The sequence below is a fragment of the Benincasa hispida genome, chromosome 4, assembly GCF_027475165.1.
Source record: "Benincasa hispida cultivar pf3 chromosome 4, pf3_genome.v1.1, whole genome shotgun sequence".
Classification (NCBI taxonomy): Eukaryota; Viridiplantae; Streptophyta; class Magnoliopsida; order Cucurbitales; family Cucurbitaceae; genus Benincasa; species Benincasa hispida.
Genome location: NC_143481.1, coordinates 69918688 through 70062866, shown reverse-complemented (window position 1 = coordinate 70062866; position 144179 = coordinate 69918688). Strand labels below are relative to the sequence as shown.

Genomic DNA, 144179 nt, shown 5'->3' with positions numbered 1-144179 from the left:
GTGTAAGTGGATCTACAAAAGAAAACGAGGTGTAGATGGAAAGGTCTAGACTTTTAAACCTAGACTCGTGGCAAAGGGTTATACCCAGGTCGAGGGAGTGGACTACGGGGAAACTTTCTCGCTTATTGTCATGTTGAAGTCTATCAGAATTCTCTTGTCCAGAGCCATATTTTATGATTATGAGATATGGCAAACGGACGTCAAGACTTCCTTTCTGAATGGTAATCTTGAGGAGACCATCTATATGACTCATCCAAAGGGGTTCATTATTTCAGATCAAGAGCAAAGAGTTTGTAAGCTTAATAAGTCCATTTATAGGCTGAAACAAGCATCAAGATCGTGTAACATTAGATTTGATAGTGCAGTCAAATCATTTGGCTTTGATCAAAACGTTGATGAGCCTTGTGTTTACAAGAAAATCATCAACAGCTCAGTAGCTTTCCTGGTGTTGTATGTGGATGATATCCTACTCATTGGGAATGATGTAGGTTTTCTAAATGACATTAAGAAGTGGCTAGTGGCCCAATTCCAAATGAAATATTCGAGAGAGGCACAGTATGTTCTAAGGATCCAGATAATTTGAGATCGTAAGAATAAGAGGTTGGCCTTGTCTCAGGCATTGTACATTGACAAAATGTTGATCAGGTACAGGATGTAGAATTCCAAGAGGGGTTTATTACCCTTCAAGCATGGAATTGTTTTGTCTAAGGAACAGTGTCTTAAGACACCTCAAGAGGTTGAGAAAATGAGACAGATTCCCTATGCTTCGGTTGTTGGAAGCCTTATGTATGCAATGTAACGTACTAGACCTGACTAGATTCCCTATGCAGTAGGGATTGTCAGTTGTTATCAGTCCAATCCAGGATTAGATCATTGAACTGCGGTCAAAATGATCCACAAGTATCCTCAGAGAACGAGGAACTATATGCTCGTGTATGGAGATAAGGATTTGATCCTTACAGGATACACAGACTTTGACTTCAAAACTGATAGAGATTCTCGGAAATCGACATCAGGGTCAGTGTTCACTCTGAATGGATGGGTTGTAATTTGGCAAAGCATCAAGCAAGGATGCATCGTGAACTCCACTGTGGAAGCCGAAGACGTAGCCACTTGTGAAGCTGCTAAAGAGGTTGTTTGGCTTAGGAAGTTCCTTACAGATTTGGAAGTTGTTCCAAATATGTCATTGTTGATCACTCTCTATTGTGATAACAGTGGGGTTGTGGCAATTTCTAAGGAACCTCGGAGTCATTGTAGAGGTAAACATATTGAACGAAAGTATCTTTTGATCAAGAAGATTGTGCATCACAGTGATGTGATAGTCACAAAGATTGCGTCGGAGCACAATGTTGCTGATTCGTTTAGAAAGGCTCTCATGGCTAAAGTGTTCGAGGGTCATCTGGAGAGTCTGGGTCTACGGGACATGTGGCACCTTGTCTAGGGAAAATGGGAGATGATACTGGGGTATAGAGTATGCCCTAGTTTATTGTATATTGTATTGTATTTATGTATTGTACATTAGTCTCCCGAGGCATTAGGACAAGTGGGAGATTGTTGGGATTGGTGTCCTAATTCTCCCGGTGGTCTCTTATTTGCCTTTACTCATATCCAATAAACTAAGATTCATGGTTATTTCATGTAAACTTAAGCATGTATGTGAGACATACAAGTGGATCATGCCTTAAGTAATAACCTAAATGATCTGTAGGATAAGGATAAAGAAGGGATACCTTATCCTAGTGACATTACAGATAAAGCTCACTTTGTAGATATTTACAAGTGTTGTAAAGTGCTACAAATAATATGATTCTGACCATTGATGTGGAGACATGTGAGTGGGGGTGTCCTATACAAAGAGTTTATATAAGACCGAACCACGAGATGATTAGTCTCTTTATATAATGTCGTTGATAATTGAGACTTACATTTCACTAAAATGAACATGGGTGACATGACATTAATCCTAAGAGTTTTGGGAACTCCTATCTATGAGGGCAGCCCTTTGATTAGTATGGGTGAAAGTGGCCAGATTACCAACTCAACAAGCCTACCTTTTTTGGGGATTTGTCTGATTGGGGAGCTGGGAACTCAATTACACAAGATAGAATTCACTCCTTCCCCAAAGCAGGGGTAAGTAGATAAATTGCTCCCTTAAGGGTTGATTCTGGGTCTTGAACATAGTGGCCACACCCTTTCTTTGGAAGAGAGGACTTAGTCATAGTAGGACTATGACTTATTGTTCATTAGAGGAGTCAGTGGTACTTAAGGAATTAGATGTAACTACAGGGGTAAAATGGTAAATTGGCTCAACTGTACTTACGAGCGATTTGTGAAGAGTTATGCACTATTGATTGGTCATATGAACACAGAAATATATCTGTAGTGAGAAGAGTGCAGCTGTCAATCTTTAGTGGAGTGCCCAGTAGTTAATGGATGGTGGATCTCGTGACTAAAGAGTTTAGTCAGTTATTCATGTACCATTGGAGCTTCAAGCTACAGGTTCATGAGGTTCCCTTGGTAACTCAATGGGTTCAAGTCGAGAATAAGGTTTTGGGTTAGTTTGAAGTGTTCAAATTAACAAGAGGAAATTCAATTATATGTGATATAATTAGTGTGATGTATGTGATACATTAAATGGAGGAACTAATATAAATATGATGTATATTAAGTACCATAAAATAGAAAAAGAATTATGGTTTATATGTTCATATGATGAAATATTAAAACTATAGGTTATAAATATAGTATGATAAGGTCGTTATCATATTTATTTATAATATGTTAATTATATGATAATTAAATTTTTCTCTAATAACCGATTGAGTGGGAGGTTATTGGTGTTGGGTTTTATGTCCTAAAACTTGCAGTTTGTGAAATGATAAACATTTTCTATAATCAATATACTTGTTATTGATCTCATAAATTGTATGAAAGTATAAATCCAATAAACTAAGACACATGACTATTGTATGAGTACTTGAACTTTATGTGGAGACATAAGAGTGGATCAGGTTCGAGTATATAGTCAAAATGATCTATGGTACATGAATGAGGTTGGGTACCTTATTCTGATAACACCATTGGATGTGGCCTACTCTGTAGTTGTTATAAAGAGTTGTAAAGTGCTACATATGATGTGATTCTAATTCGTACATGTTATGACATGAGGAGTGGGGGCATCCTATGCAATGAGTTTGCATAAGATCAGGACCAAGAAATAAGTCACTCTTATTTATAATGTTGTTTACTATTTAAGACTGACTATTTCACCTAGATGACCTAGGTAACTCGATCTTAATCCTGAGTTAACTATGAACTTCTGTTTATTCAAGATTGCCCTTAGATTTGCATAGTTAAGGGTTGGCTCAACAGCGTCGGCTCAATAAGACTCCTATTTCAGAGGTAAGACCGGATAGATAGCTAGGGACATAAGGTACAAGACGGAGTTCACGCCTACCCGATTTAAGGATAGAAGAAAAGTTGTTCTCTCAAGTACTGAATCCAGGTCTTGAACAAGGGGCCCCACCCTCTCACTGGGCTGAGAGAGTTTGATTTGGTGATTGGATCACAAACCAGTTGTTCATTAGAGGATCAGTAGGGACTTGAGGAATAAGACGTAATCTCGAGGGGTAAAACAGATATTTGACCCAGCCATTATTACAAACAACCTGTGAAGGGTCGACTTGCTGATTATGGTTAAATCATGTGGACATAATGTATCTATAGTGAGGGGAGTGCAACTATGGGCTTTAGTTGAATGACCCATTAGTTAATGAATGGAGATTAATTTGGTCTAATGAGTTTAGCCAATTAATCTCAGATCGTTGGAGCCCATGATCTGTAGGTCCGCGAGGTCCCCCTACTAGCTCGTAACAGACTCGCTCTAGAATAGCATGATAAGTTAATTTGAAATATTCAAATTAGAATTAAGGGAATTAGTAATTATATGAGATATAATTATATGTTTAATTTTAGAATTAAACGGAATAGGAGAATTTATATTTAAATATATAAAGATGGATATGTGTTAAAATTAATTTAATATTTGATATTAAATTAATTAAGTTTTATTTGATAACTAATTTATGAAATTAATTAATTTTAAATTTTTAAAATCAAATAGATTTTTTAAATCAAAATTTGATTTTTAGATAAAATTGGAAAAATTGGAAAACAAAAACACAAAATAGAAAAATGGTCTTTTCCATTATCCATCTTTAAACTAGCTCACACATTGCAATATCTTGCCTTTGTCTTCTCCAAGCATGAGCTACAACTCATGCAGCTCTTCTCTTTGCATGTTGATCTGCAATATAATGAAAAGATTGGAGTGAAAATCAAGCATGCAATGGAAAGAGTTTTGAGAGAAAAAATGGTTTGAAGAAAGGTTGACAACAAAGTTGTAACAGTGAGCTTTTCTCCTTTATCCCTTGATTCAAGCTTGTTTTGAGTCCCACAACTCAATCTAGAGCATCAAAATAATAGTGGGGAAGATCTTGAGGTGGTCTACAACAAGATATGGAGAAGATAGCAGCTAGAGATGGAGCTTTGAAGAAGTTCTACAAGAGGTATGTCTTGAAACCATTTTTTTCTGTAGAAGCATGCTTTATATTATGCCAAAATTAGTGAATTTGAGTGCTTAGATGATCCTTATGCTTCCGCTGCTGTTGATACAATCCTATAATCGGAAGTTTTGTGGTAACCATGAGATAAAAGAAAAATTGTTTTTCCAAATTTAGAAGTTGAATGATTCGGGAAATCCTCACGGAAAAGGGCTATCAAGTAAAAATTGTTTTTACTAAGCGATAAATGTTGAGAGCATACACGATCTCTTAGAGTTGATTATACGATAGTTACTCATCTTATCATTATTACACGATCGAGTAGCAAAGTCTATGTGATAGGCTGCCATTTACTAAACGATCAAGTACGTCATCTATGTGATAGACAGTGTTCATATCTCCCACTTACTTGATCGTCTACTCGATCGCATACCTCCTCTCTTCCTCAAGCCAAGATCATACGAGCCCACAACTCCTGGATTCTCACACCGAGAATACCAAGGTAACACTTGTGGTGGTGCCCTTACTCTATTTATGAATCGAGTTGGACTCGATTGGGTTCGAGGAGCATCAAGTTGTATGTGTTGTTGGTGGTCTGTATGTTGCATTCGAGTGCTGTTGCTGGACACATTGGAGACTAATCAAGGGATACGTGAAGAATGGTTCTTCAAAGGTACGTATACTCTATCCCTTGAATCTTATTATAGCATGCTTTAATTTCTCTATATGCATAATCTGTTAATTTCCGGTAAGATCGTAATTGTTTGTGTTCAATCTAAATAGAATTTGGAACAATCCACTTCCGCTACTCATGGAGATCTCTGTTTATGATTTCCTTCAATTGGTATCAAAGTCGGGTTGTTCTAATATACCAAATTCCATTGTTGTATTGAACTTCTTTTACAGTCGTGGTGGGTTTTAAGTTTGTTTTGCAATGTGTTTAAGAGTTAAATGTATTTGGGGATGTGTTGATGGATGTTTACAGGATGATTGCCTCTGTTTCAAGAATTCTTTAAGTTTACAAAGTGTTAATTTGTAAAGGCCCCTATGTTTTTAGGCATAATTAATAAGCAATCATGTTTGTATTCAAAGTGTTTGAAGTTGTTTGATTTGTTCGTGATGAAGTTTTGAAGCATAGAGATGCAGTTCTCATCAAGGAAGAAGACCAAGGGTTGGTCAAATCGTGTAGTCCAAGTTAAACGATCGTTGAGATTTGGCTAAACGATCTTGTAGAAAAGTTCTGCCCGATCGTGTAGTATTTACTAAACGATCTCATAACTAATGCTAAATGATGGGGTAAAGAGTTTACTCTATCGCGTAGCATTGGTTGCTTGATCATGTGAATGCTTGAGGTAAATGATCGCATAAAGTTTTGACAGTCATCGTTTAATAAAAGGCGTGCGCACTAAACGATCGTGTAGTTCAGCATGCTTCATCGCATAGTCACTAACTACACAATCATGCAGTATACAATATCTTACGCTTGCTCAGTGATCATTTAGACGATTATGCTTCATCGCATCATTGTCATCTACTTGATCATTTAAGGCTTGCGTTGCACAATGCACACTACACGATCGCGTGGCGTTCATGCTTCACCGCATAGTCAAAGTTACATGATCATTGCTAAACGATTGTTTATGCCTATACAGCGTTGCTAGGCGATCACAAGGATTTGGTACACAATCAAGGAGACACAATCTTCACTTAGACAGTTCAAGACCCGGTTCGCCTGTTTGAACTAGTAAAGTCATTGCACTTTGTAATATTTAGCTTTTTTTTTTTTTTTTTTAGAATTTGAGGCTAATTATCCAAGTTCATCAACTTTTATTTAATGTACATGAGATGTATGTTTATTTATATGCCATATTGTATGACATACAGATTTAAAACCCACCTTAGGTTATGCATTTTATCCATGCATCATATATTATAAGTGTTATAATATCGTAATTGGCATGATGAAATTACAAGAAAGCATGCTCATGCATCATGAAATATAAGAGTTATATTTATGCATGCATTAAGCATATTCATGTATCATCTTTATATTATAAGAGTGATAGTATAAGAGTTTATGGAAGCATGTATGCTTGTTTCATTGCTTTGTTATATAAGTGTTATATACAAGTAGTAACGAATGAAGAATGCATGGAGCATGACACTTAGGCTTATTTATAAGAGTTATGAATGCCTTGTATGTGTTGCTTCACATTATGGATGGTTTTATTTGTTTCATGTTATAAGCATTATAATGGAAATTAGAACTAAAATCAATAAGAAATAGTTGCATGTGAACTTAGGTGAACTCATGTTTTAAAAGGGTTTTAAAATTGGATTGAGATATACCTAAGTTCATGCTAATCAGATTAGATACCTAAGTTTAATCTCTTGAATCGGTTTAATAGGAATAAATTGATTTCCATAAAATATTAATTTTGTATTAAATCTATCTATAAGGGACCTTTTGTCTAAGGCGGGTTCTGTCTAGGTTGGGGTACTTAAGCTAACGAAAACGTAACACCCCTACCTGGGAACCTACCTAGAAAGGTGAATTAGATAGATTTGCTACAAGCATGCAACAGTTGGTCAAAGACTTCGTTAACAGTTGAACAAAAAAGGATGGATGACAATGAAACTAGTAATGTCATTTCCCAAGATAATCTCCGGTCTTTCTTCAATGTCAAGGGACTAAAAGAGAAAGCAATTGTTGCTTATTCTGATGAAGTTCATCGACGAGAATTGTTCTCCAAAATGGAACTTGGAGCTTATTTAGGTTCTGATTCGAGTTCCACTACTCTCCAGAAGAGGAAGAAGTTTAAAGACAATAAATGTGATTTATTTGTCTTGAAGACATGTTTGGTAGAGGATGATTATTCTACCTAGATACTTGATTTAGGTGCTACTAATCACGTAAGTTCTTCCTAGCAAGGATTTAGTTCCTGGAACAAGTTGTAAGATGGAAAGTTTACTCTTCGAGTCAGTACTAGTGAGTTTGTTTCAGTTGTTGTTGTAGGCAAGCTAAACTTATTTTTGGACAAGAAACATTATCTATTACTGGATAATGTTTATTTAGTTCCTCATATTAAAAGGAACTTAATCTCAGTTTCCTGTATGATTGAATAACTCCTTTTCTGGGAATAGAGTGTTTATTTTCAAGAATGATATGGAGATTAGTTTTGGTTCAATGGAAAATAACTTATATGTTCTAAGGCCATCAGTCATAAAAACCTTGCTTAATACTGAAATATTCATAACAATGACAACTGCAAAAAGACCAAAAGTTTCTACTAAGGAAAACACTCATCTTTCACATCTAAGGTTAGGTCACATCAACCTCAATAGGATTGAGAAGGTTGTGAAATTTGGACTTCTAAATGGTTTAGAAGAAAACTCTTTGTCGGTATGTGAATCATGCCTTCAAGGCAAAATGACCAAACGACCTTTTACTGGAAAAGGTTATAGAGCCAAGTAAACCTTGAAGCTTATACATTTAGATCTCTATGGTCCGATGAGTGTAAGAGCTCAAGGTGGGTATGAATATTTCATCTCTTTCATAGATGATTATTCAAGATATGGGTATCTATACTAATGCAACGTAAGTCTGACACCTTTAAAAAGTTCAAAGAGTATAAGGCTGAAGTTGAAAACTTGTTAGGTAAGAAGATAAAAACACTACGATCTGATCATTGTGGAGAGTATATGGACTTAGAATTCCAGAACTATATGATAGAACATGGAATTACGTCCCAACTCTCGACCCCAGGTACACTTCATTAGTGGTGTATCAAAAAGGAGAAACAGAACCCTGTTGGACATGGTTCAGTATATGATGAGGTATGCTCATCTTCCAGACTTGTTTTAGGGATTTGTAGTGGAGACTGCATGTTACATATTGAACAATGTTCTCTCGAAAGGTGTTTCTGAAACACCTTTTGAGTTATGGAGAGGTCTTAAAAGGTAGTTTATGCCACTTCAAGATTTGAGGATGTCCAGCCCACGTGCTTGTGGCTAACCCTAAAAAGTTGGAATCATGTTTGAAAGTTTGCCACTTAGGCTACCAAGAAACGAGGGGTGGATACTGTTGAGGATGATGCCCTAAACTCTCGTGTCCTGTAGTTTGTAAACACAATTTTGAACAAACGCTTATGATGTATAATATATGATATTTTCTTCACTTATTGTCTATGAACATTGGATGTTTTATTTACTTTACCACAAAACCAATAAACTAAAATCCCTAGTTGTCGTTTGTAACTTAAGCATGTATGTGGAGACATACAAGTGGATCATGTCTTAACTAATACCCAAAATGGTCTGTAGTATATGGATATAGGAGGGAAACCTTATCCTGGTAATGCTACAGATGTGACTCGCTTTGTAGAATAGTTACAAGTGTTGTGACTTGCTACAGATAGTCTAATCCTGATCATTCATGTGGTGACATACGAGCGGGCATCCTATACAAAAAGTTTGTATAAGAACTGACCACGAAGTGTTAACGTCTTGTTATATAACGTTGTTCATGAACGAGACTTCACTTCACTAGGATGACCATAGGTAATATGACCTCAATCCTGAGTGAGTTGGGAACTCCTACCTTTGAGGGTGGTCCTTTGATTTGCATGGGTGCAAGTGGCCAGATCGCCAACTCAAACCTACCACTTTGGGGATTCGTCTTATTTAGGAGTTGGAAACTTAGCTACACAAGATGGAATTCACTCATTCCCCAAAGTAAGAGTAAGTAGATAGATTGCTCCCTTAAGGGCTGATCTCAGGGCTTGAACGATGTGGCACCACACACCTTCTCATGGCTCGAGAGGTTCACACACATAGTAGGACTATGTTGTATTATTCATTATAGGGATCAGTGGTGCTTAAGGAGTTAGATGTAACTATAGGGAAAAATGGTAAATTGCCCTAGCTGTACTTACGAGCATCTGTGAAGGGTTATCGTACTATTGAATATCTAATGAAAACAGAAATATATCTGTGGTAAGGAGAGTTCAGCTGTCAGTCTTTAGTAAAATGTCTGGCAGTTAACGGATGGTGGATCTCGTGGCTAAAGAGTTTAGTCAGCTTTTCACGTACCATTGGAGCTTCGAGTTATAGGTCCATAAGATCCCCTTGGTAGCTCAATGGATTCAGGTTGAGAATCGGTTTTTGGGTCAGTTTGAAGTGTTCAAATTGACAAGAGGGAGTTCGATTATTGATATGATTAAACTGGTTAATTATATTTGATATGATTGACTTTAAGTATGAGATACATTATTTGGAGAAAAATGGATATAAATATGATTTATATCTAGTGGAGGAGAAAACACTATGGTTTATATGTGATATTAAAACATAATTTAATGAATATAATATGATTATATTTATTATTTTTAATTGGACAATTATAGGATAATTGTGCCGGCATTTTCTCCATAACCGTGTGATTGTGGGAGGTTTCATTCAGTTTTCATAATTGAAGAATAAAATGGAAATCGTTTTCATTTTGCAAAAGATTAGTCATTCGCTCACGCATTGTGTATACAACCTATCACATAGCAAACCGAGAGACTACACGATAGCTCAACGTTTATACACGATCGTATACACACGCGCTTCTTTCTAAACTATGGCATAGGAATCGTTAGACAATCAACTAGCTCTTTCCTAAATGATCGTGCACCCGAGCGATTACTAAATGATCGCAGCCCAGTTACTACACGATCGTGTACCTTCTTCTAAACGATCAAGCATCGTTTATATGATAGTCCCTGCCTTCTCCCACTTGTTTAGTCGTGGTATACGATCTTAATATCCTTCTTCCCTTTACAAAATCCAATAGAGCCCACACCTTCTAAGGCTCAACCAGAGGGGTTCATTGTTCCAAATAAAGTGCAAAGAATTTGCAAGCTTAATAGGTCCATTTATGGGCTGAAACAAGCATCTAGATCTTGTAATATTAGATTTAATAGTGCGATCAAATCATTTGGCTTTGATTAGAATATTGATGAGCCTTGTGTTTACAAGAAAATCATCAACAGCTAAGTAGCTTTCCTGGTATTGTATGTGGATGATATCCTACTTATTGGGAATGATGTAGGTTTTCTGACTGACATTAAAAAGTGGTTAGTCGCTCAATTCCAAAAGAAAGATTTGGGAGAGGTGTAGTTTGTTCTAGGGATCCAGATCATAAGGGATCGTAAGCACAAAAGGTTGGCCTTGTCTTAGGCATCGTACATTGAAAAGATGTTGATCAGGTACTCGATGCAAAATTTGAAGAGGGGTTTATTACCTTTCAGGCATGAAATTATTTTGCCTAAGGAACAGTGCCCTAAGACACCTCAAGAGGTTGAGGAAATGAGATGGATTCCCTATACTTCAGTTGTTGGAAGCCTCATGTATGCAATGTTATGTACTAGACCTGACATTTGCTATGTGATGATAAAAATTTAGAAGCGCATATATGATGCATGTCTGAGGTTATGCGTTTGTTCTCACGCGTCGGTGGTCATGTGTTGGAGTGGAAAGTATGCATTGATCTCGTATTCAATGACCATGCGTTCCTATCACAAGTTTTCTTGCGCTCTCGCCAAGTATAACGAGATCGCAAGTTTCTCAGGTGATCTGAGGTCGAACTCAGGGACTTGTAGCTAAATGTCATGAAGTAATTTGTTTGCGGCGAAGAATAAAAGAATGTCGAGGGTGATGAGCTATGCACTACTCCTACTCCTAACTAATAGATAAAGCAATAGAAGTATGACTGAGAGGTAGAGACACGACTACTGTTAACGCGTAGTAAGATGTATGGGAAAAATAGATAAAAAGGCAGGGATGTCTACATCGCATCAATAAGCTCGACCGCAAGGGTAACCCCAGCCAGCGCAAGCTTATGCAATCATGCTATACATACTTGACGAAGAAGCATGCAATGTGTAATAGCAAACAGAGCTTATTCCTAAGTCTCCATTCTTGCTTATGTGATTCTAATCTGACTTTCTCAAGCCTAGATTTTAACCTAGCTCTCTCAAGTCTTAGGTTCTTTCTTTAGACTCTCTCTCGAGTAGCTCTAAATGGGTGATGGACGCATACATAAGACAAGATGATCGCATATAACATGGCTGACGTAAGATTATTCCTATCTCTAGTGAACACTTGCTTACATTGCTTAATGCAATCAACTACTTACCCTCCCGGGCAGTTGGTTGCTGCTGATTCTACTCATAGACAAGCATTGCGTCCGCTTATAGACAAGCATTGCTACAGCTTCACACTAAGCAAATAAGGGTTCTCACAACACTCGCGCAATGCACACCTCCCGGTGGTTTGCTACATGCTTCATATGTCTATGTTACATGATTAAGTATGCGATACTCTAACAATCTTACTTAGTGATGCAATGAAAGTAAAGGATGCTAAGTAAATGTAGATGGAGATGGAATCAAAGGAAAATATAGAAATTCATTGATCACAAAATGTATTAATCTCTTAAGCCAAAATGTAATACAATACAAAGATAGAATAGAAATGAAGGGCCAGATGGAAGCAAGGTCTTGCTTCCATCAGATGTGTATCAAGGTTGCCGGTGGTGCCATGGATGGGCGGTGGAGTAGACTCTCTCGTGCTCTAACTCCGGCAAAGGCTCCAATCGTCACTCAGAATGGTTGAGGGGATGAAGCACTCTTAAGACTATCTTCTCATGCTTTGGTCTAGATCACAAGGATCCACCCAAAGGTAGAAACTTGGATGATTTAAAGTTCAGCTCAACGGCTTCTATCTATAGAGCTTGATCGCCGACAGCATTAATGGTCCTTCTCTGAAATTCGATAACTAACGGCGTGATGGACACGATGGACCTACTCTGAATCTCTGCTGCTACCGGCGTGGTAGATGAAATTTCAACATCACCTTTTGATACTCCCGAGGTATGCGTTCATTTTTGGTTTCTGAAGTATCAACTCATTCAACCTCCCTTGCGCTCATCCCTCTAATATGGTTATTACTCTGTAGCCGCAACTTCTATGCGATGAAAGCATGCGGTTAATGGCTGCAACATCCATGCATCGAACATATGCGTTCGCCTTTGCGATGGAGAGATTCCCGATATGCGGTCGTCTTTGCGATAGCCTGACTTCCGCGCATACGATCGATTTATACGTTTGCTATAAAAATAAACAATTGAACTCATAATAACGCATAATAGTGGGTTAGCTGAGATTCTTAATGTCGATCGACACAAGCTCATTTTCTCGTGAATTCTTAGTATAATCACCGCATCTTTTACTTAACAGCCTTCATAATTCTAAATAAAAGGCCTATAATGACGTGCATTTCTGCCCATCATCACTATGCGGTAGGGATTGTCAGTTCATATGAATCCAATCCAGGATTAGATCAATGGACGGCGGTCAAAACAATTCTCAAGTATCTTCAGAGAACGAGAGATTATATGTTCGTGGAGGGAGATAAGAATTTGATCCTTACAGGATACACAGACTGACTTTCAAACTGTTGGAAATTGACATCAGGGTCAATGTTCACTTTGAATGGAGAAGCTGTAGTTTGGCAAAGCATCAAACAAGGATGCATCGTGGACTTCACTATGGAAGTCGAATACGTAGCCACTTGTGAAGCTACTAAAGAAGCTATTTGGCTAAGGAAATTCCTTATAGATTTGGAAGTTGCTCCAAATATGTCATTACCGAGCACTCTCTATTATGATAATAGCGAGGTTGTGGGAAATTCTAAGGAACCTCAGAGTCACCGAAGAGGCAAGCATATTGAACGAAATTATCATTTGATCAGGGAGATTGTGTATCGTGTTGATGTGATAGTCACGAAGATCGCATTGGAGCACAACGTTGCTGATCCATTTAGAAAGGCTCTCACGGTTAAAGTGTTCGAGGGTCATCTAGAGAGTCTAGGTCTACGGGACATGCGGCACCTTGTCTAATGCAAGTGGGAGATGATACTGGGGTATAGAGTATGCCCTAGTTCATTATATATTCTACTATTTCTTTAGGTATTGTACATTAGTCTCCCGAGGCATTAGGATAGCTGGGAGATTGTTGGGATTGGTGTCCTAATTCTTCTAGTGGTCTTGTAGTTTGTAAATATTTTGTACACACATTGTTATTTATAAAATAAGTGTTATTTCATATGCATTTACTCAATCCAATAAACAAATAGTTTGTATAAGACTGAACCACGAGATGATTAGTCTCTTTAATAACACCCGTGATAATTGAGACTTACATCTCACTAGGATGACCATAGGTCACATGACCTTAATCCTAAGTGAGTTGGGAACTACCTATAAAGGCGGTCCTTTGATTTATATGGGTGAGAGTGACCAGATTTTCAACTCAACAAGCCTACCTTTTTGAGGATTCGTCTGATTGAGGAGCTAGGAACTCAGCTACACAAGATGGAATTCACTCCTTCCCCAAAGCAGGGGTAAGTAGATAAATTGCTCCCTTAAGGGCTGATTCCGGGTCTTAAATATAGTGGCCACACCCTCTCTTTGGAAGAGAAGACTTAGTCATAGTAGAACTATGACTTATTGTTCATTAGAGGAATCAGTGGTACTTAAGGAGTTAGATTTAACTATAGAGGCAAAACCGTAAATTGGCTCAGCTATACTTACGAGCAATTTGTGAAGGGTCATCGCACTGTTTTGTGAAGGGTCATTATACTGTTTTTTTATGTATTGTACATTAGTCTCCCGAGGCATTAGGATAAGTGAAAGATTGTTGGGATTGGTATCCTAATTCTCTCGGTGGTCTTATAGTTCGTAAATATTTTGTACACACATTGTTATTAATAAAATAAGTGTTATTTTATACGCATTTACTCAATCCAATAAACAAAGAGTTTGTATAAGACTGAACCACGAGATGATTAGTCTCTTTCTATAACACCAGTGATAATTGAGACTTACATCTCACTAGGATGATCATAGGTGACATGACCATAAAGAGTTTAATCAGTTATTCACGTACCATTGGAGCTTTAAGCTATAAGTCCATAAGGTCTCTTTGGCAGCTCAATGGGTTCAAGTTGAGAATAAGATTTTGGGTTAGTTTGAAGTGTTCAAATTAACAAAAGAAAATTCAATTATATATGATATAATTGATATGATGTATTAGATACATTAGTTGGAGGAATTAATATAAATATGATTTATATTAAATACCATAAAATAGAAAAATAACTATGCTTTATATGTTTTATATGATGAAATATTAAAACTATAAGTTATAAATATAATATGATAAGTTGGTTATTATATTTATTTATAACATATTAATTATATGATAATTGATTATTCTTTTGCTCTAATAACCTAATTGAGTGAGAGGTTATTGGAAGTTTTACGGTAACTGTGAGTTAAAAGAAATATGAGGTATTTTGGAGATAGTATTTAGACAAGAATATCTTGTTGTAGTATCGTTGCAAAAGAATAATCTAAAGGAAATCGAACTCGAGATTTCCATGAGCAGTGGAAATAAGATTATTTCAAATTACAATCATGAATGAACGTTACAAATTACAGTCGTACAGAAACATACAATTATGCAATTGTTACATAAATTACAGCATGAACAATAAACGAACAAGGCGAAAGCTACAAACATTTGTAGACTCGTCTCCACGCTCCTTTCTCACGAATGCTCGAACTCAGCAACCTCGAACACTCGAACAACACGACCACAACACTGCACGAACACTTCGCGCTCATCCTCAGCGATCGCCTTGGTCACGAACACTCCAGCAAGAACACGAACTGCCTCCATAGAACCTCGCCGATGTTGAGTTGAGTATGACACCACCAAGAAGGTTGCCTTGGTATTCTCGGTGTGAGAATCCAAAGAGTGGGCTCTGTTCGGACTTGGAATGGGGCAGACGAAGAAGGAAATAACAATCGTGTACACGATTGGGCAAGTGGGAGATGACAGAAACCTATCGCATAGGTCGATGCCCAATCATTTAGCTAAAGCTAAGCGATCGTCTAGCAAAAGCTATGTGATCGTTTAGCTCATCGTTTAGCTGAGTGTCTGTCGCCTACAAAACACTACACGATCCTTTACTAAAACAAACTCACGAGAGAAAAAAAAACTCAAAACAATTTTTCGACAAAAAACTTACTAAAATTAGGAAAATAATTTTCCTTTTAACTCACGGTTACCATGAAAATCCAATAACCACCCATTCAATTGGTTATTAAAGGAAAAGAATTAAATATCCAATAATTAATATTATTATAAATATAAATGATAACCAACTTATCATACTATATTTATAACCTATAGTTTTAATATTTCATCCTATGAAACATATAAATCATAGTTCTTTTTCTATTTCATGGTACTTAATGTAAATCTCATTTACATCAATCCTCCTCTAGATGTATCTTATACATCATACCGATTATATCATATATCATAAAAATACCTCTTGTCAATTTAAACATTTCAAATCAACACCAAGAACTGATCCTCAACCGAATCCATTGAGCTACCAAGGGGTATTTATGGACATGTAGCTCGAAGCTTCAACGGTACATGAATAACTGACTAAACTCTTTAGTCAAGGGATCCACCATCCGTTAACTGCCAGACACTCCTCTAAAGACCGATAGCTGAACTCTCCTTATCACAAATATATTATGTGTCCATCTTAACCAATCAGAAGTGCGACAACCCTTCACAGATTGCTCGTAAGTACAACTGAGCCAATAACCGTTATGCTCCTATAGTTACATCTAACTCCTTAAGTACCACTGATCCCTCTAATGAACATAAGACATAGTCCTACTATGATTGAGTCTTCTCTTCCAAAGAGTTGTGGCCACTATGTTCAAGCCCCAGAATTAGCCCTTAAGGGAGCAATCTCTCTACCTATCCCTGCTTCGGGAAATGAGTGAATTCCATCTTGTGGATTGATTTCCCAGCTCCCAAATCAGACAAGTCCCCAAAAAGGTAGGCATGTTGAGTTGGCAATTTGGACACTCTCACCCATACTAATCAAACGACCGCTCTCAAAGGCAGGAGTTCCCAAAATACTCAAAATTGAGGTCGTGTCACCTATGGTTATTTAGGTGAGATGCAAGTCTCTAGTATCAACGGCGTTATATATAGAGTCTAATCATCTCGTGGTCCAAGTCTTATACAAACTCTTTGTATAGGATACTCTCGCTTGCATGTCTCCACATGAATGGTTAGGATCTACCAGCTGTAGTAGTTTACAACACTTGCAAACCTCTACAAAGCGGGTCGTATCCATAGTGTCACCAGGATCAAGTATCCCACCTTAGTCCTTATACTACATACCTATTTAGGTTATCACTTAAGATATGATCCACTTGTATATCACATATACATGCTTAAGTTCACATAAGATAACCAAGGAGCTTTGTTTATTGGATATGAGTAAATGCCATAATTAAATAACACTTATTTTATTCATTAACAATGTGTATCTTTGGAAAAAAACAAGACGTCGGGAGAATTAAAACACCAATCCCAACATAATCTTGGGTACATTATTAAAATTGCTAAAACTTGATTGGATTTAATAGAAATTTATTTATAGAATTTGTATATAATTTCAAAATGACAAGTTCAATAATACAATTGTTGGCATCAGATAAACTAATTGGGGGTAATTATGTGAATTGGAAATCAAATTTGAACACGATACTTGTGATAGACGATTTGCGGTTTGTCTTAACTGAGGATTGTCCTCCCATTCCTAGCTCTAACATAATTCGAAATGTTCGAGATGCATATGATAGATGGGTCAGGGCAAATGATAAAGCTCGTGCTTATATCCTCGCCAGCATATCTGATGTTTTGGCGAAGAAACATGAGGATATGAGTATTGTCAAAGAGATTATGTAATCTCTACGAGGGATGTTTGGACAACCTTGGTCCACTTTACTGTGGCAGAAGTAAACGGTGCAGTCATGGATGAGAGAAGTCAAGTTGGTTTTATTTTAGAATCTCTTTCGAAGAGTTTTCTGCAATTCTGTACGAATGCATTGATGAATAAAATTGAATACAGCTTGACTACTCTACTGAATGAGCTACAGGCTTACCAGACAATGTTGAGAACAAAGGGTCTAGAGTTAGAAATAAATGTTACTACTGCCGAGAAGAGAGGGATGTCCTCTAAGCCTGATGTTGCCTCCTCTTCGAAGAGTAAGAGTATTCCTGTGGAGAAGGACAAAGGGAAAGGGAAGAAGAAGCATGTTGGAAAGAAAGGCAAGGATAACGCTACAGATAAAGGAAAGTGTTTCCACTACAACGAGGAAGGGCACTGGGTGAGAAACTGCCCTCGGTATCTTACCGAGTAGAGAGCAGAGAAAGGTAATCATGCTAACTAGACCCTGGGACTGTTTGCTCAGCTCAACCAGTGGGAAAAGTTGCTGCTTGATTTTACTGTTTTTGTAAAATCTTGTAAAGAACAAATTGTATATATTTCTTGTGATAAATGAAGTGTTCATTTTTCAGAAATTATATTTGTTCAAGCAACTTCTGTTAAAAATCAAACTGTTAAAAGCCATTTGCAAATATTCAGATATTTAAATGGCTAGATCATAGTATAGAAAATTTAAAGATTTCTAGATCTGACTGTTAACAAAAAGTTGTTAAGAAAGGTCAGATGCATCTTACTCAAAGAGTTGAGAGTACCTCAATGTAGTGGGAGGAAAGTGTGCTTCCTGGCCATTAATAAGATGCAATCCCCATATAGTTTTATCAAAAGCCTATTGTATACTAACATGTTTACAATGATTCTCTTGGCTAAAGTGTTTGAGAATTACCTAGTAGGACTAGGAATATCAGATTAATAACCTAGGGCAAGTGGGAGAAATATCGGGTATGGGATATCGAATGGTAAAAGATGGGTATGAGATGCCCTAATTTATTGTATTTCTCTATAAAACTTATAAACCCAGTCTTATATATCAGATATATAAGTTACCACTAGAGTTTTAGTCCAAGTGGGAGTTTGTTGGGTTTTTATGTCCTAAAACTCGTGGTTTTTAAACAATGGAACTTATTTTGAAAGTTCAATAAGGTGTTATTGAATAGATGTTTTGCATAATAGAAATCTAATAAACCTGATGTCACACCCCACCCCGATCCCGCACTCTTGATCGTGAGGAGAGGCGTGAGGGACCATAGATACCACCTTTTTGTGATACCTACTGTCCAACTAAACCTTTTTACTACACTCAATAAACTTTAAGTCAAGGAGATAACAACAACTGATTAAGTAGGCCCATTTTATATTACAACAATGTAATGTTCATACAACTCCAAGACTTAATTACAAAGTTTACAATAACCATTCTTAAAACCCTCCAGAAGTGTAACTGTGGCTTGTGGCAGACCTTGACCTTAGCAGCATCTTCGAACTCCTCACCTTCCGCTACCTTGGGGGGAGGGGGGGAGACATAAAACATAGAAAACATGAGCTACAAAGCTCAGTGAGTGGCAGTTTTAAACAAACATAAGTTTGATTTTAGAAATTCATCTTTGGGAAAACAATTCCACATTCAACAACAATCACATAGCAAAATGTAATCTCCCCGGCCTGTCAGTTGGACAATCTTGGCATGATTATGTATTTTTCCAAAGTATTCTCCGCGAACAATCCGTGATGACCAACGTGGACACAAGCTCAATACCTATAACCCGTCGACTGTGCACATGTCGACATTTCTTGTTAGCCATGTTTGGGTATGTTGACAATCCCAGCCAGATATTCTGACAATCCCAGCCAAGCGTCTCACCAAGCACGCTAACGATATCCCAAGTATGAATCTCATTTCCTAATGCAAATATACACGCATTGTGACAACAATACAAATCAAATATCCAAACAAACATACTTCCCGATCATGCCAATATTTTAAACACAACCTATATATATAATCACACACACAAACACACACACACACACACATATATATAGAAATCAACCATTCAAAAAATGGAATAACCACTCACCTTGGTTTGTTAGGAACTTTCCTTTATGAAGTTCCTTAGGTTTCCTTAGTTTCCCTTTTTAACCCTAAATTCCAGATTCAATTATCAGCTTAGATTACTCATAGTTCCAGACTTATTTTAAGATACTTCCTTTGCAAACATGTTCTAAAAGGTCTCAGGAAGCTTACCCTAAAATCTTAGCTCAGAACGCCTCGTGCTTTGGCCGGAATCATCAAAACATCAAGGCTGGCCTAAGCTTACCTGACAGCTCGACCCTTCTGTTTTTTCCTCATTCTCTAGCCCGATTCCTTGAAGCTTCTTCTCCGGCAGCCCTACCCTGAAAACTAGACTCTCAGAACTTTCAGGAGGCTTTAGAATCACTCCAAATGCACGAGTATTCTGGGAGGTATCCTCGTCCCAAGTTGATGCTACTTCCAGACCTTCCTATCTGACAGACTCTCCTTCTCTTGGAACTTCATGACCGACGCATGGTTTTTGCTACCAACGCATGCGTTCTTCCATCAATGCATAGTTCCTCCCACTCGACCCTCGTACGCTCTTCCTAAGTTCCTTTGAAGAGAATTCAAGATATGGTGTAAAGAGGTCATTGGCCCTATTTATAGCCGTCTAAAATCTCCCCCAGCGCGACACCTCCTGCTTGGCCGCATGTCTGAGTGTCCTTTCCCTACACTATTAATGCAATCTTTACATCATTGCAATCCAAGGTGTCTTTCTCTTCTGCCAACACATAGCACTCAAATTTGCATGTTTTCTTGTGCATCCACCTCGCTTGCTTAAGGCCCAAGATTTCTCCCCAACAAGCCACATGTCCGGATGACGACCTTGAATGCGTCCATCCAATCTCATATGCACCCATCCTACGTTCATATGCATCCATCTACCACAAATGCATTCATATGCGTTCATCTACCACAAATGCGTTCAACCAACTTCATATGCGTCCATCCAATTGGCGCAACATACCTATGTTCGGACACTACCCCTTGGCGCATGCGTCCATCCCATCTTTGCGCCCTTGATGTGTCTTTTTAAATCTCAACATAACAACCTTCAAGCCATTTCCGCCTAGCATCTTTCCCCATATGCGACCTACAAACCTCGATTGTGCCATTTCTAATTAATGCAACCTTATCTTGTGCATCCAATTGACGCAACTTAATCACATATGCTAGATGACCACAAGGCTCATCCTGACCTTATTGCTTGGTCATGCATGTCCTTTTCTCGATTAACCATCATCAACTCGTGGCTTTCTCATCAACGCATCACTTGAGTCAAAACTCAAGGCATCACATCCTTGGCCTCGTACCTTCATCTCCCGCATGGCTTACCTTTGGCCTATGCGCTCAACTGGGATTATGACTAACACTCTTCCAACGCATATTATTTTCTTTGTCCTATGCGCCTACATGCCCTTGGAAGTCCAACGCATATAGAAAGTCGCATAGTTTACATCTTGTGTTCAACACTAACACATAGTATTAGTCTTGTCCTATGCGGCTACATGCCTTCAGATGTCCAACGCATATAGCACATCTCCAATGATGTCAACCCTTGAGTCAAGCTAAGTCTCAACTCAACGCCTCATGGTATAACTTACCATCTCCTAGTCTCTTGCTAACGCATCCCTCATGACCATCGCATGTATGTCTTAATTGCTTGTCAACATCCTTAGTCTCTTGTTCAAGACCAATGCAACGAACCTCATAAGCCTTATGTACTGCAAGCCTGAGCAACGCAAGACATTTCACCATGCGTTGACCATGGCTTGTCTCATCGCCTAGCTCATCATTTAGCAAGGTCGCTGCATAGCACCATCGCATATCGCCTGCGCCTATCGCATAGCACACAGCCTACCGCATAGCTCTTGCTCATCGTGTAGCGCTAATGCCCATCGTGTAGCGTATCATGGCTATCGTCTAGCGCATCATCAGTATCGCCAAGTGCATCATCGCATAGCACTATTGCCCATCGCATAGCGCAATCGTTTAGCGTGACTCCCCGCATCATCTAGCACCGAACCATTTCGCATGATCGTCTACCGCATCGCTTAGCTCCATTCATTTTCTATACGATTGTCCAATGCCCGCCTACACGATCGCCTACCTCATCGTGTAGTTTCGCTCACTTACTAAACGATCGTATACCCAATCATGTAGTGTTACTCATTTGCTACACGATCGAATACCTCATCGTGTAGCACTGCTTATTTACTACACGATCAACAAGCGCGCGCAACTCCAACGCCCAGCGCCCATGTCCGCACAACTTGAGGCTACCGCATGCTTTGCTAACCTCTCAAGACATTTTCTATGGCATGCTTGACAATGCATAGCCTTTCTTCTCGGCTATACTTTGGCTTCCTACTTAACCCAATTTTCACTAGTTAAGGCTTATTTCAAAGCTACTAAACAATCTATTTAAACACTTAGAATTTTTCTCCTCTTTAACATAGGATTTAACTTATACTTAGTTAATCCCTTTTAATTCCTGCTTAAGTAGGGAAAATGGAAATCTGGGTTTCACACCTGAAAGTCCCTTGACTATTGGATGAGTACTTGAATTTTATGTGGAGACATAAAGGTGGATCGGGTCCGGGTAAATAGTCAAAATGATCTATAGTATATGAATAAGTTTGGGTACCTTATTCTAGTAACACTATTGGATGCAGCCTGCTCTGTAGTTGTTACAAGGAGTTGTAAAGTGCTACAAACGAAGTGATCCTAATTCGTTCATGTTGGGACATGAGAAGTGGGGGTGTCCTTGTGCAAAAAGGTTTGTACAAGATCGGACCACGAAATCAGTCACTCTTACTTTATAACGTTGTTTACTATTTAAGACTGACTATTTCAAAGCGATAACCTAGTTAACTTGACCTTAATCCTGAGCTAACTATGAACTCCTATTTATTTAGAACTATCCTTAGATTTGCATAGGTGAAGGTTGGCTCAACAGCGCCAGCTCAATAAACCTCTCATTTCAAGGGTAAGATTGGATAGATAGCTGAGGAATAGGGTGCAAGACGGAATTCACCCCTACTCACTTTTAGGGATAGTAGAGAGATTGTTCCCTTAAGTGTTGATTCTAGGTCTTGAACAAGGGGCCTCGCCCTCTCATTGGCCCGAGAAGGACTCGGTTTTATTGATTGGATCACAAAACAATTGTTCATTGGGGGATCAGTGGGGACTTAAGGAACAAGAGGTAATTTCAGGGGTAAAAAAGAGATTCGACCCAGGCGTTATTACGAACAACCTGTGAAAGGTTGACTTACTAATCATGGTTATATTGAGTAGACATAATATATCTACAGTGAGGGGAGTTCAACTATGGGCTTTAGTGGAGTGACCCATTAGCTAACGAATGGGGGTTAGATTGGTCTAATGAGTTTAGCTAATTAATCTCAGATCGTTAGAGCCCATGATTTGTAGGTCCACGAGGTCCCCCTACTAGCTCGAAAATGGATTAGCTCTAGAGTAGCATGATAAGTTAATTTGAAACGTTCAAATTAGAATCGAACAGAATTGGAGAATATGCATTAAATATATGAAGATGGATTTGTATAAAATTAATTTTATATAGGATATTAAATTAATTAGAATTATTTAAATTGTTTAAATAATTATTTATTAATTTTATTAGAAAATTAATTTGTAAAATTATTAAATTTTGATTTTAGAAATAAAAAGTGATTTTTAAATCAAAATATAGATTTTGGAAATAGAAAATTACACAAAAAGGAAAAATGGGAATTTTCAACTTCATCTTCAAGTTGCTCACAAAGAACCCACTATCTTCAACCTTTAATAACTCCAAGCATGAGTTGCATCCCATGCAGCAAATCTCTTTGTATGATAGTCTGCAATATATTGAAGAGATTGGAGTGAAGTTAAAGCGATTGCTATCGAAAGAATTTTGGCTGAAAATTCGGGTAGAATAAGGTGTTCTTCATTGGGTTGCTGTTGTGAGCATTCTCTAAGTTCCCTTTGATTCCAGCTTATTTTGAGTCCCATAACTCAATCTAGAGCACCAAAAGAATAGTAGGGAAGATCTTGTGGTGGTCTGCACAAAGATTTGGAGGAATTAGCATCTGGAAATCTAGATTTGGGAGGTTCTTCAAAGGTATGTCTTGAAACCCATTAAATTCTGTTTAAGCATGTTTTCGTTTCTGCCAAAATTAATCAATTAGAGTACTTATTGATCCTCGTCGCTTCCGCTGCGTGCTTGTACCAGTCCAACAATATATATATGAAAAAATATATATATATATATATATATATATATATATATATATATATATATATATATATATATATATTTATATATTTTTTCTTTTATTAATTTCATTGAAATTAATAAAAAGAGAAGGAGTTATAACTCCCTCCCCACAATCTCTCAAGAAAACTAACGTGTGATTAAAGAAGTTGAAGGGATCATCTTCTTCCTCAATGCTCACAGAGAAGAAGTGTTCTCTCCAAGAGAAAAGTTCTATGTAGAAACATCCTTCTCATCCTCTCCATCTCCTTCCCTCTTCCAAGGATTCAAGCAAAGCTCACAACTCCTGCTTGAATCCTTTAATCCCAAAGAGAATATAAAGGGTTCTCGAGTGGTGGTGTTCATGCGTGAAGAAGGAGATCCGCGAAGAAGGAGTTCTGTTTATGGCTTGTACGAGGGATTCCTTAAAGAAAGAGTTCTTCAAAGGTAAGGGTTTCTGAAACCCTTTGTATTTGTTTTTAAGCATGCAATAATTTTAGGTAAATGCATATTTGCTTGTTGTTTTACTGTAAAACTTTATGTTCAATAAAATTGGAATTTAAAACAATCTTTACTTCTGCTCAAATGATTTTTTCCGAAAATTTCCTTCATAAATATCATGAGCTTAAAGTCTCATCAACTTGTATTACTTCTATCAAGGGTCTCATTGATAATGGGCAAAAATGCACGTTATCATAGTGCTAAAGTCTTAAACAATGTTGGATTGCGTTGATAAAATATGTTAACTTGCATCCATTAAGCACCAATTTCATAATATTGTGGTCGCATGCGTTTCGCACATTAGAACAGTTGATCTTTGTATTTTTGTGCAGAATATGCGTTAATGCAATGCAAGAATTGCAATCATAGGAAATCAATGGTCGAGTGCAACTTCACCGCAAGGCTTTGCGTTGATCGTGCTCGCAAACATTTGCCCAAGAAGGATCACGGCAACTTAGTCAGCGCAACATGGTGGGCGCATCTGGGTGAAAGGCCAATTAAGCGCGATGGGACAGAAAGCTGATGACAGTCGAATCCAAATTAAGTTGACAGCCAATAACGATCACAAAATACATTAGCCTTTTTCGGTGACAATTATTCGGCGCATCAGTCAGGAATTAAAGCTGTCCCATCTGTACAACAAGGAGAGAGAAGCCGCCTTTTTCACCATGGATGCTCTATAAATACCAAGGGCATTCTTCAAAGAAGGGGTTCAACAGTTAGAGATTTCATACTTCAGTTCGCACGCTTTTGTTCTTGGTTTTCTTTCATTTTAAGGCGAACGAGAAGGAGGAAGTTGTGCTGGCAAATCATTCTGGTAAGCTTGGGAGAGCGCCGGGAGCTTCAAGGATAGAGAAAGAGCCGACGTCTATGGAAGCGGGAACATCTTTAGAACAGAATAAAGATTTCAGTGTAAAAGCCTCGGTTAGCAAGGAATTGCTACCAGGCACTCTATCTTCAACTTCCATTGTCATTTTGTACTCAACTCATTTATAAAAATGGAATTTCCTTCTCTATATTTGTTCACTCTCTGTTATTCACACATGAGTAGCTAAATCAGTTGAATGGGTTGAGAAACATTTAGCTAGCATAACTAGAGAATCTTCATTCTTTGTGATTATCTTGTTTTATGTATGCTTCATTCATCCATTAAAGATACTCAGGAGGGTAGTCTAAGGACAGGATTTAGACTTGGAATGGTCATGTTAGAATCTAGACTCGAAAGAGCCAGATTAGAACGCATAAACAAAAGATAGGTGCTTAGGAATGAGCACTATTTTTTTATTAATGCATCGCATGCATCCTAGAGATAAGATATGATTGTATGCAGTCACCTTGCTTTAATGCATTTTGCATCAACACATAGGACAAGAGTAGAGACTTAGGAATAAGCTCTATTGACACTTTTGCATTCAACACATGCGTCCTAGACTTAGGAGCATCACATTTACATTGAAAAATGACTTGTTATGTACGGTTGTAACATGATCACATAGTCTGACATATTCCCAAGTAACACAAGCTAAAGATTTTCTCAACCCGTTCATCGCATACTCATTGCATCTATCACACAACTGTCTTTTCTCAAATCCACCACATTTATTTATTTTCATCAATACAAACAACAAACCCAAACAATCAATTTATTTACTCGGTTACCACAAGGTTTTCATAAAAATTATCAACGTAATCTGTTTTCACAAGTCCCTGTGTTCGACCCTGGACTTACCAGGAAACTCAAAGGAATTTACACTTGGATTCCGCTGGGGAAACTTGAGTGCACAATGCAATTTCATTATCACATAGCATTTACATTTTTCTTCATAAAACTAAGCATTAAGTTTTTGGCGTCGTTGCCAGGTACTTCGGCAAAATAGAGTGCTAACGGTATTTTTTTTTTAATTTCTTTGTAATATACAACTATAGGCTATATATTATATTTGATATAACATATAGTGCATATATAATAAAGTAGTTATTTTATATATTTTTTATTAATTTATTTGAAATTAATAAAAGGGAAGGAGTTATAACTCCCACCCCACATTCTCTCAAATTAACTAATAAGTGATAAAAGTGAGAGGATGAGATTCATCTTCAACCAAGATTCAATACAGAGAAAAGTTCTTTGTGAAAAACTTCCTCAAATCTCTCATTCTCATTCTCCTTCCCCCTACCAAGGATTCAAGCAAAGCCCACAACTTTTGCTTGAATTCTTTAATCCCAAAAGATAATACAGAGGGTTCTCGATTGGTAGTGTCCGTGCGAGAAGAAGATTCTTCCAAGAGGAAGTTATTCCATTTGTGACCGTTCAAGGGATATGAGAAGTGTCATTCAAAGGTGATTTCCCTTAATCTATGTATCTTATTTATAAAGCATGCTGTCATTTTACTAAATTTGCATAATCTGTTTGTTGTACTATAAATTTATGTTTCAATCGAAATGGAATTTGGACAATCCGCTTCTGCTCAAGGATCTCCTCATGTTGAGATTTCCTTCAATTTGTATCAGAGCCAGGTTGTGTTCTGATTCCAAATTTCATTTCCTATATTGAAATCGTTTACAGTTTTTGGTGGGTTTTAAGTTCTACATTGCATTTAACTGTTAAATATATGTGGATGGTTGTTGATGGTTGTTTTCGGGGTGGTAATCTCTGTTTTGCCTTACTGTTTAAATTACAAAAATTAATTTGTAATTTTATGTCTAAAGCATCATAATAATACCAATTGGACCTTTAATAATGCTTAAAAACACCTTAATTACGCTTTAAATTATAAGTCAAACTTGGTTAACTAGTCAACCCAAAAAGTCAACTTCATCTTCAACCTCTAGCCACCAAAAAACCCAGAAATTCGGTCAGCACTGTTTTCTTACTTTCAATGGCTAAATTATTTTGTGGAGGTTAGGGTATGTCTTTCACCAAAAACAATTATTGCCCTAAATGGGCTAGTAAAATAATTATATATGGAGAAGGTTTTACCCCTTCTCCAAGCATTTCCCTTTTTACTCGTGATGTCAATTAATTAAATAGCCCCTTTTTTAATGGCACATTAATTAAATAACCATATATTAAATCTAACTTATATATATAGCTAATTAATTAATATATATAAACATCACATGTTTATATTCTTCAACATCTCTATCATTTCTTAATCAATTAATTAATCAATTGAGTAACTATATTAAATCATATTTAATATAGGGTTAATTAACATATAAATATCACATTTATATGTACACATCTCTTTAAGAATCCAATTCATATAAATCAAATATTCGAATCTCATTCAAATATATCTTTCTTACATAATTTGAATTATAAATCGCATATATAATTAACTATAAATTAATCATGTTAATATACAATTTCCTCAATTGATTTGAACCATTCAAATCATTCCTTATTAATATCCTTTAGTGAGCTAACAAGGGGACCTAGTCGACCTACAGATCAGAAGCTCCAAGGATATGAGATTAATTGGCTAGACTCATCAACCAAATTAATCAATACTCGTTAACTGTGGGTACATTCCACTAAAGGTCTAGAACTGCACTATTCTCACTTAGTTATACTTCTATGTCCACAGATATAGACTAATAACAGCTAGTTAGTCTTTCATGAGTGTTCGTAATGCCAATTGGATCAAATTACCGTTCTACCCTTGGGGTACCTCTGTGTCTTTAAGTACTAGTGCTCCTCTAATGAACAACCTTTGACCTTCGGTCGTCGCATGATGCCAACGCATGGTGCTGCCTTATACCATCGACGCATACTCCCATCGCCCGCATGTCATCCATCGTCGCATGCTACCAACCAACCATCGCATCCATTGCGTCCATTGCAGTCGTCGCACTGCATGCGTTGTTCTAACCTCTCAAGACAGTGGCTGCCGCATGCATTGTTCTTGGCCATACTTCAGCCTCTCTCCATGCCCAAGTAACCTCTCAAGACTTCATGGCCAACGCATGGCACTACACCAATGCATTGTCCAACACTTAGTCATTTTTCTCCTTGGCTTCCAATCCATGGTTACTCTTGGCAATGCCTCTTACCAATACTTCGACCAATCATGCGTCCAACCTTACAAATGCATGGTTTCCTTTTCAACTTATGCGTTAATGTCTCCTAACTTTTAACGCATGGGTCCTTTTGACCTTACACTTAGCCAAATTCATCAATTAAAGCTTAACTCAAACTGCTCAAGGAAAATCTATTCAACACCTAAAAATTTCCTTCACTTCAACATAGGATTTAACTTCTACTTAGTTAATTCCCTTAACCACCTGCTTAAGTAAGGAAAATGGAAATCCAGGTTTCACATTTACTTCCCCCTTAAGAAAATTTCGTCCTCGAAATGTACTCGAACTAACTCTGGTTTAAGGTTTCACAACAATCACTGTTGTAACCTCTTAAAACCTTATCTATTACCACGCTTCCACTGCGCTACTCTGATATCAACTTTCTTAGTTTGTCCAATGATACCTCACCTAGCCATCTCTAAGCTAGATGTTGAATCAAACTATTTACAACATAACATTTCTATCTCAAATACTAAATGAGAATAACTTAAATTCATAATCACCTTCCTCGGTAGACCTTCAGGTAGTGTTGTGAGTTCTAACTCCGGTTGCCTGCTAGGTCATGCCACTTCTACCATTCCTTTTAGTCTCACTCTGACTAATTCTTAGGTTTCTCTTTAAACCTTTATTCTATCACACTTCCCTCTGGTCTTACTGCACTCAAACCTCAGGTTTTTCTAACTTAACCCTCTGTTTCCAAGAACATATACTTTGACACCAAACTAGTATCAACTAACCCTTCAACTTTCCCAAAAACTTATGCTCTGATACCAAGTTGTCACACCCCGCCCCGAGCCCGCACTCCTGAGCCCGAGGAGAGGCATGAGGGACAGCAGATACCACCCTTTTGTGATACCTACTGTCCAACTAAACTTTTCTATTACACTCTATCACACTTCCCTCTGGTCTTACTGCACTCAAACCTCAGGTTTTTCTAACTCATCCCTTTGATTTCCAAGAACATATACTTTGACACCAAACTAGTATCAACTAACCCTTCAACTTTCCTAAAAACTTATGCTCTGATACCAAGTTGGCACACCCCGTCCCAGAATACTCTTTGAGCCTAGGAAAGGACATGACTATAGCAATTATCAACCCTTTTGTTGATACTTATTGCCTAATAACTCTGGCAGAAATAGCTCTGATACCAATGAACAAATTCAACAACCAACTGATTAAGTCAAGGAGATAAACAACAACTGAATAAGTAGATCCATTTTATTACAACAATGTAACATTTATACATCTCCAAGACTTAACGACAAAGTTTACGTCAATAATTGTAAAACCCTTCGGAAGTGTAACTGTGGCTTGTGGCAGACCTTGACCTTAGCAGCACCCTGGAACTCCTCACCTTTCGCTACCTGGGAAGAAAAACATGAAAGAAAAGAATGAGCTTCACAAAGCTCAGTGAGTGGTAAGCAACTTCTAGAGTCTAATTCAACTCATAAAAACAAGCATATCATAGATACGAGGTTACATTCAAACCTCGGCCTTGAGTGAGTCTGGTCTCAACTCTATCTATGTGCATGGTAGATAGTTAAACTGATAACTAGTTAGAATGAGTATGTTGTCTACTTACACACATGGTAGATAGTTAACTGTTACTAATACAACGCTTACTCTTGCGCGTACTCTATGTTCTCTATATCTCCTATGTGCACATAGCTCCCCGCTCATAGGCTCAGAAGCTAGGCCTATTGGCCCTCTGACCATCCCATATGGGGATCTTCCCACAGGCTCAGGAACTAGACCTCTCGGTCCCCTGACCATCCCATGAGGTTTTGCTTTTGGGCTTAGAAACTAGGTCTATTGACCCCCTGACCATCCCGATCACATAATCTCATTCTCGTGCTAGATACTCATTTATAACATAAGCATATACAATTTACTCTAAAATATATGCTTTAAGACTTAAAGGAAAGTACCACTCACCTTGATCGTTTAGGAACCTTTCTCTCTAGAAGTTCCTTGATATTCCCGTGCTCCTCTTTTGAACCCTAAATTCCAGATTCAACTTAAAGATCAGACTACTCATAGTTCTAGGCTTTATCTCGAGATACTTCACTCTACAAATATGCTCTAAAATGTCTCAGAAAGCTTACCTCAAAATCTTAGCTCATAACTCCTCGTGGTTTAGATGGAATCTTTAAAACATCAAGACTGGCCCAAGCTTACCTAACAGCTCGACCCCTCTGTCTTGTCCTTGATTTCCAACCCGATTCCTTGAATCTTCTTCTTCAGCAGCCTTACCTTAAAAACTAGAATCTCATAGCTTTCAAATGACTTTAGAATCACTTCAAATGCACAAGTATTCTGGGAGAACTCCCCGTCCCAATTTGATGCTACTTCTTGTCCTTTCTGTCAGAAGTAGCATCAAATTGGGACGAGGAGTTCTCCCAACATCTCCCCTCTTGGAACCTCTTAACCAACACATGGTCTTGCTACCAATGCATAGTCTCCTCCCAATACACTCTTCTTTATGTCCTTTAAAGAGAATTTGAGTTCCCATATGAAGTCCTTGGCCCTATTTATAGGCGTCCAAGATTTCTCTAAAGCCGACATCTCCTACTTGGCCGCATGTCCAAGTGTCTCTTCCTTACACTATTACCGTAATCTTGCATCAGTGCAACCCAAGGTGTCTTGCTCCTCTTTTACCAACGCATAGACCTTAACTTTGCATGTCTTCTCGTGTAACCACCTCATTTTCTTAAGGCCTAAGACTCCTTCCTAACAAGCCACATGTCTGGATGTCGTCCTTAGATGCGTCCATCCTTCATATGCGTTCATCCTTCATATGCGTCCATCTAACTTCATATGCGTTCAACTAGGATGACCAACACCCCTTTCAAAGCATACTATTAGCCTTGTCCTATGTGCCCACATGCCCTCGAATTTCCAACGCATAGCACATCACCAACGCATAGCAACCTTTGGGTCAACTTGGTTCTCAACTCAACACCTCAAGGCATAGCTCACCATCACCTAGGTTCTTGCTAATGCTTCTCTTATGACCAACGCAAACCACCTCATGAACCTTGTTACCGCAAGCCTTAACAACACAAGGACAAATCACCATGCATCCACCTTAGCTCGTTCCATCGCATAGCTCATACTTTAGCAAGGCCGCCGCATCCATCGCATCCATCGCCGCATGCCATCGCATCCATCGTGCAGCATCACCGCATGCCATCGCGTAACACTGCCACATCTATCATATCCATCGTATCCATCGCTGCATGCCATCGCATACTACCAATGCATTCCTTCGGCCACATATGCGCATACCATCGGCGGCATACCTTCGGCCACATACCATAGGCCGCATCATCGCATGCCCTCAGCCACACACTCTCGCGTAGCAAGGCTGCCGCATGCCCCCAACGCATAGCATTGCTACATGTCATCAACGCATAACACCACCGCATGTCATCAACGTATAACATTGCCGCATAGCATCACAACGTGACACCAACGCATAGTGCTATCATATATCATCGACGCATACCTTCGGCTGCACAACGCATAGCACCGTCGCACGATGCCAACGCACGGTGGTGCCATATACCATCGACGCATACTCCCATCGCCCGCATGCCATCCATCGCCGCATGCTACCAACGTAACCATCGCATCCATCGCTGCCATCACACTGCATGTGTTGTTCTAACCTCTCAAGACAGTGGCTGCCGCATGCGTTGTTCTTGGCCATATTTCAACCTCTCTCCATGCCCAAGTAACCTCTCAAGACTTCATGGCCAACACATGGCACCACACCAATGCATTGTCTAACACTTAGTCATTTTTCTCCTTGGCTTCCAATGCATGGTTACTTTTGGCAATGCCTCTTGCCAATACTTCGGCCAATCATGCGTCCAACCTTACAAATGCATGGTTGCCTTTTCAACTTATGCGTTAATGTCTCCTGACTTTTAACGCATGGGTCATTTTGACCTTACACTTAGCCAAATTTTATCAATTAAAGCTTAACTCAAAACTACTCAAGGAAAATCTATTCAACACCTAGAAATTTCCTTCACTTCAACATAAGATTTAACTTCCACTTAGTTAATTCCCTTAACCACCTGCTTAAGTAAGGAAAATGGAAATCCAGGTTTCACACTTTAGACTGTATTTTGAACATTGATCCCTGTATGTCTCCACATATTATTTAAGACTCGTAAGACAACTTTAGATGTTAGTTTATTGGATTTAGGATTACTAAACAAAAATAGAATACAACACAATCAATAGTATTTATTGAAATAACATCAATGACTCTTTATTGATAACGTAACACAATCAATAACATTTATTGAAATAACATTGATAACTCTTTATTGATGACAATCAATTAATTACATTTACTATCTACAAGTTTTAGGGTATAAAACCCAACGACATGAATGCTGTTATAACAAAACTTTGAAAAATCAATGTTCAAATCGATAAAAGCATCGGTATCTTAATCGCTATCGATTTCACCATAGTAACCGGTAGATCGGTAAGACAGAGAAAGAGTGTTATAAAATGCTAAAGCGACCTAAATCGATATGGACAATTCCATCTGTAAAGAGGTATCTCCTTATTTCAAAGGAGAAATGATGGAAATTGAGACACAAATATTTGTACCAAATATGTGGGCCCCACTACATATTCAAACGCAATTGTATTGAGGACCTTCTCAAGCTCAATTAGATTACAGGATTTTATTACGGATGGTATCGTGGACCCCACTCTTAATTACAATTGCGGATGGACGTGTAGACAAAAGCTAAAATAATCTGATGGGGGCCACAAACCGAATTGAGATTGATTTATACCCATTCCCCAATATAAATGTGGCCTAAAGGCAGAGTAAGTTTCCCAAATTTCGTCTGCTCTCCATTTGGATTCAAGAAAATTTAAGAAATAATTTTAAATCCTGTGATTTAAAATGATTTAAAATTAATTACTTTGTTTGAAACGAGAAAGATTTAAAATAAATTAAAATAAATGTATGTAAAATTTTGTGCTTAACTAGAAAAGAAAAGAAAAGAAAATATAAACTTTTAATTAAGTAATTTAATTTTGAATCTTGTAAAATCTTTTAGTCAAGAAAGTTTGTTTTTGTTTTTTTGTTTTGTTTTGTTTTTTTTTTTTCAAAAAATTTAAGTAAAACAGAATTTGTAATCAGTTTCGATTTTAAAATCATTCTGTTTAATGTTTACTGTTTACTGCATCATAAGGTTGCAAAGAGGCCATTAAAGTTTTGCCGCCGTTGGCTCCATCTCTCGCTGCTCTGGCACTCTTTTGGTTATTTCCGCTTTCCTCCATTGTTTTCTTTGGTCTGTGGCGTTTAATATGTGTTCGATGGCATCAACAAGCAATCGAGAATTCATTGTCGACGACGACGACGACGACGACGTAAATGCCATCCTTCTTCTTTCTTGTTAACTTACCCCAAATATCTGAGTCCTCTGATCTGTCTCTCCCATCCCCTTTTCAGGATTTCGACTGGGAAGCAGCCGTCAAGGAAATTGACGTGGCCTGCCTATCAGGAATTCACTCTGCTTCATCACATTCACTGCATCCTTCCCTTACGGCATCCTCCGACGCCTCTGCAGAAACTCCAGCTTCATTTCCATCTTCCAAGGATAATGAAAAACGCGGGACTTCTCGCCAGTCTACACTTCACAGATTTATCGTAAATCCGATTGCCAAGTCTCGAAAGAAAACACTGGACGTCGAAGAACCGGTTCAAGATCCCGGCCTTGTTGAAGACTCGGTTGGTCTTGTTGGCATTGACGAGGAGGCAGCTAAGACTTGGATATATCCAGGTCATCTTGAATTCCGAACTGATTTTGATTTCTATTGTTTTGGGATTCTTATCCATTCATTTTGGAGTTAGTGAAGCGGACACCCTAGACTTTAGGCAATTTGCTTGTTGAAAATACCATCTATGTCCACTTCATTTTGCATCTTCATAGGCTCGAAGGCCAAAGGATTGTCAACTAACTCACTGTAAACCGATCCAGCACTTGCTGGTTCATATATATAACCGCTAAAGATTCCACTTGCTTTTTTGCATCTCTTCAATCCTAAAATTATATTTTATTTTCCCAGTACGTCAAATTCAAGGAGCATCATGAATATTAGATTTCTTAAATTCACTGAACACAAGCTTGTCGTTTTCAAGCAAGTATAAAGTCACGAGTATAAATACCCCCCATCTAGATCTTACATGATTTTATAATTTTGATGAACAAATATTTTAATCATCCCGTCATAAAGAAAGGACTTAATTTGTCTATAATATCGAGGTCGAGGTCGAGGTGTTTGTTTCAATCCATATATTTTTCCTCAATTTATAAACTTCCTCTTCCTTCCATTTTTTGTTCATATTTCGGAGGTTGCTCTACGAAAGCCTCTCCACTTGTTTCTCAAAATTGGGATGAATTCTTTGAAGACTCAAGAGTGTCAAGACAAGCTCGTACTATATCAGATCACTTCCCTCTCCTTTTTGAAGCTGGTGCTTTTGAATGGGGTCCCTCCCCTTTTAGATTCTGTAACAGCTGGTTAAAAAATAAGGAATGCTGTCGGATAATTGAAAACTCTTCGTTGATAAAAGGGCAGCAGGATTGGGCTGGTTTTGCCTTATATTCCAGACTAAGAAGGGTAAAACAGAGTGTTAAAAGGTGGCTGGCAGAGCACGAAAAAGACCAGAAAATCAGAGAAGAATCTCTGCTGAAAGAAATCAAGGAGAAAGACCTCCAAGCCGACACCCTTGAGAACTTTTCAGCAGAAGAAGATGTGAGAGTATCTTTAAAGGCTGACCTATTATCTCTTTACCAAGCAGAGGAAAGAGACCTAATTCAAAAAAGTAAGCTGAACTGGCTACTATTGGGGGATGAGAATACTTCCTTCTTTCATCGTTTCCTTGCAGCTAAAAGAAGGAAAAATCTTATTGCTGAATTATTTAACGAACAAGGATTGCCAACCAAATCTTTCAGAGAAATAGAAACAATCATTTTGGATTTCTTTTCCAATTTATACACAAAATGCACGGGTACTCGTTCAATACCTTTGAATATGGCTTGGTCAAGAGTTTCAGCTGAAGGTAATTCTCGTTTGATTGCAAAATTCAGCACAACAGAGATTACAGTTGCTATTCAAGCCTTAGGAAAAAATAAGGCTCCTGGACCAGATGGTTTCACAGTGGAATTTATTCTTCATTTCTGGAACTTGTTGAAGGATGGATTTAAAGATGTCTTCGAGGAATTCTATCACAACGGTAAGCTCAACTCATGTATTAAGGAGAATTTTATTTGCTTAATTCAAAAGAAGGAGGAAGCAGTCTTGATTAAAGATTTTCGACCTATAAGCCTATCTACTATTGTTTATAAGATAATAGCTAAGGTGCTTGCGGAAAGGCTCAAAGTGATCATGCCTAGCCTAATAAATTCAACACAAAGTGCCTTCATAGAAGGAAGGCAAATTCTTGACCCAATTCTTATAGCAAATGAGGCTGTAGAGGAGTATAGAGTCAAAAAGAAACAAGGATGGATACTAAAACTTGATTTGGAAAAAGCCTTTGATAGAGTCGATTGGGAGTTTCTTGAAAAAATCCTCCATGATAAAGGCTTCCATCCAAAATTGATCTCATGGATTATGGGCTGTATATCCAATCCTAAATTCTCCATATTCATCAATGGAAGGCCTAGAGGAAGAATTATGGCAACGAGAGGAATTAGACAAGGAGACCCTTTCTCTCCTTTTCTTTTTCTTTTTCTTTTTCTTTTAGTTAGTGAAGTCCTTTCAGCCTTGGTTAACAGAATTCATGAAAAAGGATTGTTTGAAGTATTTGTGGTAGGAAAGGATAATATCCATATATCAATTCTCCAATTTGCAGTTGACACACTCTTATTTTGTAGAAATGATGATGGAATGTTAGAGATTCTTTGAAAAACTCTTGCATTATTTAAATGGTGCTCCGGTCAGAAAATAAATTGGGAAAAATCAGCAATATGTGGAATAAATATTGAAGATTCCAAGCAAGAAGCCATGGCCTCAAGGTTAGGTTGTAAATCTTTGCAGCTGCCTTTTTTATATCTAGGTCTTCCATTGGGCGGATATCCAAAAAAAGTAGACTTTTGGCAGCCGGTGATTGACAAACTTCAGAGTAAACTTGACAAATGGAGAAGGTATAACCTCTCAAGAGGCGGTAGGGCAACTTTATGCAATTCAGTTCTTTCAAATTTACCAACCTATTATATTCCTTTTTAATGCTAGAAAAGGTTATTTCCTTTATAGAAAGAATTATGAGAAATTTCTTTTGGGAAGGACATAAAGGAGGGAAGCTATGGTAAAATGGGAGGTTGTCTAAAAAAATATAGAGGATGGTGGTCTGGCTCTAGGAGGCTTAAAAAGAAGAAATTTGGCACTTCTTGGCAAATGGGGGTGGCGATTTATCCAGGAGAACTCCTCTCTATGGACACAAGTTATAAAGAGTATTCATGGCAGAAATTTTGGTGATTGGCACACTTCTGGAAAGACTTTTTGCAGTCTTCGCAACCCTTGGATTAGCATCTAAAAAATCTGGTTGAAAGTAGAAGCCTTGGCAGTCTTCAAATTGGGAAATGGAAGCAGAATAGCCTTCTGGCATGACTCTTGGACTGGTAACACACCCCTTAAACTCAGTTTTCCCTCTTTATTCAGAGTTGCTTCCAACCAAAATGGATCTATTTTGGATCATTGGGATTCTCAAACCCTCTCATGGTCTACCCTTTAGAAGGCTATTAAAAGAAGAAGAAATGATTTTCAGAATTTGCTCTTCTTGATTTCCAGCATAAAGCCTTCAATCAGACCTGACTCTTGATCTTGGTCTTTAGAAGCAAGTGGCTCATTCACGGTAAAATCTTTGTCTAACCATCTTGCTTTGGCCTCACCTCTTGACACTCACCTTTTAAAAGCCCTATGGAAGACCAATAGCCCTCGAAGAGTGAATATTACGGTTTGGATCATGCTTTTTGGAACCCTAAACAGCGCCTCAGTTCTGCAACACAAGCTGCCCTCCCATTTTCTTTCTCCTAATCAGTGCATTTTATGTAAATCAGCAGGAGAAGATTTACAACACTTGTTCTTTGACTGCTTCTTTGCCAGAAATTGTTGGCTAGTCCTCTTTAAAACCTTCAACATCAGCTGGGCTTTCGAAAATACTTTTAGAAATAATGTTCAGCAACTGTTCACTGGTCCTATCCTCAAAAAAAACCCCAAATCTGATTTGGTGCAATGGAGTAAAAGCACTATTAGTTGAAATTTGGTTTGAAAGAACTCAAAGAATCTTTCAAGATAGAGAACACACTTGGTTCTCCTGTTATGAGGCTGCTAAACTTAATGCTTCTCAATGGTGTTCTCTTTCTAAACATTTTGCAGCATACTCCCTTCAAGATTTATGTTTAAATTGGCAAGCCTTCATCCTCTCGGGCTGATTATGTTTCAAAGAGAAGGGGCACTAATCTCCAACTTTGAAGACTTAAGTAGTTCGACTTATTTTCTGGTTTTCCTCTTTGTTATGTATTATGTTTCTCAAAAGAGGACATCTTTTCTCTGTATTCAAACCTCTTGTAAGTTCCATTTTGTTCGTTTTGTTTGAGTTATATGGATGTGATGAGGACGCTAAGGGGGTGTCAACCTAGTTGAGATGCCCGGGTGCGTCTCCTGATCTCGTGTCTTGTATCGCTCTTGTTTAAGTACACATTTCTTGTACTTTCTTTTTATGCATTAATAAAAAGTATGGTTTCCTTTTCAAAAAAAAAAAAAAAAAAAAAACAACACACATCTCTTTTGTTCTCAATATGATCCTCTGTGAAAGTGGATCATATAATCCGTATACCTTTCACTCCTCACTTATCCCAAGTAACTAGAACATGTAAAATACAAAAGAGAACTGAAATTTGTCAACTGATTGTTTAGATAAACTACTAGCTTCTTCAGGTGTCATATGTTTTAGTGCAAGAGTTGGACTTCTATTTTGGAATGCAAGGTGTCCAACTTATATCTTCAAACCATATTGTTTTCGGTAGCTTTTCTTTTGTTTTAACTCTAAGTTTGTTTTATATGCCAACATATTCTTCAATTTTTTGGAGTTCAATGTTCGATATGTAGGGTATAAATTTCATGAAGTTAGTAGATAAGGATCATTGTGAGTAAGTATGGTACCCATCCCTTCGATTGGGTGGTGAAGGGGGTTAAAGGCACACACCGAAATTCTTTCGTTAGGTTGCTCTTGGATCCCTCTCTTGCTAGTGAGTTGGTCTTTGATGTGATTTGGAGGATTATACCAAAGAAAATCAAGTACTTTACCTGACAGGTTTTGCTAGGTCGAGTGAACATTTGGATAGGCTTGCTAGGAAGATGACCTCGTTAATGGGTCCTTTCTGTTGTATTCTCTGTCGGAAGATAGAGGAAGATCTGGATCACCTTCTTTGGTGCTGTCAGTTTGTGAGGTCTGTGTGGATTTGCTTCTTGTAGGAGTTTGACGTTCAGATAGCTGGCTAGAGGGATATTCGTGCGATGATTGGGGAGTTCCTCCTCCATCCTCTTTTCACAAAAAAAAGACCGTATGTTGTGGTTTGTTGGGGTGTGTGCTGTGTTGTGGGACTTGCGGGGGAGAGGAACAATAGGGTGCTTAGAGGTTTGAATAAGGACCCAAGCGAGGTTTGGTCCTTAGTGAGGTTTCATGTTTGGCCTTGGGCTTCAATTTCATTTTTCTTTTTTGTAATTATTTCCTAGGTTACTTAGTCGGAATGGAAATCCTTTCTTTAGAGGGGTTGCTTTTGTGGGCTCTTTTTTTTATGTCCTTATATTTTTTTCATTTTTTCCTCAATGAAAATTGTTGTTTCTATATAGAAAAAATGAAGTCAGTAGATAAGGAGGTTTATTTGGTATTATGATACAGTATTTTGCATCATTGATTGCTTGATGGATTATTTATATTCTTAGAAGTTAGGTGTCAACAGAATTCTAATCTGATGTGATGTCAGTTAAATTATGTAGTTAATGTTCCTCTTCGGGATTATCAGCTGGCTATTACCAAGACAGCACTATTTTCAAATACGTTGGTGGCTTTGCCTACAGGACTTGGAAAGACTCTCATTGCTGCAGTTGTTATGTATAACTACTTCAGATGGTTTCCTGAGGGTAAGGGAAAACTTTGCTATCTTATTGATTATCAAAGTTGTATATATTTTTTTGAAACAAAAAACAAAGCTTTTCATTGATGAAATAAAAAGAGGCTAATGTTTGAAGTACAATGAGACAAAATTAGGTAGATAAAACAAATACAACCAAAAATGGCCCAAAGCTTTGTATGATCTCAATGGTAATTTCCAGTGGCCAACTTGAACATAGTGTCAATAAGGTATAGGTTCAACCCAAGGTTTTATTAAATTTTTGTTAGTCCCACTATTATTTGGAAGGATCAGAATTTGTAGTGCATTTTTTCTGCTAGCGAGGTTTCTTTTGCCGCTAAAATAGTGCCTCTTAGAAAACTGGAGCACAAGGAGGGAAATTTACATGACAGTTTTTGCTACTTTGGTAGGATTTTAGGAGAAAAATAATGTTATTCAGGTTTTTTGAGTTAATTTAAAATAGATTCAAGTGAAAATAGTTATGGAGATAATTGTTCTATGGGTTGGGTATAGGTATCCTCTATCAGATCATGAGTTAGGTGTCCTATATCACCAGTTTTCCTATTTGGTTTTACTTTCGAATCAAGTGAGTTAGGTATCCTATATCACCAGTTTGCCTATTTGGTTTTACTTTCAAATCAAGTCAACATGAATAGTTGCATCTTCAGTTCCTATCTAAATATAAAGATTTTTATGTTGAAAAAAATTATCCAAATATATTTATTATTGTGGTCTTTTGATGAGAAACAAAGAGTATATAATGCACTCAAAATTGTGAAATGCCTCAAACTTTATTCAAAGATGAAGTGAATACAAATGGCCCTATTTATAGGGAAGTCAGCCGGTTAACCTATTAAATAAGTGACGTGCCAACCATCATGGGTTGGCCTAGTTGTAAAAAAGGAGACATAGTCTCAATAAATGGCTAAGAGGTCAAGGGTTCAATCCATGGTGGTCACCTACCTAGGAATTAATTTCCTACGACTTTCCTCGATACCCAAATGTTGTAGGTTTAGACGGGTGTCCCATGAGATTAGTCGAGGTGCGTGTAAGCTGACTCGTAGGAAATGGGTTTGTTTTTACTTATTGTAAAAATAGGGTATCTGCTCATCCGGTCACAATAAGTACTTTGTTTTTTACACTAAGTAATTGACTGCTAATGAAGTAAACCAAAAACTTACATGGAATGCAAAAATGTCAGGAACGTTGAAGGTCTTGCTGATTTTGAGGTCAGGAGGGAAATCTAGTTTGTAGGCGTTTTCTCCATATTTTTCCTGAATTTGGAATGGTCCTATCTTCTTGTTAGTAAGTTTATTGTGAAATCCAGTAGGTAATGCAGATTTCTTTTTTTTTTTTTGAAAAGGAAACAAGACTTTTTCATTGAAATAATGAAATGTGTCTAATGCTCAAAGTACAAAGAAACAAAAATAATAATGAGAATACAATGGAAATTTTGCCACAACTAGAATAAGATCAAAAGAAAGGACCAGCCCTAAGAATAGGGAAAAAACAACATCCAATGAACAAAAGTTTTTGAATGAGAATGCTGACTGCTGTTGACAAAGAAACGAAATTGAAGCTTGAGCGACATGGGACTTGGAGAGCGAAAGAGGCTTGATATAGAGATCATAAAAGGAATGGTTTGCAATCTGGATAACAGGATACCCTTAACATCCATTAATTGATCACCCTCTGATTTTATACACCACCTTCCATCAACAATTTCCACTTCCAAAAAGGAAGTTCCCCTCTTTGCATTCCTAACTAAGCTGTCCATTAACTGATGTAACATAAAATTCTTCAAAAAGCTTCGTGAAGCTATCTTTTAATAATTCCCAGAATTTAAGGATGAATTCTGAAGTGTAACCATCTGGACCGGGGGCTTTATTCCTGCTCAAAGACATTACTGCTCTTCTAATTTCTGGTTGTGTAAAGCTGGCTGCAAGTTGACTGCTTTGCTCTCTTGATACTTCTGCCCATTGCAGGTTGGTAGGGATTGACCTTACTCCAATAGCCTTGGAATAAAGGGATGTATAGAAGCCTACAATGAGTTCTTCAATTTCTCTAAATGATTTGGTTGGGATGCCCTGCTCGTTGATCAATTCTGAAATCAAATTTTTCCTTTTTTTTGCTGCTAGAAACCTATGAAAGAATGAAGTATTCTCGTCACCCAAGCTTAACCAAATCAGCTTGCTTTTTTGTAGGAGGCTTCTTTCTTCCACTTGGTAAAGGTGTATTAAATCTGCTATTAGTGCCAATCTGATGCTTTGTTCCTGCTCATCAATATCTGTGTTTCCCCCTACAATTTCTCTTCTTTCAATTTCTTTCAACAACTCTTCCTTGCTTTTCCTGTTTTTCTCTGAATCTGAATGCATTTTTTCAAAGCGCTTTTCATTAACTTATCCGAAATGGCATAGCCAGCCCAACCTTGCTGACTGTTTACCTCCAAATTTCTTTCAATCAAACTGCAATATTCTTTTACGTTTAACCAACTATTGCAAAATCGAAATGGGGCTGGACCCCATTCGATTGCTCCTTCTCCTGACCAAGTGATTCTTCCATTAGAAAGGGGAATTTCTAGCAAATTTGTATCTTCGAGGAATTTGTTGAATTTTCTCATTCCTCTAGTCATTCTTCCAATAGGGAATTGTTCTTGAATTCGACAGGTCATGTTAAAGTTTCCTCCAATGCACCATGGAATTAACCCAAGATCAAATCACAATCTTCCACAATTGAGGTCAAGTTACTGGGGATATATTCTTTGTCGATGGCCTTAATGGAAGGAGGGAAGCTGCTGGCCAATTTGTGATCTTCTTCTGATTGAAAAAGGCAGGGCAGATTATGTTGATGATCCTGTTCGAGATAAACCTCTTTTTGGAAGGGATCAAGAGCTAGGATATCTTCCTCACCACTGCTTATACTCAGCAAGGAATCCTCATTAGAAGCATAATTTTTGATAGCTGCTTGAAAGGGTTCAAATACACCTCGAAAAAAAGACACATTTGAGTCTCCAACTTTAAAATCATGAAAAGAGAATGAGAATGATTCGAGGGGAAGAGCCACTGACCTGTTAATTGGGCTAGAGGGTATTTGCACCTTAGTACAACAATTCTCCAAAAGATCTGTGTTTAACATGGAAGTCCAATCATTTCGAAAAGAGGTTTTCTTCCTTGTGAAATGTTTTCTGAAAGGTTTCAAAAGAACAGCCTGCAACTCTTTCCTTTGCTTGCTTATGTTGTTTGGAAGATGACCAGAAGGTGTAGAAGAAGAGATTTTGGCGTTGAGATCTTCTTTTGGTAATAATAGAACTTTATCTTGGAGGAAAGGAGCCGAAAAGGACTCTTGGACTTCCTTATTTGTTGGTGTTGAAAAAACCGCAGGAGGGTCCAAGGTTTCAGGGCACGAGGGGGCTGCAACATTCAAAAGAACTTTCTGACTGTTTGTTGAAAATAAAACGCCATTATTTAATTTTTCAGACGGTTGGAATTCTTCTGAAAAGGTGCTGATATTCTGGCTGTTATTGGAATTAAATTGAGTTGCGGCTGGTGGAATAACCCAGAGCACACCTGTTGTACTTCCCCCGGTGAGTATTAATGTATTTTTTGATTCTCTCTCTATTAATTGATCTTCCTTTTCTCTTCTTAATGACAACTCTTGCTTCTCTCTCTTTTTGTTCACATTAAACAGGGTAGAAGAGTCAGAACTATTGAACTCAGCTTGAATCTTGACAGCCCTCTCTTCCGGCAGTATTACCGCATTTTCTTCCATCTGAAAAGACTCTTGAAACGAATTTTTTGGTTGAGAAGACTCCTGAACTTCCTTAACCGAAAGGCTATTAATATTTTCCTCTGCTGGCGTCATCAAAGCTTTTGAAAATAGGGGATTTCTAAAAAAATTAGAATTGTTGCTGATTTTAAGGACCAATCTTCGGACTTATTTGTATTCAATAGACCTTCATCAAACAAAACTTGATTCATACGAGCTATATCTACCGGATTTGAAAGGTCTTCTTCATTAAAAAACTTCTTAACTTTGTTTGGAGGATCCAAAAATTCAATATCACCAAAGTGTAAGAAAATATTTCCCCTGTTTTCATCTGAAATTTCGATGGTTGCTGACAAAAATCCACATAAGTTCTTCTTTACTTGAATTCTAGCTTCAGTCACATTAAGAAAATTTAGTGTTTCTAAAGAAATGGCTTTTAATCCTCCAAAATATGAGCCGGTAGCTTCAAAAATTTGCTTGCACCAGAATTCTAATGGCAGATTTTTAATGGATATCCAACCCCCATAACCTTTAATTGACCTTGGACGACTATGTAAGGTAGTATTCCACCTTTCAAATTTCAAGTGAAGTTGTCCTATCCTCTGCCACTCTCCTTGTTTTGCTACTAATTCTTCCAAATTCCCTTTTTCCAGCTTTATCGAAGCTGATTCTGTTGAGAGAGGATTGATCAAAACTTTAGAATTGGCCCAAAGCTTTACTTCCTTTGAGACTTCATGCCAATTGTTGAATTCAAATAACCTAGTTACTACCCATAATTTGCTGAAATCTTCCTTGAGGACATCATTGTTTTTTTGAATCCAAAACTCTGGTGACCTCTGTTTTTTTGAAACCTGGGAAGGGTGGGAATTCTGTTTTCCTGTAGAAACTGGGATTCTGTTTTCCTTTCTTCTCCTTACTGCATCTACATAAGAGACTTGGACCTCCGAACGACTTTTTGACATGATAATCTCTCTTTAGTTTCAATACTCCTTCTAACATATTATTAAAAGAAAGTCAACCGGAGTTAGATGTACCTGATGGAATATGGATGTAAAAACATCCTCCAGACGCTGGCCAACCTACACATCTTAAAAACCACTTTGAATAGACTCGAATCTTTGAGAGCTTTACTACACCAAAAGCATCATGACCACTATTGACGACAAAACTGGAGGTTGGGAGCTTCAAAAGTCCAGAAATGTTTTCCTAGAACCAGAGGAACTGAGATTCTGCCAAGAAGAGGCATTTCTTAGCTTCCACATCTTCTATGATGAAGGTTTCTTCTTGAAAATAAGCACAAAAATGGATGTCGTTGATCCTACAGCTTATAACTTCCAGTGCTAAGCTGTTCTTGGGAGGTGTGGCTGAAGGAAGGCTTTTATTTGCCATGGGATTCGGGTGTGGAAAGGGAGGGAAAATGGTAGGGAGAATAATTAGAGGCTGATCGGAGGGGAGGGAAGAACGGTGTTAGGCAAGATGGGGTGAGAGGAAAGAGGAGAAAGGAGGGATCGATTAGTCTTCCATTTGAAAGAAAGGCTGCCAATTTAAACTTATGTCTTGCAAGGAATAGGCTTCAAAGCAATTAGAGAGGGAGCTAGGTAATGCAGATTTCTTCAAATGAATCAGTACTAAATCTCCAATAGCAAATGTTTTTGGTCTTCGGTGAGCATTCGCAGCTTCTTTGTATTGAGCATTTGCTTTTTCCAAATGAGCACAAACCTCTTCATGAATATCCTTTATTCTTTAAGCCATGAAATCCGCTTTACCACTTAAATCAACAGTAGAGGTAAATTAGAAAGATCTAATGTGATTCTAGGTAAACGAGTATAGACTATCCCAAAAGGAAACTTCCCTGTTGATCTAGTTGCCATATGGGGGTGAAGGCAAATTCTGCTTGAGACAAAGAAAGATCCCACTGTTTTGGTTTGTCACTACTCAAGCATCGAATTAAGTTGCCTAGAATTCTATTCATCACTTCAGTCTGTCCATCTGTTTGTGGATGACTTGTAGTGCTATAGAGTAAACCTGTTCTAAATTTTTTCCATATGGATTTCCAAAAAAAAAAAACTCATAAACTTCACATCTCTACAGAATGGTAAGACAGATTTGGGTGTAACTAATTTGGTGGTAGTCACTTTTTGAATCTATTTTTTAAAATATAGATGCTCCACCTAATTGATCTAATAGATCACTTAATCTGGGTATAGGGAATCGATACTTTATTGTAATTTTGTTAATAGCTCTACTATCCACACATAGTCTCCAAGAACCGTCCTTTTTTTGGGGCCACAGTAAAGTTGGAACGGCACAATGACTTGAGCTAGGCTGTACGTGTCCTTTTGATAATAATTCTTGGATTTGTTCATGCAAGATGGCATACTCTTTAGGGCTCATTCTATAGTGTGGAAGGTGTGGCAATGTGCTTCCCGATATCAGATCAATTTGTTGTTGGATGTTCTTTAAAGGTGGAAGTGATGATGATTCATGTGTTATGCTAGGAAAATTTTCTACTAAAGAAGAAACTTCAGAAGGTATGTTGTTAGTTTGAACAGTAGAAGTATCTTGTTTTACTACAAGGGCAATGAGAGGGTCTTTTATTTGCAAGAAATCCTTTCTTTGAGTTATTATGAATAATTGAGATTTGTTTTTGGGTGGTTTTTTATCTTCACTTTTACCTAAAGGGAGAAGGATGATTTTCTTGCCTAGCCACATGAATTCCTAAGTGTTGGTTCTACCCTTATGAATAGTTTGGTTATCATGCTGGCAAGGTTTACCTAAGAGGATATGATATGGCACACATCCATTTCTATGACATCACACACAATTTGGTTTTTATAATGATTTTCTGCTATAGACCGATCTCCTTGGCAGCATTGTTGATACTTGCTGTACAAGATTTGTTGATAGTTCATAGGTAGGAACCGTTTCTTCATGAGTCTCAACATCTTGGGCCAACTCTTTATTGGTGGTTTGCCATAGTATCTCCAGTTGTTCTCGACTTGTTCCCACCATGCTGAAACGCCGATTTGAAGTTTGTAGGCCACGAGGTGTACTTTCTTCTTCTCGACTGTGTTAGTATAAGCAAAAAAAAATTTCAACGTTTCTTACCCAATCTAGATATCTCTCTATGTCCATTCGACCATTAAAGGGCGGGGGATCCATTTTGATCTTGTAGTCTGGTTGTTCTTGAGTTTCTTGATCTCCAATTTGTCTTCTTGGAATTCTTGGATGAACTTCTTGGATTAGAGCTTCTTCCTCATTTGATGAAGCTGAGTCATCCATCATGAATCCGGGTAAAGAAAAGGTCATGAGATCTCTCGTCTTCTTCCTTGCAGCGTTTCTTGGAGGCTATTGGTTCTTCTTTTGGTAGGAATTCTTGGAGCAATTTGATTGTTGGCCGTGAATGAGGAAAATTTCTGTGTGAGGTTCTCAATGGCCTTCATAATGTTGGAAATCTGCTTGTTGATGTCCACTACTGCCAGTTCAACATCATTCAGACATCCTTCTATATTGGAGGTAGCTTCTGCTACCATGGTGTTTGGGTGGAGGGGATCCAATTTGAAAACTAACTTTTTCAGCCTTGAATCCGTGGGCTCTGATACCACTTAATGCACTCAAAATACTGAAATGCCTCAAACTTTATTCAAAGATGATGAAATGAATACAAATGGCCCTATTTATAGGAAAGTCAGCCGGTTAACCTATTAAATAAGTGACCGGCTGAGCAGGTACCCTGTTTTTACAATAAGTACTCTGTATTTTACACTAATTAATTGACTGCTAATGAAGTAAACCAACAACTTACAGCTGGAACTAATTAAAACAGAGTATTCCTACATCAGTATATGTATGTGTGTGTATTGTATGTATGTGTGGATATAATTTGATTTTGATGAAGAGAATGTATTCAACAAAAGAGAATGAACATAGGCTTAGCATCATTTGTTTTAATTATTATGTTCTATAATAGAAAATAATTATTAATATTTATTTGAAATGAAATTAGATTCTATATTCATATTAATTAGGAATAGCTAAGATCCCAATAATTTAGTAAATTACTATGCATGTAACATTCCTGTTATGTGAGCCCGCTTAGTTCAGAGGTTAGAGCATCGCATTTGTAATGCGATGGTCATCGGTTCGATTTCGATAGCTGGTTTTTCTCTATTTATTTGATTTATCAATTATGTCAAAAATCAAATAAATTGAGAAACGACTTCTTATCCTTTTTTCAAAGGTCACCGATCTATCATGTCGTAGGAACTTCCCTTCATGACTAAAGGAGAGGTTCTATAAGAAAGGAACTCTTACTTTTTTATATCATTTACATATACAATAGGATCCAGATATTGATCCGAGTCATCTAACTATTCTTTGTTTTGTAGTACAATACTTTACTGGATTTCACTTCATTTATCATATTTATCATTTAGTTTAGTTTTACTTTAGGTTTATGAAATTTAAATAAAATAAAAATAAAGAGTCTTTATGTCGCGTTACAGAGGGCCTCGTTTAAAAAAAATACGCCATCTGGGGCCTTTACCGGGACTAACTAGTAAAAGGCTCAAAACTGAAAAAAGGATCTTAAAAACCAATCGCGTTCCGGTAAAAAATCTCATTATCGTATTCATTTAGAAGAAAAACAAAAATTGCGTTTTCATTATGGTTTTATAGAACGAAAATTACTTAAACATGTTCGTATCGTTGGAAAAGCTAGAGGATCAACGGGTCAAGTTTTACTACAATTACTTGAAATGCGTTTGGATAACATCCTTTTTCGATTGGGTATGGCTTCGACTATTTCTTAAGCGTGGCAGTTAATCATAGACATATTTTAGTTAATGGTTCTATAGTGGATATACCAAGTTATTGGTACAAACCCTGAGATATTATTACAACAAAGGATGAAAAAAAATCGAGAGCAGTGATTCAAAATTATCTTGATTCATTCCCCCTCAGGAATTGCCAAAGCATTTGACTCTTCAGCCATTGCAATATAAAGGATTAGTCAATCAAATAATAGATAGTAAATAGGTCAGTTAGAAAATAAATGAATTGCTCGTTGTAGAATATTATTCTTGTCAGATTTAAACCTAACTAAAAAACTAGGGTTCGGACAATTTCATCCTCCCCTTCGCCGAAGTCTAAGTAAAGAGACCGAAGGAAGGTAATGTTTTGATCCGGAAATTTTTCTATCATTCATGTATCATTGAGTGGGAGGGGGATTTTCATCTCTTGTCCATTCTTTCTGGTCCTCTTTCTCTTGATGTTTCAAGGAAAAAGGGATGAATGAAACGAGGCCGGTCGAGCTGCTTTCCCGTTTCGATCGGTCACTCTTCCTTTCGAGGGTTGAGTTGTTCAAGAAGTTTGATTGCAATGAAGCAAGATCCGAAACTCCTGAACCCTTTGTTGCACGAAAAAACCTGGGTTTTTGCAATTGAACACATTCTGAAACGAAACTCTCTTTATTTCATTTGACTTTGAATGTGAAATTTCTTCATCAATGCTTCAAATACTGGGGAGCTTTTATTTCTTCACATTCATCTTTGTCTTAGCATCATTTTGTTAGATACATTAGTTGCCTGCTTCATTTTCTCCTTGTACTCTTTCAACTCTAAGAAATAAATCCTAATCTTGATAAACCGAGGAAACTTATCCTAGTCTTGATAAACTAAAGCAACTTATCCTAGTCTTGATAAACCAAGGAAACTAATCCTGAATCCTAATCAGTTAAGGATTTGACCAAGATAACCCAATTTACTGTAATCTTTTGTTTTTTAAAACGGAAACAAACTTTTCATTGATATAATGAAAAGAGATTATTGCTCAAAGTACAAAGCTCAAAATATAACGAAAGAAGATAATTATCACAATAATTCATAGCTCAATGGATCAACCCAATTTACCCTAATCTCTACTACATCACTCAATCTGACCTAAGAGCACTATGGTACTCACTGGCATTCATTCCTTTCCCCAGCTTTCTGAAGTTCACATTTCTTCGATTTTTTAGTTCTCTTTGATATGATTGTTCCTGTTCCCTTAATTTTCCAGCCGGTTCTTTCTTTCTCGTTTTTAGAATTGTATCCCGTTGTATTGTTTTAATTTAGAGGATTTTCTAGTGTTTGGATGTGATGAGGGGTGCTAAGGGGGTGTCAACCTGGTTGAGATGCCTGGGTGCACCTACTGATCCTTATGACTTTCTTGTAAATTGAGCATTAGTCTCACTTCATTTTCTTAATGAATAAAGAGACTTGTTTCCTTTTCCAAAAAAAAAGGAAAAAAAAGATATGCAATATAATTCATGTGGATGATGTTATCTTCCCTTTGTTTGTATGAAGACGGTTTTTGGAATTTAATTGATAGAGTTGTGAACTTAAAGGATGCTGGTCCTTTTGGTCTTTGGACGTTGTATTGCTCATTGTATAACCCTCTTGTACTTTGGGCCTTAGCTCACATTTTTCTTAATATAATGAATTGTTTCTTTTAAAAAAAAAGGATGTTGACATCTTTTCCTAGTTATTTCTTGCAGGAAAAATAGTATTTACTGCTCCTTCTCGACCACTGGTCTTGCAACAGATAGAAGCATGCCATAATATTGTCGGTATACCACAAGTACGATGGTAAACTTGTTTCTCAAGGAAGTGGTTTGATAGATCAGTTGTCTTTCTCTAGACATCTCATTATGTTAATTGGAACGGTTTCAATGACCTTCTAATTAAATATATTGCAGGAGTGGACCATTGACATGACCGGCCTGATAAATCCGGCAAAAAGAGCAGGTTTTTGGAAAAGTAAAAGAGTTTTCTTTGTTACACCACAAGTGCTAGAGAAGGATATTCAATCAGGTGATTCTTTTGATCCTTAGCCCTCTTGTATTGAGAGTGGTGACAGACTGGACTTAGGAATTGCAATTATGTATAATTACTCTTATTCTCAGTGCAAGGGGAAATTTATGTAGGACACTGTTTCATGCCTGGTTCATAAGTTCATCTTTAGTCAAAGTTGTATCTGAATGTAATATTGAGATGCTTCAGGTAAAAAAATTATAGTTTATATTCGTCTGCGCTGAGTGAAAGCCACTAATGATCATTTTCTTGAGATTATATCTCTTTTTTACCAGAGTTCAATTCTGTGTTTTTTTTAATACTTTGCACTGAAAAACATATAAATCTCCAACTCCATTTGAATAATAAAGCCAAATTCCTGTTTTCCAAATTACCCAAGCCGTGACCTCCATCCTACGAAGACTTTGAAGTAGAAACCCAATTCACCAGATGGTTCAATTTACTTCCTTATATACCTTCCCAGACAAATGACCATAAAATTCTTTCCAGTTCTCCTCAATGTTAAAGGTCCAGCCAATTCCAGTTGAGCTCCAACCTGATTGATGAATTGTTGATCGAAAACCGGCTTCCTTGATTCTGTATCAGGACTAAATCAGGATGTTGATTTTGCAAAAAGTGCTTCAAGGCAACTCTCTTGGATTTATCACTAAGTCCCCGAGTATTCCAATAAATAATCTTCACGATGATTTCACTGTCTGAGGAGAAACTATCTCCAGTAATTGAAACCTGCAAGCAGCCACCAGTTAAGAAAATTCAGAATGAATTTGAGAAGGGGATAAATGAGAGTTACCTACCAATGGAAACTGATGCTGCTGAAATAAATTTGCATAATCTTCCCCCAAATGGTCTTCCAATATTGAATCCTCAGCCACAATTTTGGATGATGGATGCTCAAATACAACATAGTTCAATTCTGTGTTGTATTTGATGTTTGCTATTATATAGGGTGCTAACTTTCACTCATACTATTCTGCAAAACTTGAAATGTTTACTAATATAAAGTTCCACATTAGTTATCATCCATTCAGATTTTTAATTTTATAAATTTCCCCCCTCTTGTTTTGTTAGGATGTATGACAGAAAAGAGAACATGCATCCAGTGATATTTTATGATTTATGCAGAATGTGGATTGCTGCTTATGTACATTTAATTATCTAAATGATGGAATCAAAATTTGGCGATTTATTCTTTTGTTCTCTTGTTTTTGTATCCTCTCAACCACTTTGTAACATATTTCATTATCTTAATGAAGAGGTTCGTTTCTTGTTAAAAAAAAAAAATATCATCTAAATGATGGAATCAAAATTTGGCAGGCACATGTTTGGTGAAATACCTGGTTTGCTTAGTGATTGATGAAGCTCATCGAGCACTTGGAAATTACTCTTACTGTGTTGCAGTTCGTGAGGTCTGTTGTTCAGTTTGTACCGTTTCCATTTCTGTTAGATCTTTCACTTTGGGTTTATTACTTTAATTTGCAAGGTTTGTATGCAGTCACCAGTATGATTTTGAATGTACAGTTAATGATGGTACCTGTGCCACTAAGAATACTAGCCTTAACTGCCACACCAGGATGTAAGTTTCTATTAATATTTTCTCCAGATTGTTCAAATTGTCTATATATTCTAAATCAGTTGCATTTACTCAGCAAAGCAGCAGGGTATTCAGCAAATCATTGACAACTTACACATTTCAACCCTTCAATATCGTGATGAAAGTGATCATGATGTCAGTCCATATGTTCATGACAGGAAAATAGAATTGATTGAAGTATGCGAACATTGTCTTTAAGTGAGTGATGTTCTTTTATTATAGATTTGATATTGTAGCTGTAAACTGGTAGGTTCCAATGGGAGAAGATGCTGATGAGATAAATAATAAGCTCTTGGAAGCTATGCGTCCATTTGTGGCTAAACTTTGCTCAATAGGAATTCTCCCCAACAGAGATTATAGAACGGTATGGTACAAATCTTTTGATGTAGATTAGAGTATTTTAGGAACCTATTCAACGTACTATCTTTGAGAAAATGTTAACATAGTGAATTGGATAAAAATCTTGTATCTTCAAAGTTTTTAAATTTTAAGTATTAAAAGTAGTGAGCTCTATTATCACTTTCATTTATTCTTTACAGTTATTTGCTATCTTCAACCTCAAAGATAATGTCATTCATTTCCTACTTGGACTTGCAATTTCTTCAAAGACTAAGATGCTCTAGATCAATGTAGTTAAAGCCCTTCTATATGAATTATGGTGGGAAGAAATCAACGCATCTTTCAGAATGTTCATTGTTCGAGTTATGATAGTTTTGATGTGGCTTTATTAAAAGCTTCTTCTTGGTGTTCATCATTGTAAAACTCTTAGGTTTGAGAAAGAATCAGAATGCTTTATTCATTCACCAAAGATATGAATATATACAAGTGTACAAAGCATAAAAAAGGAAAATATCACAAAATATTTACAAGAATAGAAAATCCTAATTATAGAATTATAACAATCATCAAAGAAGTTTGCTGGATTCTCCATTAAAGTTATTCACAGAAATTGGAACACATTCATTTTTTCTATTTAGAGTTTATTTTAGTTTTCTTCATTATATTTTTCTTTTTATCCTACAGATTCTCCTCTTTTGCACTTTATTATGTTCTTTGTTATTGTTCACATTTGTTTTGTTTTATATTGTTACTTTTTGCTCCTTTTGGAGTTTTGTATCCTTGCTCGTCTTTTCATTTTCTTAATGAAAAGCATAATATCTTTTTTTTTTTTTTTAGAAAATTAGAAAAATTCGTTTGTATTTATGAGCAATCGTCTCTTTAGTTATTTCAATGATTTCTTTTTGTTTCTTTTGTATAAACATTTTGAGATTTGTTTGACAGTAAATTATTCAAAGTGAGAATAGTTTGTCTCTTTTAATTATTTTAATGAAAAATTTTGTTTTTTGTTTAAAAAAATAGTGAGATTAGTTTGACAATTGACACTTCAATCCAACTTAAACCTGATGGGAAACGGAGGATGCTTTCTCCTTTCTCCTCACCCTTTCCCTCCCACCAGTTTTAGCCCCATTCCAGCATCAGAGTTCATTTTTCTGTCAGTTTGCCAGTTTTGTTCCTCGTATCTTTGTGTTTTTACATCTTTGGAATTACCTTTTAGTTGGTTTCCATCATGGAAGTGAAAAGCTGCTGCATTAGTAGTACATTTTTCTGTATTTGGAGAGATAAGGACACATTTCTTGTTGAAGATACTAAATTTAAACAAGTATCCCCTTCTTCCTCGCATTTATTCTGGTTTGAGAGTTACTTGATTGATTCGTTACATCTTCCAGTAAGTTCAAAGTTTCTTAAGAAGGGTACAGGCTCTTCTGGTACTTTTTGTTTAGCCAAGATGCATTCCCATAATTGATGGTTTTTTGAATGCACAATCTGCCCGCCCACAGGGGGAAGAAGGCTGTTGTGTGTTCTGACTGGCCCCAACAAAAGAGGTTGGCTTGTTTTTTGAGAAATGATAAGAGAATCTACATTAATGGATTTTTTTAAACAGCTGATGACAGGAGATTGTTTAATTTTGGAAGCTGATCAGAAGAATGAATTCAGAAGAAGTTATGTGATAGGCCTGAGCCAACAATTTTATTTATTAACATATACTTGGGAAGATTTGAGAGCTCCCCTTCTCTCAGAAATCTCCTCAGAGAATTCCAACAATACAGTAAAAAGAAGATGCTATTCTACCCCTCAAAACAACATTATATACTCCTCAACAAAACTAACCAAAATATAACTAACCACAATAGCGGGCCTCACTCGTACATTCTCACTACAACACTATTTCCGCTCTCCCTTATTCCTACGTGAATAGACTTTATAACTGGTTTAATAATTGGGGTCTATCGCGACCTGGCCCCCAAGAAGCCACCTTGTCCTCAAGGTGGAATTCTGGAAATTGAGCCACAATAACAGGAGTATTGCGCAACCCAAATACTGCAGCTAGTTGGTATTACATAGAAAGATCACTTCGTAAGCCAATTGGTATAGGAAAGACTGGGAAGGTAGTGCCCACTCCCTTTTGCAAAATAGAAACATGAAAGACAAGGTGAATTTTCATGTTTGGCACAAATCCAACCAGTAAGCAGCAGATCTGACGTGGTCCACCACCTGAAATGGACTATATACGAGGGGCTGGCTTTGGGTGCTTATACCGAGATAGAGAAGCTTGACTGTACATTCGTAGGTTCAAATATACCCAATCAACCACTTCAAATTGGACATCTCGATGCTTCTATTAGCAATTTTAGTCATGCGATGTTGGGTGGTCTCAAGTGATGTTTTCAAGGCCCTTAACATTGTATCACACTCGCGTAATTGAATATTCACTTCCGCCACCAAGGAGGAATCCTCGACATAAAACAACAAAGGAGGTGGTTGTCACACCCCGTTACAGATTTCCCTTCTAACCTAGAACGAAGCGTGAAGACGTTAAACATCACTTCTCTCTATGACATCTAACGTCCCAACTCTTAATATATCCTGTACTCAAGATCAAACCCAAACTTCCAAAACCCATTTCCAAAAATAATCTATTTTCGTGGACAGAGTTTAGGAATTTGAAATCAGTTATGAAGAAAAAGGGAGAGATAAGTTGGGAGAAGTTTAAGGAAACTTTCCATAAAGACCTTTATCCAATGTCTCTATAGTGAAAAACGGAAGTAAATTTTGAGGTTGGTATAGTGTTTAAAAATCGGATGGAGAAAAGTTTAAGGAATGATTTAAGTGTGCAATTGTTCAGTTTGAAAATGAAACTGATAAGTGTAAAAGGTCTGAGAATGGACTATGGGATGAAATTCGAAGCTCTGTCATAGTAAGTGCGAGGTGGAGAGATTTCTCAAAATTGGTAGAGGTTTATTAACATTTTTCTTAAAGGACGTTACAGCTAATTTTGACTGGAAATTGGTGAATTAATAGGAAAACCGAGAGGAAGAGGCAACTTGGGAAAGCGAATAACAAATGAGAGCCAAATATCCTCATTGTTTCTCTTGATGACTTTCTGCTGAATTTCGAGGACGAAATTCACAAAAAGGGGTATTGACTTGTAAGCCCTTGTCCCTTTTTCTCTTGTTGATGTTTAGCATCTTCACGCCTCTTTCTAGATTAGGTGGGTAATCTGGGAGGGGGTGTAACAGTGGTGGCCTACCATAGATGACCTCGAGAGGAGTCATCTTCTAGAAGTGTTGTAAGTTGTATCATAACTAAACTCAGCCCGTGGTAACCACTTCCACCATTGGGTTGGGTAGTCGTAGCAAAGCACCGTAAATACCCTGCGGTTAACTACCTTGGTATGCCCATCCGTTTGAGGGTGGTAGGTGGTGCTGCGCTTTAGTTGAGTACCCAAAACGTGAAATAATTCTTCCCAAAATAAACTCGTAAAAATTCTCACGATCTGAGACAATACTCCATGGAAACCCATGTAAACGAAAAATTTCCTATAATAAAAACAGCAGCTACTAAACTAGCTGCGAAAGGGTGTTTAAGAGCAATAAAGTGACCGTACTTGGATAAACAATCAACAACCACTAAAATGACTTCATACCCATTAGATTTCGGCAAGCCCTCAATGAAATCCATGGAAATATCTTTCCAAAATGACTTCATACTCACCAGAAAACTTCGGTTGAATATCATCCACAAAGGGCAAATACTGACTTAGCTTTTCTTTTATTGTTTGCTTCTGATCTTGAAAAAAGAAAATCAAAAGCTTTCAGTGTTTTTTTTTTTTGAAAGGAAACATAACTTTCGATTGATAAAATGGAAAGAGACTATTGCTTGTAATACAAGGATACAAAACGACGAGTTAAAAAACTTAAAGGTACAATCCCAAGAGAACCATGACCAGGACAACGATTAGTTTGAAAAATAAAAGGAAATTGTTTTAAATGGCAAATACAGTGAAAATATTTTCATGTATAGCAAAAAAAAAGAAAGATTTTTCAAAATGGGCAAACATGTTTTGATTTTTTTAAAAATGCAAACACTGCCCTATTCCATGCTATCCTGCTTAACTAAAAGCAATAACTCCGAAATTAATAACCACATGAAGCGCCATAATCACCACATTACTCCCCTTCTTCTTTACACACAAAAAAGGGAGAGAAATAGAGAGATCAAATCAACCATGGTAGACGAAGACCAACGCCTTCGGAGAAGAAAACCTTGGAAGCCATCGACATGCGAAAATCTGAACTCCTCTCAAATTTCTTCCAAATAAGCCATCCGTTTTCAGATCGATACTACTACTGAACAGAAGTGTTTGATAGTATAGGGTTCCATCTCAAACACTTATCCAAGGAGTCCTAGACATGTGCTAGGTTATTCTAGACCCTTTTACATCCTACCGAGTATATACAAGATTATTCCAGACTCTTCTAGACAATTCGGAGTACGTACAAGCGTGTTGATGTTGGGTCGTTCTAGATATCCGATGTTCCTTCTGCGTTTGACTGTGTAGCTGATGTTGTTGGACATGCCTAGAGGCTTTCTGTGGCTTCCAAGTCTGTCCCGATGTGTCTAGGTCGTGGGCACGCACGCAGGGGCTTGCCGCGTCCTTCCTGTCCGAAGGTCAGGCGATTCCGGGTCGGGCGTGTGGGTCTCGCACATGCCGTTTCTGGCGGGCGCGCCTGGTCGTGGCGCGCACGCGTATGTACATCTAAGGCAGCGTGGGTGGGCGTCTTGCCCTGGTCTCTTGTGGCGTCACGAGCTTGTCGACCCCTTCTTAGTGGATGACAATGAGCTTTTTTTCGAAATTTTCAGAACTATTTTGTGGGGTGTGACACTCTCCCCCACTTATGCTCGCACACCTCTTCGTTGCTCTTCAATCGTCTCCGGGAATTGCCATAATAGTTCCTCATGTTCCCAACTAGCTTCATCTTCGGGTAATCCTTGCCATTTGACTAAGTATTCTGTGTAGTTGGGTGTCACGGTCATGCTTGTCCAGGGCCTGTTGCCCATGGCCGCATGCTCGATCCGACCCCTTTCTAGCATACTTTCATATCTCGTATTGTATTAGCTTAGTTAGCTTGCTTTCTTTACATTTTCATTGTAAGTGACCACTCACCCTTTTGCATATGCAAGGGCGCCAGTTGGCTTTTTGTTCAGAATGCACTATATGGGGATAAGACTAACCATCACTTCCTCATACCCGGAATAGTACTCTATAAAGCTGTTGTTGTTGCTTATTGCTTTCTAGTCTATTACAATCTTTCTTTCTTTATTCACACTCACAAAACTTCTTACGAAAACCTTTTCTCTAAACCCGTTTTCTAAAACCGTTTTCCCTAAAACGGGGGTGGAGGTTGCGAGAGGCACTCGGTGTGCCATCGGCAGTCCGTATTCGAGTTGGCTGACTTGTTCGTGAGCGGGAACAAGTGCCGCACAATCGCTAAGAGAAGTTTCCGAAAGAGCGATTGTGACAGTTGGTATCAGAGCCAGGTTGACTTATAGAGGGAAGATCAGTGATCATGTCGGCGACGAAGAACTTGAACAAGTCCCATGTGGATAGATTGGTAGAGATGGAAGAGCAAATGCTCTACCTGAGAGAGGTCCCAGATAATGTCCGTTTCCTAGAGACTCGGCTACAAGAAGTTGCTGAGAAAGCCGATGGAATTGATGCGGTGGTAGGCCGCCTAGACGGATTACCCGTCAGAGAATTGATGATGAGGGTAGAGACCCTCGAGACTAAAACAGTACGGTCCGGTAGCTTTGAACGAGGTGATAGCTCCTCGGACTCTGTTGCCCACACAGAGGAGCGTGTCGAAGAGCTGGACAGCTCCCAAAAAGCAATACTTTAGATGGTAACCGATTTGTCTGAAGACTTTCGGTCGGCCCTTGATGTCGTCAGAGCCGAGATAGCAGATGTGAGTGCTAGGGTGAATCTCACCATCCGAGCGGTAGGGAACCAAGCCCCATCTGGGGGAGCAATGGCCGTAAGCAGAATAAAAATCCCAGAACCGAAACCCTTCTGTGGGGTGCAAGAAGCGAAAGCCCTGGAAAATTTTATCTTCGACCTTGAGCAATACTTCAAGGCGACGAACACAGTGACTGAAGAGTCGAAAGTCACACTAGCAACGATGCATCTAGCTGAAGATGTGAAACTGTGGTGGAGATCACGATTTACAGACATACAGGAAGGACGCTGCACTATTGATACTTGGGATAGATTGAAACAAGAACTTCGTTCGCAGTTCTTCCCTGAAAATGTCGAGATCTTGGCTCGACGAAAACTCCGAGAGCTAAAGCAAACAGGTAACATCAGGGACTACGTAAAACAGTTTGCAGTACTCATGTTGGACATACGAGATATGTCTGAAAAAGACAAGGTCTTTTGCTTTGTTGAAGGGTTGAAACCGTGGGCGAAATCAAAACTATATGAACAGAGAGTACAGGATCTCCCCTCTGCCTATGCGGCAGCTGAACGGCTATACGACCTTAGCATTGACTCACAAGATGTGAGGAAACAATCAACTTCCTCAAATGGGGGAAACAGAAACAGTCGTTCCAGTCCTCCCATTCCTGGGGGAGGAGACAAGAACACAGGGGGGGACCGTAAATCATCTCAGCCGAGATCAGGAAACAACTGGCGGGGGCCGCCGCAACAGCATAACAATTACAATCGCCCCCTATCTTGTTTCATATGTAGAGAGCCACACAGGGCGGGCGAATGTCCAAATCGAACCGCGTTCAATGCTTTTCAAGCCACGTTAGCCTCTACTTTCGAAGACAAGGCTGAACTGGAGGAGACGGTAACCGAGCCAGCTGCAGAAATTGAGAATCCCAGGATGGGGGCATTGAAATTCTTATCTGCACTTCAGAAGAATATGGGAAAGGCGACGGAGCCACTAGAGAAAGGTCTCATGTATGTGGATGCTTGGGTCAACCAAAGATCGGCCAAAAACACTATGGTTGACTCTGGGGCTACCCATAACTTCATGGCTGAAACGGAAGCTCGCCGCCTGAACTTGATTTGGCAAAGAGATGCAGGGAAGATGAAAGCTGTGAATTCCGCAGCCCTACCGATTACGAGGATAGCGAAGAGAACTCCGGTGAAGTTAGGAGACTGAAAGGGCTTCGTTGACTTCGTGATTGTCAAGATGGATGATTTCGACGTGGTACTGGGGATGGAATTCCTACTTGAAGATAGTCATACCAATGCCCCTCGCCAAATGCTTAGTCATTACCGGATCTACACCCACCGTAGTCCAAGCCAGTATCAAGCAGCCAAATGGGGTGAGAATGATCTCAGCCCTCCAATTGAAGAGAGGCCTGGCCCACGACGAACCCACGTTCATGGCCATCCCGATAGAATCAGTTGAGTCCACTGAAGAGGAGATCCCCCAAGACGTTCTATTTGTCTTGGAAGAGTATCGGGATGTCATGCCGAAAAGCTTGCCCAAGTCCTTACCCCCACGAAGGGGGATTGACCATGAGATTGAGTTGTTACCAGGGGCAAAGCTGCCTGCCAAGAATGCATATCGGATGGCCCTGCCAGAATTGGCTGAGCTCCGAAAACAGTTAGACGAGTTGTTAGATGCAGGATTTATCAGACCGGCGAAGGCTCCTTACGGAGCCCCAGTACTATTCCAGAAGAAGAAGGATGGGAGCCTCCGGTTGTGCATCGACTATCGGGCCTTGAATAAGCTCACAGTCCGCAACAAATATCCCCTTCCTATCATTACTGACTTATTTGATCAGCTTCACGGTGCTAAGTATTTCTCGAAACTGGACCTACGGTCTGGATATTATCAGGTTCGAATTGCTGAAGGAGACGAACCTAAGACGACCTGTATCACGAGATATGGAGCCTTCGAATTCCTCGTGATGCCCTTTGGCCTCACCAATGCTCCAGCAACGTTCTGTACCTTAATGAACCAAGTGTTTCACGAATACCTCGACAAATTCGTCATAGTGTATCTTGATGACATTGTGGTCTATAGTGCCTCGCTGTAGGACCATCGACATCACCTCAAACTAGTCTTTGAAAAGCTGAGGAGAAATCAGTTGTATGTAAAGAGAGAGAAGTGCTCCTTTGCCCAAGAGCGCATAAATTTCCTCGGCCACGTGATTGAGTGTGATCGGATTGGTATGGAAGAGGGCAAGGTGGCCGCGATTAGAGACTGGAGGGTACCATCATCCGTGACCGAACTACGATCCTTCCTCGGACTAGCCAACTACTATAGGCGGTTCGTAGAAGGATTCTCGAGAAGAACAGGGCCATTAACCGAACTGTTGAAGAAGGATAGCCAATGGAGCTGGACTCCTGAATGTCAAGCCGCCTTTGAGGGCTTGAAGAAAGTGATGATTGAGGGGCCGGTCCTTGGAATTGCCGACGTGACCAAGCCATTTGAAGTAGAGACTGATGCTTTTGACTTCGCGTTGGGTGGTGTCTTCCAAGACGGACACCCCATCGCGTATGAGAATAGGAAACTAAATGATGCCGAACGGAGGTATGCCGCCTCCGAGAAAGAGATGTTAGCAGTAGTTCACTGCTTGAAGGCCTGGAGACAGTATCTCTTGGGGGCCAAGTTCGTGGTCAAGACTGACAACAACTCCATTTGTCACTTCTTCAACCAACCGAAGTTGTCGTCGAAACAGGCACGGTGGCAGGAGTGTCTAGCGGAGTTCGACTTCCAATTCGAACATAGACCGGGGAAAAGTAACCAAGCGGTCGATGCTCTTACCCGAAAGAGCGAACATGCGGCCCTGTGCATGTTCGCCCGCCTATAAGCAAGTACATTGAGTGCAACAGTACGAGAAACTGTCAAAACTCACTTGACAAACGACACAGCGGCGCAGGCCATCCTACAGTTGGCCAGAGAGGGGAAGACACGCCAGTTCTGGGTGGAAGATGACCTACTATACACCAAGGGCAATCGACTCTACATCCCCAGATTCGGGGAGTTACGAAGGTTGCTGATGAAGGAGTGCCACAACACACCGTGGGCAGGACATAATGGTTGGCAGAGGACTTATGCCCTTCTGAAACAAGGCTACTATTGGCCAAGCCTTCGGGACGATGTCATGCAATTTACCAAGACTTGCCTTGTCTGCCAACAAGATAAGGTCGAAAGGGCGAAATTAGTGGGTCTGCTGGAACCCCTACCTGTGCCCTCTAGACCATGGGAGAGCGTGTCTCTCGACTTCATCACCCATTTGCCCAAGGTGGGAGAGTTCGAATCGATCCTTGTTATCATCGACTGGTTCTCAAAATATGCCACTTTCGTCCCAACGCCGAAAATGTGCACAGTCGTGATGACTGCCCAGCTGTTTTTCAAACACATCGTGAAATTATGGGGTGTCCCCGCGAGCATTGTTAGCGATCGGGACGGAAGATTCACTGGGACATTCTGGACCGAATTGTTCAAAATATTGGGGTCAACACTGAATATCTCCTCTAGGTATCATCCCCAAACTGACGGCCAGATGGAACACTTCAACAGTATGCTCGAGGAATATCTGCGTCACTTTATCGACGCTAGGCAGAAGAACTGGGTCCAGTTGTTAGATGTGGCTCAGTTCAGCTTCAATAGCCAGCAGAGTTCCGCGACGGGAAAAACGCCCTTCGAAGTGGTGTGCGGCAGACAGCCACTCATGCCACACTTGGTGGACCACCCTTATGTAGGTAAAAGTCCTCAGACACATAACTTCACTAAAGAGTGGAGCAAAACCTCTGAGATAGCTCGCGCCTACCTAGAAAGAGCATCAAGAAGGATGAAAAAGTGGGCTGATAAGAAGCGGAGGGCCCTTGAGTTTCAAGCTGGGGACAAGGTCCTGATCAAGCTACGGCCGGAACAGTTTCGTTTCCGAGGCCAGAGAGACCAACGGCCAGTAAGGAAATATGAAGGTCCAGTGGAGATAATTGAGAAGGTCGGGAGAACCTCATATAAGGTTCAGTTACCCTCATGGATGAAGATTCATCCTGTCATCCATGTGAGTATCCTGAAGCCCTATCATCCCGATCCCGAGGATGAACAAAGAAACATGCTAAGGCGCCCACCAGTCACGATGAAGAGTTCTGCTGAGAAAGAAGTTGCACAAATCCTGGATAAACGTACGCGCCGTATTGGAAGACCCAGACGAGAACTGACAGAGTTCTTAGTGAAATGGAAGGATCTCCCAGACGAAGAGATCAGTTGGGAGCGGGTCGAAGATTTGAAGAATGTAGCTCCAGCCATTGCAGATTTTGAACAAGGTCAGTTGACGGGGACGTCAACCAATTAAGTGGGGGAGAATGTCACGGTCATGCTTGTCCAGGGCCTGTTGCCCATGGCCGCATGCCCGATCCGACCCCCTTCTAGCATACTTTCATATCTGTATTGTATTAGCTTAGTTAGCTTGCTTTCTTTACATTTTCATTGTAAGTGACCACTTGCCCTTTTGCATATGCAAGGGCGCCAGTTGGCTTTTTGTTCAGAATGCACTATATGGGGATAAGACTAACCATCACTTCCTCATACCCGGAGTAGTACTCTATAAAGCTGTTGTTGTTGCTTATTGCTTTCTAGTCTACTACAATCTTTCTTTCTTTATTCACACTCACAAAACTTCTTACGAAAACCTTTTCTCTAAACCCGTTTTCCCTAAAACGGGGGTGGAGGTTGCGAGAGGCATTCGGTGTGCCATCGGCAGTCCGTATTCGAGTTGGCTGACTTGTTCGTGAGCGGGAACGAGTGCCGCACAATCGCTAAGAGAAGTTTCCGAAAGAGCGATTGTGACATTGGGGACCCCTCTCTTCTTTATTTTTCTTTCTGCCATGATTTCTTCAACTTTTCTATCATACTCGGTTACTATGGCTGTTGGGGCTCGAGTATATTTGCTTCGGTTGGGATCTCTCGAGTCTTCATGGAATGGTTTTAACATGCTTACATGAAAGACGTTGTGGATCTTGAGCTTGGGAGGTAATTCTACTCGGTAAGCAGCCTTCCCTACTCGAGCGATGATGGGGAATGGTCCTTCATATCTCTTGACCAGCCCCTTGTGCACCTTTCATGGGGTCTTGAATTGATTTGGTATTAATTTCACCATTACTTCGTCTCCCGCTTGATATTCCATAGGATGTCTTCTTTTGTCCGCCCATTTCTTCATTCGTGACGCAGCCTTTTCTAAGTATACCCGGGCGATGTCCTGTTCTTCCTTCCATTCTCTGGCGAACTTGTAAGCTGAAGGGTTTGGTCCTTCATAGGCAGTTATTAGGGCACTCGGAGTGTTGGGTTGGCGGTTCATTACTATTTCAAATGGACTCTTCCCGGTAGACTCGCTTCTTTGCAGGTTGTAAGAAAATTGAGCAATGTCAAGAAGATCCACCCAGTTTTTCTGATGGGCACTAACATAGTGCCTTAAGTATGTTTCGAGTAGTGCATTAATTCTTTCTGTCTGTCCGTCACTCTGGGGATGGAAGCTTGTGGAGAAGTTTAGATCTGTCCCCATTAGTCTGAAGAGTTCTCTCCAAAATTTACCTGTGAAGCGAGGGTCTCGATCACTGATGATACTTTTGGGCATCCCCCATAGCTTCACAATGTTCTTAAAGAAGAGTCGTGCTGCCTAATCGACTCTCACATCGGCCGAGCAAGGGATGAAGGTGGCGTATTTACTGAATCTGTCCACTACCACCATTATGCTTCCGAAGCCCTTTGATCTAGGTAGTGCCATAATAAAATCCATGGTGATACTCTTCCATGGTTTATCCGCAATGGGGAGTGGTTCTAGTAAGCCAGCAGGTGGTTGTTGTTCTATCTTATCCTGTTGGCAGACGAGACAGGTTTTCACGTATGTCTCCACATCGTCCTTCATTCGAGGCTAATAGTACTTGTCTTGTGCAAGGGCGAGTGTTCTTTCCAGTCCCGGATGTCCGACCCACAGTGAGTCATGAGACTCTTTGAGGATATCTTTTTGCAGATTCCCCCATTTAGGCACAAAGAGCCGGTGGCCAATGGTGAGAAGAGTACCATTTTGTTCCCAGAACCTCCGTGTTCTCCCTTCTTTTGCCAATTTGAGTAAATCTCTAGCCAAAGGGTCTTGTTGCGTACCTTTCTTTACGCGATCAACAAAATCACTAGTAGGTATGTTAGTGAGGGTGGCGATTATTGCCTTTCTGCTAAGGACATCGACTACCACATTTGTCCTGCCTGGTTTGTACTTAAGTTTGTAGTCAAATTCGGCTAGGAAGTCCTGCCACCGAGCTTGCTTTGGTGACAGCTTCTTTTGCGTCTGAAAGTAACTGGTTGCAACATTATCCGTCATTATTGTAACCTTACTGCCCAACAGATAATATCTCCATGTCCTTAGGCAGTGAACAATAGCCGTCATCTCCTTTTCTTGTACAGTGTACCGCTGCTCAGTGTCATTCAACTTGCGGCTTTCATACGTGATCGGGTGCCCATGTTGCATTAGTACTCCCCCAATAGCATAGTCCGAAGCGTCAGTGTGGACTTCGAAGGGTTTGGAGCAATCCGGTAGCATCATAACCGGTTCTTGCGAAACTGCTTCTTTGAGCTCAGTAAAGGCTTTCTAGCATTCCTCCAACCAATCCCACGTTTAATTCTTTTTCAGTAGATTGGTGAGGGGTGCCGCGATGGCAGAGTAACTCTTGATGAATCGGCTATAATAGTTGACAAAGCCTAGAAAGGATCGCAATTCAAGAATATTAGAAGGGGGTTTCCAGTCCTGTATTGCGCGTACCTTGGCTGTGTCCATTCGAAGCTCCCCATCTCTGATCCAATGTCCCAGGAATTCCACTTCCGTTTGCGCAAATGAGCATTTCTCCTTCTTGATATACTGTTCGTTTTCCCGAACTACTTGAAAGACTTGTGTTAAGTGCTGCACATGTTCTTCAAGGGTCCGGTTATACACTACAATGTCATCCAAGTAAACTACCACGAACTTGTCTAAGAAGGAATGAAATAGCTTGTTCATCAGTGTGCAAAAGGTAACTGGGGCATTGGTACTCCGAATTGTCTAGAAGAGTCTGGAATAATCTTGTATGTACTCGGAATGATGTAAAAGGGTCTAGAATAACCTAGGACATGTCTAGGACTCCTTGGAGCGCCTAGAAACCTCCACGGCCGACCTTGAGGGAGCCTAGATCGGTGGAGACAAATATAAATAGCCCAAAGGGGCGTCTCATTTGTACACAAGCAATTCGATCAAGCAATAAAGCAACATTCTCAAACTCTCTCACGCCCACCTACTTACGATTCCTTTCCCTTCGTTTTTTAGCCATTTTTGAACCTCTAAAGGCTTACTTGGAGTGTTATTGAAGCTCGATAATATCCAAGTGCCGCACGCTTAGTCACTGAAAACAGTCAGAGCATGACACGGCGCCGTTGAGCCAACCCTCAACATGCAAATCTAAGGATAATCCTGAAATGGGAGGCTTATTGAGCCGACGCTGTTGGATAGATGTGTTTGGTCTTTAGATGCAAGTGGTGCCGATAGTGCCAGCCTTGAAACCTTGGTCTTGTGGTTTAATGCTGTCAAAAGCATTCTTAGCTGCACTGTTTTGACTTCTTTTTCTTTTGTTTTCATTGTACCTTGAGCGTTAGTCTCTTTTCATTTATTCAATGAAAAGTTTTGTTTCCTTTTCAGAAAAGGATAAATCGATTACTCAAAAGAGGGATAAAATCTCAAACAATCATTCTACTAGTATTTGGAAAAGCGAACCTAGGGGCATCTATTCGTAACTATTTTACTTATATTTTACTATCATACATTTTTTTGTTCTTTTTTTAAGTTGTATTTTTTAATTATAGTTTTATAATTATTATAACCATCAGTTATTGTTTTATCACCAACAACTACTATTTTTTTGTCCTCCTTTTGTTCTTTCATCTATCTTGATAAAAGTTGGCTGTGTAAAAAAAAGAAAATAACAATGTTACTATTAATGAAGTCATTATTCATGTTCCTCTACTCTTTTTTCCAGTTGAGCCCATGTGATTTACTGAACTCCAGGGATAAATTTCGTCAAGCACCCCCACCAGTCCATCCACACATTAAGTATCAAGATGTGGAAGGTTTCTTTGGAGTACTCATTACGCTATACCATATACGTAAGTTACTTTCAAGCCATGGAATAAGGCCAGCATCTGAGATGCTTGAAGAGAAGCTACAACAAGGGTATATTTTTTTTAGATTGTATCTTTTGAGTTTTGTCAACGGGAAATAAGTGGTTACAACTTTGTTTATGCACTCTCTTTGCATGATCATGTGTGTGTTTATGTTTTAATAAATTTTATTATATTTATTTTTTAAAGGAAACAAGCCTCTTCATTGAAATAATGACATGAGACTAATGCTCAATGTGCAATATGAGAGATGCAATGAACAATAGAACTGAGAACCAGGAGGTCCACCCAGACATCTCAACTATGTTGACATCCCCTTAGCACCCTCATCATATCCAAACATACTAAATGAATATACCAAAATAAAGCGAACAATCCAAAACCAAAAGTACAAAACCCCTTAGTACATCTAGGACAAAACATGTAGTGCAAACTACTTCAAAACAAATACCAATAGAAAGGGAAGCATTACATAGTGTGCATGATCATGTTATTAAGAGTTTGAGGTCCCTTGATTTTTTCAATGTGGGATCCTCAACATGCCCCCTCAAAATGGTGCCTCTTTTAGGTTCACCATTCTTGATCGAATTTCAATTTCTTTTTATTAGACCAAACACATATTTGGATTTAATGGGCTATGATACCATATTTGATAGTATGAGGTTCAATCTCAAAACCAATTGGTAATTGAAGAGTAGCCCATTTATCTTATTAAGAGTTTGAGGTCCGTTGATTTTTCCAATGTAGGATCTTCAACACATATTATCTTTCCTATTAAAAAAAATTTATCTGATTAGTTATTTTCTTAGATGATTCCTATCCTTGAGCCATGTATTCATGTGTGTCTTAATCATGGCCATATCCTACAACTATGGATGATATCTAACTAATTAACTTGAGTTAAACTGCTCGAATATTATTATATTTTCTTTTCTAAACTATTGATTAAGGTGTAACAAAATGTGAGAGGTTTAAGAGGAAAAACACTTCATATCATTCATTTATTCAGGTCACTAGAGTAATATGTATTGGATTATGATGTTTTTGGAGAAATATTCAATTTCTTCTTATTTCTCAAAAAGGACCCAATAGCGGGTAAATATAATACATGAGGAATTCTAACTAAGGGAACTAAGTATAAAAGGAATGAACATTTAACAATAATAATTCAAATAATAATAACAAAGGCAACTACACTATACACAAATCCACACTCCACTTCAAGTTGGATTGTATATAGAATACAATCCAAGCTTGGAACTGAATTCATAAAAATTTTCTCCTCGATAAAGCTTTGGTGAGAATGTTGGCAATTTGATGGCGAGATGAAACATAGTTTAGTTCTATCATGTTCTTGTTGACCTTCTCAGATATGAAATGTCAATCTATCCCTGTGTTTCGTTTTGTTATGATGGATATGATTCCTTGCTATGCTGATTGCTGCTTGATTGTCACAAAAGTATTTTAAATGAGCTTTGAGTTTCTACCTGTAGTTCTTTCAAGAGCTGTTGTATCCACATCCCTTCACAAATTCCTAAGCTAGAGCTCGATATTTAGCCTCTGCACTGCTTCTGACTATCGCTGACTGCTTTTTGTTTCTCCAAGTGACTAAGTTGCTCCAAACATAAGAGCAATATCCAGATGTAGATCTCAATCAGTTAACTCTCCAACCCGACTAACATCAGTATAAAGTTCTACCATTATGTTTGAAGACTTCTTAAACAATATTCGATGACCTGGAGTCACTTTCGAGTATCTTAAAATCCGGTTAAAAGCCTTGAGATGATGTTCATTTGGATTATTCATGTGCTGACTAACAATGCTCATAGAATATGATTTGTCTGGTCTAGTATGTGAAAAGTAGATTAACTTTCCCACGAGCCTTTGATACATGAAGAAATGTTGTGTCAATACTATGTAGACATGTATAAGCTTGCTCGGATGGATGTGTTTTTGTAATGTATACGAAGCTAAATTTGTATTATGTTGTTTAAGATGCATATTTCTCATACAAAGGAACCGTCATTTGTCTTTCTAAACCCATCCTTTCCAGCCTCCCGAATCTTTCCTTCATCCACCATCATGCCACCTCCTTCCGTCGTCTGCAATCCGCGCTGGTGCATGCCGTCCAATCGTTGTTTGTCTGGATTCTGAGTTAAAAGCATTCAAATTGGATTTTCGAGCATGGAAATGAAAAGTTGCAAAGTGAAAAATTTGTATTTTTGTATTTGGTTTGAATCCCGTAAGTTTATTGTGGAAGATGTTGAAGTCGGAAAGCAGCTAGTCCTCTCTAAATGGAAACTTATTTGGTTTGTGGAAAATATATCAGATTCGATCAAGAACTCTCTCTCGTGTTTTTTCGTAAGAAATGGAAGAGATGGATACGGAGAAACTAAGTTATCCAAGTTTCGAAGCTCTTCGGGCTGGATTATGAGATACACTTTATTCATATTCCGATGGGAGTCTCAAAGCAAGGATGGCAGTCCTCTGTTGAAATGCTCAGAACTTTGTTGGAGATGAAGGAAACATCGGGCGATAATCTTAGTCTGAAAAGAATGGAAACACTGCAAAAAACTAAGGATTTTGGGCCTATTCACGTCAAAATTGCTGAAGAAGACAAAGGAGCACGATACTCTGTTCCAATACAAAAAAACAGAGCATGGAGAAGGACATTAGTTTCGGCAAGTAGTATGCCTTTGTTTTAGCATCCGATAAATAGAGCAAGTCGTTTTACTGGATTCAAAAGAACTCTGATGCTTTCAAGACAGATTTTTGACAATCTTTGGATTGTATCACGACTATTTGAGTTTGATGAATGGCCAGAAATAGCTAACACACTAAAGTTATACTTCAATACGGATGTCATTATCATTCCTTTGTCCACGGAAAATGCTTTAATTCATTTGGATTGGGGAGTTGTGGAAGAAATAATTGATTACCTAGTGAAATGGTAAGAGTGTGGTTAGTTTTATTTGAAATTTGAAAAATGGAATACACAAGTACACGGTCGACCGAATGTGGTGAAAGGATACGGTGGGTGGATCTCGATTAAAAATCTTCCATTAGACTATTGGAGCCGGCAAACATTTAAAGCTATTGGGTCCTATTTTGGTAGTTTAGAATCATTTGCATTTGAAACTTTTAATCTTATTAATGTTGCGGAAGCAAAAATTCAGGTTAAAAGAAATCTTTGTGGTTTTATGCCATCTACCATTGAAATTACATTTCAAAACCGAGGAATCATTTTTCTGAATTATGGAGATATAAAATTTTTGTTCAGTTGTTATCCTTACTGCTTTACTTTTTATTGCGGATATGATGAGAGTGCTATGGAGGTGTCAACCTAGTTGAGATGTTCGGGTGCACTTATTGATTCATCCTTTTGTTTCTTTTGCTTTTGTATCCTCTCATTCACTTTATAACATCTTTCATTATCTTAATGAAGATATTCGTTTCTTGTTAAAAAAAAAAAGAGCAGCGATTTGTTGTTGAAAATCGGACTGAAGATTAGTCAATCGAACCTTGATGTTTGTAACTAGGCGACAGATGATGAGGAAGACCCGACAGCTACAAGTAGGTTGCTTGCGGCTAGAAGGGAAAGGAGTTGGGAATTCCTGGTGGTTGCGAGGGGTTTGTTGCTGCGACAGGGGATACCTATGTGGTAGGCGGACGACTCACCAATCTCGGCTTCAAGGTGTATGTTTCGACTATTGGTAGCAAGGTTGGGGGGATAGGCAGCAACGACACTTGGTAACAAGGGAGGAATACTGACAGCATTGTGAAAAAGGGCAGCGACGCTAGGGTTTCCACTAAAGGGTTGCGGCGGCGCTAGAGTTGGACGGATGTGTAATGACTAAGGATATCGATCAATGGCGAATTGGACGGCAGTAGCAGTGGCGGTGACAATAGTAGCGGTAGTGGTCAGAGGCCCCATCGGTAGCTGTGGCGGAAGCAGGGCCGGTGCAGGGCTAAGGTTATCTTGCACCGGCTGGTTTTCGCCGGGCTGCTAGGGTTTCGTCACCATGCTCTGATACCATGTTAAAAGACAGAAAATAGACAACACTAGGTTTACATGGAAAACCCTAGAACAAGGAGAAGAAAACCACGATAGAGAGTCTCTTTTCATTATTTTAACACACTATGAAAGTTACAATAGAAGTCATATTTATAGGCTCTAGCAGCCTCAATACAAAAAAGGAAATAAACCTAGAGTAAAGTAAAATACTAAAATGCCCTCTGGGCTATAAACTATCAACAAAGCCCCTTATTTCCAATAAATTGAAATCCTAATCACCTAACATCCATTCGGTTAGCTACCAAAACTAACAAATAACCAAAGTACTTAGCTAACAGAACTACTAACTAACTAATGTTACAACCAGTAAGTAAACATATGCACGGTTGAAACAACAATGGGCTACATCACCTACCTAAAACTAAGGTACTTCCTCTTAAAGGAGAAACTCATTTGGATCATTGAGTTGATGACGTGCTTGCATGACACCAGATTAATGCTATTGGCTATTTGTCTATTAAGCTGAAGAGACTTAGACGGTTATTTGTGCTGTAGTTATTGGAAACATTATATTACAAGTATTTTTCTTTTCTTGAAGTTTTTGGCCATCATGTTCAATGGAGCCCTACTTATTGCAGGTCTTTTGCAAGATTTATGAGCAAAAATCATCATATCTGCAAAGTGAGACTCATAATGGAGAAGAGCTTGACCCATGGTGCACCAAGTCCCAAATTGTCCAAAATGATGGAAGTATTGGTCGACCATTTTAGTAGGTGCCAATTGTAGTCATGACATGGCATCATTATTAGTATACCACTGTTTCTTTTGCAGTATTGATGCCTGAGATTATTCTAGTTTTATTTCTGAAGTTTATTTATTTCTATTTCATATTTCAAGTATTTGAATATTCCATAGTCTTGAGAGCATGATATCATGGTATTGCTCGAATATTACTGGTCGAAGCAAAATGTATAATCTGTTGATATACGATTGATTTTTTTCTTCTTATTAATCATTTTGTCCTTACCTAGGAACCATATTTTCTCATCTCTCCTTTTTTCTCTTTTTGTCTTATGCACTCTCTTGATTGTTTGCTCCTCTTGAGATATAGCAATGGTCACTGGATCTAAAAACCCACAAAATTACTAAAAAAAAATCGTTCGAATTATAAGTTATTTTTTTGGTATCTATTCTTATTCAGTTTTTTAATGCATATGCATTTTTTCAATGTTGTGTAAGTTTGGTTTGAGGGACTTGAGTTGGTAAGAGGCATTCTTTTGGATTTTGGATTGGATTTAAAAATTTCGCAGTGAAATTTTCAATTCTTATGTGGGGGGACAAATGGATGGTTGTAGTAGTTAACTCAAAACTAACCCCATGGCTAAGCATTATAGTAAAGACCTTTAGATTCAATTAACTGGTGGTGGTTCAAAGTACCCTGAGTCACATATCTTGGATATTAGATGTCCTATAAGTCTCTAGTTTATCAAATAATAGAGTTAGGTGGTGGTTCATGCTTTAGAATCTAATGCATCTGGAATTAACTCAATATCGTAAAAGTTGGGTTGAGAAACTTGAGTTGGTAGAGACGTGCTTTTGATTTTGGAGTTATAAGCTGTAAATTTTCTATCTATTTGTGTAAAGGAAAATGACTGTAGTAGCTATCTAAAAACTAATCCCAATGCCTCTAGATTTAACGTATTCATGGGTTCATAATAACCTGTGTCACATATGTTAGGTTTTGAATTTTCTGTAAATCTTTAGACTACTGAATTGCAGGTCACTTTTGGTGTGAAACCAATTTTCTTGATGAGTTTGATGCCAATGGCTGAGATGTAATTGAAAGCTTTGACATGTTAGTTAACAAAATAACTTTGTTGCAGAAACTAAGGATCCACAAGATTCAAGGGTGATTATATTCTCAAACTTCAGGGGGAGTGTAAGGTGAAATATTTTCTCCAAGTTCAATTTTGTAGTATTCGATGATTTAGAGGTGCACACATTTCAATCAATTATTTATCCTTAAACTTGCCTCAATGCGGTATAATATGTAGGGACATTATGAGTGCACTATCCAAGATTGAAGACATTGTCAGAGCTACTGAGTTTATTGGTCAAAGCTCAGGTTTGCAATTTCATTTTTCTTCATTTTTGGTCATTATTTAGTTAATGTTGTATAATCTTTTGGGATAATCTTGTCTTCCTTGGTCCTAATCTTGTTTTTCTTGACCTTTCTTGGGTTAATCTTTCTTTTCTTTTAAGTTGTGTTTATAAGCAGCTTTTCTTTTCCCCTCTTACCTCACGGTAAAGGTGATTGTATTTTCTTCAAGTTAGCTTCTCTTTACTTCTTTTCCCCTGCCGTTATAAGGGTAATTTAGGTTGTAACTTCTGTCTTCCAGCTTATAAATAAGGCCGAAGGTTGTCTTTTAAGGCTAATGAGAAAATTACTATTCTTTTGAGAACTTATGCATACCAGTTCATTACTAATTTAGCCCCCTAAACTTTCAAAATTGTGTTTTTATAGTTTATGGAACATGTAGACAAAACATTGAAAGTTTAGAGGCTCATGATCACTTTTTAAATTCGGGACCTCCTGTTAGACAACCCTAAAACTTGAACTATCACACTTGTAATTTAACCTATTATTTATTAAATTTATCAAGATCTATTAGCTTAAACTTTTGGGTTGATTGGTGATTTAACAATATCAGGTATGTCCTTTTTGCACATAGCACATGTGAGATGATTATATTGTAGAGCATGTTCTTTGGACTATTTAATTTGATCAGGATAGTTCTCTTACTGAAAAGCTATTAGGAAAAGTTTGTCACTCGAATTGAGCTTAAATATATCTAAATTGCTCCAGTTATGTTCTATTTGCAATTTATTAGAGCTTGGACTTCTTCTATTTGTTGGGACATATTTTTGACGTTGGACAAGCTACTTAGTCTGGAGTATTGCAGGAAAATTTCTCAAAGGTCAATCACAAAAGGTTCAACAGGCTGTATTGGAGGTAGGCAATCAGGGTTTGCGGGTACTATTCCTATTAACTACCTGTACTAAATTATATACTTCTGTGCAGAAATTTCGTGCTGGCGGGTACAATGTCATTGTTGCCACATGTATTGGCGAAGAAGGTCTTGATATAATGGAAGTTGATCTTGTCATCTGTTTTGATGCAAACATTTCACCAATAAGAATGATTCAACGGATGGGTAGAACTGGAAGGAAGCATGATGGACGAGTGGATATCCTTGAACTTTCAATTATCAATCAATCTCATTTATTAAATTTCGAAGTTATATCTAACGTTGTTTTTTATCAGTTTAGCAAGATATCTTGTCCACTTGTTTGTTAACTTTTTTTTTCTTTTGTTTTTTTTTTTAAAATCTTGAACACACTTAACCCAATAAACACAGATATAGATGTAATGATGTGAGTTATTTATTTATTTATTATTATTATTAAGACAGATACAACAAGTACCTCAAAAAAAGACAGACAGAAGGAGGATGCAATTATTAGATTGTAGGCCTATAATATATATTAAAAAACACTCACCTTTTATTAATTTTCCCTTAATAAGTTTATTTTATTTTATGATATATAAGCTCATTTACTGAAGCTTTCAGTTGCTGTTTTTATATGAGAAACAACTTCTCAAAAAATGAACTTGTTTGAAGATTACAAACTCCCAAAGGTATTGAGATTTAAAAGGAAAAAAAAAAGAGAAAATAGTAACTTTAAAACAATTACAATCAAATGAAGCTGAACAATGAACAATAAAGATAAAATGAACCAAAGCAACTTCGACATTTATTTTTTGAATGTTGCTATTCTCTTGCTTGTTGGAAGAAGAAGCTTGGGCCTATTTTTCATCTTCAGTGGGTTTTTGGACCCGAGCCTCCTTTAAAAAAATGTTCTTCAAGTATTTTATGGTCCTTCTTTAAAGCCACAGTCTCATTTATTATAGGTTAATGCTGTCAAAGATTGCTTGCTGAGTTATGGTTTGAAAGGAACCAAAGGGTGTTCCACGATAAATTCCTTCAGCAGTTGGATCGATTTGTAATTGCAAGTATCAATTCCTCTACATTGTGCTCTCCCAAGTGGGGTGTGAAAAATACAAACCCACCACCATTACTACAAGGAGACTTTTATGGTGCTCTCTTCCTAAGCTTTTTAGGAATTTTTCTATCCAAGAATTCCCTTATAGGAATTTTCCACCATTACTACAAGTGCAGAAGCATCCAGGACTGTAGGTGCTGATTCTGATTTCCCATCATTGAACTCTTCCTACTTTCTTCTCGCCTTACTTCTGAAAAAGTTTCACGGAGATTTGGTATGGCCTAATTCCCATGATTCTCCCTCCAACGTCATCCAGATCATTGTTAAGGCCAAGGAGATTTGGTATGGCCTAATTCCCATGATTCTCCCTCGAAAGAGAAATTTGAAGGTCCTCATTTTATCAAGAATTTCCTTATATTGAGTAGCATCGCTATCACACTTCCATGTATAGACTTCAAATAAATCAAGGTGTTGCCAATGACGAGAGAGATTATTAAAATATTGAGTAACAGACTGATCACCTTGGCGAAAATCGTGAAGAATTGATTCAATGTGAAATAATTCTGAAGTATCGTCTTTGCTAGAAAAAGTTTCCTTGATAGCATCCCAAATCTCATGTGCGATTTCATATAAGAGAAATTTTTCCTATCTTATTCATCATGGAATTTATTAACCATGACATAACCATATTGTTATCCACTTTCCACTTTTTGAATTCTTGATCAGCCTTTTTGGACCACTCATTTTCACTAGAGAGAAACTCATCCTTACCCTTTCCACATATGAACATCCTAACCGATTGTGATCATTGAATGTAATTGTGGCCATTCAATTTGTGACTTGTGATTAGGGTATGTGATGCTGATTCATTTGAAGTAATTTCCATTGATTTTGATGAAGTCATACTGTACGGTGAAAAAATTGGTCTACTGATGATGAAGAAATCTGTCAATTGGTGATGAAGAATAAACCCACGGGCTACTGAAGTTAGTTTGGAGTGGAGGAAGAACCCACGAAGATATTGATACTATTCAACAAAAACCATGACAATAGACGACAATTGGTGAAAATACCCACTACAAAGTGAAAAACAAATGAACATGGGGAAAAATACTGACGACAAACCCATGACGGCGAATGGAAGATGTATGCCAGCAGCGTTGTCTGGTGCGACATACGGTGAAACTTCCCGGAGATGGTTGTCGATCGTTGAGATTAGGGTTCTTGGACAATTAGGGTTGGCTCTAATATCATGGAAAAATTTCTACATTTTTGTTAATAATCTCACTGATGCCTTCTATATAACAAAGGAAAAGACCTAATACTATAAGGAAGTATCTAACAATAAATTACAACAAATTGGGGGTTTGCTTTACAGGAACTTAGTGTGATTGTGCTAGCACGAGAAAAACAAACAATTGTGAAAACAGCTATCAGTAAGTTCCATACGGCTATACAATTGCAATTTGATTTTCATTGAGCAATGTACAACCTCGGTAATGTTCTGTATGGATTAGCTGGGGACACAATAAGGATTTGTGGAACAGGAAATGTTAAGGATGTTTCCCCTAACGAGTTATACAACCAATCTGCAACTTATATTATAGTTGCTCATGCTCCAAAACCAAATTACTCTGTTTACAGCAGAGCCTTGCGGTTGGTCCGTCTGATGATGCTGTTACCCTATCTAAAGGTTGGATACTTTACTGCACCTCCAGTGGGGAGACCACTTGCTCCTCGCAGAGATTGGAAACTTCACAATTTTTTCTAAATCATGATGTATTGCAAAAGCTTAATGTAGAAGTACCTTGAATGGTGATGGGACAACAAAGTAGAAATTTACGATATCATCTCTATATCAACATGTGCAGATCTAACTTTACTACCTTGTGCTGGATTCTGCATTGACACAATCCACGGACTAGTTTTCTTGGTTGCTGACTCATGGGATGCGGTTGATGGATGGGTCGAGCAATTATATTAGTTTACACGATCTATACTCGAGGCAAGAACGAGGTTTTGGCTGGCATCATAACAGGTTGATTATTACCAAATATGCAAAAATGTATTATTGATATTATCTTGATGTCTATATTATGCCTATTCACAGTTGATTGAGTATTCATTTCTCTAGATTGAAACGCACAATTTTGGGGTGCTTTCCATTGCTTAATACATGTTTTCTCTAGTCACCTTTCAAGAAAAAAGAAAAGGAAAGGATTTAATATTTCTTCTAGTGCCAGTTTTCCAAGGTTCCAATGATATTTTCAAGTCGAGCATCATTGATTGTTTTGAAGTTGCTAAAGATTATTCTTCTTGGTGTTCAGCCTTAACTCTGGCAACTTCAAAACTATTAGCCTCAATGATTCTAGCGATTCCGAAGTTGCCAGAGTTAAAGATTATTCTTCTTGTTGTTCCAACCTTATTTTCAAGTCAAGCATCAACCTCAATGATTCTAGCAATTCCGAAAGAAATTCTAATGCAGTTTGAGATGGAATAAAAAAGTGACATTATCAACAAAGAGCCTGATGATCCAATCAAAATGGTTTGGCAAGAAATTGACATAAGAATTAGGAGTTAGATGATTTAGAAAATGATTCAGAGTGTGAAAAAAATTATTATTACCAACATCAAAAAAACACCCATGAATCTTCCCAACATCAATATGGAGGTCGAAACGTATTAAAAAAAAAACAAAAATATTGAAACAAGAACATCTATCAGGACTTTTGGAAGGGAGGATGAAATTTGGGGTCTTTTGGGGGAAAATCAAGAAAGGCTGGAAATCACTGGAAGCAGTGAATTTGCAGAAGAAAAATCCAATGAACTATGGTTGAAGCTCATGGGTGAAATTCAAGCAAGTCAAATTGAAATAGAAGACCAATTGCAAGAAGAAGAAGAAAAGACATACGGTGAAGGAGAAGAAGAATAGATAAATGAAACAAATTCATGAAACAATAAAGATGAATGTGCAACAACCGATGGCTAAGGTGAATCAAACCCATTGTTAAATATAGTTACAGGAGTCAATGAGGGGAAGAATAAATCGACCAAATCTTTTGTGCTATCGCATGTAATGAGGAGGATAAAAACATGTTTGTAAGGAAAGGTTGTGCGATTATTTTCAACCCATTACTTTTGCGACCCGGACCAAAGATTTTAAGGCTCCCATGCGAATTCACCAATGTTATAGAGGAAGAAAATAACGAAGAAACGTGTGTTGTTGCGTGCAAAGACAGAGAAGTTGAGAAAGAAGAAATTAGAACCTCTAATCTCACCAAGGTGATGAAGTCTTTTTGCCCAAACCCCACACAACTTGATCTCTAGCCAGTTCCTTTCATTATGGCTCCACGACCTGTACAACCTGACCAAACATTGGCTATCTTCATTTTTTTAACTTAATCCAACCAAGCTCAATTGAAATAAAGTGTTCTTCCTTAAAAAAAAAAAAAAAAACACACTAAAGCATTCATGCCTCAAAGTTTGGAACTTCATCCCAATTGTTCCCCTTTTTTATGCTAATTATGTAATTTCCTTGACTACTATTACTAGTTTTAGCGTGTGAAGGGTCAGAATTGAAGGGTTACATGAAAAAACAAACAACAAGCAAGTCTATAAAGAAACACATGCAAAATGGGGGAATAAATAGCTTCAACTTTCATGCTAGCTCTAGAATGGTGAGATCATTTGACAGAAGTCTATCACAACATAGTATTCTTTTCTTATGCTATCGATTCTTTTCCATTTTTTAGATTCCACATACTATCAAACCTGAAGTTCAGTTTGTTAAGCTGTCTATCAAACAATTTGTTCGACCTGGAAAGAAAGTGAAAGATGATCTTGCTGTTCAGATAACATCATTTGAGAGCAAGCTAACTGATACTGAGACTGAGTTACTTCTCAAGTATTTTCATCCTTGTGAAGATGCATGGAGGCCGTCCCTTATTGCCTTCCCCCACTTCCAGACTTTTCCCTCGAGAGCCCATGGAGTAATGCATTCATGTAGAACAATGGTTCTAATTGATACAATGCAACACTTGCAAAGACTGCATTTTTCTAGAGAACCCGAATCATTCTCTGTTCAGGTCTGTTTTCAAGTTCTCTTCTACCTTTTTTCTCCTTAAAAGACATTACCTAGTAATTGGGCTTATCATACAGCGTGGTTGGATTCAGGAGAAATCATGCATTAGAGAACTATTTGAAGCAGGCCAGGTTGAAAAATGTAGAAGCAAAAGAGGTAAATGTGTAATTGGTACATTATAAATCGTGTATTTATAATATTTTTCAATGTTTGCATAAGGGATGTAGGACAGTCTTGATTTCTTTTTGCTTCCAGGACCTACATTGGAAATAGTTGTTTTTTTAAAACAAGAAACTAAAATTTTCATTTATGCAATGAAAAGTGTTAAGTTATGAGTTTTTTCCCTTTTTACATTCTTTTTTATTTTTTAAAAAAATGGAAACTAAGACTTTTTATTGAAATAATGAATAAGTTTACATGAGAGGAAACAAAAATAAAAAACTTCAAACTTGCCAATGCAAGGCTAGAACCAAATTACAAAATAGAGATTAAAGCTCTGAAGAATAAACATTCCTGTTGAACAAATATGTATAGATGAATAACTGGCAAAGTGCTTGGATAGAGAATAATGTGATAGGGCTTTCACTTGAGCAATCTGAAGACGATTAGATTGAGGAAGTGGCTTGTGAAGATGCAACACTTTCAAGATACAAAAGGAGCTTACAAAAGACTAATGCTAGGAGATACAAAAAGTACTAAAAATGAAGGAAACAACTTAGAACATTGATTGAACTTAAAGGAAAACATAATTATGAAGGAGAATGAAAGCCGACCAATTGCAATAAATTTATTGAATCGAGAAACCTTCAAACTTCTTCGCTAAGATGCACCATGAGGAGGACTTTAGACAAGTTGATTCATAAATATAGTATGTGTTAATGTAATAAAAATACTAACTATTCTTATTCATTTTATACATTAGAGTGTAATATATATGGGCATACATGAGAGGCCCAGACTATAATGAAAAGACAATAAAGGACAAGAAACTAATAAACTCCTCTATTTACATATATATCCTAACACTCCCCCTCAAGCTGGTGCGTATATGTTGATCTTTCCTAGCTTGTTACAAAGGTAGTCAATTCGGACTCTATTTAAGGTCTTAGTAAAAATATCTCCTAATTGATCTCCAGTCTTCACATATCCAGTAGACACCAAACCTTCTTGTATTTTCTCACGAACAAAATGACAATCAATTTCAATATGTTTAGTTCGCCCATGGAATACTGGGTTAGAAGCAATATGAAGAGCAACTTGATTGTCACACCATAAATTGGCTGGAATGGTGATATTAAAGCCTAACTCAAATAATAGTTGATGTATCCACATTATTTCACATACTAATTGTGCCATAGCTTTGTATTCTGATTCAACATTTGATCGCGAGACTATATTATGTTTCTTTACCATGAAACCAAATTGCCTCCTACAAAAATGCGCTAGCCAGAAGTTGATCTTCTGTCTTCTTTTGATCCTGCCCAATCAACATCTGAGAAATACTCAACTTTCATATGACCATGGTCTTTATATATGATTCCTTGTCGAGGTGTAACCTTCAAATAACATAGAATCTGTTGTACTGCAGCCTAATGATCCACTGTGGGTGAAGTCATAAATTGTCTCATAATGCTTACTGAATAAGCTATGTCTGGTCGTGTTATTGTAAGATAATTCAACTTTCCAACCAATCTTCTTTATCATTCAAGATCTTCAAATGGTTCTCTGTCTTTTGTAAATTGACGATTAGGCATCATTGGAGTACTACATAGTTTGGCACCCAATTTCCCGATCTCAGATAACAAATCAAGCACATATTTTCTCTGTGACATAAAGATACCTTTTTTGCTTCTCATGACTTCAATACCCAAGAAGTACTTCAAAATTCCCAAGGCTTTAGTATGAAATTGACCTTGGAGAAAGGTTTTAAGAGATATCATACCTTATGTATCATTCCCAGTAATGACGATATCATCAACATATACGGTGAGTCGAATAATATTAGGTCGTCGATAGAAGATAGAACGATCTAACTTGCTTTTCTTCATTCCAAATTGCTCAAGTGCTTGACTAAATTTTCCAAACCATGCTTGTAGACTTTGTTTCAACCCGTACAACGATTTGCGAAGGCGCCACACTTTATCCTTCTCCCCCTGAGCAAGAAATCCAGGTGGTTCTTCCATATATACTTCCTCTCGAAGATCACCATGGAGAAAGGCATTTTTAATGTCAAGTTGATGCAGAGGCCAACCGTGAGATGCTGTAGTGGAAATAAATAATCTGACAGAAGTTAATTTAGCAACAGGAGAAAAAGTATCAAAATAATCAATTCCATATGTTTGAACATAGCCTTTGGCAACCAAGCGCCCTTTTAACCGAGCAACTTAGCCATCAGGGTTGACCTTAGTTGCAATTACCTATTTGCATCCAGTTGCCTTTTTTGCAGGAAGAAATACTAAATCTTAAGTACCATTATCATTGTAAAACTCTTAGGTTTCCGCATTCCGAAACTTTCAATCACCTGACTAAATTCAGTCCTAAGCTTTAAAATGGGTTTCTTGTGCAATTTTCCTGAAACTAAATCCCAAGTACAATTGTCATCTAAGGCAGTCATCTCCTCCACCATTGCAACACACCAACCAGGATGAGACAAAGTTTTCATCAACAGTTTTAGGGATGGATAAAGACTCTAAGGATGCGATGAATGAACATGTAGAAGATAACAAATAAATGAAACAAAAGAGGAAATAGGATGAGCATAATTACGTTTACCTTTACGAAGAGCAATAGGAAGACCATCACTCGTTTTTGGATCTAGCGACGAAGATGACTCTGGTACAAGGCATGGAACTGAAGAAGACAAAGAAGCCTTTGGTAAAGGGCATGGAACTGAAGGAGGTTGTCGTCGATTATAGACCTTAACGATGGGTGGAAGACTAGAGGTAGTCATACGTAGAGGAAGGGGAAACAATTGTGTAGACAAGGAAATCATTCTCTAACTCCTTATGCTCCTCCTGACTCTTATTCGAAGAGAAAGAAGGTGAGGAAAAGAATGAGGAATGTTAAAAGAAACGTCTGAAACAAGATATTTATTTAGACTAGGACAAAAGGGGTATCGGAGGGCAGAGAGAGAACTTACCTCTAAATAAACCCACCCTTCCACAGAACCCTAGATGTAACACAAACATGTTCTAAATTCTCAAACCATAAAGTTCACAAAAAAAAACCCTAATTTTCTAGAGCTTTGATACTATGTAAAACTGTTAGTTTTGAGAGTATCAGGATATTTTATTCCATTCACTAAAGATATGTATATATACAAGTGTACAAGAGTGACCAAAGAAGGAAAGCATAGAAAAGGCTATAAAAAGAAAATGTAACAAAGATATTTATAATAACAAAAAATCCCTAATATTAGAACTATAACGATCATCTAAGGCATTTATCTCCTTTATCATGGCATTGCGGCAACCAGGATGGGACAAAGCTTCATGAATAGTTTTGGGGATTGAGATAGAATCGAGAGATGCAACAAAAGAGCATTTGAAGATGACACGTGTTAATAAGAGACAAAAGAACAAATAGGGATGACGAAGAATCTCCTGCAATAGGACAATCATCCAAAGATTGTCGTTAAGAGTAGACTTTTTTAAAAATAGGTGGACAAGGATGGACAAATGTCAAAGGAGATGGATTAAGATTGGGTGTGGGAGTCTAGATGGCATATATAAAGAGATCATCATCCTCCCCCTGACTCGTACTAGGTAAAGATGGAGTTTGGGGCTGGTCCTCAAAGAAGGTAATGTCACAAGATACAGGATATCTATTCAAACTAGGACAATATCATTTATATCCTTTTGAACACGGGAATAGCCTATGAAAATGCACTTCAAAGATTTTGGGTCTAATTTGGTCAAATTAGGACGAACGTCCTGAACAAAACAAGTACAACTAAATATTTTCGGCTCAGGAGGAAAATAATGGCCTTGTAGGCCTATGAAAATGCACTTCAAAGATTTTGGGTCTAAAGTTGCATTTTCACAAAAACTCATTGTTCCACCTATTTTCCAAAACCTTATAAAGCTTCAAAACCTTTTTATTTAACTCAATGACATTTGGGGTCCTTCAAAAATTGAGTCATAGTGGAAAAAGATGGTTTGTTACTTTTATTGATGATTGTACTTGTTTATCTTGGGTTTATTTAATGCCAAAAAAAAAAAAAAAAACTGATGTGAGAGACATTTTAAAACATTTTTACAATATGATCAGAACCCAATTTCATACCAAAATTTGCATTTTACACCCTGACAATGGAATTGAATACTTTACTGAGTTTTTTGATGAATTTTTGAAAGACAAAGGTCATCAGTCTACATGTAGGGATACTCCTCAACAAAATGGGATTGTTTGAAAGAAAAAATAGGCATTTACTTGAAGTGACACGTGCTAGAATGTTTTCCATGTATTTTCCAAAATATCTATCGTGGGAAGTAATTCTCATAACTACCAGTCTAATAAATTGAATGCCTAGTAAGATCTTGAATTTTAGAACTCCCATCAATTGCCTTAAAATTGTTTTGCCAGCATCACGCATATATTCTGAATTACTCCTCAAAGTTTTTAGGTGTACTACTTATGTTCACATACCTAGTCACTTTCAGTCCAAACTTGATCATAGGGCTATTAAATGCATTTTTTTGGGTTACTCATCAAGTCAAAAAGGTTATAAATGTTTTGATACTTTGACAAAAAAGCTTTTTGTGAGTATGTATGTGTCTTTTTTAGAAAATCAATCCTATTTTTCTCAAAATTCTCTTTAGGGGTAGAAACCAAATCTGGAAGAAAATTTCTCAGGTGTGTGTATTCCTCTTTCCGATTCTTGATCCTTCGTCAAAGTAGTAGAGATAATGGATTTCATGGATAATGGGGTGTGTTAAAGATTTGAGATTTTCGATATTCATTAATTGAAGACCAAGAGGAAGAATTTTTGTTACAAGGGGAATCGGGCAAGGTATTGTCGCCATTTCTTTTTCTTCTTGTTAGTGAGGTCTTAAGTGCGTTGATTGCGAATCTTCATAGCAAAGGATTGTTTGAAGGGTTCATAGTGGGGAAGGATAAAATTCATTTTTCTATCCTTCAGTTTGTCAATGATAGCTTCTCTTTTATAAGTATGATGATTCTATGCTTGAGAATTTGAGAAAATCTATTGAACTATTGGTATGGTGCTCGGTCAAAAGGTAAATTGGGAAAAATCTGCTTTATGTGAAATTAATGTGGATAAAGCTAAACTGCTGTCAGTTCTCTCTCGTCTAAATTGCAAGGCTATACATTTGCCATTTATATACCTTGGGTTACCCTTGGGAGGGTATCCTAAAAAGGTTTCGTTCTGGCAGCCGACTATTGATAAAATTCATGGAAAACTGGAGAAATGAAAGAGGTACAACCTTTCACGGGGAGTTGAGCCACTCTATGCAAGTTCATTCTTTCTAATCTCCCTACTTATTACTTGTCTTCTTTCTTAATGCCTACCAAGGGGATTTCTATTTTGGAGCGCATTATGAGGACTTTCTTCTGGGAAGGGAATAAAGGGCGCAAGCCAAATCATTTGGTGAAATGGAACCTTGTCATCTTTTCTCAAGAAGATGGGGGCATTGGCTTTGGTGGTCTCAAAGCTAGAAATGTAGCTCTATTAGCCCACTGGGAATGGAAATACTTTAATGAAGAAAATTCACTTTGGTGTCAGGTAGTTAGAAGCCTGCATGGGAAGAGCAAATATGATTGGCATACAGCCAGAATAGACAGCCTTAGTTTACAAAGTCCATGGTTAAATGTGGATTCTTTGGCTAAGTTCGAGCCTGGTAATGGGAGTAGGATTGGTTTTTGGCTACACCCGTGGATTGATTTGGTGCCATTAAAGTTGTGTTTTCCTGCATTGTTTAGAATTACTCTAAATCCTAATGGATCAGTTTTAGATCATTGGGATGAATCATCTTCTTCTTGGTTATCTTTTTCTATTGTTTATTTAAGGAGGAAGAGATCATTGATTTTCAGAATCTCCATGGGATGATTTCAAGAAAAACAGTTTATGAGGATATGGATAGGCATGTATGGTCTTTAGAAGCAAATGGATCTTCTTGGTTAAATCCCTTTTGAAATATTTTTTCACAGCATCTCCATTGAAAAAAAAGTTGGGCAAAGCTCTTTAGAAGTCTAGTAGTCCGAGAAGAGTTAATATTCTTGTTTGGATTATGCTTGTCTGTCATTTTTATTGTTCTTTGGTTATGCAACAAAAGCTTCCAACTCACTGCTTGTCTCCCTCAATTTGCCCCCTTTGCTTGGCGGGAATTGAAGATTTACAACACATTTTCTTTGATTGTCATTTCTCTAAGCATTGTTGGGAGTACTTATTTCACATTTTAAACTTAGATGGGTTTTTTGCAATATTTTCCATGAAAATGTTTCGTAGGTGTTGGTAGGGGCTGGTCTTGAAATCTAGGCCACGTTTGATTTGGTCTAATGCTGTTAAAGCATTGTTAGCTGAAATTTGGTTTGAGAGAAATTGTGTCTTCCATGATAAGTCTGCAGCTTGGAGGGATTGCTTCAAAATTGCTTGTTGTAGAACTCTTAGGTTTGAGAAAGAATCAGAATGCTCTATTCATTCACCAAAGATATGAATATATACAAGTGTACAAAGCATAGAAAAGGAAAATATCACAAAAGGAAAATATCACAAAATATTTACAAGAATGGAAAATCCTAATATAGAATTATAACACTCCCCCTCAAATTGGAGCATATATGTTAATCATGCCCAACTTGTTACATAGATAATCTATACGTCTTCCATCCAATGCTTTCGTGAAGATATCTCCTAATTGTTCTCCAGTCTTCACATATCCTGTAGATACCAACCCTTGTTGAATTTTCTCACATACAAAATGGCAATCAACTTCAATATGTTTAGTCCTTTCATGAAATACTGGATTAGACGCAATATGAAGTGCTGCTTGATTATCACACCACAACTTTGTCGGTGTGGTGATTTCAAATCCCAACTCAACAAGAAGTTCATATATCCAAATCAATTCACATACAGATTGTGCTATTGCTCTATATTCTGATTCTGCACTTGAACGTGACACCACATATTGCTTCTTACTCTTCCAAGAAATCAAATTACCACCAACAAAAACACAATACCCTGAGGTTGATCTTTTGTCTTCTTTAGATCCTGCCTAATCAACGTCTAAAAAACATTCAATATTAGTATGACCATAATCCTTATATAATAAACCACGCCCGGGAGCAGCCTTCAAATAACAAAGAATCTGTTCCAATGCAGCCCAATGATCAACTGTAGGGCATGACATGTATTGACTCACAATACTTACTAAATAGGCTATGTTGGGTCGAGTCACTGTAAGGTAATTAAGTTTTCCTACTAACCTCCTATATCTTTTAGGATCTTTTAGCAATTCTCCATCTTTTGTGAGCTGTAAGTTGGGCATCATTGGGGTACTACATGGCTTAGCCCTTAGCTTTCCTGTTTCAGTCAACAAGTCAAGTACATATTTTCTCTGTGATACTAGAATCCCTTTCTTGCTTCTTATTACCTCAATTCCTAAGAAGTATTTCAACATGCCTAAATCTTTTGTATGGAATTGACTATGAAGAAAGGTCTTTAAAGACTGGATACGTGAAATATCATCACCAGTAATCACAATATCATCCACATATACAACTAACAAGATGACACCACCCTCAGATCTCTTAAAAAAGACTGAATGATCTGACCTACTCTTCCGCATTCCAAAGCTTTCAATCACCTGACTAAATTTACCAAACCAAGCTCGTGGGCTCTGCTTTAATCCATACAAGGATTTACGAAGGCAACATACCGTTCCATTCCCCCCCTGAGCAACAAACCCTAGTGGTTGCTCCATATACACCTCTTCTTGAAGATCACCATAAAGAAATGCATTTTTAATATCAAGCTGATGTAAAGGCCAATGAGTGATTGAAGCTAATGAAATAAACAACCTTACAGATGCCATTTTTGCTACAGGAGAAAAAGTATCAGCATAGTCAACGCCATAAGTTTATGCGTAGCCTTTCGCTACGAGGTGCGCTTTTAACCGAGCAACAGAACCATCAGGATTGACTTTAACTGCAAACACCCATTTGCAACCGATAGCCTTCTTTCTTGTAGGGAGAGATACTAAATCCCAAGTACAATTATCATCTAAGGCAGTCATCTCCTCCACCATTGCGGCACACCAACCAGGATGAGACAAAGCCTCATGAACAGTTTTCGGGATGGATACAGACTCTAAGAATGCAATGAATGAACATGTGGAAGGTGACAAATAGTTACATGAAACAAAAGAGAAAATAGGATGAGCACAAGTACGTTTACCTTTACGAAGAGCAATAGGAAGATCATCACTCGTTTCTGGATCCAATGACGAAGAAGACTCTATTATAGGGCATGGAACTGGAGGAGGTTGTCGTTGAGTATAGACCTTAACGATGGGAGGAGGAGATGAATCAGGAAAAGTAGAGGTAGCCACAGGAAGAGGATCGGAAGGAGAAATAACTATGTAGACAAGGAAATCATCTTCTAATTCCTTATGCTCCCCCTGACTCTTATTTGAAGAGAAAGACGGTGATGAAAAAAATGGGGTATGTTCAAAAAACGTGATATCAGGAGAGACTAAATATTTATTAAGACTAGGACAATAACACCGATACCCCTTTTGGACACGGGAATAACCAAGGAAAATACATTTTAAGGACTTTGGATCCAGCTTGGTATGTTGAGGCCGAACATCCCGAACAAAACAGGTACAACCAAGTATTCTGGGTTGAATGGAAACTAAATGTTGCTTAGGGCATAAAGTACGAAAAGGTATCTCACCCTTAAGAATGGAAGAGGGCATGCGATTGATTAAGAAACAAGCTGTGGAAATAGCATTAGCCCAAAAAGATTTTGGAACATGCATCTAAAACATCAAAGCTCTGGCTGTCTCAAGGAGATGACGATTCTTTTGTTTTGCAACCCCATTTAGAGATGGGGTATCAACACAAGAAGATTGATGAAGAATGCCATGGGCATCTAAATAAGACTTGAGTGTATGAGAAAAATATTCCTTAGCATTATCACTCCGTAGGATTTTAAGAATACCACTAAACTGAGTTTGAATTTCGGCATGGAAGTTACGAAAATGTGAAAGTAACTCAGAACAACTTTTCATTAGATATAACTACGTAACACGAGAATAGTCATCGACAAATGTAACAAAATACCTAAACCCTCCTTTGGACTCAACATGATAGGGACCCCAAACATCAGAATGGACCAATTCAAAAGGAGCACTAGCTCGTTTATTGACTCGAGGATACGAACTCAAACGATGAAATTTAACAAATTGACATGACTCACAATTGAAAGAAGACAAATGTTGAAGTTGTGGACGAAGACTCATTCAACACAGAGATAGACGGATGACCCAAACGACAATGCTCTTCAAAAGGAGACAACACGCTAGAGCATGTGATGGCCGTAGGTGTTTGTGGTTCAAAGATGTAAAGACCTCCAACTTCCCGCCCTTTACCAATAGTCTGTTTCGTCGTAAGATCCTGAAATAAGTAATAACCAGGAAAAAAGGAGACACAACAATGAAGATCACGAGTGAGTTTACTGACCGAAATCAAATTAAACGAGAAATTTGGTAAATTTAAAACTGATGATAAAGAAATTGATTCAGTGAGATGGACGGTTCCTGATCTTAAAACAAGAGTGGAGGTTCCATCAGCTATAGTGACATTAGGTGAAGAGGTAGATGTACAAAGGGTAGAGAATAAACTGGGATTATCTGACATATGGTCTGTAGCGCCAGAGTCAATGACCCATTTTGACGTGGAGGAAAGAAGGCATTTAGAAATGTTACCTGTCTCTGCGATGGTCTTAATGGGAGTAGAAGATGATGCCCTCAATGACTCTTGATACTGCTGAAATTTAGCAAACTCCCCTACAGAAATCGTAATTGACTTGTCAAGATTATCAGAAATAGAGGTGACATGTGCAGAGGGTGATGGCATCCTCTGACCCTTATTCAGCAATCTTCTGCATTCACGTTTCGCATGGCCAAGTTTATGACAATAATAGCAAACAACACCTCCTGGATTTGATCTCCATGAATAGTAGTTGGATCCATTCAACTTGTGTTCAGTTACTTTTGACACCATAGGAACTATCTCAGACATTACTGGTTTCTTATCAGCCATTACCTCAAAAAAGTAGACACCGGACAGCAAAGAATCAAACCCTAATTTACCGAAGAGATGTCTATACAAGCAATGAGTATATCTATATATCCCAAACAAACACACCACCAAGAAGAGCCAACAATACTGAGGAAACCTCACTGAAGACGGACGAAAAAATGGCGGTGCACGCTCCTACACGCACCGGCGCGTGGACGGACAGCAGGCTGGAACAGGCGGCGCGTGAGCCTCACGTGCTGGTCAGATGACAACCGAACTTTGGGGGTTTTGTAGATCGGCGGTTGGGCTTCTCTTTGGAATGGGCAGTGTCGAAAAAACAGCTTTTTTTTTTTTTTAGGCGGACGGCGGTGGCGGCGACTAACGACGGCGAACGAACAGAAGACGGCGATTGTGAGTAAACTCGCCTCTCCACAAAAGCCTAAACGTATCACAAATGGGTTCTAAATTCTCAAACCCTAAGGTTCACAAAAACCCTAAGTTTATTTAGAGAGCTTTGATACCACGTAAAACTCTTAGGTTTGAGAAAGAATCAGAATGCTTTATTCATTCACCAAAGATATGAATACATACAAGTGTACAAAGCATAGAAAAGGAAAATATCACAAAATATTTACAAGAATGGAAAATCCTAATATAGAATTATAACACTTGTCTTAATGCTTCTTTTTGGTGCTGTCTTTCTAAGAGATCTTCAGATTTTTCCAACCAAGACATTTGCTTGAATTGAAGAGCCTTTATTTGTTCTAATTAATTACGTCTGGCTTGTATTCTTGGCCTTTATAGACTATTACTATTATTTTTGTTCTGTTTGCTTTGTTTGATGTATTTGGATATGAGAAGGGTGTTGGATGTCAACCTAGTTGAGATGTTTAGGTGCACCTCTTGATCCCTGGTTGCTGATTTTTGGTCTTCGTCTTTCGTATCTAAGTATTGTACTTTGAGCAATAGTTTCATTTCATTAAATTAATGAAGAGGCTTGTTTCCATTTAAAAAAAGAGCTTGGTTTGGGCGTTTTGAAATAGTTGTGTCAAATTATGGATTTTTTCAGAGTCAAGCAGATCATACGTTCTTTTATAAACACTTGGAGAATAATAAATTGATTGTTCATGTAGATGATATTATTCTCGCTGGTGATGATGATGTAGGTTTAACTGATCTCAAGAAAAAATTGGCATGTGAATTTCAAATTAAGGACCTGGGAACATTGAAATATTTCCTAGAATGGGATTTGCAAGATCAAAGAAAGGGATATTTGTTAATCAAAGAAAGTATGTCCTTGTAGGCTTACTTGGTCGTACGGTCGCAAAAACTCCTATTGAACCTAATCTAAAACTACTAGTAGCAAAACAAAAGAAATAAAGGACAAGGAACGGTATCAGAGACGTATTGGTAGATTAATTTATCTTTCTCATACACGTCTTGATATTGAGTATGTTGTGAGCATGGTTAGTCAGTTTATGCATGCTCTTGGGCCGACTGTACAAAATTTTGAAATTTTTGAAAGCGTCTCCTAGAAAAGGTATTCTATTCCAAAGGAATAATCACTTTGAAATGGAAGTCTACACTGATGTAGATTGGGCAAGAAGTGCAATAGATAGAAGATCCATCTTTGGTTATTGTTCCTTCGTCGGAGGAAATTTGGTTACATGGAGAAGTAAAAAACAGAATTTGGTGGCCAGAAGTAGTGCTGAAGTAGAGTTTTAGAGCCTTAGCTCATCCTAATGTGCAAATGAGGAGGAAAATCCAAACAATAGGATCCTAAGTGGAAAAAGGTAGTACATGAGGAAATAAAGCTTTTGAAAGTAACGGAACGTGGATTTTCATAACACTTCCTTGGGAAAGAAACCCGTGGGTTGCAAATGGATTTTCACAATTAAATACAAGTCAGATGGCAGCATTGAAAGATTCAAAGCAAGACTTGTGACTAAAGGCTTCACACAATCACATGGTATTGATTATGAGGAGACTTTTGCTCCCGTTGCTAAATTAAACACGGTTCTTGTCTTCTTATCTTTAGTTGTAATTCAAGATTGGCTTCTTCATCAACTTGATGTTAAAAATGCCTTTATGAATGGTGATCTCGAAGAAGTTTATATGCAGGTTCCTCCTGGAATGGAAAATGAGTAAACATATGAACAATCCAAATGAACATCACCTTAGGGCCATTAATAGGATTTTAAGATACTTGAAAAGTACTCCAGATCATGGGCTATTGTTTAAAATGTCACAAAATAGAATGATGAAACTTTATACTGATGCTAGTTGGGCTGGAGAGTTAACTCATCGAAGATGTACATTTGGATATTGCTCTTATGGTTGGGGCAACTTAGTCACTTGGAGAAGCAAAAAACAATCAGCTGTAGCCAGAAGCAGTGCGGAGGCTGAATATGGATCTCTAGCTTTGGGAATTTGTGAAGGAATGTGGATTTAGAAACTTTTGGAAGAACTAAGGATTGAAACTCAAAGTTCATTCAAACCATCATGGGTTGGCCTAGTGGTAAAAAGGAGACATGGTCTCAATATATGGTTAATAGGTCAATGGTTCAATCCTAGGAATTAATCTTCTACCTAGGAATTAATTTCCTATAAGTTAAGAACATAGTGGAAATAAACTATGTTCCATCCCGCCATCAAATTGTTGACATTCTCACCAAAGCTTTATCAAAGAGAAAGTTTGATGAATTCATTTCTATAAACAATCTAGCTTGAGGGTGAGGGTAGATTCGTGTATAAAATAGTTGCCTTAGTTGTTATTTTAATTATTCTTTTTATGCTCTTTCCTTTTATATTTAGTCCCATAGATAGGATATCTCTTGTAATATATTTGTTGGTTGTAACTTGGACCTAGTTTGGTTTTGTTCTTGCAATAGCTTCTGCTTCTGCTTTTGTTTTTGTTTCTAGTTCCAAGTTATTATTGGAACCTTGTCCTTGATAATGTTTGTTTTTGGTCTTGGCTAGTTCTTTCATATATTGGACATGATGAGAGTGCTAAGGAGCATTGGCTTTAGCTTTCTTTGTATTATTAATACACTTTGTACTGACTCATTTCATTATCTCAATGAAGAGGCTTGTTTCCTTTTTCAAGAAAAAAAAAAGGGAGGATTTCTCATTTACCTGTTCAAAAGTACCTTTAATAAAAGTGGCCTTTGAGCCAGGGATTACCAAAGGAAGAATGGTGGACTAATGAAGAAGGATGATGCTTCCTTGAGGAATTGTCCACTGTAGGAACCATGAAATGAAACGAACACATTTTTTTTTCTAAGAAATCTGGACTAACATCACGATTAACCAGTAAATCAGCTGAAGCATTTTTTTCCGAGAGAAGTGAAGAGGAAAAGGTTGAATGAGGGACTTACATGATTCTAAATTCTTATTAGAATCATCAATGACAGGGTGCTGAAAAAGAAGAGACTCTTCCAATTCCATCTGGGATGACACAATCTCAATTCTTGAACTTGAAGCCTCATTAACTTGAGGAGGAAATTACTGTGTGACCTAGCTGTTTGAGGTTCCCCCTGGTAAACTTCCCTTTTTTCAAACAATTTGTAAGAGGATCAGCTATGGAACTGAAATTTTTAATGAATTTACGGTAAAAAGAAGGCAAAGTTAAAAATGATTGGAGGGCACGAATGAATTGTGGGGTAGGCCAATCCAAACTTGCATCAACTTATTTAGGATGCACTGCTATTCCTTTAGAGCTAATAAAAAATCCTAGGAAAGAAATTTCTGCACATAAGAATACACACTTCTTGCTGATTCAAATACACACTTCTTGTTGTTGATGTACAACTTTTTATCATTGAGAACAGAAAAAACTTTGATGAAAATGGCCTAAATGTTCACTTTTGGACTTTCTGTAAACAAGAATGTCCCCTCTCTCATCTCACCTCTTACTTCTCCGTTCATCTCCAACCATAGTCTCAGCTGTCCGACACCCAGTTTTCTGTCCAGTTCTCTTGCCATTGGGATCCTTTGCCTCTCGTCGATTATTCTCAGTCTTCACCCAATCTTTCAGAAGTTTTCATAATGGAACTTACGAGCTGCAAAGTGAAAAACCATTTGTTTTGTGTTTGGAAAGAAGATTCTGGATTTTTTGTTGAAGATTTGAGGAGTTCAAAAGTATTCTTTTCGCCAAGACTGTTAAGCTGGTTTGTTGATAATTTGAATCTTTTGTTGTCCTCTTTCAATTCACAAATTCTTCTCAAGGAAATCTAGAGTCGACCATGGGATTTGTCTTGCCCAGTTCTGTTCTTCAGTTGATTGGGTTTTTAAATGTGCAATTTGGCCATCATCGGATGGAAGAAAGAATATTCATATTCCAGCAGTTCGTGGATTGGAAGGCTCACAGTTGTTCAAAGACACAATCAGTTCATGTATTCTTTCTTCTCTTTCCTCTAGTTCAGCACAAGGTGGCTGTCCTTTGGAGATTCATGGCAACCATAATCATCCTGTAAAACTCTTACGTTTGAGAAAGAATCAGAATACTCTATTCATTCACCAAAGATATGAATATATACAAGTATACAAAGCATAGAAAAGGATTTTTGTTTTCTTGCATGCAAACCGAGGCTTCCTAATTCTTCATTTATAACCATTTGCCCCACTAAACCCTAATTCCCCTTCTCTTTTCCTTAATTAATTATTATCTCTTCCCCCCCTTGATATATATAGATACATACATACATATATATTCCAAAATCCCCTAACCATTTGCCATGTAATTTCAAACCCAAAAATAAAAGGGAACAAGACGGATTTTACCTTACGATCTTTGGGGCGTCACAGACCTTAATGATGGGTGGAAGAGTAGAGGTAGCCACAAGTAGAGATGAATCAGAAAGAGGATCGGAAGGAGAAATAATTGTGTAGACAAGGAAATCATCCTCTAATTCCTTATGCTCCCCGACTCTTATTCGAAGAGAAAGACGGTGATGAAAAAAATGGGGTATGTTCAAAAAATGTGATATCAGGAGAGACGAAATATTTATTTAGACTAGGACAATAACACCGATACCCTTTTTGGACACGGAAATAACCAAGGAAAATACATTTTAAGGAGTTTGGATCCAGCTTGGTATGCTGAGGCCGAACATCCCGAACAAAGCAGGTACAACCAAATATTTTAGGTGGAATGGGAAACAAATGTTGCTTGGGGCATAAAGTACGAAAAGGTATCTTACCCTTAAGAATGGAAGAGGGCATGCGATTTGATGAAATATAAGAAAAGAGAGACCAACACACAATTTATGTGGAAACCCTAGAACAAGGAGAAAAACCACGATACAGACCTTTTTCTTATTATTTTTAATTGATACACTGAATACAAGAGAATAGGGTGAATAAATAGACAGTAGAGAGCCTTAGGGTAGAAGACAATTACAATAATACCCCTAGGGAAAAACCCTACTTTCAACACTCCCCCTTAAGTTGGGACATAAATGTCAATAAGACCCAACTTGCTGATACAGTAGTCAAAATTTGGTCTAAGTAACCCCTTGGTGAGAACATCTGCCACTTGTTGACTTGAGGGAATATATGGGATGCAAATGCTCCCATTATCTAGTTTTTCTTTAATGAAGTGTCTGTCAATCTCTACATGTTTAGTTCTGTCATGCTGGACTGGATTGTTTGCGATGCTTATTGTTGCAACAATTTCATTGGAAGCTCACTATCTTGGTAAAGATCAGACAACACCTTCTTCAACCAGATTTCTTCACATATCCCTAAGCTCATTGCCCTGTACTCAGTTTCAGCGCTACTCCTGGCCACCATTCCCTGTTTCTTACTTCGCCAGGTGACAAGGTTATCCCAGACAAAGGTGCAATAACCAGAGGTTGACTTTCTATCAACAACAGAGCCTGCCCAATCAGAATCAGTATAAGCTTCAATAGTCCTTTTTTCAGACTTTCTGAATACCAGACCCTTACCAGGAGTCCCCTTCAAGTACCGAAGAATACGCTCAACTATAGTCATATGCTCCTCATAGGGAGCTTGCATAAACTGGCTTATCACGCTTACTGCATATGAAATATCTGGTCTTGTATGGGACAGGTAGATCAGCTTTCCAACCAACCTCTGATACCTTTCCTTGTTAACAGGAACTTTGTTGTCTATAACACCAAGTTTTGCATTATACTCCACGGGTGTATCAGCGGGTTTACACCTAGTCATGCCTGTTTCTTTGAGTAAGTCCAGTGTATACTTCCGTTGCGATACTGAAATACCTTCTCTTGATCGAAGGAAGTAGCTCACCTCGACGCACTCAAATTGGTCTTATTATCGACTGAGGGCTGTTGCTGTGTATTCTCATTAACCGAGTCATTTACGAGTGCACGCCTAGAGTTTGATTTGTCATGTGACTGTTGTCGCCTACTGTTTGGGGGCCTGCTGTGCAACTTCCAACATTGGTCCTTCGTATGCCATGACTTCTTACAATGCTCACAAACAGGTGTGGGCTTTTTATCACTGTCGGCACTGGAAGCCTTTGTAACAAAGGCTGATGCATCAGTGGAAACATCCACAGGATTATTCATAGCATGTGACCGATCGTCTTCCAGTCGAACCTCTGAACAAACTTCTCTGAGAGGAGTAGGTCGTTGACCCAATATACAACTCTGAACACTGTCAAATTTTGGGTTCAATCTAGCCAAAAACACATACACCCGATCTGTCTCTTCAAGTTTCAAGACTGGGCCCCATCTTGTGCGTAGTTCCAGACAACCTCTCGGCAAAGGTCCATCTCTTGCCAATACACTGATAATTTATTAAAGTAGGAAGTAACATCCATGGTCCCTTGTTTGCACTCATGGACCTGTTTGTGTAACGTGTACAACCGAGATGCGTTTTGTCGCTTTGAGTACAGATCCCTGGCTACCTCCCAGATATCTCTAACAGTTGCTGCATATAGTAAGGGTCGGCCAATCTGTGGTTCTATACTATTGATGAGGACAGAATGTAATAGAGAATCCTCCCCTTTCCAGATTCTTTCTTGAGGATCGCCTGGGATAGGTTTCGAAATCTCCTGTCAGATACATGAATTTGTGCCTTCCTTCTAGGGCCATTTTGATCGACTGGGACCAGGAGAAATAATTCTCCCCATTCAGTTTTTCTCTTACCAAAAATCCTGCAGAATTTCCCATTGAGCCAGTTAAGTAAGTTGTATTGGGAAAAATAGAGAATGAATTTACCGGATTCTCTGTGGTGACTGATTGAGGGTTTGGGCCAAGGGCCGTTTCCAAATCTGAAATCTGCATTTGAAAATAGGCCAATCTGCGTCGAACATCATCAGGGCACTGGGCCGAACCACCATGATTTGGTGCGGCTGGAAAAGGGGCTTCGATTGACGGTTGGTTGTGAGAGGAACCAGCGGGTATGCTGGAATCGGGGCATCGGCCGGAGAGAGCACGAACGGAGGCTGTGTCTGGTTAGCAGCTCGGATCGGCGCTTGGAAAGACTGCAGTGGCGTCGGTTCGGTAGCTCGGATCCGTGCCTGGGAAAACTGCGGTTGGACAAAGGCCGATGCGATTGGCTGCGTTGGTTAATCTCCTCGGGTCGGCTTCTGTAGCGGTCGCGGTTGGGCAGAGATAGGAATGGCCGGCGACTCGTGCGGCATAGTCGGCGCGAACGAGGGTTTTTGTGGCAATCTGGGCCCGATCTCACAGTTCTGTCCTTCAAAGGAACCTTTGATCGACGTCGACGGCGCCCCCTGCAGCGGCTGGACGACGGCTATGGTGGCTGGAAGAAGTTGCGGTAGGACAGATTGGAGGTACTCTTTTACAGCTTCTTGGATAACAGCTTTCATGTCAATGATTGGAGCTTCGTCTGTAGAAGATGTCTATGGTTGGTTCTCGTCAATGACGGTTAGGGTTTCGTTGCCATGCTCTGATACCATGATGAAATATAAGAAAAGAGAGACCAACACATAGTTTACGTGGAAACCCTAGAATAGAGAGAAAAACCACGATGTAGATCTTTTTCTTATTATTTTAATTGATACACTGAATACAAGAGAACAGGGTGAATAAATAGACAGTAGAGAGCCCTAGGGTAGAAGATAATTACAATAATACCCCTAGGGAAAAAACCCTACTTTCAACATTTTACAAGAGGGAGCATCCCTTATATATACAACTATGTTAGCCAATTATGGAAAAACTTATAATGGTAAAAAATTGTACATATGGTCAGAATAAGAATAAATACAAATTACAGGGAATAAATTTCAAATGGACAAGGGAAGTTGTAACGACCGTACTTTCCTACTTATGTCTAGGACGCTACTTCATGCATGCATAGGCTTAACCGTACATTTTTTTTTTCTAAACAATCAAATGAAAGAGCCGAACTTTTATTTAATAGTGCTCAAATGAGCAAAGAGAAGAAAACATAATTAAATAATAATAAATAAACTAAAACCAAAAATAAAATAAAATAAAAATTTACTGTTCAGGGTACCCCTAAACCTAACTTTAAAATGAAAAATAATTAAATAGTCAATTAATAAAATTAATGAATTTTGCACGAGAGTTTAAAACGCCTAACTCCTAAACCAGACTCCAAAACATAATATAAAGTGCGGAAGCAATCAGTCGTCCTAATGGCCAGGTCACGGATCTTTCTTGTCATGCGCCGGTCTATCATTGCCCTTACTTGAAAAAATAGGGAAAGAAAAGGGTGAGTATAAAAGTATACTCAGTAAGCGGCCCACTATTGGGCCCACTCAATGATTTGTTAGTCTTTCCATTGGACCAAAATGCACAAGGGCATCATAGGCATAGGCATAAGGGGCGAACCCAAAGGCATGCTTTCATAAGTAGTGACACAAAGGTCATAGGCATAAACACAAGTGGTGATCCCAAAAAGGACACCGTACATAAACATAGGGTGTGGGCCCGAAGGCTCACAACATGCGATGTGCATAGCCCAATGGTAACACTAACAGTCACTAAAATCTCATATGGACATAAACATACAATCATGAATCCTGAAACTAACAGTCATTAAAACCTCAGACAGATATAAGCATGCAATCAAGACCATGAATCAGTATAGTTACCCATACATCAACTTTATCATAGTCTACTCATACATCCAACTTTACCACAGTATTCTCATACATTAACTTCAGCACAGTTACCCATACATCAAATTTTTTCATAGTTTACTCATACATACATTGACATAAGAATTTTTTCAACAGGCTTATCAAGATCTTAAGGCAAAACCGGCAGTAAACCACTTACCCAAAAGAATGCCAACGTTAACAGAACTACACTGAGCTCTAAGGACGGAATCCAAAACAGTCTTAAGCCAAGCTGAACTGTTTCAAAACTAATTTAAAAAATCTAATAAACACCAACATTCACCAAACCAACTGGGGAAACGAAATTTAAATCAGAACAACCAATATAGCTTATCCAAAAGGTACCCAAGCGAACCTTGATGTTGTTGGACAGTACCGATAAAATGTCTTGAAATCCTGAATTGAGCAACAACGCACCCTGAATTAATTTAAATCAGACCAAAAATCGGTAGCCATTCAAAATCCATTAACTTAAAAACCAAAAACTTAAATCTCACCAAAACCACGTTCTTAGCAGAATCGGAACGGTCGGCGACTGGCGGACGCAGAACGGAGACGGAAGAAAACGATCGAAGAACTCGACGCGGCAGGAAGCGACGACACGGCTGGGAGCAACGACGCGGCTGGAAGCGGACGAAACTTCGTGTGGCTGGAACGACGGAAACTTGCGCGGCTGGAGACCCACGATCGAGCGGCGGACGATGGCGAAATGTGCTGGGCAGCAGGCGCAAGGCAGTGGCGGCGGAGACGCACAGTGAAGGGGCATTTCGCGGGTCTGGAAGAGGAAGAAGAGAAAAAGAAAAAGAATTTTTCTTTTCTTTTTTTTCTTTTGCACGCAACCCGATGTCCCCCAAAACTCATTTATAACTCTAATCCCCTTCTCCTTTTCCTTAATTAACTATCAACTCTCTGTTTTTTTTTTTTTAAAAAAAATCTTTGGGGCGCCATAGAAGTAGAAGGCTTTCCATATTCAACACTCCTCCTCAAGCTGGGTAGTATATGTTGATTAAGTCCAGCTTGTTTTTTAAGTCTTCAAACATATTCTTGAATAGGGCCTTTGTAAGTATGTCAACAATTTGCCTCTTGGTTGGTATGTAGTTGAGTGAGATGCTTTTGTTTTCAATTTTTTTCTTTAATAAAGTGTCGATCAATGTCCACATGTTTTATGCGATCATGATGGACTGGGTTTTTGGCGATACTTATAGCAACTTGATTATCACAGTGTACCTCCAGCGGTTCTGCTTATTTGATTTTATGTTCAGATAGAATGCTTTTGAGCCACATTCCTTCACATATTCCTTGAGCTAAAGCTCTTAGTTCAACTTCGACACTACTTCTGGATACTACAGATTGTTTCTTACTTCGCCAGGTGACTAAATTTCTCAAAACAAAGGTGCAATATCCGGAAGTTGATTTTATGTCTATTTTTAAGCTTGCCCAATCGGCATCTGTGAAGATTTCGATGTTTCTTCTGCTAGATGTCTTGAAGTATAATCCCTCTCCTGGAGTTCCTTTCAAGTACCTGAGTATTCTATACACAGCTTGCATATTGTCTTCTGTCAGATTGTTCATAAATTGACTTACAAAGCTAACTGCAAAACAGATATCAGGTCATGTGTGAGTTAGGTAAATCAATTTTCCAACTAGCCTTTGATACTGATCTTTGTTAACCATTATGTGATTGTTTGTGTCAATTGGGGTATTAGCGGGCTTGTATCCAAGCATTCCAGTTTCCTTTAACAGGTGGACATATTTTCTTTGAGAAAGGCTCAAGCTTGTTTTTGAGCGGGCCACTTCCATCCCTAGGAAGTATTTAAGGTTGCCTAAGTCTTTTACTTCAAATTCCTTGGCTAAGAGAAGCTTTAGATTTCTTATTTCTTCTTCATGGTCTCTTGTAAGGATAATGTCATCTACATAGACAATGATAATTGCTATTTTACCCATGCAAGAATGTTTAACGAAGAGATTATGGTCAGATTGACATTGTGAGTACCCATTTTCCTTTACCACTCTTGAGAATTTATCAAACCATGCCCTAGGGGATTGTTTTAGGCCATAAAGGGATTTTTTGAGTTTGCATACCTTATTTATGATTTTAGTAGATTCTATACCCGTAGGTATATCCATATACACTTTTTCTTCTAAGTCTCCGTTAAGGAAGACATTTTTTGTCTAATTGGTGAAGAATCCAGTCATTATTCACAGCTAGGGAAAAAAGGACACGGATAGTATTTAATTTTGCCACCGGGGAAAATGTTTCTTGATAGTCAATGCCATAAGACTGGGTGAACCCTTTGGCGACGAGTCTAGCTTTGAATCTATCTATTTCTTCATTAGCTTTGTATTTGATGGTGAAGATCCATTTGCATCCTACTCTTTTCTTTCCTGGAGGTAGGTATGTTATTTCCCATGTGTTGTTCTTTTCCAAGGCCTTTATTTCGTTTGATACAGTTTCCTTCCAATTAATGTCCTTGAGGGCTTCATAGACATTGTTTGGAATGTGTACTTGGGATAGTGTAGTTGTGAATGCTTTGAACTTGGGAGAGAGATTTTTGTAGGACAGGTAGTTTTGGATGGGATGCATCGTACAAGTTCTTACCCCTTTCCGTTTTGCAATGGGAAGATCAATGTCTTCAGTGAGTGTTTCTGCTGTGGAGTTGGAGACATGATTTTCCTGTATTTCGGTTGGGTTCTGATTGAGTACTGGTTCACGTCCAAGGGTGTTCTTCCTTCTAGTATAGACTATAGGATCTTTCTTATCTTCAGGTGGGCCTTGATTGGGAACATCGATTTCATGTATATAAGGAACACAAGGAGCACTCTCTTCAATGTATATAAGCTCCAAGGAATCGATGGAGGTTTCTCTGATGCACTGCTTCAAGTAAATTGGTATGTTTGAGATTTCAATGTTTTATTTTCTTTTCTAAGGTTTCGAACGTGAAATCTATAGAAAAGATTCAAAGAGATGGCTCTGATACCATGTTGTAATTCTGAACTTTTCTCTATATTTTCTTATGATTTTACAAGAGGGAGCATCCCTTATATATACAACTATGTTAGCCAACTATGGAAGAACTTATAACGGTAAAAAATTGTACATATGGTAAGAATAAGAATAAATGCAAATTACAGAGAATAAATTTCAAATGGACAAGTGAAGTAGAAGGCTTTCCATATTCAACAAAACTCTATAGAAAGTTTCATCTCACGTTGAGTAATGGTCCTAGTTGAATCAACCCTTTCCAGATTTCATCGAGTAATGGTCCAAGTTGAATCATTCCTTTCTAGATTCTATTGAAATTAATATCCTTCTCGTGCTCTGAAGTGACTCTTGGGACCTCCTCATATTGGTTCTGGGACAAGAGGTCATTTTTTTTTTTTTGAAAAAGAAACAAACCTCTTCATTAAGATAATGGAAGATGTTACAATATAAATGAGAGGAAACAAAAACAATAGAGACAGATCAGCAAGTGCACCCGGACATCTCAACTGGGTTGACACCTCCTTAGCACTCTCATCATATCCGGAATAAAAAGTAAAGAAGTAAAGATAACATTTTAACAAAATACCTAACTAAAACCGTGCCTAGTACAAAGGGCTTACACAAGAGTAAAAATCTGAAAAATACAATCAACAAAAGAGCTAGAAACAATCAAGGGTTTTAAGTAAGGGGAAAAATGAAGGCGTTCCAATTGAGGCTGATGTCTTGAATGGAGAAATCTTCAAATTCTTTGGAAAGAGAGCACCAAGAAGAGGCATTAATACGGGCAATCTCGAATCTTTGGGACCAAAGAGAGTCTTTGTCATGAAACACTCTTTGGTTCCTTTCAGACCATAATTCTAATAACAAAGCCTTGACTGCGTTGATCTAAATTAATCTTGGCTTCTTTTTCAATTTAAGACCGATCAGAAGTTAAAGGACGTTCGCCTTGAAGTCATTGTCGAATACCCAACTGGTATTAAAGCAAATGAGCAAATATAGCCAACATTTTTCTGCATACACACACTTGAAGAACAAGTGTAGAAGATTTTCATAATCTGCCAAGCATAGAGAGCAAACTAGTGGTGAGATATAGTGATTAGAGAGCTTCTTTTGCAAGATATCCGCGCAATTAAGCAGACCATTTAGCATTATCCAAATCAAAATGTTTATCCTCCTTGGGCTTTTTGATTTCCACATAGTCGATTCTAGTTGTTTTCCAATTGGAGAGGCCAAGGATAGGTGTTTATCAAGGGATTTTACTGAAAAGGACCCATTCGATTCTAAAGTCCACCATCTTTTGTCAGGAACCAAATTTAGTTTAGAGGTGGAAAGCTTTTCAGTAAGGAGTTGGAAATTACCTAACTCTTCATCCTTTAGTAGTCTTCGGAATTGGAAGGACCAGGACTCTAATGCCTCGTCCCAAAAATCATGGACAGCACCATCAGGCTTGGTAGAAATGCTGTAAAGACTAGGGAAGGAGGTTTTTAGGGGAACAATATCCAACCAAGGGTCGTTCCAGAAAGCAGCCCTTCGACCAATACCTATTTTAAAAGATGCCAGAGTTTCTACTTTTAGCCAAGTCCTTGATATATTAACCCATGGACTTTTTAAGCTGCTGTTAGCTTTGCCATTAGTATGCCAGCCGAATGTGCTTCTCCCATGGATGCTTGTTATCACTTGGCTCCAAAGGGATTTTTCATCGAAGATAAACTTCCACCCCCATTTGGCTAAAAGGCTTTGGTTTTTAATTCTCAAACCTCCAATGCCGAGCCCACCACCTTCTTGTGAACGAGAAACAAGATCCCATTTGACTAAGTGATTTAATTTACTTCCAGAGTGCCCTTCTTTAAGTTTTCTAGCTTCTCCTCATCATCATTGCAGAATATTAACGTATCATCAGCAAATTGCAAGATGGAGACATGAACTCTATCTTTGCCCACTAGGAAGCCTTCAAACTTGTCTTTCTCATGAAGCCTGGTCAGTAGTGCACTTAGAACCTTACTGACTAATAGAAAAAGAAAAGGCGAAAGAGGGTCGCCTTGCCTTATGCCTCTTGTAGCTTGGATTCTACCTCGTGGTCTTCCGTTTATGAAAATTGAGAATTTTGGGTTAGAGACACAGCCCATCATCCACATTATCCATCTTGAATCGAAGTTCTTTTCAACAAGGATTTTTTCAAGAAACACCCAATCAACACGATCAAAAGCTTTCTCTAGGTCAAGTTTTAAGATCCACCCTTTTTTCTTCTTAGCACGATAATCCTCTACCACTTCGAGAATTGGATCTAGGATTTGTCTTCCTTAAATGAAGGCACTTTGTGAAGAATCAATTATACTTGGCATTATCTTTTTTAGTCTCTCAGCTAATACTTTAGCAACAATTTTGTATGTCAAAGTAGTTAAACTGATTGGTCTGAAATCACGTACCCGGACAGCATCTTTTTTCTTTTGAATTAGGCTGATAAAATTCTCTTTTATACATAAGTTCAGCTTCCCATTATCATAAAAATTTTCAAAGAGTTCTAGGAACTTGTCTTTGAAAAAATCCCAGAATTTGATGAGGAATTCAGCTGTGAAACCATTCGGGCCGGGGGCCTTGTTTTTGCCCAAGGAATTTAAAGCAAGTCTGATTTCAGCTGTGGTAAATTTGGCTGTCAGAGAGAATTCTGAGTACTAGTGACTTTAGACCATTGGAGGTTGAGAGGGATGGATCTTGGGCCAGGAGATTTGGTGTACAAAGAGGAGTAAAAGTCTAATATTAGACCTTCAATTTCCTTGAAGGAGTGAGTTGCAACTTCTTGGTCATTTAATAGTTCTGAGATTAGGTTCCTTCTCCTCTTTGCATCCAAGAACCTATGGAAGAATTTGGTGTTTTCATCTCCTAAACTTAGCCAATTAAGTTTGCTATTTTGTCTTAGGTTCCTCTCATCAATTCTGTAAAGGGAAAGAAGCTCAACTTTCAAGGAGGATCTCATGTCCCTTTCTATTTCCAGAATACCGTGGTCTTCGACCTGTAGATCAAACTTATCTATTTCTTTTAGTAGCATTTCCTCAATTCTTTTCCTTTCAGTCTCGAAATCTGCATTCCAGGTTTTTAAGGCAATTTTGACTTTCCTTAGCTTGGTGGCAATCACAAAGCCAGCCCAACCATGCTGATCTCCCAAGCTCAAGGTGTCTTCAATAACTCTGCAACTATCTTTGATGGATAACCAGCTGTTACAAAATCTGAAAGGGGAAGGTCCCCATTCAAATTAACCTACTTCGAGTAGTGTGGGGAAGTGATCTGAACAGATACGTGCTTGTCTTGCTACTCTGGTGTTTGCAAAAGAATCATCCCAGCTATTGGAAATCAGGAATCTATCAAGAAGCGAACGTGAAGTTGTGGGCCCTTCTCTTGACCATGTAAATCAACCATTGCTAAGAGGGATTTCCATTAACTTTGCTGGGTCGATGAATTTGTTGAACTTTTTCATTCCTTTTGTTGATCTCCCTGTTGGAAACTGTTCTTGGATCCTTCTTGTGATGTTAAAATCGCCACCTATGCACCAAGATTCACAGCAGTAGCTTGAGAGTGAGAATAATTCCGCTCATATGTATTTTCTTTCTTTGTAGTCTGTGGGACCATATACATTCGTAATCCAACAAGTTTTCTTACATATGGTGTGCATTTAACAGATAACGAGTAGCCTCCTTTAAGTACCTTTGAGACAGAAATTTTACTTTCATCCCACATGGTTAAGAGATGCCACCTGATTTGCCCAGTGCTTCCACAAACTCCCATCCGATGTCTTTGGAACTCCATAGTTTCTTTATAAGTCTATTATCAAAAAAGTCTTTCTTAGTTTCTTGAATTAGGACCAAGTCTGGATTGATTTTCTTGATGCTTCTTCTTACAACCATTCTTTTAGAGGCATCGCCCAGGCCTCTTGTGTTCCACGATAGGATTTTCATGGTAAAGTACTTGGGATTATCCCAAGATCAAGTCACAATCTTCCAAGAAGATTTGGCGCTAAAATAACATCTTCCACATAGAAACCTTCATCTTACAATACTTCTTCAATTCAACTTTTATCAATGGAATTTGTAAAGTTTTCTGCAATCAAAGTGCCTGAACATGATGGCTGAGTGTTAGGTGATATAATATTTTTTCTTCACCCATCAACTTACTTTTTTGGGTCAATCAGTGATTTAAGATGGTATCAATATAGGAGGTTCTGTATTCAAACCTCTGCAATGTTATTTCCTCTCTAATTAAAATTAATTTCCACTTGTTGGCTCTTCTACATATTTTAAACCCACAAATGAGAGAGAATGTTAAGTGATACAATATTAAATTTTCCTTCACCCATCAACTTAAGCTTTTGGGTCAATCGTTGCTTCCCAGTTGTTGGGTCTTCTTCCACTTGTTGGGTGAAGGCATATTATTTCCCGTGTTCAAACCTCTGCAATATTATTTCCTCACCAATTGACACAAAAGCCAAAGGTGATTGGTGAAGGCAAATCTAATATTATATCATCTATCACATATAACAACCTCATCAACTTTTTTTTTTTCCGAGAAAAAAGCATAGACTGGGCGAAGTAGCAAATCCAATAAATGTGCCTCTAACCAATTAACCATTGAAATCGAAAGGAAAGCCCTTTGATTTGGACAAGCCTTCCATAAAGAAGCCTTTCCTATTATACCAAGCATAGAAGAGTTTCCTGTCAATGCTGCAACTCTCGACTTCCATTGGGTTAAGGAGAACAGAAGTGATGGGAAAGAGGAGATTTTACCGAGAGTGGTGGACGACTGCTATCGGAAAACTATTTGGGGAGGAGGGCCCTCGAAGGAGGGAGAAGGAGAGGAGAGCGGAGAGAGCAAACTTTTAATGCCTATGCCTGGTCTAGTATATTGTAAGATGTTTTTTTTTATTATCATAAGTGCCTGTAATGATAATTTTAATTTAGTCCCTGTAACGATAATTTTAATTATATATATATATATTTAATAAAAGCAACAACTTTCATTGGAAAAAACATGAAAGAATATATATAATTATATTCCGGATTGAAACGAGTGAAAAATGTACAGTTACATGAACCGTGTAGTGTGCCTACCCACCTATATTAAATCTTATGAGTTTTTTTACAACCAAATATTATAGGATCAATTGATAATATGTTGTTTCTTGAGTAACGATGGTGTGCACGTACAGTTACATGAACCTGTGGACAACAAATATACATTTGTTCACTTTTACATTTCTCAAATAATGCCAATCTTGAGCGGGAGCTTTAATTATTGTTTTCAATATTTGTGGAAAAGGAAATATTTTTACTCCTCTCCATTTATAACTATTTTGGTGACGATGCCATGTTGAACATAAACTGAACTCATTATGGTGTGGGGTGTTCCTATTAATACTTTGTTAAAAAATCATGATAATTTATTTGCTTATAATGAAAGTTCTGATTATTTTATAGGTTCAATAAATGAAGTCAACGCATCAAAAGCAGAATTAGAAGGGCTTGTGCATCCTGAAGTCTCAGCACCTCCAAATCCCGCAGAAAATAATTGTATTTCTAATTACTGTTCTCCTAAGCATCCTACAATAGGCCTCTTTGGTTTGGGTTTTGTATCAGATGCCATGGGAAATGACCAAATATCATGTTGTTGTAGGTAGTAAATTGTTGAGTTCTTCGGAGCTAGGTTCTTATTGTTTAAGAACTGCTCAGGACTTAATTGTGCCGACTGAAGCTGTCAACGAGCCAACAACTTCTCAAACAAAACTCTCACTGGATGAGGTTTTGTCAAGCCCTGGAACAGATGGTGTAACTGTCTTGGAAGATAAAGCAATTAATCTGATTGAGAAAATTCATCAAGGCACTCTCTTGAAGAGAACTTTTAATAAAGAAGATACTGCCGATGAAAAGCCTGTTTCAGGAATCGAGCCACAATTCCCCCCCGTTGATGAAAGCAGTATAATTGAGACTCAGATTAGTCCTCGTCTCACTAATTTAATCGAAAGTGGTGTTGTACCAGATTCACCAATTGATGATTGTGGTACATGCTATTTCCCAAAACAATAAATTATGTTATATTGATAAAGAGGGTATATTTAACTGTTGTTTCCTTTGTTTAGTGAAGACAAGAATCCGTACTAATGAGGGCTTTATTTTCAGGATATTCTAGACGACAGATATGTGAATCAACTAGTCCTGGGATAAATGAAAGAATTAATTGTAATGGAGGCTTCTGTGCTGGAAATGACGTTTTTCTCACTAGCAGTGAAGGTCGACCTTCTATGCTCGAGGATAATGAGAGTGTGGGTATAAAATCACATGCCTCTATATCTCCTATGGTTGATGAAACACAAACTCCCTTGGCCATTGTTGCAAGCAGTTGTGATAATGAAGATTTGAATTTAGTTAATGGAGGAAAGTTCAGCAGTGTTCAGAAGCCCCGCAAATTCAAAAGATTGCGAAAGGTTGGAGACATGATGAAAAACGAAAACATCGAAAGCACGGAAAAAACTTCATTTTCTCCGTTGGGAAACATGGTCGGAACTTCTAGCACCAGACAATTAAAGAATGAGAAACGTGATGGTATCGTTTCTCTTATAGTTCAGTTTTTGGAATATCCTTGTCAATCCCAATTGTTGTTGAGAGATCTAATACAGCACAATTTTTAACAAATAAGTCTGACCTAGTTGCTAATTGTCAATATCAATTGCTGCATTTAGGTGAAAGGAGATTTGATGACAATGTTAGAGCATTTATTGAGGAGGAAGCTGAGTAAGTCCATAAATTACCTCGTTAGAAGGGAAAAAAAACTAGTAAAAGAGTTCAGTGTTCATATTAAATTTAAATTATACATTTGTTAATAATATGATAGTTTTACTTTGAGTGCACAAGTTAAAAGGAGAAGATACAGTTGTGAATTTCTGCTTCATTTCTTGTTGGCATCTAGGGTCTCTTCGGATGCTACCGTATCTGAGGACGAAGATGACAAGATTAAGAGCTCGTTTGATAGTTTCATAGATGACAGGGTTAGTGCTAGTGCCACATGTACTCAAGATGAAATATGCAGACCTGATATGATGGCAATTTACAGGTTTCTATAAACTTCATAGTTCTCTGTTATTTAATTGAGATGGATATGGCATTCTCTCATTATGCGATAGAGTGGCAGATTTTACCAGAATGCCTTAGTCTAAGAAACATTAGTGACCATTCAACTTTTTTGTTTTTATAATTTTATAAGAAAGTGATGCGAAATCGACAAGTAAATAATATAGAAAACGTAAAAGAATAGAGAAGATTGACACACAGATTTACGTGGTTCACTAACAGTGTGTTAGCTATGTCCACGGGACAGAGTGAGAAAATTTTTATTAGAGATAATGTTAAGGCGCTTCTAGGATTAGAGAGTTTATATAGTGTACTTCTCTAAACCTTAGGGTCGTAGTTATAAATAAACCATAAATAATTAAATATTCAAAATACGAATTTAAATTAGGTTTAGGGATCTCATACGAGATTGTTCGAAGCGCCATATAACAGATTCAAGGCATTCTAATAGATATGGTGATAATGTGTTGCAAGAGAAGGATATAAGAATTGGAACTGTTTGGGAAAACTGATTATTTGCAAGGAAGACAATTTTGGAATGAGATTAATCAAATACCATGATTAGTGAAAAAGATAACACTTAACAGTTTAACCCTTTGAATTAGTGTAGTTTCACTCTGGTTAGCGCCTCATGTGCTGATTGGGGTTTTGGCTTTGAGGGTGGAATAAGAAGTTTCGGGGGCTAGAATGATAAGTTCAATAATTTTGCATGCTTTTTCTTATTTAGAGCCTTTTTGATATCTTAATCACTAGGCTAGGAGAACTCTAGTTCGGCTTTTTGGTCATTTCCTTTGATTTGTGAATCTTTTCCCGCTCATCATATGATTTTAAAATTAAGAACAAAATCATCTTTTTTTTCTTCCTGTTCTTTAAAATCCATTGAACTTTAGGAGTAATTTTTTCCTCCTTGCCTCTGTATAAGCAGTCTCTTCGTTGCATTACATTAACACAGACGGTTTTTTATTATTCTACATATCCTATCATGTGAAACTTGAAATTTGATAATAAATTAGTGAACATTGAGGAACCTGCTATAAAAAACCTTTAACTTGTGACATTCCAAAATTGCATTTTCTACTCTATGAAAATTAATTTGGATTCACAAGCTGGAGCTATTTTTATAAATGTTGTACTAAAATTGTGATCTTATATAACAGACGTTCTTTGCTAAGTCAATCACCATTTGGGAGGCTGACTTCACCCCTCGCGACCAGGGTAACTGAAAGTGAAACTTCTCCTGGCAAGACATTGAATATTTTCGAGTCAACTTTAACAGGCAATGTCAATCAGTCTCACATACTGCATTCCGAACATATCAAAATGAACTGTAGCCCAGAAATTGTAATTTCTGCAACTGGTGTCTGCCCAAGAGCGACAGAAGTGGAAATCATGAATAGAAATTCAACATTTTGTGCATCAGAATCTGTTCCTGTACTTAATTTGGATAAACAGTTTGAGTTGGTGGTGGCAGGCAGAGAATCGATAAGCGATGTAGATGTAAATAGAAATCTGTTCATTGATGATGATGAATTTTATGAAGGTATTGACCTTGACGCAGTTGAGGCCGAGGCAAAATTGCTCCTTGAAAAGAAAGTTGAGTTGCCTCAGATAATGGATACCCAGCAACAGCAGAATCTTCATCTTGACACTTCTCCATCCTTTGATCTTGGGATATGACCATTTTTTGTGTCCATGACTTGTTTAAGTACTTTAATTTGCCGGAAAATATAATCAGGGAAGTTTTGTATTATTTGTAGGACTCTTACTAGTCTCTCCTGATTTTCTTCGTGATTAATGGCACATATGCTTAAGTTATGATTTAGTAATTGGGTCGGGAGGAGTATGTAAAAAACAACTACCTACGTTGTTCAAAAGTTATTGAAATAAAAACTATAGTTTTTGTTGTTACTTTATATTTTCTAAACTTTGGAATTATACTTGTATTCTTGTTAAATCTCATCAATAATTGTTGGTGTTAATTTGGTAAATATGGATGCTTAACATATAATTTGAACTTATCGATAGTACCATCAATGAATAGATTGTGATTAGTGGTAAATATGCGTAAGTTATGATTTAGTTGGGTCGGGAGGAGTCTGTTACAAAAGTTATTGAAATAAGAACTTCAGATTTTACATTATGTTTTCTAAATTTTGGTATTAGACTTGTATGCTCATTAAATCTTATCCATAATTGGAATCAGTAAATTCTTGTTAATTTGGTAATTATGGACGCTTAAAATATAATTTAAACTTATGAATCTCATTTTAGTCCTTAACTTAAATCGGTCTGTAGTATAAGGATTAAGGTGGGATACCTGATCTTGGGGACACTACAGATACGGCTCGCTTTGTAGAGGTTTGCAAGTGTTGTAAACTACTATAGATAGTTGATCCTGACCATTCGTGTGGAGACGTGGAGCGGGGGTGTCCTATACAAAGAGTTTGTATAAGACCTGGACCATGAGATGACTAGACTCTGTATATAACGCCTAGAGACTTGCATCTTACCTAAACGACCATAGGTGACACGACCTCAATTCTGAGTGTTTTGTGAACTCCTATCTTTGAGGGCGGTCCTTTGATTAGTATGGGTGAGAGTGGCCAGATTGCTAACTCAACATGCCTATCTTTTTGATCTGGGAGTTGAGAACTCAATCCACAATATGGAATTCACTCATTTCCCGAAGCAGGGATAAGTAGAGAGATTGCTCCCTTAAGGGCTTATTCTAGGGCTTGAACATGGTGACCACAGCTTCTCTTTGGAAGAGAAGACTTAGTCATAGTAGGACTATGATTTATGTTCATTAGAGGGATCAGTGGTACTTAAGGAGACAGATGTAACTACAGGGGCATAATGGTTATTGGCCCAGCTGTACTTACGAGTGATCTGTGAAGGGTTGTCGCACTGTTGATTGGTTAAGATGGACACATAATATATCTGTAGTGAGGAGAGTTCAGCTATCGGTCTTTAGTGGAGTGCCTAGCAGTTAACGGATGGTGGATTCCATGACTAAAGAGTTTAGTCAGTTATTCACGTACCGTTGGAGCTTCGGATCTACAGGTCCATGAGGTCCCCTTGGTAGCTTGGATTCTGTTGAAGGATCAAGTTCTTGGTGTTGATTTGAAATGTTCAAATTGACAAGAGGTTTTTTGATTATATGTGATATAATCGGTATGATGTATGAGATACATCAAGTAGAGGATTGATGTAAATGAGATTTACATTAATTACCATAGAATAGAAAAAGAATTATGGTTTATATGTTTCATGAGATGAAGTATTAAAACTATAGGTTATAAATATAGTATGATAAGTTGGTTATCATTTACGTTTATAATAATATTAATTATTAGATAATTAGTACTTTTTCTTTTAAATAACCAAATGTAGTAGGTGGTTATTAATCATGGTAACCATTAGATTTTAAAAGAAAATCGTTTTTTTTTTTTTTTTTTGAAAGAGAAGTTTTTACAAAAGTTTGAATTTTTTTTGAGTTTTCTCTCCGGCGAAAGGAAACTCACGGAAGTCGTCAAGTAAATACAGATTTATTAAACGACGGCAGGTGCGAGCTAAACAATCGTGCAGTGTTTACTAAATGATCGCATAACTTTGCTATATGATCTCTGGCCAAAGGTAAACGATCATGTAGAGTCTGTCGAGCTAAACGATCGCATAGCTTTTGCTAGACGATCGCATAACTTTATCTAAACGATTGGGCATCGACCTATACGATAGGTCTCCGACTTCTCCCACTTGCCCGGTCATGTACGCGATCGTTGTTTCCTCCGTTCGTCTGCCTCACACCAAGTTCGAATAGAGCCCACCCTCTGGATTCTCACATTGAGAATACCAAGGTCGCCTTGTTGGTGGTGTCAGACTCAACTCGACACCTTCGAGGTTTACTGGAGGCCGTCCATGGTGCTGGAGGTGGCCCCCGCTGGAGGTGTAATACCCTGCACGTTTTTTAGTAATAATGTAATTTCAGTAACTTTATTATTTGGAATTTCAGTAATTGTTATTAGTTGGAAGACATTTTTGGAATTTTGGACTTCAAGTGTAAGTGTGGGAATTTAATTGTTGGCGTGAAATTATTCAAATTGAAAATTAATGGCAGGAATTAATTTTCTTTTGAAACAGAAAGGCATTTAATAGTATAAAATGGAAAGGAATTAAATGTAATTATATTTATTTCCCTTTTTGTTTTATTATTATTATTATTGTTTTTTTTTTTTTTATAAAAAGTCAAACCCCACCCCCCTTTTCTTCTTCACGTTCGTGAGCCCTCCGACGCCGCCCAAAGCTGCCGCATCAGTTTCTTCTTCATGAACTCCGTCCGCTACTGGATCTATCGATTTGGGTAAGATTTCTGCCGTTTGGGTTTGTTTTCGGTTGATTCTTGAATACTCATTTACTTTTAGCATCAATTGGTTGATACCCATTGTGTTTCAACTTTGGATTCACGTTTGTGATGGTATTGAGGTGTTGTTCAGTGAAGTTGGAGTTTATTTTAGCGAGTTTTAGTAATTTTATGCTTTGATTACCCTCTTGTAGATTAATTTTGGTTATTGAGAAATTTTGATAAAGTCATTTGGAAGTGATTTTTGACAAGCTGCATATGGATAATTTATTTGAGACATTGGTAGTGAAGTATGTATTTGATTCAAGCTTTAATCATGTAAGCCTAATTTCAAATTATGATTAGGGGGTTGATTCAAGAATTTCATTCAAGATGAAGAAGAGTTTGGTTTGCTAATTATTCGGACTTAAAATTGGAGGTTTGGAAGGTGAATTCGAATTGGACCACACCTTAGGTAAGGTTATCTGGAAATATTTTTTAATATTTGGGTGTTTGGAATTTGGCCTTAACCATTAATTTTAAAGCTTGGTTTATGTTTAGGCTTGATTAAGGATTCAAGAATTTCACAAAGATTCAATTGCTTTTTGGTTCGACCTAATATCAAGGCAAGTAATCTTACTACTGGAACTGCCCACGGGTCAGGCATTAGATGTATGCTAGCATGTTAAATGAAGATTATGGCAGAATGACAGCATGAAAGATTGATAGTATAATATGATTAAAGTATGTTCTATTACGATATTCGAATTATTTATTTATGCACATAGACACTTGAATGCTAGTATGAGATGGTATGTGCTTCCATGGTTGTATTTGATCTGATGATGTTGAGGTATACATGTATGTTGTAGAACCATGATGTTGAGGTATATGTGTATGTTGTAGAGCCATGATGTTGAGGTTTATATGTACAGTGATGATTATGATGTTGAGATTGTGAAAATGTCCTTACTGATTTGTTAGATGCCCATTAGATTTTGTGTTTCCTTCGGGATTCACCAGTTTGTGTTTCCTTTAGGATTCACCAGTTTGGGCTTCCTTTGGGATTCACCAGTTTGTGCTTCCTTCGGGATTCACCAGTTTGTGCGTCCTTCGGCATTCACCAGTTTGTGGCTCCTTCAGGATTCACCAGTTTGTGTCTCCTTCGGGATTCATCAGAGGTAGTGGGCATACTTAACTACAGTAGGATATGACTCAGTCTCCTTTTTATTTCATGTGCATATGTGTCCCATGAGGACTAGAGCAGTTATATGTTTCACCAGAGGTGGGTATCTAGAGAACATAGATGCCCAGCCTGACCCCAGTAGTGGGGTTACTTACTGAGTATTTTATACTCATTTTTTCTCATGTTGTTGTTTCAGGCAAGGGTAGAGATGCACTGGAAATGGACAAGCGGAATTCGTGATCAAGCCACTGGGACTAGTTTTTACGCTTCCGCATCATGAAAGTTAGAGTTCTTTTCATGTTTCTCTTAACTTTTAGTTTTGATTTTTAAAACTTATTTTTAAGAATCGTTTTTCAGACTTATTTATTATCCTTTATGATTTATGGGTACCCTACTATTGTTTTAATATTTGAAATTAATGAAAATTTTTTGAACTTACCTTATTTAATTAGCATTTATTTCACCATAACCGAGTGTCGTTTTGAGTTCCATGCATGCACGTATTTAGTAACGATCTAACTTAAGTCCTAGAGGGTCGGGTCGTTATAGTTGGTATCAGAGCCCATGTTTTGGGTTCTGTAGATTGACTTACTATGTAAGTCTAGATTGTCCCATTGGCCCATGAACGGATTCCTCGTCATCGCCAGGTATGTCCTATCAATTTCAAGTTTTATGATAGTTGTACATTAAAATATTTGTTTAGCTTAAATGCACCAATTATGTTCTAATTCTAGGTCAGTGACTCGTTAGAAGTTATTATAAAAGGATTATCAGGTATGACACTACAAAAGGAGGAAAATAAAATAAAATAAATTATGAGGTCACTTGGCACTAGTTTATCTCATGAAAATTATGTTAGAAATGAACAAAGATATATACCTCAACTTAGAGATCTTAAAGATTGATACAACTATGTAGAGTTATGATAGTTTAGGAATGAAGGTATTTAATTGTTTAAGCCAATGAATAAAATTATTGAGACAAGAATTGATCGAGGACTAGTGTTATGTTTTTGTGTTGGATAGTGCAATCGGTGGTAGTATAAATACACAGGCTAATACTCAAGTATAAGGTTAAAAGTTGTTTTATGAATAAGGAGAAAAAGAAGAAGAGTCTATAGATTTATTAAAGGTTTTGAGATATTAAAAACCCAACATTTCGAGAAGAATTTTAGAAAGGATTCGTAAGTCATAATCATTTGGGTAATACTACAACTTGATGAACTAGGAAAAGTATGTGTAACGATATAAAGAATTCTTTTGGAATATCTAGCTAGGTAGATGTCATTAAAGGAAGCTAAAATAGTTGGACATGACCTTGGACTTAAAGGGGTTAAAGCAAGGTGTTATTTGTTTAGGTTGAAGGATTATTTTAGTATACCTAGACTAAACCCAGAGCCTTATTGTGTTAAGGAGATCCAAGTTAGACAGATTTGAAGAAACAAAAGTCTTTTGGAGTTAAACGTATGCAAATTGGCAAAGGGGAATTTTACAAGATGGAAATTCTTAGTGAGAGAGATAAGATTTATGGAGGAGTTAAGTAAAATATAATTTAGTAAAGAGATTATGTTCCACATGGAAAGTGGAAAAAAAAAAAGGGAGGTGTCTTGAATTTTGTGGTTTTATCAGAGATAAGTGTGAATGAGAGAAAAGTATCTAAGAAAGTTTACTCTTTTGGAAAGAGAGAGAAATTTAATGTGTTCGAAACTCCTAGTTAAGTATGGTTTGAAGGCTTGATAAGAGGGGTTACAAGGTATTTATTTTGGTGCAAAAGAAGAATACCTCATTATCATGTGGAACTTTAGGACAATATGTGTTAGATGGAAAGATAGCTTATGTAGGTGATTGATATGGAACTTTGTTTTAACACAAGAATCTGTTACCAAAATAGAAGGTTGAGAAGGGATAAGTTAAATTGGAGTTACTAGTAACAGTAGATGTTCGAGAACTATTGATATGGTATGTTGAGGCTTCATTAGTTAAGACGTAAAACATTGAGGGCATTAGTAAGATTTAAGGGATTTTGACTTTGTGTGCAAGTGTTGGAAACATGAACTAACAAGACCATCAATTTGATTGAGAAAAGAAAATAATCCAACTCGAGGTAGACAATAATGGTATATGCACAAAAGTAAGTAAGTTGGATCTTCCAATATAACCATTGGTATAAGGGATAGACTTGGCAATAAAGTTGAGTTGATAGTAAGAAGTTACTAAAAGTGGGTTTGGAGCATTACAAGATAGTATGTATTCTCTTGCATGGGCAATGAGTTAACTAGCTTTAGGGAGTACGAGTAATCCAAGCCAGGACTTATGAATCAAGAAGGTTTTATCGTTAAAAAAAATGACTTCAAGGATCAATTATGGTTATTACGAGGTTATGAAAATGTGTTATCAATTGACTTATGCTTTAGCATCTAAGGACTTCAAAACCTCATTTTCAGAGGGATTTTTAGATTCATCTGCAACAGGGTCTAAGTAATGATATGTGATTGTTTTAAGGCTAAAGAATAATATGAGGATTAGCTCAAGCAAGTTTTATAGCCCATGACAACATAGAGTCTCATGATGAGTTTCTCATGAATGTGAGACTTAATTAGACAGAGTTATTCTCAGACATGTAGACCCTAGGAAAGACATCATAGTTGGCGTTTCTAGAGTAGAAGTAGTTTTCAGTTGACTAGATTTGTTCTGGTATGTATCTTGAGATGACGCATTATATAGTATGACCAGTTTCTTTACTGCACATATGAAGTTTTCCCAGTGACAAAATGGTAACTTCAAATGTATGTTTTTAGGATATAAGACTTTCTTAACTTCATGACCCTTTTTATAGTTCTCAGCTCGGACGTGTAGAAGTGTTGTTGATTTTCAACATCTTAAGTTTCATAGTTATTTATGGAAGGGGTTGTTAAACCTCTTTTGGTACTAGATTTAGCTATGTCAAACGATGACCCTCGTTTTGCATCTAGTTTTTTTGAAGAGTCTCCAGTTAGCATTGGGTACTCGATTAGAATTTGGTACAATTTTTCACCCATAGATTGATTGTCAAATAGAACGTTTGAACCAAATATTAGAAGATATGTTGTGCGCTTGTGCACTAGAGTTTTCAGGGAGTTAGGACTCTCACCTGCATTTAATGGAATTCACATATAATAATAGCTATCCCTCAAACCATACACGAGCATGTAGTCCCTCGTTCTTCGAAGATACTTGAGGATGTTCTTCACTGCAGTCCAGTGACCCTGGCCTGGGTTAGACTGATACCTACTTACTATGCCCATAGCATAGCAGATGTTTGGACGAGTATAGAGCATCGAGTACATCAAACTGCCAATGGCAGACGTATATGGGACCCGTCTCATTTCCTCAACCTCTTGAGGTGTCTTAGGACACATTTCCTTAGACAAAGTGACTCCATACCTAAACGGAAGTAGGCCCCTCTTGAAGTCCTGCATTGAGTACTTGAGCAACATTTTGTCAATGTACGATGCTTGAGACAGTGCTAGCACTTTGTTCTTACGATCCTGAAAGATCTAGATTCCTAGATCAAACTGAGCCTCTCCCAAATCTTTCATTTGGAATTGGGTCGCAGCAAGTTCTTAACTGCAGTCAGTAGACCTACATCATTCCCAATGAGTAGGATATCGTCTATATACAAAACTAAGAAGACTACTAAGCATTGATAATCTTCTTGTAGACACAAGGTTCATCAACATTCTGGTCAAAGTCATATGACTTGATTGCAGCATCAAAACGTATGTTCCAAGATCAAGATGCCTGTTTCAGTCCATAAATGGACCGTTTCAGTTTGCAAACCTTTTTCTCTTGACCTTGGGCGATGAATCCCTCGGGCTGTACCACATAAATGGTCTCCTCAAGATTGCTATTCAGAAAGGCCATCTTGACGTCCATTTTCCAGATCTCATAATTATAATAAGCTGCAATGGACAGGAGGATGCAGATCGTCTTTAACATGGCAACAGGCGAGAAAGTCTCCTCATAGTCGACTCCCTTTACTTGGGTATAACCCTTTGCCACAAGTCAAGCCTTAAAGGTTTGTACCTTTCCATCAGCACCTCATTTACGCTTGTAGATCCATTTACAACCTATAGGGCAAACCCCATTAGGCTGATCGACAAGATCCCATACTGAGTTGAAGTACATCAACTCCATCTCGAGATCCATGGCCTTGACCCATTCATCCCAGTCAACATCCTCCATTGCCTTCTTATAAGTCAACGGTTCCTCAACGTCGCATCTGCTACCATAGCAAGGATTTCCATGAAACCCATAGCGAATGGGTGGGTTTGCAACCCTCCCACTACGTCGAGGTTCCCTCAACTCTTGAGGTGGAACTGACCTACTGGATGAACTCCCATCAATAACTCTTGTTGATGTAGTAGGCTCTTTAACAACTCTTGTTGAAGTTTCAGTAGTTTCATTGGAAAGCTTACGTAACACGACTTTGCTTTGTGGACTGTGCTTCCTTATATGACCCTCTTCTAGGAAAGTAGTGTTTTTTGAAACAAACACCCTATTTTCTGTTGAATCATAAAAATAACCCCCTCGTGTACCTTTGGGGTAGCCTACAAAGAGGCACAACCTCGACCGTGGTTCCAACTTCTTGGGATTAGCCTCAAGCACATGTGCAGGGCATCCCCAAATGCAGAAATGACGTAAACTAGCATTACGTCCATTCCACAACTTCAGAGGTATTCTCGCAACACTCTTGGAGGGAACAAAGTTGAGTATATACATCGCAGTTTCCACTGCGAAACCCCAAAACGGGTCTAGTAAGGAAGTGTAACTCATCATTGAACAAACCATGTCTAACAAGGTCCTATTTCTCCTCTCCACTACACCATTCTATTGAGGTGTACCCAGTGTTGAGAGTTGGGAAACGATTCCATGTTCTATCAAATAGTTCTGGAATTCAGAGTCCAAAAACTCTCCACCTCGATCTGATCAAAGTGTTTTAATCCGTCTATCCAATGCATTTTCAACTTCAGCCTTGAACTCTTTGAACTTTTCAAAGGATTCAGACTTCCGTTGCAAAAGATAAACATACCCGTACCTGAAGTAATCATCAGTAAAACTGATAAAATACTCATAGCCACCTCGGGCTCGCACATTCATAGGACCGCAAAGGTCAGAATGTACTAACTCAAGAGGTTCTTTGGCTCTAAAACCTTTTCCACTAAAAGGTCGTTTAGTCATTTTACCTTCAAGGCAAGATTTGCACACAGGTAAAGAATTTTCTTCTAACTCACTTAAAATTCCATTCTTCACCAATCTCTCCCTATTAAAATTGATGTGCCCTAAATGTAGATGCCAAAGTTGGGCATTTTCTTTTGGAGAAATTCGTTGACGTTTTGATTGAGTTATGGCAGTTCTGAACATTTCATTATTATGAAGGGAATTAATGGCTAATGGCCTTAGCATATATCAATTAGATTCCAGATTTGCTGTGCAAATAAAGACACCATCTTTATGAATAAACGCTCTATTCAAATTAAAAGAAACAATGTATTTACATTGCAATAAACACTTTATAGAAATAAGGTCCCTTTTTAATTCAGGAACTATATATACATCATTTAAATTTAGAAACCTATTCTGTAAAGTCAACTGGATCCCTCCCACTGCCACAGTTGAGACGACATGCCCGGTGCCTACTTGCATCATCATCTCACTAACCTCTAGCTGTCGCCAAGATCTAATCCACTGAAAAGAAGAACAAACATGGTTAGTGGTGCCTGAATCAATTATCTAGGCAAAATCATCATTCTCCACTAAACAAGTTTCGAGCACAAGTAAATCATATTTACCTTTCCGCCTTGGCCTTAGCTTTGGCTGCTTTCTTCTCCTTTAGATACCGAGGACAGTTCCTCTTCCAATGTCCATCTTGATTGCAATGGAAACACTTGCCCTTAGCAACTGGTGGATGCCTCCTCGGGGCAACAGGTGGTGGGTTAGCAGATGCCTTCCCTTTTCCCTTACCACCCTTCTTCTTCTCATCCTTTGCAGAGTTAGAAGTAGAAGGTGCAGAATTCATTTATGAGGTCGAACCTCTATGGAACGTCTTTGAGGATGAAGCAACATTTGCCTCACCCTTCTGCCTCTCCTTACTTTTCAGTAAAGATTGGTATGTTTGCAACTCGTTGAGGAGAGTTGTAAGGTTATACTTCACTTTGTTAAGAATCACATTACTAACAAATTGCAGGAAGCTCTTCGGTAAAGAATGGAGGAGAAGAATTCGTGTAGACGATAAACACACACGAGAAGAACTCTGCCATCGTATAGTAGAGCTACACAATCGTTTAGGAAAGACTGGACGATCGTTTAGGAAATTGGTATATGATCGTTTAGGGAACGCGTGAACTAGACGATCGTTTAGACTAATGAGATTCTATCGTATAGGCTCTCACGGTCATTTAATTCACGAATTCTTTTGGGTGCGGGATATCAATTTAACAACTGAATTAACTTCTCAAAATGAAAACAATTTTCATACTTCAACCTGCCGGTTACCTTAACCTTCGTGGCCCCACGTTCCTACGTTCATACGTGAATTAATTGGTTAATTATCAAATAATTAATCAATTAATTTAATTAATAAATATAATCATATTATATTTATATCCTATAGTTTGATATCATATATCTACTATAGTAATTTTTCCTCTACTTGATATAAATCATATTTATATCTAATTTCCTCCTAAACAATGTATCTCATACATTTAGCCAATTATATCATATATAATTAACCAATCCAATTATATCATATATAATTGAACTTCATCTTGTCAATTTGAACATTTCAAATTGACCCAAACACTGGTTCTCTACTTTATCCAAGCTACCCAGGTGACCTAATAGACCTGTGGCTCGAAGCTCCAACGGTACGTGAATAGCTGACTAAACTCTTTAGCCACGAGATTCACCATCCGTTAACTGTCTGTGATTCCACTAAAGACTAATAGCTGAACTCTTCTTTCCATAGATATATTTCTATGTCTATTGGATATAACCAATCATGAGTACGATGATACTTCACAGATGCTCGTAAGTACAGCTGAGCCAATTTACCATTTTGCCTCTGTAGTTACATCTCACTCCTTATGTACCACTAATTCCTCTAATGAACAATACAACATAGTCCAACTATGTGTGAACACCTCTCGAGCCAAGAGAAGATGTGTGGCACCACATCGTTCAAGCCCCGGAATCAACCTTTAAGGGAGCCATCTTTCTACTTACCTCTGCCTCGAGGAAGGAGTGAATTCCATCTTGTGTAGTTGAGTTCCCAGCTCTCAAATCAGACGAATCCCCAAAATGGTAGGTTTGTATCGGCGACTTCAATGGTAGGAGTTCCCAACTCACTTAGGATTGAGGTCATGTACCTATGGTCATCCTAGTGAAGTGAAGTCTCTGTCATGAACGGTTTTATATAACGAGACATTAACACTTCGTGGTCAGGTCTTATACAAACTCTTTGTATAGGACGCCTCCGCTCGCATGTCCTTGACATGAATGATTAGGATCAGACCATCTGTGGCAAGTCACAACACTTGTGACCATTCCACAAAGTGGGCCGTGTTCGCATTACCAGGATAAGATTTCCCTTCTATATCCATATACTACAGACCATTTTGGTTATCACTCAGGACATGATCCACTTGTTTGTCACCACATACATGCTTGAGTCACATATAGATAACCAGGGATTTTATGTTTATTGGTTTGTGGTAAAGCAAATAAAACAAATAACTGAGCAAAAGAACAGGATGTGAAGTAAATATCATATATTAACAATCACAGGTGTTCGTATATACTGTTTACAAACTATAGGACGTGAGATTTTAGGGCATCAACCCCAACAAATAATAAGTGGGAGTGAGACGTGTGACAACATATCCCTCGGTCTCTCTCATTAGGTTGGATAAAGTTTTGTGCATTGCCTCGTGGCACCCTGGGAGTGTCCCCCTCAAGGATGGCAGTTGTAACGACCCGACCTCCTAGGACATAGGTAAGGTCGTTACCAAAATAAATGCATGCAAAGAATTTAAAAGGATGCTCAGTCATTTGAAGTAAATGCTAATTAAAACAAGAGAAGTTCAAAAGACGTTTATTAAATGCAATTGTTAAAAACAATAATAGGGTACCCATAAATCATAAAGGTTAATAAGTACATATGAAAAATATCTCTTAATAATAAGTTTCAAACATCAAAACTAAACATTAAGGGAAACATGAAAAGAACTTTAAATCTCATGATGCGGAAGTGTAAAAAAAACTAGTCTCAGTGGCTCGATCATGAATTCCGTTGGCCATCGCCGATGCATCTCTACCCTTACCTGAAACATCAACATAAGAAAGAATGAGTATAAAATACTCAGTAAGTAACCCCACCACTGGGGTCAGGCTAGGCATCTATGTCCTCTAGATACCCACATATGACACATAAATACATGTAACATATAAGAGACTGAGTCCTATCCTATTGTAGTTATGTATGCCCACAAAATTTGAATCCTGAAGGAAACACAAAACTGCTGAATCCTGAAGGAAACACAAAACTGGTGAATCCCGAAGGAAACACAAACTGGTGAATCCCGAAGGAAACACAAACTAGTGAATCCCGAAGGAAACACAAACTGATGAATCTCGAAGGAAACACAAACTGGTGAATCCCAAAGGAAACATAAACTGGTGAGCATCTAACTAATCAATGAGGATATTCACACAGTCTTAACGTGCTAAGATTCAACATTGTACAGTTCTAAAGCATACATAAAAATCCTTAATACCATGGCTGCATCAGATACCCATAATTCTTAACAACATATTATACATCATCCATGTATAACTTGTATCATAAAGCCACAACATACAAGTATGCCTCAACGGCAGCAGATCAAACATTGACATATGAAAACACATACTATCACATACTAACGATCAAGCACTTAGGTGTGTATGTAAATAAATCAGAATTTGTGCCAGAACATACTTTGATTCAAGTCATACTTTCAATTAACATGCTAACATTTACCATAACATACACTTATCATGCTAGCATACAACTAGAGCCTGGCCCGTGGGCAGTTCCAGTGATAAGATTACTTACTTCGAAAAAATTTAGACCACCAAACTATGACGGCAATCCAAAGTAGCGGTCCTAACAACAAAACAACTCTCAAATTTTAGTTGAAGCCATAATTGTAAGACTTCAGGTCCAAGTCCAAACTATCAAGAACTTACTCAAAGAAAGAAAAACACTTCCACCTTCCACGACGGTGCCTCCTTTGACTTCCAAATTCCCTGACGACTTAAGCTTGAAACAAAATTCAATAAAGACGAGTCATAACATTGAAACACAATATTAATGGCCAAGAGAACAAAACGAACCGACACAACCTTACCCAATAGATCTGATGAAGACCAAAACGGACCCAACGTGGCAGGGCGACGACAACCGGTAGCGAAGCGGCTAGGGTGACGGACACAAGGGAGCTGGATCCGAGATGTCGATCAGAGGCGACGTGACTTGATTGGTTGGCGAGAACCGTCATGAGCGAAGGGCGAGGGAAGCAGTGCGGTCTAATCCCTAGATCCGACACGAACGACTTTGGGGAGACGCAACGACTAGGTCTGAGACGTCGATTGGAGGTGGTGCGGCTTGACCGATCGGCGAGACGGGAGCGAAGGGCGAGGGTTGTCGAGAGAGAAAGAGACGTGAGCGGCTGGGATTCGTGGCTGGCGGCGGACGTTCAGCGTCCAATCTAGGCGGCGTTCGAGTGAGGCGGCTGTGATAGAGATGGGGGGTGCCCTTTTTATTTTAAAATAAAACTAATAATAATAATAATAATAATAATAATAATAATAATAATAATAATAATAATAATAATAAGGAAAATAGTATATTTCTAATTAAATCATTTCCTTAACCCACTTTATACTATTTAATCCCTTTCCTTTTTCCAAAAATAATTAATTCCTGCCATAACTTTTTAAATTGAATTTGAAAATTGAATAATTTTTTGAATAAATTCCACGACAACACTTAAATCCTCGCATTTATACTTTAAATTCAAAATTCCAAATATGCCCTTCAACTAAGGACAATTACTGAAAAGGGAAAAGTTTTACATTATTAATAAATAAATAAAAAGGTGTGGGATGTTACAGCAGTTTTGCACAACTCTTTACTTGACCTCTAGAAATGGATAGGGTTGCTCTCTTGTCCTAATCAGCATTTCCTTAAGGTTGGCTCATTAGAACGGGACTCTAGGGCCTAAGGGATTACACTTACACAGAATTGTTAAGGATGTTAACAGATTTTGGACCAAACAATGGTGACTGTTAGATTCAGTTATAAGGAGTTGTTTTTGTCTAATGGTTGAGATTGTCTCATTCCATTGAAGGGGCACTTGATCACCCTACGGTGACTTTTGTCTATCCTCACTTGAGCATCATTGCAAAATAGATGTAACTTACGGTACACTAGAACTATTTTGCTAAAACATAATTGGTTCTATAAGTGGTTTAATAGAAGTACACTTATTAAGTTTATTCCTTTTTCAACAGTTTTATTTTGGCTACTGCTACTCTTTCATTACTTGCCACCGATAAATTGACTAGCAAAAATTATGCTAGTTGGAAAAATACCATTAACACGATACTAATCATCAATGACCTAAGGTTCATCTTTATGGAGGAGTGTGTCCTCCTATTCCACCTCTTACCACTACTCGAAACGTTCGACAGGCGCACGAGTGCTGGACATGGGCGAACAAAAAGGCCCAAGCGTATATCTTGGCTAGCCTTAACGACTTTTTGGCCAAGAAGCATGAGCCCAATATCACTGTATGCAAGATCATGGGGTCTCAAAGGGGAATGTTCGGACAACCGTCTGCATAGCTCAGGCACGACGCTCTGAAGTACATCTTTAATTCACATATGAAGGAGGGAATATCTGTTTGAGAACATGTTCTCAATATAATGGTGCACTTCAACGTGGTGGAGATGAATGGGTCAAGCATCGATGAGGCCAACCAAGTTAGCAACATTCTGGAGTCGTTACCAGAAAGCTTCCTTCACTTCATTAGAAAAGCTATTCTGAATAGGGTTAACTACAACCTTACAACTCTACTTAATGAGTTGTAGACTTTTTAGTCTTTGCTGAAAAGAAAAGAGAAGAAGGTTGGTGAGGCAAATGTTGCTTCATCTTCCAAAAAAGTTCCATAAAGGTTCGAACTTTGAACACTACACCTTCTTCTTCTGGCATCAGAAAGTGGAAGAAGAAGAAGGGTGGTAAGGGGAAGGCGCCTGCTAACCCACAACCTGCTGCTCCAAGGGGTAGGCAACCAGCGAGGGTTGACAACGAGAAGTGTTTCCATTACAACCAAGACGGGCACTGAAAGCAGAATTGCCCAAGATATTTGGCTGAGAAGAAGAAGGGCAAACAAGGTAAATACGATTTACGAGTTTTGGAAACTTGTTTAGTGGAGAATGATGATTCTGCTTGAATTATTGACTCTGGGGCATCTAACCATGTTTGTTCTTCATTTCAGGGAATTAGTTCCTGGTGACAGCTTGGTGCTTGTGAGATGACGATGCGAGTTGGAACCAGGCATGTCATCTCAACTGTGGCAGTGGGAGGTCTCCGGTTGACTTTACAGAATAGGTTTATCATTCTGAATGATGTATATGTAGTTCCCGAGTTAAAGGGGAACTTAATTTTTGTAAAGTCTTTGCTTGAATATAATCATCAAATACATTTTTTAGTTAATAAAGTGTTTATTTCGAAAAATGGTGTTGATATATGTCCAACTCAATTGGAAAGTAATTTTTATGTGCTAAGGTTGTTAGCAACAAATGTCCTCTATAACATAGAGATGTTTAAAACTGTCATAACTCAAAATAAGCGACTTAAAATTTCTCCCAAGGAAAATGCCCAACTTTGGCACCTAAGGTTAGGACACATAAATCTCAATAGGATTGAAAGGTTGGTGAAGAATGGACTTCTAAGCAAGTTAGAAGAAAATTCTTTACCTGTGTGCAAGTCATGTCTTGAAAGTAAAATGACTGAAAGGCCTTTTACTGGAAAAGGTTATAGAGCCAAAGAGCCTCTAGAGCTAGTGCATTCAAACCTTTGTGGTCCGATGAATGTACGAGCCAAGGGAGGTTATGAATACTTCATCACTTTTACTGATGATTATTCAAGGTATGTGTACGTTTATTTAATGCAACATAAGTTTGAGTCCTTTGAAAAATTCAAAGAGTTCAAGGCTAAAGTTGAAAATGCATTAAATAGAACGATTAAAACACTTCGACTTGATCGAGGTGGAGAGTTTTTGGATTTTGAGTTCCAAAACTATATGATAGAATATGGAATAGTTTCCCAACTCTCAACACCTGATACACCTCAGCAGAATGGTATATCAGAGAGGAGAAATCAAATCCTGTTGGACATGGTTCAGTTGATGATGAGTTACACTTCCTTACCTGATTAGTTTTGGGGTTTTGTAGTAGAGACTACAGCTTATATCCTGAACTGTGTTCCCTCTAAGAGTGTTTCCAGAACACCTTTGGAGTTATGGAATGGTCGTAAAGCTAGTTTACGTCATTTCCATATCTGGGGTTGTCTAGCAGACGTGCTTGAGGCTAATCCTAAGAAATTGGAACCACATTCGAGGCTGCCTACTTGCAGGCTACCCCAAGGGAACGAGAGGATGTTATTTTTATGATCCTAAAGAAATAAAGTGTTTGTATCGACAAATGCTACTTTTCTTGTGGAGGATCATATAAGGGAGCACAGACCTAGAAGCAAAATCGTGTTGAATTAGCATTCCAATGAAACTACTGAATCTTCAACAAGAGTTGTTCAAGAGCCTATTACCTCAACAAGGGTTGTTGACATAGGTCAAATCAAACTTGTGTTGAGGGAACCTTAATGTAGTGGGAAGGTTGCAAACCCACCTATTCACTATATGGGTTTAATTGAAATCCTGGCTATGGCAGCAAATGGCAAAGTTGAGGATCCATTGTCTTTAAGAAGGCAATGGAGGATGTTGACAGAGATGAATGGGTCAAAGCCATGGATCTCGAAATGGAGTCTATGTACTTCAATTCAGTTTGGGATCTTGTAGATCAACCTGATGGGTTTAAACCTATAGGTTGTAAGTGGATCTACAAGAGGAAACGGGGTGTTGGTGGGAAGGTGCAAACCTTCAAGTCTAGACTGGTGGAAAAGGGTTATACCCAGATAGAGGGAGTCGACTATGAGGAGACTTTCTTACCTATTGCTATGTTAAAATCTATCTGGATCCTCCTATCCATTGCCTCATATTATGACCATGAGATATGGCAAATGGATATCAAGATTGCTTTTCTGAATGGCAATCTTGAGGAGACCATTTATATGGTGCAGCCTGAGGGATTCATAGTCCAAAGTCAAGAGCAAAATTTTGCAAGCTGAATCGGTCCATTTATGGACTGAAATAGGCATCTCAATCTTGGAACATAAGGTTTGATACTGCAATCAAATCTTATGCCTTTGATCATAACGTTGATAAGCCTTGTGTCTACAAGAAGATCATCTACTATTCAGTAGTTTTCCTAGTGTTATATGTAGATGATATCCTACTCAATGGGACTGATGTAGGCTTATTGACTACAGTTAAGAACTGTCTAGCGACCCAATTCTAAATGAAAGATTTGGGAGAGGCTCATTTTGTTCTTGGTATTCAAATCTTTCGGGATCATAAAAACAAAATGCTAGCACTGTTTCAGGTATATTGGCAAGATGTTGATCAAATATTCGATGCAGAACTCCAAGAGGGGCTTATTGCCTTTAAGGAATGGAGTTACTTTGTCTAAGGAATAGTGTTCTAAGACACCTCAAGAGGTTGAGGAAATGAGACGGGTCTCTTATGCATCTGCTGTAGGCAGTTTGATGTATGCGATGTTATTTACTAGACCTGACATCTACTAAGCAGTGGGGATAATTAGTAGATATTAGTCTAATCTAGGATATGATCACTGGACAACGGTCAAGAACATCCTCAAGTATCTTCGGAGAATAAGGGACTACATGGTTTTGTATGGTTCTAAGGATTTGATCCTTACAGGATACGCAGACTCTAATTTTCAGACTGATAGGGATTCTCAGAAATCCACTTCAAATCAGTGTTCACACTTAACAGAAGAGCTATAGTATGGCGAAGTGCCAAGCAGGAGTGCATTGTAGACTCCAACATGGAGGCCGAGTATTTGTGGCTTGTGAAGCTGCTAAGGAGGTCGTTTGGCTCAAAAAATTTCTAATTGATTTAGAAGTTGTTCTAGACTTGTCTAAGCCCATCAACTCTTTATTGTGATAATAGTGGTGTTGTGGCGATTTCCCATAAGCCTAGGAGTCATAAGCGTGGCAAGCACATTGAGCGAAAATACCATCTCATCCGAGAGATTATGGATCGAGGGGACGTGATTGTCATGAAGATAGCTTTGAAGAAAAACGTTGCTATTTCGTTTATGAAGGTCCTTACGACTACAATGTTTGAGGGTCACCTACAGAGTATGGGTCTATGGGACAGACCACGGCAGGACTAGGGCAAGTAGGAGATCTTGTACTGGCCATGTTTGCGCCCTAGTTTATTGTTTTGTGTACTTGTAATTTGATTATATGGTACACCCCACTAGCTTTAGGACAAGTGGGAGATTGTTGGGGTTGATACCCTAAATCTCGTAGGGTCATGATGTTTGTAAACCTTGAATGAACAAACATTTATGTGATTAATAATATATGATATTTATTCACTTCTATCTATGAAATATATGATATTTTAGTTTCATTAACCACAAACCAATAAACTAACATCCATGGTTAACGATAACCATGTATGTGGAGACATACAGGTGGATCATGTTTAAATGATAACCTAAATGGTCTGTAGTATATGAATAAGGCTGGGTACCTTATCCTGGTGACACTACAAGTATGGCCCGCTTTGTAGGTGTTACAAATGTAGTAAAGTACTATAAATGATCTAATCCTGATCATTCACGTATTAGACATGCGAACGGGGTTATTCTATACAAAGGAGTTTGTATAATACTGGACCATGAAATGTTTAGTCTCGTTATACAATGTCGTTTAGGATAGAGACTTTTATTTCACTAGGATGACCATAAGTAACATGACCTTAATCCTGAGAGAGATGTGAACTCCTGCCTATGAAGGTGGTCCTTTGATTTGTAGGGGTAAGAGTGGTCAGATCGTCGACTCAAGAAGCCTATCATTTTGGGAATTCATCTGATGGAGAGCTGGGAACTCACCTACATAAGATGGAATTCACTCCTTCCCCAAAGTAGGGGTAAGTAGATAAATTTCTCCCTTAAGGGCTGATCCAGGGTCTTGAACAATGTGGCGCCACACCTTCTCTTGGCCAGAGAGGGATTTAGTCATAGTGGGACTATGATCTATTGTTCATTAGAGGGATTAGTGGTACTTAAGGAGTTAGATGTAGCTATAGGGGCAAAACGGTAATTTGGCCCAGTTGTACTTACGAGCAAATTGTGAAGGGTCATCATACTGTTGATTAGTTATATCCAATGGACACATAAACATATCTGTAGTGAGAAGATGTCAGTCTTTAGTGGAGTTCCCGACAGTTAATGGATGGTCGATAATTTGATTAAAAAGTTTAATCAGTTATTCACGTACTATTGGAGTTTCAAGCTATAGGTCCATAAGGTCCCCTTGGTAGCTCAATGGATTTAAGTTGAGAATCAATTTTTAGGTTAATTTGAAATGTTCAAATTAATAAGAGAGGAATTTAATTATATAAATTAATTAAATTATATATGATATAACTGATATAATGTATTTGATACATTATAGTTTGATTGGAGGAACAAATATTTGAATATGATTCAAATATATTTTCTATGAATAAGATTCATAGTAGTTAAATTTAATATAAATATGATTTATATTAAATTTCATAAAATAGAGAAAAAGAACTATGCTTTATATATTGTATATGATACAATATTAAAATTATAGGTTATAAATATAATATGATAAGTTGGTTATCATATTTATTTATAATTTATTAATTATTTGATAATTATCCATTTTTCTCTCTAACCACCCCTAGTGGGGAGTTATTCAGTTTATGGCAAGAATGGGATAAATAAAAATATGATTTTTATTATTCCAAGTATGCAAAAGTGGTGTGTTAGACGATTTGTGAGAGATTGCATGACAACCTTGAAAGCCTATGTGATAGACTTGCTTATCTAAATGATCAAAAGTTTTTGCCATGCAATAGCTTTGCTGCCTCGATCATCTTCCTCCTCCAACTCCAAACACCCCTCTAACCAAAATTAGCTAGAGTCCACCGCTCCTGAATTCTCACACCAAGAATACCAAGGTCACCAAGTGGTAGTGTCCCTTTTGGTTCGAGTTTCTTGTTTCTGTTTGCTGTTGTTCGAGGAGAGTTCATGACTTGTTTGACGCATTCGTGAACAAGTTACTATGAGGGATTTACTTGAAGAATAGTTCTTCAAAGATATAATCTCTAAACTTTGTTTTCAACACAAAAGCATGTTGTAATTTAGGTCTTATGCATAATCTGTCTGTTGTTGACTGTAAATGTATGCGTTCAATCGAAATGGGATTTAGACGATCTACTTCCACTCAAAGGTTCTCTATAAATAGAGTTCGTTCACTTAGGATGTGTTTTCATGCAGGAAGGGAGAGTAATAGCCTATGCTTTTAGGAAATTAAAGAAGCATGAGTGCAATTACCCTACTCATGATATGGAGTTAGCAGTTGTAGTGTTAGCTCTAAAGATTTGGAGGCATTATATGTTTGGTGAGCGATGTCACATATTTGTTGATCACAAGAGTTTGAAGTATATTTTTGACAAGAAGATAAACTTGAGACAGATGAGATGGTCAGAATTAATCAAATAGTACGACTGCACTATTTAATATCATTTAGGAAAAGCAAATGTAGTAGTTGATGCACCAAGTAGGAAGCATGATCAGTAAAAGCTACTCTTTTTTCGAGGGATGTTGATGCAAGAACTAAATAGTGCTGACGTTGTTTTGGCAATTGGCCAAGCAGGGAATTCGATAGCTTCTTTTCAGGTTCGACCCACTCTAGTAGATGACATTCTTCGAGAGCAACCGGGAGATCCTAATCCCTGAAAGTTGGCTAAAGAAGTAAGTAAGAACCAGAGGTCAGACTACGAACTGAGGTTGTATGGAGCCTAACCTGAAGAAGGAAGAGTTTGTGTACCTAACGTTCTAACGTTGAAAAAGGCTATTTTAGAAGAAGCACACATTTCAGCCTATGTTATGCATCTAGACAGTATTAAAATGTATAGAATATTAAGGAAGTTCTATTGATGGCCTAGAATGAAACGAGAGATAGTGGAATTTGTAGATAGATGATTGACATATCAGTAGGTTAAGCCTGAACGTCAGAGACCTGTAGGATTACTTAATCCACTTCCAGTACCAGAGTGGAAGTGAGAGCATGTCACGATGGATTTCTTATTTGGCTTACACATAACACCCTTGGGATACGATGGTATTTGGGTAATTGTTGATAGGCTAACTAAAATAGCTAAATTTTTACCAGTTAAAATCACTTTTACCTTGGACAGGTTAGCTAAGTTGTAAGAAAAGATAGTGAGCCAATATAAAGCTCCTGTATCCATAGTATCTAATAGGGATCCCAGGTTTACTTTGAAGTTCTGGACTAGTTTACAGAAAGCTCTAGGTACTAAGTTACATTTTAGTACAACTTTTCATCCACAGACAGATGGCCAGTCAGTGCAGATGATTTAGACGTTAGAGGATTTGCTGAGAGCATGTGTATTATAGTTTAAAGGCAGCTGGGATATGCGCTTATTATTGATAGAGTTCGCTTATAATAATAGCTATCATTCTAGAATTGGAATGGCTCCATACGAAGCCCTGTATGGAAGACCTTGCATAACACTGATATGTTAGAATGAGGTCGGAGAAAGGAAGTTGATATGGCCAGAATTAGTACAACTGGCCTCACATAGTGTTAAGCTGATTAGAGAGAATTTAAAGGTAGCTCGAGATCAGTAGAAGAGCTGCATAGATAAACAGAGAAAGGAATTAGAGTTTAAAGTAAGAGATCGAGTATTCCTTAGATTATCTCTTTAGAAAAGGATGCTCAGAGTTGACAGAAAGGGTAAGCTAAATCTGAGATACGTAGGACACTACGAGATAATAGAGCGAGTTGGCCCAACAGCATACAGATTAGCTCTGCCTTTAGAACTATCTCAGATACATGATGTTTTCCATGTATCATTGTTAAGGAAGTATATACCAGATCCTTGCCATGTGTTGTAGCAGTAATCAATGTAGTTAGACTTATGAAGAAAAGCCAGTGCAAATCCTTGATAGGAAGAAGCAGGTATTGAGGAATAAAACGATACCATTAGTAAAGGCATTATGGAGGAATCATGAGATTGAAGAGGCTACTTGGGAGACTAAAGACCAAATGAAGAACAAATACCCCCATTTGTTTGTTTGATGAACTCGAAGAAAATTTTGAGGACAAACTTTCTAAGGGGGAGGTAAACTGTAAACCCTAGGCCTTGATTTTCCTATTTAAGAATGTTCATGCTAAATTGAAATATGATCAGTTCTATTGTATGAATGTTGTCGGTAGGAAGGGGCTTAGAAGTTTAAAAGGAAAACATTCTAAGTATGGAAGCTTAAGCTCTCGGGTAGCAAGAGGTGTGAAGATGCCTTGTAGCAAGAGGGAAAAATGGCTAAGTGTGGGAGATATGCATTGTTAGCCATGATGCGCTTGGTGAAGGCCAGAGAATGGGGGTGATGTAGTAGCCTAACTTGTCTAAAGAGGTTAGGAGAAGGCGCTAAGGCTATGGTAAGGTGGGCCACAAGGCGCAAGGTGTGCGAGAAATAAGGACGCTTGCGTAGGCTTGTGGGGATGCTGAAGAGTACAAAGGAGGTTGTGTTGATGTGTAGCATGCGTCAACAAAAGGGCCTAAGTAGGGCAGGATGTGGAGGCTGGAGATGCATTGGCCAAAAGAGAGGCCTACATGTTGCAACTAACCTATGCAATGGAATGTAGGCCATGCATTAGTGAAGAAATGGAAGAACTCAACTTAATTCACCGACCATAGTGGGCTAGTTGTCATGTTTAGATGCCTTAATTCTACTTAGTTGACTAGTTGTCACCTTAAGCATGCATGATAGTGTAGGGATCGAATCCCGCAGCGAAAGCGTCTCGTATGAGATCATCTTGCATCCTGCGATTCGATTTTACATTGAATAAAATCGTTATACTAAACAAAATAAATCTATGAAGGAACTCTATGAGGAGAGAATCTTGAGCAGAAGCAAGATCGTTCCAAATCCATTTTTCATTGAATGTAAGTTTTACAGTAAATCAAGAACAAGATATGCATTTACATAAATTATAACATGCACTAATAAAGGAAAACTTAGGGTTTCAGAAACTCTTACCTTTGAAGACTATTCTTCAAGAATCCCTCGAACAAGTCACGAATGGATCTCCTTCTCCAAAATGGACACCACCAAAAGAAGCCTCCTGTATTCTCCTTAGGGATTGAGAATAGCAGGAGGTGTGGGCTCAGTCTTAGGGTTTTGGAAGAGGAAAGGAGATGGAGAGGAGGAGAGGGAGGAAAAGAACTTTTCTTCTCTTTTCATTTTTTTTCAAAGAGAACTCTTCTATTAGTGTTTCATGGAGGAAGATCAAAAAATCAAAATCATTCCTCTCTCTAACCCCTCAAATCACGTATTTGATTGAGAGAAATTCGGGAGAGGGAGTTGTAACTCCTTCCCTTTAATTAATTAATATTAATTTAATAAAATTAAATTAATAATTATTATACATATAATAACAACTTTATTATATGTATATAAACTATATGTTATATCCCATATAACACATAATCTATAGATACATATTGTATCCAATACGATATAACCTATAGATGTATTTTCTCTCAACTATACATGACATTTAATATAAATCACATTTATCGTCAACTCACTTATATGAATCTCATTCATATAATTGATAATTGGATCATATCCAAATATTTAATTCCTCTCAACTTATTTATGGTATTTAATATAAATCAAATTTATATTAAATTTAATTACATGAATCTCATTCATATAATTAGTATTTGAATCATATTTAAATTCCTCTCATATTACCGTATATTATAATGTATCAAATACATTATATTAATTATATCACATATATAATTAATTCCCTCAATTAATTTGAATACTTCAAATTAATCTAAAATTAATTCTCAATTAAATCCCTTGAGCTATAGAGGGGACCTTATGGACCTATAGATTGTACTTGGATAATTAATTAAATTACCCAACATCCGTTAACTGTTGATCATTCCACTAAAGACCAACAGCTACACTCTTCGCACTATAGATAAATTTTTGTGTCCATTGGATATAACCAATCAATAGTGCAATGACCCTTCACAAATTGCTCGTAAGTACAGCTGGGCCAAAATTAGCGTTTTGCCCATATAGTTACATTTAACTCCTTAAATACCACTAATCTCTATAATGAACAATGACTCATAGTGCAACTATGACCAAGTCCTTCTCAGGTCAAGAGAGGGTGTGGCCACTATGTTCAAGCCACAGAATCAGCCTTAAGGGAGAAATTTATCTACTTACCCCTGCATCAAGGAAGAAGTGCATTCTGTCTCGTGTAGCTGTGTTCCCAGCTCTCTGGTCAGACGAATTCTCAAAATGGTAGGCTTATTGAGTTGGAAATTTGGCCACTCTCACCCATACAAATCAAAGGACTGCCTTCATGAGCAGGGGTTCACAACTCACTCAGGATTTAGGTAATGTCACCTATGGTCATCCTAGTGAAATGTAAGTCTCTATTATTAATGGCATTATATAAAGAGACTAGTCATTTCGTGGTTCGGTCTTATACAAACTCTTTGTATAGGATATCCCCGCTCATATGTCTATACATGAATGATCAGGATCAGATCATTTGTGGCACTTTACAACACTTGTAACACCTACAAAGTGGGCCATATCCGTAGTTTCACTAGGATAAGATACCCAGCCTTATCCATCTAGTACAGATCGTTTAGGTTATTATATAAACAAGATCCACTTGTATGTCTCTACATACTTGTTTAAATTACATAAAATAACCCAGGATCTTAGTTTTTTGGATTGAGTATATGCTTATAAAATAACACTTATTTTATTAACAACAATATGTTTATACAAAGTTTACAAACTACGAGATTACAAGGAGATTTAGGACACCAATCCAAACAATATACACGTAAATTAGCATGCTTCTAGGGAAAAGAATTATAACGATTCTTATCTTTATAGATTTCTTAGCATCACGAACAAGCCTCTCCAAGGTTCCAATGAACGGATCTCCAAACGGTCTCGATATCGAACAACTCTTTGAGCGATCTCGAACAATACCACGAGAGAAACCTCGTTATTCTTTGGGATTCCAATAGAGGAATAGGTAGTTTCCAACTATTGGGAGAGGGAAAGGAGAATAGGGTTTTTGGAGAATTGAGAGGATTTATGGCTTAGAGAAAATTCTGCACAATGACACTTATAAACCTGCATCTTACTTTCTCTTTTTAATTATGTTTATTGTTTAAGTTAAGCAGTAGATTGGATTTGTGCATTTTAAGGTAAAGGATAAGTTTGAAGAAGGAAAATGTTTAAGTATGGAAACTTAGCTCTCGGTTACTTATTAATCTAGCCTTGCAAAGAGAATTTTCGGCTAAGTGTTGGCGTGTTGAAGGGTGATTGAACATCGAGTGAGCACAAGGCAGACATCGAGTAAATTTTGCCAAGCGTCGAGTATAAATGATCGAGGAAGGATCAAACATCGAGTATAAGTGATCGAGTAAGGGTTGAGCATTGAGTATAAGTGATCAAGGAAGGGGTCGAGTATTGAGTGTAAGCGAGGAAGGGTCTCGTGCCGAGTACGAGCGATCGAGTAAGGAGCATGCATCGAGTGAGCCACCCAGCACCGAGTATCCCATCGAGTATTCAACAGAGAGCCATGGAATTTTCCATCGAGTAAGGATTCTTCTCTATCGAGTTTCTCCAGCGAGGATTGAGTTTACTCGAAACGCTTAGTTTTTTAACTTCTCTTTTAGTTACTCGGACAGATGGCTTAATCTCGACCCTTAATCTCCACTAATGGGTGAGGTGGCTTAAGGAGATTTCATGCAAAAGGGCTAGATGGTAGTATAAAAAGGGAAGAGAAGTTTAAGAGCTTGTTTTGGATGATTTTCTCGAGCAAACAAGATAAACTTGGTAAGGTTGGAAAGCTCTGTGAGTTTAGTTTCTGAAATCAAAACTTTGGAAGGGATTTATCACCAAAAAGAGGTTCAGAGAAGGAAGGAAGAGTCAAAGGTTCATTTTTGGGCATTCTGGGCACTCGACGAAGAAACGTAGATCTAGACTGAACCACTTGGACTTTCAAGCCGAAACTTTAAGGTGTTATCGTGAACACGATTTCAAGTAAGATTGCAGAAGTAACTTTGGGAAGAAAGGTCTAAAGTTTGAGTTACATATTTTGGAAATTAAACCTAGAATCTTTGCTAAAGCAGGGAGTTGCGGTTACAGCTTTCAGGAAAGATTTGAAGGCCCTGGGTTAAACCACAAGGAGTTTCATGCTAAAACTTTGAGGTAACATTGTTAACAAAATTCTGAACATGTTTGGAAAAGGAACTTTATTAAAATAAGTTCTAGTTTTCAAGTTATTTACGTTAGAATTTGAATCTGGGAATGTTGGACGAATAGACAACCCCTTGCTAAGTATGAGCTTGGTTAAACGTGAAGGAACTATAAATATAGAGAACCAGTGAGCAAAAGCCGATTGTTCCAAATCCCATTGTGAAAGAACATGAACATTTACAATCTAACAAAATAGTTATGCATCAAGGATAAAATTACGGCATGCTTCTAGAGAACAAACAAGGGATTGAGTAAACATACCTTTGAAGAACCTTTTCTTCTAGTATTTCCTCGATTGAACATAGCAACACGTCCAATAACACGAATGCAACACGCCTCTAAAATATCGTTGATCAGCAACGAGTGAAACTCGATCATCGACCCTTGGATGAAACTCGACACCACCACTTGGTTACCTTGGTATTCTCAGTGTGAGAATCCAGGAGTTGTGGGCTTTGTATGGATTTGGAAGAGCGATACTCGGGCAAACGATCGAGTAGGCAGCAGAAGGAATAAGCCTATCATTTAGACTTGGGTACTTGATCATTTAGTAACGAGTATCTATCGTATAGAAAAACTCGATTGATTGTTTACTCTCTCAACTAGTTATCGTATAACTTGCTTCGCGTATCACGGAATGAATAAAAAAAAACTTTTTTCGCGTTCAGTGACAAAATGAAAATGATTTTCACTTTATCCATTCGATTGCCATAAACTGACTAAAACCACCCATTAAGGTGGTTATTTGGAGAAAACCGAAAATCAATTATCTTATAATTAATTTATTATAAATAAATATAATAACTAAATTATCATATTATATTTATAACCTATAGTTTTAATATCACATCATATGCAACATATAAACCATAGTTCTTTTTCTCCTTTATGGCATTTAGTATAAATCATATTTATATTAATTCCTCCAATCAAATACTAATGTATCAAAGACATTAAATCAATTATATCACATATAATTGAATCAATTTAATTATATCATATATAATCGAATTCCCTCTCATTAATTTAAACACTTCAAATTAACCCAAAAACTGATTCTCAACATGAATCCATTGAGCTACCAAGGGGACCTTATGGACCTGTAGCTTGAAGCACCAATGGTACGTGAATAACTTATTAAACTCTTTAATCACGATATTCACCATCTGTTAACTATCGAGCACTCCACTAAAAACCGACAGCTGCACTCTTCGCATTATATATATATTTCTGTGTCCATCGGATTTAACCAATCAATAGTACGATGATCCTTCACAAATCGCTCGTAAGTACAACCGGGCCAATTTACCCTTTGCCCCTGTAGTTACATCTAACTCTTTAAGTACCACTAATTCCTCTAATGAACAATACATCACAATCCCACTATGAGTAAACACTTCCCAGGCCAAGAGAAGGTGTGGTGCCACATTGTTCAAGCCCCGGAATTAGTCCTTAAGGGAGCAATTTATCTACTTACCCCTGCTTTGGGGAAGGAGTGAGTTTCGTCTTATGTTGCTGAGTTCCCAACTCCCCAATCAGACGAATCCCCAAAATGGTAGGTTTGAGTCGGCGATCTGGCCACTCGCACCCATGCAAATCAAAGGACCACCCTATTGGGATTGGTGTCCTAATTTTCCTAGAGTCCAATATTGGTCTTAGAGACGTGTTTGACAGAGAATGATGATTCTTTTTGGATCCTTGATTCTGGTGTTACTAATCACGTCAGTTTCTCTTACTAAGGATTTAGTTCCTGGCAAATGTTGCCACAAGAAGAGTTGATTCTTTGAGTCAGTAATGGTGAGGTTGTTTCAGCTGTTGCTATGGGCAGGTTGAAGTTATTTTTGGACAAGAAACATTATCTGTTACTAGATAATATTTTCGTAGTTCCTCATATCAAGAGGAACTTAATCTCGATTTCTTATCTCATTGAACAAGGGTATATCGTCTCCTTTTCTGAAAGTAAAGTGTTTCTTTTCAAGAATGGCATGGACATTGGTTTTGGTTCAATGGAGAATAATTTGTATGTACTAAGGCCGTTAGTCATAAAAGCCTTGTTTAACACTGAAATGTTCAGTACGGCAACAACACCTAAAAGGCCAAAGGTTTCTCCTAAGAAAAACACCCATCTTTGGAATCTAAGGTTAGGTCACATCAACCTCAATAGGATTGAGCAGTTGGTGAAATGTGGACTTCTAAAGAGTTTAGAAGAAAACTCCTTGTCGATGTGTGAATCATGTCTCGAAGGCAAGATGACCAAACGACCTTTTATTGGAAAAGGTTACAGAGCCAAGGAAACTTTAGAGCTTATACATTTAGACCTCTGTGGTCCAATGAGTGTTAGGGCTCAAGGTGGGTATGAATATTTCATCTCTTTCATAGATGATTATTCAAGGTACAGGTATCTCTACCTAATGTAACGTAAGTCTGAAGCCCTTGACAAGTTCAAGGAGTATAAGGCTGAAGTTGAAAACTTGTTAGGTAAGAAGATAAAAACACTATGAACTAATCGTGGTGGAGAGTATATGGACCTCCAATTCCAAAACTATATGATAGAACATGAAATTACGTACCAACTCTCGACCCTAGGTACACCTCAACAGAATGGTGTATTAGAAAGGAGAAACATAACCTTGTTGAACATGGTTCAGTCTATGATGAGTTATGCTCATCTTCCAAAGTTTGCCTCTTTGTAAGCTACCCTAGGGAAACGAGGTGTTGATACTTCTATGATCCAAGTGAGAACAAAGTGTTTATTTCTACAAATGCTATCTTTTTGGAAGAATACCACATCAGGGATCATAAATCACAAAGTAAGCTTGTTTTACATGAGATTTCTAGTGAGACTGAGGGTTCAAAAAGAGTTGTTGAACAGATCGATAGATCACTAAGAGTTGTTGATGTCGGTACATCTAGTCAACCAACTCAAAAGTTGAGACTGCCTCGACGTAGTGGGAGGGTTATGAACCCACCAGAATGCTACATGGGTTTGACTGAAGCCCAAAATGTCATTTCAAATTATGGGGTCGAGGATCCATTGTCTTTTAAGCAAGCAATGGAGGATTTTGACAAGGATGAGTGGATTAAAGCTATGAACCAGGAGATGGAGTCTATGTACTTCAATTAAGTCTGGGAGCTTGTGGATCAGCCTGATGGTGTAAAACCTATAGGGTGTAAGTGGATGTATAAGCAAAAGCGAGGTGTAGATAGAAAGGTGTAAACCTTTAAGGCTAGACTCGTGGCAAAGGGTTATACCCAGGTTGAGGAAGTGGACTATGAGGAAACTCTCACCTGTTGTCATGCTAAAGTCTATCAGGATACTCTTATCCATAGCCACATTTTAGGATTATGAGATATGAAAAATGGACGTCAAGACTGCCTTTCTTAATGATAAATCTATAGAAGACCATCTACATGGCTCAACCAGAGGGGTTCGTAGTTCCAGACCAATAGCGCAGAGTTTGCAAGCTTAATAGGTCCATTTATGGGTTGAAACAAGCGTCTCAATCATGGAACATTAGATTTGACAGTACGGTCAAATCGTTTGGCTTTGATCAGAACATTGATAAGCCTTGTGTTTACAAGAAGATCATCAATAGCTCGGTAGCTTTTCTGGTACTGTATATGGATGATATTCTACTCATTGGGGATGATGTAGGTTTCTTACTGACATTAAGAAGTGGCTAGCTGCCCAGTTCCAAATGAAAGATTTGGGTGAGGCACAATATGTTATAGGGATCTAGATCATTCGAGATCGTAAGAACAAGACGTTAGCCTTGTCTTAGGCATCGTACATCGATCAAATGTTGATCAGGTACAGGATGCAGGATTCCAAGAAGGGTTTATTACCCTTCAAGCACAGAATCATTTTATCTAAGGATCAATGTCCTAAGACACCATAAGAGGTTGAGGAGATGAGACGGATTCCCTATGCTTCAGCTATTGGAAGCTTAATGTATGCAATGTTGTGTATTAGACCCGACATTTTCTATGCAGTAGGGATTGTCAGTCGTTATCAGTCCAATCCAGGATTAGATCATTGGACAGCGGTCAAGACGATCCTCAAGTATCTTCGGAGAACGAGGGACTACATGCTCGTGTATGGAGATAATAATTTTATCCTTACAGGATACACATACTCTGACTTCTAGACCGATAGAGATTCTTGTAAATTGACATTGGGTTTAGTGTTAACTCTGAATGGAGGGGCTATAATGTGGCAAAGCATCAAGAAAGGATGCATCGCGAACACCACTATGGAAGTCGAATATGTAGCCGCTTGTGAAGCAGCTAAGAAGGCTGTTTAGCTGAGGAAATTCCTTACAGATTTGAAAGTTGTTCCAAATATGGATTTGCCGATCACTCTTTTTGGTGATAACAGCAGGGTTATGGAAAATTCGAAGGAACCTCGGAGTCATCTTTGAGGCAAGCATATAGAATGGAAATACCACTTGATTAAGGAGATTGTGCATCACGATGATGTGATAGTCACAAAGATCGCGTCGAAGCACAACGTTGTTGATCCATTTACAAAGGCTCTAATGACTAAAGTGTTTGAGGGTCACCTGAAGTGTTTGGGTTGTGGGACATGTGGCATCTTGTCTAGGGCAAGTGGGAGATGATACTGGGGTATAGACTATGCCTTAGTTTATTGTATATTGTACATTAGTCTCTTGAGGCATTAGGACAAGTGAGAGATTGTTGGGATTGGGGTTCTAATTCTCTCGGAGTCTCTTAGTTTGTAAACTGTACATATTGTTATGAATAAAATAAGAGTTATTTTATTTGACATTTACTCATATCAAATAAACAAAGCTCCATGGTTATTGTATATAAACTTAAACATGTATATGAGATATACAAGTGGATCATGCCTTAAGTGATAACCTAAATAGGTCTAGTATAAGAATTAAGGAGGGATACCTGATCCTGGTGACACTACGGATACGACCTGCTTTGTAGAGGTTTGCAAATGTTATGAACTATTATAGATGGTAGATCCTAACCATTCATGTGGAGACATGCAAGCAAGGGTGTCCTATACAAAGAGTTTGTATAAGACCGGACCACGAGATGTCTAGTTTCTTTATATAACACCGTTGATACTTGAGACTTACATCTCACCTAAATGACCATAGGTGACATGACCTCAATCCTGAGTGTTTTGGGAATTCCTGCCTTTGAGGGTGGTCCATTGATTAGTATAGGTGAGAGTGGCCAGATTTTCAACTCAACATGCCTATCTCTTTGGGGATTTGTCTGATTTGGGAGCTGGGAACTTAGTTACACGAGATGGAATTCACTTCTTCCCTGAAGCAGGGGTAAGTAGATACATTTCTCCCTTAAGGGCTAATTTCGGGTCTTGAACATAGTGGCCACAGCTTCTCTCTGGAAGAGAGGACTTAGTCATAGTAGGACTAGGACTTATGTTCATTAGAGGAATCAGTGGTACTTAAGGAGTTAGATGTAACTGTAGGGGCATAACGGTTATTGGCCTAACTGTACTTACGTGCGATCTGTGAAGGGTTATCGTACTGTTGATTGGTTGATATGGACACAAAATATATCTGTCGAACTGTTGATTAGTAATGAGAGTTCAGCTATCGGTCTTTAGTGGAGTGTCTGACAGTTAACGGATGGTGGATCCTGTGACTAAAGAATTTATTCAATTATTCACGTACCATTGGAGCTTTAAGCTATAGGTCCATAAGGTCCCCTTGGTAGCTCAATGGATTCAAGTTTAGAATCAGTTCTTGGTGTTGATTTGAAATGTTCAAATTGATAAGAGGAAATTCGATTATATATGATATGATCAGTGTGATGTATGAGATGCATCAAGTGGAGGATTAATGTAATGAGATTTACATTAATTACCTTGAAATAGAAAAAGAGCTATGGTTTTATATGTTTCATGAGATGAAATATTAAAACTATAGGTTATAAATATACTATTGGTAAGTTGGCTATCATATATATTTATAATAATATTAATTATTGGATAATTATAACTTTTTCTCTAATAACCAATTGAGTGTGAGGTTATTGGTGGTTTCATGGTAACTGTGAGATAAAAGGAAACATGTTTTCCCAAATTTAGTAGATTTTGAGATTTTCCATTCTCCAAAAGACTCATGGATCACTTTCAAGTGAATAGGATTCACTAAACGATAGCTAAAGAGAGACTAAACGATCGTGGAGTGACACTACATGATAGTCACTCTGCTGGTCGTCTTCTAAATGATCGCTGGCCTTTTGCTATACGATAGCTTACCATTTTCTAAACGATTGAGCATTCATCTATACAATAGACTTTTATCATCTCCCACTTGCTCAATCGTTTACACGATTGTTATTCCTCCGGTCTCTTCCTCTAACCAAGTCCACATAGAGCCCATACTTCTGTATTCTCACACTGAGAATACCAAGGTAGCCATTGTGGTAGTGTCTTACTTAACTCGACTGACGTCGAGGTTTTGGAGGCCATTCATTGAGTTCATGTTTGATGATTGATCGTGTTGTGTTGCGGTCGTTGTGTTTGAGAGTTTGTGTGTTGCTGTCTTGGAGACTGTTCGAGCGTTCGTGATCGAGGAGTTTGAAGAGGAGTCTTCAAAGGTATGCATAATCTTTCCCTTGATTATTTGGTAAAGCATGCTGTAATTTTGTATTATGCATGACCTATAAGTTTCTGTTTCTTGACTGTAATTGTTAGTGTTCAATTTCGAGTGGAATTTGGAACGATCATTCCACTGCTCATGGAAATCCTCATGTCTGATTTCCTTCACGCCCTCATAGGCAGGAGTTCACAACTCAATCAGGATTAAGGTCATGTTACCTACGGTCATCTTAGTGAAATGAAAGTCTCTGTCATGAACGACATTATATAACGAGACTAAATATTTTGTGGTCCGGTCTTACACAAATTCCTTTGTATAGAGTATCCCCGCTTGCATGTCTAATACAGGAATGATAAGGATCAGATCATTTGTAGCACTTTACAACATTTGTAACACCTACAAAGCGGGCCACACTCGTAGCCAGGATAAGGTTTCCCTCCTTTATCCATATACTACAGACCATTTAGGTTGTCACTTAAAGTGCGATCCACTTGTATGTATCCACATACATGCTTAAGTTACAACGATAACCATAGATCTTAGTTTATTGGTTTGTAGTTAATGTAACTAAAACATCTCATATTTTAAAGACTGAAGTTAATAAAATATCTCATATTATATATCACAAAACTATTTGTTCATGAAGGAAATTAGACATGAGGATTTCCATGAACAGCGGAAGGATCATTCCAAATTCCATTCAAAATTGAACATACACAATTACAGTCAAGAAACAGAAACTAATAGGTCATGCACATGATGAAATTACAGCATGCTTTAAGATGAGATCAAGGAATAGAGTATGCATACCTTTGAAGACTCATTCTTCAAACTCCCTCGATCAGACTCCAGTGTCCAAGACAACAATACACAAACGCTCGAACACAACGACCGGTACAACATGAGCACAACAAACACAACAATCACGAATCCAACGAATGGCCTCCAAAACCTCAAACTCAATCGAGTTGAGTGAGGACACCACCACAATGGTTACCTTGGTATTCTCGGTGTGAGAATCCAGATGTTGTGGGCTCTGTATGATCTCGGTTAGAGGAAGAGACTGGAGGAACAATAATCGTGTAGACGATTGAGCAAGTAGGAAATAGGAAGTGTCTATCATATAGACTTCTCAATCGTGTAGAAGATGGCAGCCTATCGTATAGACAATGCCCTGCGATCGTTTAGCTACAACCAGCTGAGTGAACTATCATATAGTGACACTCCACGACCGTTTAGTCTCTCTATGAGCTATTTCTTAGTGAAACAATTTCACTTGATAGCCTTGTTATGAGTTTC

At 38.0% G+C, this 144179-nt stretch overlaps 1 protein-coding gene across 7 annotated transcripts; it reads left to right on the top strand.

The window, feature by feature from the left end:
* Nucleotides 1–33591: 33591 nt before the first annotated feature.
* FANCM (DEAD/DEAH box RNA helicase family protein) lies at nucleotides 33592–109826 on the top strand. 7 transcript variants are annotated; one of them, XM_090312971.1, is made up of 24 exons: nucleotides 33592–33814; nucleotides 33897–34227; nucleotides 39446–39589; nucleotides 49880–49962; nucleotides 50081–50195; nucleotides 51510–51601; nucleotides 51714–51768; nucleotides 51842–51963; nucleotides 52037–52150; nucleotides 66152–66345; nucleotides 70947–71077; nucleotides 72192–72252; nucleotides 72363–72433; nucleotides 73272–73321; nucleotides 73391–73556; nucleotides 77923–78050; nucleotides 78225–78458; nucleotides 78547–78610; nucleotides 106272–106364; nucleotides 106468–106851; nucleotides 106971–107393; nucleotides 107531–107582; nucleotides 107758–107901; nucleotides 109076–109826. In XM_090312971.1, exons 1-24 carry the CDS (start codon nucleotides 33752–33754, stop codon nucleotides 109593–109595), a joined length of 3834 nt encoding a protein of 1277 aa, XP_090169097.1. In that variant the 5' UTR covers nucleotides 33592–33751; the 3' UTR covers nucleotides 109596–109826. The 7 variants fall into 7 exon arrangements, with proteins under 7 accessions (XP_090169097.1, XP_090169096.1, XP_090169095.1 ...); XM_090312970.1 differs by having other exon boundaries at nucleotides 78532–78610; XM_090312969.1 differs by having other exon boundaries at nucleotides 78126–78458.
* Nucleotides 109827–144179: the final 34353 nt, after the last annotated feature.

Excerpts from the sequence above, each read along its gene's own strand:
- FANCM (XM_039028610.2), top strand. The coding sequence starts at position 33,752 with ATGTGTTCGATGGCATCAACAAGCAATCGAGAATTCATTGTCGACGAC. Across the intron at positions 72,434-73,271 it reads GTTTATTGGTCAAAGCTCAG|GAAAATTTCTCAAAGGTCAA; the intron begins GTTTGCAATTTC and ends GGAGTATTGCAG. Across the intron at positions 78,611-106,271 it reads AAAATGTAGAAGCAAAAGAG|GTTCAATAAATGAAGTCAAC; the intron begins GTAAATGTGTAA and ends ATTATTTTATAG.